Raw genomic sequence first — 144,179 nt, 5'->3', positions numbered from 1 at the left:
TTTGTTTTGAAAAAAAAAAAACCACAACAACCCACAGTATTAGGACTTTTACAGCTAAGAACCGTTAGGATGAAATGTAACAGATACTAAACATAGGGAAGTTGTTAAAAATGTGCTAACACAAGTGAAATCCAAAAAAACTAAGGTGTGTGAGACGCATATAAAATTTCTTTACGCGTGTCCTTCAAAAAAGTTTAATACATAGTCAGGTCACATTATTGCACATCAAATTCTCTAGGTCTCTAGCTGCCAGTAGCAATTATCTGTAAGAGAACATATTTTCCCTCGTGACTAGCTATCGGGAATTTTTTAGTATACCTAAGCATAGCCTTGAGCAAAACTCCTACGGGGCATATTTGGAATAGAGTATTTCATTTGGATGAAATATTAAGGTTTTCACGCAATATGTCTGTCTATATATTTATACATCTGTTTCAACATATTGATCTGTTTATGCGTTTACTTTAATTACATGAAATAGCTGTATTAAAATGTAAATAGATCCAAATCTATATATTTCTGTGCAGAGTTTGCAGAAGACTTTCCTGGTCCCTGAGGCTGCCGGCTGTCCCCAGCTAACGGGAAGGGGACGTGATAATGCCTGCTATGGCCTGACTGATGCTCATCCATCCAACTGGGAGGGGGGAAAGGGTGGAAGCTAAGGAAAAAGAGCCAATTACATCACCACAGAGGGAATATAAAGTCTTGTAATAGATCATCTTTAAAAATATATAAGGTAATCCAGCTTGCTGTGCCTGTTATGGTCATTTACAAACTTCTACACATTACAGGGTCAAGGTTGCTACCACAAGTTTTCAAATAAGCTTCTGGTTTCACAAGACTCTAGATGGAACGGTATCTTTAAGATTTTTAGGAGGTTTGTAAAAAAGATAGGGAAAGAAAATTGTGTAGTAGGATGATAATGATCCCACAGCATGCAAGAACCGCCGGACTCTGCTAATAAGCAACACAATGCAAGTGTGTGGTAAAAAGACTAATGAATGAGACAAATTTAATTTCTACCTTATGAACACAGGTGCAACCACCTGCTTTCAAATGAGATTACGTTGGTTTCATTTTGATATGGACTGTGTCTCAACTGCACGTTAACTATAAGAATGATTACCTGGGCTCATCCTACTCCCTCTGAAGGCTACAATAATCTTTCCATTGATTGTTAGAGGCAGGGAGAACAAATACTTTACTTGTATGCATTATGCATGGCTATTTATTGTATAATCACACTTAAACCTATAACAATATAGCTTAGAAATTAAGAGATTATTATTCAAACAGAGAGAGAACAAACTTTATCAGGAGGCTAGTGATTTTTTAAAAAACAGCAATCGCAGGTTTTGATCAACACCGTAGTTTGAATAAATGCAAGAGCAAGCCTAGCAAAGAATTTGATAGCTTCGATACTCACTTCTATTACTCCAAAAGAAAACAGCGTTACAGCTTTGACAAATGAAATATTCTGAGTGTCTTTATAGCCCCAGTAGAACAAGAATTGATACTTTCTAGCTTTCAAATGACCATGAAATGTATGAAAAAGAAAAAAAAAAATTCTCATCTCTCCTCTTAATAATACATTCACAGTCTTAAAGGTTGTTCTTCCTTCCTGGATTTTTCCAAATTTATCCTATTTATCTGATTGGATTTCTGTCCCATCTCTCCACATACTACATCTAATTAGTACCCCCTGATGAGAAACAGTCCACCGATGGAAAAAGCAGTTGGATAAGATCTACATTAACAAATGTAGTTCATTTAATATCATTTGTACTGCTGCATTATTAATAATACATAATTACCCAGTGCAGGCTGCAAGGGGGAAGAACAAAATCATTCATTAATTTCTTGGCCTTTACAAAAGGAGTAGTATATTTGCCAGGGAAAGAAAAAAAAAATAAAAAAGTATTGAGCTTATAGACAGTGATTTATCAGTTTTTCATGTTGCACTAAAATATTAACTTTTTGCATGGAAAGTACTGCTTTATTTAAATGAGACCCTTACTCTACCTCAACACATGGTGTGTCCCACCATGGCTGGAACCCTGCACTGTTATTCAGAAAGCACTGAACAAAGAAAAATGACAGCTGGCTCTCTGAAAGCTGAGGTTCCCAGAATTCTACTGAGGGGTATTTTCAAGGCACACAAATTCCAGGCCAAAAAAACCTACAGAATTCACCATGATCTGCATGGAGCTATATTTGCTGTACAATCTATTACTTATCCAATAATTTATTCAGAATTTTTTGACTTACATGTCTAAGTTACCCCAGACTTTGCATACTGGAAGAAGAAAACACAGACCTGCCTTATTTTTATCCTTCCTCTTTATTCCAAATCAGCACATTTTACGCCAGTTACAGAATGGTGTAAGAGCCTGCTAACTTGCAGGCTAATAGCACCTTTTAGGATGCAGGATAAATTTATCCAAACAAGATTCTAGATCTGTTATTCTCACTCCAGTAATTGCCTCAGTGTTGCTATGCATGTTTTGCCTGAAGAACTGATATTTTTAATATTTTGACCCTTGCTGTAACATTATCACACAAACCGAGTTATTCTGCACAATGACTCTTTCTAGAGCACTCGTGTTCTTTAAAAAGAGAGAGAGATAGAGAAGGCGAGAGGGAGGGAGCACACACGTGTTAAAAAACAGTACTATGTTTCTCTGTTTTTCCTGAAAGAGTCTAATTGTCTGCTAACACTGATAGTAATGTGCATTCCCGCGTTTATTAGAGGAGGATGGTTCACATCTCTGAAGCACTTCTCCTTCAACCAGGAGTAGGAGACAGGAGGCAGGGACACATGAAGCAACTCACTGGGTTTTTTTCCAAGAAGATTTTGGATTACAATCTAACTTGCACGCAGAAAGGCTCAGCTCAGGTGAGATAATACCTCAGAAATTGTGGGTGGTATTCCTAGTGCTTTCTAGATACTTCCTATAATAGATTGAGATTTAAAGACAAAGAGTCAAAATCATTTTCTGTAAGATGAAGTCCCTCCTTATCCAACCCTTTCTATGCTTATATGATATTATGATCTTATTTAGAAAGGGCTACAAGACTGAATGCACTTCCAGACAGTAAGGACAGTCTCCAGGTTTCAGCATAACTGGGACTCACCAGCTCACACCTATGTTCACCTCAGGAACGTAAATGGAAATGCAAAAAAATTATCAATGGGTCAAAACAGAGCTGTACGCTAGCACTGAAACTAAGTGCATTAGAAGAAAGAAAAAATTATGAGGAAAAATTGAATTAGTGTTTTCTCATATAAAGGTAACAGGTGAGGGGACCTTGAAATGAACACAGAGGTATAAACATGTGAGAAGAGAAAAATGCTCTAAAAAAGCAAATTAAATAAAAGTTGTGTATGTGGAAAGCAAGACCGTTAGCTATAAAACAAAACCATATGAAAAAACATCAAACAAGAACAGTAAAATGAATGCATGAGACAGAAAGCAGAACACGACAGATTTTGCTAAAGTCGGAGATTTTCCAAGTACAAGACAGGCTGAATAATGGGTTGAGTTCAGAAGGCAGACCCGAGCTCACCTTGAGGAGCTAAGCTCTATATGAATTGAATTAACATACCTGTGTGACAGATTATGTGGGAGAACGGCCCACCTCAATTAAAGATGATCAGCAGGAAAAAATACAGTGAACAGCTGCTTGTCCCAGAACAGACTTCTAGTCTATTTTAAGTCATACAGCACTACCAAATTCAAGGTTACCAGCAACCTTAACCTAGGATATGTTTGCTGCAAATGAGCCCTAGTTTCACTGTATTCCCTACAGGATGCCAAACTAAAGATAGATCACAACATAAAATAGATGGTAACAGAGATAAAAAGCTAGAAGATAAGACAACTAACATGAAATGAAGGGAAATCATTATATAACAACAGATAACAACTTGACAGTCAGTCAAAATCCCCTCAATTTAAATGTCCCAAAACTAATCCATCAGGATTCACTGATTTAAGTAAAAGCTGTTGGAAGAGGTGCCAGACAGTACCATCAACAACGAAAGCTGCTCACTCACAGCAAGTAGAACTTCCAGGCAGCAGAGGCTCTTTTTCCTCACTGGGGAAAAAAATTCTCTCTAATATAGCTGGGTATTCCTTGCCACTTGACTCCAAGGGTTGGAGACCTTCATTCTGCTATACTCAGTTGCTGCAAATGATGATCAGGGATTCTTGGAAAGAGGAAACTCACAGGACAAATTTTAAGAAACTGAATGTTTCTTATTTTTAGTTATTTGATTCAATATTCCTGAAGAATGTTCAAAGGATAAAACTTCGGAATTATTATTCACTCTCTAATGATCAGAGAGCAAGGTGAGGGGGTTATCGCAATCCAGGAGTTTTCTACACCTCCTTTAATGAAGAGAAGATGGAAAGAGAAATCCAGAAGTCATTCAGCAATTTGCCAGTCCCTCACTCTTCTCCTCATCAGAGTCTGTGCCGGATGGCTTGTGGGTTTTTGGTGGCTTTTTGAAAGATCTCTACGGTGTTTAAGGTCACACAGGTTGCATGAAACTGAGGAACACAGATCACATTGCAGCTTATGATTCTTGCAAAATTGTGTCTGTTTAGTTCTACAAACCCTACGCCAGCATCTAGAGTTGGACCCAGGCAGCTTTAATGTATTAATATTAAACATAAGCTCCATCACACAATTAAAGACTTTTCGATTTTTTTCCTTCAAGTAAGGCTGAGCGTTGTACTACATCCCACCTCACTGCTCAGCCTTTGCCTCTATGGCAAAAGACACTGAGATACCCACTGTACTACAGCTCTGCATGCCAAGGAACTACTCTCTCCACTAACTCAGAAGTGGAATTGCAACTCACTACAACTGTTGTTAGCAACACAGACCAGCAGTAACACACTGGTGAGGACACTGCAGAGAGTAATGAAGCAGAAAGTCCTACATGGATGCGTAGAGAATGGATTTGATGAGGCCATATATTTGGTCTCTAAGCTGTCATCTAAAGCTTCTGTAACAAGTGCCTTCACTGAGATACTAATTCCTGCACTTGTTGACTGAAAATGTCTTACGCCTGAGTTTTTGCTTTTCTAAAAGGAAGAAAGTGAATGCAAGATCTGAAATTACATTAACAAAATTAAGTCACCAAATGCATACTCCAAAAATTGTTCGCACCATGAAGTCAAAGCTCTTACGCATTTGGTCACTGGCTCTTCATCAGGGAGTGCAGGGATAAGGTGAAGGGGAATGGTTTTAGGGTGAAAGAGGAGAGATTGAGGTGGTATCTTGGGAAGAAATGGTTTCCTGTGTGGGTGGTGGGGTCCTGGCCCTGGTTGCCCAGAGCAGTGGTGGCTGCCGAACCCCTGGAGGTGTTCAAGGCCAGGTTGGATGGGGCTTGGAGCAACCTGATCTAGTGGAAGGTGTTCCTGTCCATGCCACGGGGTGCAATTGGATGGGCTTTAAGTTCTCCTCCAACCCAAACTAATCTAAGATTAAAGAACATAAAACTCATAGAATTATAGATTGATTCTAATTCATGCATTAGCCAACAGGGGTAGCAGTATTTTAATGCTCTTGAAGTGAAAACATACTTTTATCTCAAGATTTTTGAAGTTGTCACTTATCTAAAACATGAATGAGACTTGATGGATCCATTTTGCTTCCTCCCCACCAAAGGCCAGTGTGATGCTATGTGTTCCATCTGCCTCCAGCAGCTCCGCGCTCCCCCTCTCCTGGCTCATCAACACCTTTGAACAGTGAGCTTCCTACTAGCTACAGCTTCAGACCAGGGGCTTATAGTTCTATCCTATTAAACTATGGTATCATTTCAACAGGCAAACTATTGCACAGAAACATTTAAAATGTAGGAAATATTTTTTAGAGAAGGAGGCCAAAAATCCACTAAAGTTTGCATATAATGAAAATTTTTCAACAAGTGAAGCATAACAATGCAATATTAAGTCTAATATTGGTGACATTTCAGAGATCTTGTTAGAAACTAGGGAGCAGGCTTTATTTGAACTTTGTTGCCCTTATATTAGATTTCTTTTTTAGAATTAATTTATTTCCTTGTAGTTCTCATTATGTTTTTATTGCATTCATGGAATTGCAGAGCATTTCTCTAACTAATTTAACACCTGTAAATTCCCATGGCTGCTAATGAAAGACTGTGTAGACTAGCAGATAAATTCCTAATTCATATTTCAAAGGTTGCAAGTTCAAATCCTATTAAGGTTGTACTTATTAATGTTTCTATTAACTCTTTTCCATCTCTGAAGTTTTAGATTGAATTAATACTTTCGATTTTTCTAAAGAAAAAAAACCCATCACATCTGCTCCAAAATGTCACACGGAGAAGGGACAAGGAAGGAGAAGGAAACAAACTGAGTAAAAGGATAATTCAGATGCAACATCTATGCTTTTCAAAGGGATAATAACATTCTTGCAGTTAAAAGCAAAACCCCAATGAATTACAAATCTTGACTCCTTCAAGTAGAAATAAATTCTGGTGCATATGAAATAGCAAAAATCCATAGTTTTTTTCCATATCATACAACTGCATTGACTGAAGCTTTGTCTTCTGTTCCTGCCTTTCTAACTCACTTTTCTTATAGCATTTATCATTGAACCTCCCCCTGCCTTAGTTTATTCATCTGTAGAATGGATGCAATACTTATGGACTTCCTAGTTTAATAATCCTTTGCACATCTATAGCCATTTCCATTCGAATTTTAAAGCTAATAAATTAAATGCAACTCCAATGGGATTTAGTCAGATTTAATTCATTACTTACGAGATTCTTCATAGAACAGCTATAGATGTTCAAAGGATTAATTATAGCTAAAAACCAAGCACTTGGAAAACTATTTAGCTATATCAAAAAGAATATATCTCTGGAAATAACTCTGCCCAATGAGACTAGGAACTAAGCAACCTCTAATATTGCCCTTGACTGACATGACTTCAAATGCAGCAGCAGTCTGGAACAATGTTCTAATTTATGCTGATACAGTATCTACATCTGCTATCAGAAATAATTATGCAAAAAGTTCGAGGATTTCTTTTAGTATATTGTTTTGTATATTAGATAACATCTGAGAGCCTATATTTTGTACAGCCATTAAAGAAAATAATTTGAGCGGTACAAACACGCAACACTTGATTAGCAAGCAGTACACTAGATTTCCTTCTCATTTCTTGAACAGCAATTACTTTTTTTCAAAACCACATAATTTTCTCAGAGTAACATTGTGTTCTCTCCCCACATTCACCAGTAATCACTGTACTCTTACATTGACCTCTGAGTTATAAGGCCAAAAAAGTGGGTTGTTCTCTTCATTTCTTTAGTTTATTTTGCTTCTCAATTGTTTCTTATTGAGTGTATGGGATGTATTTCCAACAAATGCACAACAACATTTTATTGAATTTTAAAATAATCCATTTAGAACCACAAATTTATATCTATAATCTATCTGGGTTAAAAAATCCCACCAGAAAAAAAAACAAACCACAGACAATGCTTCAAGGAGTTTTTGAGCCAATCTGAATCATCATCATTTGAGAAACAGCGAACACATGAGCAGCAGAAACCTTGATTTATCTCGTAATCAAAAATGCAGTTTGTTTTCTCATTTGGCTTTCTCCAAATCAGTGTAAGACTGCTCAGACCTGTTAGGCTCCAGTTTAGAGAAAAAAATACCTATTTTCTCCTCATGTAGGAGGATAGCATGAGTCACCAACAATCCCAAGGTGCACTGTCTCCAGTGGAAAGGCTTACGAGCAGTACACCATAATTAACAGTACGCACACATCCCGATTCACAGGAGCGACCATACCAGGTCAGAAACATTTTGACGAACTTCTTGCACTAATTTCAGCCCTGATTTACACCGTGCCTCACAGCTGGGCCACATACGTACCCTTAGTCTAACGACAGCTGCAGACTGTTATCTTCCCTGCCACAATTTGCTTACAAAAAGATTGACTGACAAGTTCCTCTTTGTTCATTTTCTGGGAAAAAAATAATATATCTATGTGTGAAGGTCACGCTCTTGGTATTTTCAGAGCTCTAAAAATTCTAGGGACATAATAGAGACAGAGCTGATTTCTTGTTGTTGTTCACAAACTTCATCACAAGGAGAAAGAAGATCGAGGCCTTGATGGGGACTGTCAGATTTATACCAAGGGGGGTTGTCTTCAAAAGAAGGTTGTGGATAAATAAGCAGCCAGACACCAGGCTCTTCGGACAGAATGCTAGAATCGAGGGGCACACGCTGAGGAGCCCCATCAACAGTATTTCTGCAACAACCACCTGCCGAGGAAACTAGGGAGGCTCTGAAAAATGAGTGAACGGGGAATGGAAGAAAGAGCTTGTTTATCCATATGGTAACAACACTCGCGCAGCTCCTAGTAACATGCAAGATGTAGTAATGTGCTTGAGAGGAAATCATTTTAAAATATATTGTCTCCAAATTCTCATGATTCATGCTAGCTTATAAAATCCTTAGAGCCAAATACCACAGTCCCTCCTCAGCCCTCATTCAAGAAAAGCCTGCTCAAAACCGAGGGGAGTTTGCTTATACAAGGAAAAAGTGAAATCTAGTGATAAAATAGGGCTATGACTCACAATACCCATGAAAATTATTTCGGTTGTTCACACATGCTGACTATAGATCATAATGAAAAGGTGCTGTCCCACTGGTGACCTAGTTTTCAAAATCTGTATGCATATCTTAATGGAACTGAACACAAACTTCAGCACAGATTGAAACCCAAAGTGTATCTGCTGCCTGCCAGTTTACACGTCTGAATGTCCTGGTCCGTTCTGGTAAGCGTTCAGAAACCATCAGCTCCCAACATTGCACGAGCTTTCTTGGTCTTATGATTACATACAAATATTTCAAGCAAAGCCTATATGTGGATAGGATGGGCAACTTTCCTTATGTTCTACTTTCCTTACGGTGCCTCTTTGAATAAAAATAAGTCCTCTCCATTATTTTTTTCTTTTACCGTCTAATAACACAGGTCTGGGATTTATTTTGGAAGATCTGAGTGCTTCAGAATAATTCATCTCTCACAAAAAAACATTACCATGACAAATATTTAGCTATTATGCAGGCCATGTTTAATTCATTTTACTAAGTAAGAATGTTATTAGTACAGACGCTTATGAAAATAAGTAGGACTGGTTTATTATTTGTAAATACTTTGTAGTGAAATTTTCCAAACAAACATGAAAAGGACAAAGACATTTCACAAAAGATCTAAATCAAAAAACAAGTTATTATTCATGCTCTTTTCTTACTTTTTCTTTTCTAAAAAAAAAAAAAAAGAGAGGCAGAAAACTCTGCTCAGCCTCAAAGACATTGATGCAGCTTTTAGGGCTTCCTGCGTTTAATCATCTTTGTGGAGAAGAGCGAGCCAGTGGTCCAGTGGTCCCCTGGCTTTCAGCCAGTTCTACAGCACTTCTCTCATTAAATTTTCCATTTCTTTAATCCATCTTATTCTTCTCACTGTTACCAGGTTCTTGTTTTAGACTGCGAAATGCAGATAATCTAATATAATAAACCCAAACTGCCCTAATTTTAGTAGTATGTGTGCTACTGCTTTTCCTTTGCAGTTATTCCCACTTATTTTGTATTCATTCTCTACTCCACCCCTTCATCACCATGTTCTGTGCAGACACCCCATGGCAAATCCATCCCCTCCCAAACACTTTCATACTTTTAATTCCCTTATGCTCTCAGTTTCTCCTACCAGCATGTCTTTTTCCCAACTGTTTCACGGTACTTAAAGCTCTCCTTACCACTCTCTCCTACCATCTTGTCTCTTTTCCACTTCTTGCTTCTAACAGTCTTTATGTCTCACTCACTCACGTTCCACACAGCACATTTAAGAATTTACCTTTTTTCCCCTCCTTATCTTTCTTTCACAATACCCATCCTCTCTCCCACACCTTGATTCCTCCCTTACTGCAAAATTTCCTTATGAAGAGAATTTTTCTCACCCTCTCCAAGATGCTTTGTGTTGAGAAAACAAGATTTCTCATCAGCTTCTTTACTGACACATTAGTGCAACTCTCCCTCTTCCTATGCGACAGAACAGCCTGTGTGTGCATAATGGGGTGTATATTCTAGCAGATTGCAATGATGCTGGGTGTTAAAATGCATATATGTGTGTGTATGCGCATGCTGGTATGTGTGGGTGCGCACAGAGATGCCAATTGCCATCTACGCTCCTAGACTCTATGAATGACTGCAACATGCACCAGAAATTTATGGTTATTAAATTCTGCTTCCCAATCATACTGTAAAAATATTTTGCCTTAAGCAAATCGAAGCAGATACCGAAGCTTAGAATGAAACGGGAAATGTTTCCACCCAATATCTTTGAATCTGTTAGAGTCTAAACCCAGACTAGAAAATGAGGACAGTACAAATGACAGGATGATTTTGGTTTTAATTATATAAATAAATTAAAAACTGCTGAGATTAATTATATGCATCCAGGACTCATGATGTAAGTCCTCATCCAGGGTGGATGGGGGTTTGAGTAACCTGATCCAGTTGGAGGTGTCCCTGCCCATGGCAGGGGGTAGAACTGGATGATCTCCAAGGTCCCTTCCAACACAAACCATTCTATGATTCTATATTCAAAGGAACAAGGCAAGCTGCTCTGGCACTGCAGAGCTTAGAGAAGTATCTGCCTGTTGACACAGGGCAGCTGTGAGTGCAGGGGACAGGAACCCCTAGGAATGGTGCAGCCTCTGGCTAAGAACAGAGGAGAAAGGAACGTGACTGTCCAGCTGAGGCAAGGACAAGCATGCAAACGCTGAAATCTTCTCCCAGACCTGACTGAATCTCTAAACTCGGGTATCCCCATGGATCTGATAGTGGCACGTGTTCTCTTCAGAAGAGCAAGATGTATTTTAAATATTAAACTCTTTCCTGGAACCAGAACCCGAGATATGATCATGTGCATACAACTGCATTTGACAGTTTCTAATGCACACCCATTAAGAAAAAGGTGGAATGAGAAAGGAATCTCACAAGTCATTTTCTAGGCTCCTGAAGCTCACATAGCAATCTCAAACAACACTCAAACCATCTCACTTTTCCAGTTGAAATACAAACTACTGATATACCTGTTTTTCAGAACACTATTTTTTATTGTAATTTCTTCACAGTGAAGCACCATGACTAAGGAGACTATGCCTGCTGCTAACTTCTTACCTCCGAATTTTGCTGCTGCCTTTTTAGTCTTCTTTTACACTTGCTGTTTTTCAGTACAGACAGATAACTCAGAGGTCATGCTAATCTTCATGTATCAAGCCAGCTACATTTCATCTGAGTTACTAAGAAAAGAAGCACTTGAACGCTACTGCAGCTCTTAAAGAAGTACCTGGATAGTTCTCCACGCATATAAGAGGTTGCATTTCCCATTCATTAAAAAGCAAGAGCATGTAGAACGTGTCTTTTTTTTTCAAATGCAATATAAGATGCACTACTGGATCATATATTAGCCATTAACATGTTGTTAACTACTACTATTGAATTGTCACCCCTTTACTCCCTAAGTACTTGTAAAGCAAGTTCACTTCTCCAAGTATCTTCATTTGAAAACCAGTAGTGTTCACCTTTTGAGGACTCAGATTTAGAGGCCACTAGGCAAACACATTAAAAGAGCAGGAACAGTTCTACAGTTAAGACACGCTCAGGCAAATTGATTATGTTCTGCACCCAAAATACAGGAAAAAACATATTGTATCTCACGTCTCATTTAGCAACATTCTTCTCTCTTTTCTGTTTCTACATCTCCCTTCTTTCATAAAACAAAGTGACAGTCACTGCTGACATTACTCAAGAAGGGTAAGTGTGATAACCAGAATTATATATAAACACAGGACATTAGCAGAGTGATACCAGAGACAGGAATAATTTCATGAATCATCTCACATTCACCTACTCATCAGCTCCACTAACAGGAGCTTCATACTAAGCTTTCTATACCGAAATAAGAGGCCATTCTTTCAAAAGAAAAAACATATATACAAATAAAGGTAAATGCAAACCTCTCTTGCACAAGATAGACAGATAGATAGATACAGAACAGTGCTAGTGTTTGGTGGCACTTTTTCATTTCAGCAGCTATGTGCCGACTACACTAAATTTAGTCCTGTCACTCCACTTCCATAGATATATAACCGTATAATTTTCATCAATACCTAATTTACTTTGAAAATATAACATATCTGTCCACCTCCAGATAGGAAATTATTTTTCTTTCTTACTCACCATTGCTGTAATAATGAAATACCTCAGAAGTTATTTTCAGATGCATCTCTTTTATGAAATGACATCATTACACAGTGCCCCGTGACACCCAGATCTGAAGAAAGAATAACTTTGCGCAAGTCACATTTCTCCATCAAAACAAGCTGGTGATTTTAATAGTGCCATCAGTCAGATGGACATAGAAGTGACAACATACTTCATAAGGTTCCAGGACTACTGTCAGCCAGGAGTTGTGTCACATCCATACAGGAAAAATACTGGAAATATAAATTATCCTTCTGACTTCCATAACGTATTTATACCCTGGCTCCACTGAGCAGCATATAATGAAGAGATTTGTGACTAACGGAGCACTGGGTGGAAAATCAGGCAGAGAAGTGTATTTTTGTCATTTTCAGCAGTAAGGAGACACCTAACTTTTCACCTGCCTGTTCTGGCAATTTTGTGAGAGCTGAACAGCAGTTAAGGCCACTCAACTGTGCTCGCCTGTTTCTTCAAGCCATGAGCAAAGTGTCACAGTTCAGGCAGATGCAGAGGGTGGACACAGCGCAACAAACGCACACAGCAGGGACTGGAATCGGTAGGTAACGTCATCCCCACAGCTACAAGAAGTTACAGAGGCTCAAGGCCACGCAGCTTAGACACGTAGAAGATGGAAACATCACATCCCCTACTCCCACGTACTGGGTGAAGTGAATCCCATAGATTTGATGTATTTATTCACTATGTGTATTTTTTTAATTCATTGCTACCAAGAGATAAGTGGTTATGAACCACTATGAAGTGGAAGCTTAATATAAACCATAGTTAATGACTAGCACAAGATGAGAGCTATTATTATTTTGATGGAGGTCTTGGCTTTTCCAGAAGATTCTCACATATACTCTTGAGCTTTTAAAAGAGATTGCTAGCCTACACACTGTAAAGAGTAAGCAGTAATTTTTGAGATTTCTGGAGACAGCAATCCAAACTCCACATTACTTGATCAAATTTCTGAATCATTCTTACCTGACCGGGACTTTGATCACATAGAATTACCCCATGACTTGTCTCTAGGGCCATAAGTGTCTCTCCATTTTGCACACATTATGCATTCAAACCACACAGAACAGATAGACAGGACTATATACTGTAGCACAAAATCATTTCAAAATGAGCAGTGGTGGCTGCCCCATCCCCGGAGGTGTTCAAGACCACCTTGAACGGGGCCTTGGGCAGCTTGGTCTAGTGGGAAGTGTCCCTGCCCATGGCAGGGGAGTTGGAGTTATATGATCCTTAAGGTCCCTTCCAATCCAAACTGTGATTCTATGATTAAATAAACCGTTTTCTGGAAACCAGTAATGGAACTATTACAGCAAAAGAGCTTTGCCTACAAAATGCTACAAGCAATGAAGATGCCTTGTGACTTCTGTGTTTTGTTCACCAGAGGTGCGATAGTTGAATGGCGAATATGCCTTTACTTAGAAAGTAATAAAAAACTGTTTTCCCTTGAAATCCATTATTTGATTGTCTGCAACAATCCGTAGAGAGTACATCTAATGCTGTTCTTTACCACTGCCTGCAAAGAACTAATGAACTTTTTTTAATAGAAGTGAAGGAAGTTTTTTTCCTTCATGTTGTTCTTATCCAACTTATTGCCATTAACCTTGCAGATAATAAGTCTTCCATCTTCTTCTCTAATGACAGAAATGAAATAAACTCACCCCTCTTCAGCACTGCTTTGAAACCCTCCCTTCTGATTTGTCATCAAAGCCATCCCGAATCAGCTGTAAAATGAGAGGGTTAAACAAACTGCAATTCTCCCTTACTGCCTCCTCCCACCTTTTGAATCCCATGACCTAGAAGTGAAAAAACCACCTGCGTCTGTACCTGCCAGCTCACATGATTACTGCAGCTCTATTCAGTGGGACGCAGAATGATAAAAAACAATACTGAGACAACAGCAATACATGTGAAACTCAAAAAAAAAAAAGAGAACAATATGATTGAGGGCAAGCTAACTGCTACCTGGACTGCTAGAACTACCTTTCTCAACACACTTCACTCTAACTGACACACAGCAGTTACAGTCCTGACCTGGTAGCGTTTCATTTTATTAAAATATCACTGTTCTCAAATTAAGCCAAAAGGACCCCAGATCTATAATTTTTCTTCCACTCAAAAGCATACTGCTGTTTTGGAAAACATCCCAATCTCCAAGGAAGCTTATGAGAAATCCCAATGCATTAATACTCTTCCTTAGGAGTTAATTTCTTCTCTACATAAGTCTATAAAAGGTTCTTACATGGAGGGCAACAGAGTTGAACTAAAGCTGTGCAAAATGTTCAAAGAGCTGCATGAAACTATATAAAACTCACCAGGTCTAAGGTGTGCACTAATAATTTGAACCAGCAGGGCGTTGCTCTAAATTTTATTGAGCCAGAGTACCTTTCATTAAAATCAGAAATGTAATTTTGAGCACTATCTGGAATTGTACACATTTCTGGAGGCTAATTATTTCACTCCCCTCCTCCCTTTCCAGGTTGAATGCTGTGGCTGTTGCACAAAGCCACCGGTATAAGTTTCATGGTTCAACTTCTGGAAGCCTAATTGGCTCAGTGTGACCAGCATGACGCCGGCTGTAGCTAAGCAGAGAGCCTCTCTGTAGCTGACTTACATAATTCCGATTTCCAAAAAGTAAAAAAATGTAAAAGAAACTCTTTTAAACACTAACACATTGTGTTCCTGCCTCCCGCTGTGGCTGACCCAAAGAGAACAGCCGCCCATCACTGCTCACAGCGAGCAGATCAGTCCTTCAGCTCAGCAGCAGAGGTCTGTGCTTCGGAAGGAGAGGTCTCAGGTTCACTCCCTCCAACAAAGCAATTATGTTGTTACAAACCTCTGCCAGTTTCCACACAAAGTTTCACTACCTATTTGTGTAACAAGAGAGAAGGAAGTGAATCAGTGTTTAATCTTTATCTGGCTCTCCTAAAACTCCTAGAATAGGGATTTATATTTGAAATGTAAAGTATCCCTTAGATGACTGTGCCGCCATCCTTTCCCACTATTGCATTCAGGTTTCAAGCCTACAACAAATCCAGTGGTGAAGAACTTGTTCCCAGTAACTCTTTTGTTAATAACTACCTAAAACGGTTTCAGTATAACTTATCATAGAATTGTAGAATTCTTCGGTTGTAAAAGACCTTTGAGATCATCGTTGTCAATGGCACCAAACCGGACAACATTCCAGAAGCATATGGACAAAGCCCTCAGACACACGGTGTGAATGTTGGGGTTGTCCTGTGCAGAAGCAGGAGTTGGACTCGATGATCTGTGGGTCCCTTCCAACTCAGATCATTCTATGATTATCAAGTCCATTATCCACGACCACCAAGATTATGCACCCCACTCTCCTAATTACACATGTACTAGGAGTAGCTCAACAGAAAAAAAAAACATTTACAACTCTGCAAGTTCCAGATTCACACATACACATGAAAAAAAAAACAAAACTCAATACATCATTTATTTGGGGAACTGGAGCTTCCTTGGTCTTCTACCTATATAAGCCTTCTACCTATATAAGCACTTGCATGAACAGATGTAAAAAACGAGAGCAGTAGCAGAAGGAACTCCGTATAAAAAAATAACATAAAAATGGAAAGAGCTCCTTGGGAAAGGAAGAACTTTCACAGAAACACTAACCAGACCAGATAAGGTGTGAAAGTCAGGGGGTTAGCTTGGCATATCATTCTTATCACGGTAAACTTTATTTAAGTAGTTTTATCTCCAATTGCAAGAGACTTGCTCTATTTAAATGTAAGCCGAACTAAATTTTTTTTCTAATAATTGAGTCTTCTAGACAAAATAGGATCAAGGGCCTGGAAACGCTAGTATTGATTCTAGTGATTACAAAATAAGATATCATTGAATTTGATTAGGGCAATCAGAGCAAAAAGATGCAAGACATGAAAGAAATAAGAGAGATTAAAATTTAGTAAGAACAGGATGACCTTAAAAACTCAAGTACCAAGAGAGATGAAATTGGATAATAAGATGTTATTAAGCTAAAAGCTTGAAAAGTAATAATTAAAAATGACCATAACCAATAGATGACCCATGGCAAATTGAAGCAAGCATTGCTTTGCTGCAAAGCTGCAGCGTCATGTACTTCCAATATTCATGTGTCAGTGAAAGGCTTTCTTTAAAAGAAAATAAACGCACACAAAAAGGAAATTTGTTGGCAAAATCCAAATAATGACCATTATTGACCACAGCCTAGCAAAAGATGAAAAGCATTCTGGTTTGCCTACTGAATACTTGGAAGTAGCCAACATGAAAATATACTTGTTTTATTTTAAGAGTATTTAAGTGTACATTTAAAGATGTATTTGACATCTGTTTAAAAGCTCAACACCATACTAGGAAACAATTCATTATCAAAAACACCCAGCCACACTGTATCGTGAAAATGACCCTGAGATCCACCAACAGAGGAATACATCATTATGACGAGTCATTAAATTCTCATCTTCGTTAACATTTGGAAACTGCTTTTTCCCCACATATATCCAAAACACTAAACTATCTTCATTTTTGGTCACTGTCAGGGCAGGGTCTGCCTTTAGCCTGAGCAACTGCTTCCAGCATTCTGAAATGAGGAATTCTGCTCCTTTGCACACCCCTTGCCCCCTGAGACACCATCAAAAGTAATGTAGAGAACTGGGCACGAGAAGCATATGTGCTAAACATCATGTTTTCCTTTCCTTCCACCATTCCAGAAGAGAATTTTCACTGTAAGCCACAGAAAAGTAGACTCTGCTGTGTCTTCTTTCCCTCCACCCATATTTTCATTTCAAGCCTCAGCTCACAGAAACATTTTTTGGGGGGGAGGGAAGGAGAGAGAGAGAAAGAAAATCAACTTTTCCCAGTGCTTTTTTTCCAGTTGATTGCTACTCCTTGGCACCAATTATAAGTAACTGCTTCACAGCTGAACCAAAGGAGCACAGTCAGCAAAATCACAGCCTCTCCATCCTCCAGTAATCAGAGAGACGCGATGCAAAGGAGCAAAGGTGAGACAGACACCAGCCTAATAGGCCAGGGAGGAATATGCCTTGTGTTCTCCCCAGTCCAGGCAGCCCGGATGGCCAGAATGTAAATTTCTAGTAAACAATTTCACTGCCAGTCTGATAAAGAACTGCAAACTCAGTTGACAGTACAAAACCACTAGGACAAGGAGGACTGCAGATCCTGCCACGCTAAAGCCAGTGTCAAAAACAAGAGCATGTAATGAACTCGCTGCCCAGCTGGAGTGAGGCTCCTCCGGTCACTGGTCAATAGTGACAGAGGTAACTGAAAACAAAGACCATATTCAATGCATCTGCTTAATGGCAGGAGACATCAAAGAGCTGTCTGTACAAGCAACCTTCTGGGAATTTGCTGTCTGCCTCAATATCGCGCTTCTCACCTTGATTCCTGGCTCCGGTCCTTGATCCTGCTTCCTGCCTGCTCAGCCCTGACTCTTAGGTTTTCTTAATCCTGTCCTCTATCCTCTTTGTGTTACAGCACGTCCCGCTGGCCTGCTTGACTGGCTCCAGCACTGCCTGCTGGCTTCTGCCTCAGTGCTCGGAGTTCTTGGCAGCTTTTCTCAGACCTAAGTAATTCCCTGAATCCTGACTTGATGTGGGTTTTAATTACTGTGGGTCCTTAATTATGACCCACGAGCTGATTTGCTACTCAGTGACAAGCCTCAGAAGCACAATCATCTTATCCACCTGACGCAGGTTTCCATTCTTCAGGTCAGGTTTTCTTTGAACTCCACTAGAAGTGAGCACAGCAGCATAGGGGGTCTCTTCACATCTCTACCTCTCGTAAGCGTTAGCAGAGAGGACAGCTTTATTAGGTTTAACTCAGACTCCTGTATAGTGCTCAGTCCTGCGTGGTCACGTTTAACTAAGTACCAATGAAGGTGAATAAAGAAACACGATAAAGACAGATATGTGCAACACAGAAAGCAGCTTGGATCACCTTGACACCACATCCTGCTAACTGCTGGCAAGCACTATGGCTTTAGCAGTAATTTTGGGTACAGTTAGGACATTTTTTGCATGGATCATTACAGAAGCGCCTATCCTTACCAATAAGTAATATTCCTGGCTAATCTAGCACTAGTGTTAGTGGACATCAAAGTGGATTATATTAACCTATTTCTTTGTATTCATAATGAAGTGCTATATGATCTCTCTTAAAAGAGAGTTGAAAAATAATAACCACTACACAGAGACAGTTCTAGCAAAAGCATGAAAGCTGCCTAAGGCAGAATGGCTGGTGCAGGCAGCAACGTCCCAACCTCAAGTGAGAGACCCTCTCTTGCTCCCATAGGAGCTCAGGTCTGCAAGCTGGTTCTGTGACAGCAGCAGGGCATAGGATTGTCAGCAATGTGTTACACTTCTCTGAGGAAGAGACAGTTATCAGCTGGTGCCCCTCAGCCATCAGTCCTAATGCGGCCCCACAGAGCTGCAGGGCTAAAGGGAAGAAGGAACTGGAGCCCTGCATCCAGTTCTGGAGTCCTCAGCACAGGAAGGACATGGACCTGTTGGAGCAAGTTCAGAAGAGGGCATGGAGATGATCCAAGGTCTGAAGCACCTCTGCTATGAGGACAGGCTGACAGAGTTGGGGTTGTTCAGCCTGGAGAAGAGAAGACTCAGGGGAGACCTTAGAGCAGCTTCCAGTACTGAAAGGGGCTTAAAGAAAGGGCCTTAAAGAATGCCAACAGGAAAGTTGAGGAGGGGCTCTGGATCAGGGAGTGCAGGGACAGGATGAAGATGAGCAGTTTTAAGCTGAAAGAGGGGAGATTGATATGAGATCTTAGGAAGAAATATTTTCCTGTGAGGGTGGGAAGGCACTCGAACAGGTTGCCCAGAGAAGTAAAAAAAAATTATAGTCAAGGCAGAGAATGTATTTTCCAAACAAGAATGTGATCTGGGAAATCAATTCATTGTTGGCTAACTCCAAGTACAGCACCATCAGCTGGATTAATTGCCTGTCCTTGAGTGACCAAGGACTGCAAGATCTTCTTTGGCATTAGGGCCAGGCTGCTCTGCAATCCTTCATCACTTAATTAATAATATCTGTTACTTTGTTGGTGCATATACAGGTCAAAATTCCAATAGCTCGTGTAAGACCATGCCTCATTCACTTTCGACATTGTACATCGACCTTGCTGACTTTCCTTGTTACTGTGAAATACAGTACTAGCTGTGAACTGCTACAAACCATGGAATTATTCCCTCCCTTCCAAAAAAAAGAAATCTCTCCCTCATTTCCCTGTGTTACACTCTAGCAGACACGAACACCCCCTGCACTACTTCCCCAACTCGTAGGTATGTACTATTCTTACAATCCTCCCCCAAAGTTAAGTGAGAAGCTTACATAAAGCCTATCAAAGACTCATGTTCACTGACCAGCTCCATGAACAGCAGTTCAGGGATGATGATCCAGAAAGGCTGTTGCAAACATGCCATTGTTCACTTTGGAATAGAGGGGAAAGGGGCGGGGGTTGAAGCACTCACCCTATGTCACTCATGGTAGAGGGTACCGTGGGAATCAAAACTTCCTTGCGAGGGTAGTCATTTGTAGAGGGCACTCCGGCATCCTCTCTAAAGTGGCTGTGTTAAATTATTATTATGCTTTCTTGTTCTACAATTCATCATAAGAATTGCATTTAGAATAATTTTAAAGATTCATATCATTTGACAATGAAAATTCCATTAATGCAGAAGTGATAAACAGTACTTAAAGTGATGGTCTCTTCCAGGGGTCCCTCATTTCTCACAAACACACAAAACTAGATAACAGCCAAACTAACAAACAGTATTTCATCACTTTTCTTTCACTTTCAATAATTCATAACTCTAATATTTACTCTATTACCTGTGGAGCATAAATATTAATGACATGCCACTAAAAACTTTAGAGCACTTTCTGACTCGATCAACAGCAAGGAACTCTTGCCCTTGGTCTAAAGACAAAAGATTGTCACGTTGATTAACACCAAAAGTGACAACAACTTGTAATTACAATCAAGAAACACTATTCTAGAGAAATACTTCACTTGGTTCTAAATCTGTTTCACAAAAGACTGAGAAGTGTTTTAAAAAACATATCAGAAAACCCTGGAATTGTGGTATTGCATGGAGGTATTTACAATCCTTTTATTGCATCACAGTGTTATGAAAGTTCTGTCTCTCCCATTTAACAGGTTTCCCATTTCACGTGTTGAACATTACAACGCATTAGTAAAAACAAAGGTTACTCCTTGCCTTCCCTGACTGATTAATTTCAGAGATTTAGAGGAAAGAAAATGTAAAACTGATCTAAGCGGGTGGAGAACAGAAGGCACTGTGCCACCTATACACGAATAAATCAAACAGGGCTCTTTCCTCCAGTTTTCCCTGAAGTAAAAACAATGCTCATATATGATTTTAATGAGTTCATCTACTCAAATCCCAGAAATTTCTTACGCACAAATCTGCATTCAGAAAGTTCTTGCATTTCTCTAATGTTAGTCCTAAGAATGCTTTGCCTGAATGTTCTTTAATGCACAGAGCTCTGTTCAGTGCAGTTCAGCCACTTGATGAGCCAAGGTTAGCATTTGCACAGTGCTGACATAAAAGGAGTTAATGAAAGTAGCAACTTTGTCATTCTTTAAAGAGTCTTAAGTAGGTAGTGAAAGATTGTCACCTTGTACAGTCAAGGACAATCCGGATTCCCGCACTCTGAACTGACACCTATTCTAGTTAATACAGTCAGCTCACCACCACCATCCCATTTTTCTCAATTTCCTAAAGGAAAAAGTGGACTGTTGTCTTTCATTTCACTCTCCTTCACAAAGCTGTAAATCTTCAAATGCATTGCTGATATTTTGACGATTATTTACAGCCCTCTATTAAGCCTTCTTATTAAGGGGACTGCCTGAGACTGGCCAAATCCTATTAGCTCTATCTTCCACAGCCATCAGGAAGAATTAAAGAATCAAATAAGATATTTAGTAGCAGATGACTGGAGAATAGTGTTTGGGGTTCTTCAGCTGTGTTCAGATGATCATTGTAGGTCCCTTCCAAATGAAATATTCTAGTCTATTTTAACATCTTTTTTAAGGAGAGGGGAAACATTCCCCAGTGTTTGGCTTGCTGACCAAAGTTCAAAATACGAGGGCTACAATATGCATAGTTTAGCATTCAAATGCAAGGATCAAAAGCATCCCTCCTTTTTATGAACACACACCCCCCCTCTTATTCAACAACAACTATATACATCCTACTTCTGGTTTTGCCACATGGAATCTGAGATCTAAATTAGATTCAGAGGACAAGAGAGAGAAAATTAGTGGCATGTCAATTCCACTCATTCCAGCAGTTAACCACAAGCTATGGCATGAGCAATAATTTACATACTATGAGATTTCAAAGAACCACAGTCAATCAACATGAGATTCTAGTGTTTGTTTGGTTTTTCACTTTGGCTTTTATGTAAATACTACTCGGGGTATAAACAATATTCATAGGTTGCTCAAGCATGAGGCAGGGATATCTGGGCCCATTAGACGAGCAGAGAAAGACTCATGCTCCAAGCACGTACAGGGGAACTCCCCAAGCAGAGAGAAACAGATAAACAGTGTCATCCTCTAATGTCATTTAGCACACAGATTTAAAACCTAGCAATTCAGATTCTCCCAGGAGGAGCTCCTCTACCACAAGGACAAGACTTCTCTCTTTACTTTCCTGTAAATTATAAACCTTCCCTACAAACGGTCCCTTCTGGTTCATCCATTGATATGTCCATCAGAGTCTGTAGAGAGTTGTCTTCAAGACCAGTGTTTGATAGCTTTTCTAATAATGTCAATTCATCTCTGATCCTCTTTCCCACAAGGAATTCCTTTTTTCCTCTATGCAAACATTGCCTTTCTACTGCCAGAGTGACCGCTTCTGCTGTCTTTAAAAAAGATGCTAGAATAGACTAGAATATTTCATTTGGAAGGGACCTGCAATGATCACCTAGTACAACTACCTAACCAGTTCAGGGCTGACCAAAAGTTAAAGCATGTTATTAAGGGTATTGTCCAAATGCCTCTTAAATACTGAAAGGCTTGTGGCATTGACCACCTCTCTAGGAAGTCTTCCAGTGTTTGACCACCTTCTCAGTAAAGAAATGCTTCCTGAAGTCCATTCTAAACCTCTCCTGATGTACCTTTGAACCACTCCCACGCATCCTATCACTGGATACCAGGGAGAAGAGATCAGCTACCCGGAGGAAGAGTTCAGCTTGGGGTAAGCGAAGAGAAGTCATGGAGCAAACGAAGAAATACATTAAAAAGAGCAAGATGTACAGTAATCAATCATGCAGCAATTATATGATGTTTAGGTGTCTGGGTCCCATTCCTGCCCTCCTTATCTTTCAAATAAAATGGAGAGAATACGGCAGAACACCACCCCAGTTCAATGTTTTCAGGTGTCCTGAGTCAGAGTCAATAGTTTTAGAGAATGACGCATGAAATAATTTCTGTTGAGAAGCAAGAGGCTCAGTGTTACCTTAATCTTACTAAAGAGCAGCAAGGACTGTTCGATATCTCCTATGAAAGAACAAGAAAAACAGAGGCCTTAACCTATTCTCCATTCATTGAATTTCTGAATGAGTAAATAAAAGGATCAGATCATTAGGGGAAGAATGTGGACAGTTTCTATTGATTCTCCCAAGGCCATTTAATTATTTATAATTTCCTTGATTACATGCGAGAGGGGTCAAATCACTTTTGTAACATATAAGGGTTTTATGTCATTTTTCAGCTGGCAAGGTAAACGATTATGGCTTTTTCCCTCTAGCTCCAGATGGGCTATTGTTGTTAATGTCTGTTATGTTAATAGAGTATGCGATATTAAGGAATATAAGATATTTATAACAAGTTATAACAGAGCTATGACCCAAACAAATCAGATATAAAATATTAATGAATTGGTCCCCGAGTCTATTAATTTAGTTATAGGGTAGAAAACTAGCACATATATTTTCTCTCTCTCGGGCACAACAGAAGAGCATTAACCAGGGTCAAACATTGCTGTATACAACTAAAAGAGTATGAGAGAAAGTGACATGCAGTTTAATTTCAGGAAGATTTCCTGGTAACATCACTAATTATAAACAAAAACCTGAACTACTTTTTTTCCACAAGATGTTCCTCTGTATTATAAACCACTGCAAATACACATATATAAAAAAACAAGACTGTAAGAACCTAGAAAAGCTCCCTGTTGGATTTACCATCATTTGTAGTGGAGCAATATTACATCCATGGTCACAATGTTTTCAGTTCCTTCTGGGAAATGATGACATTTTGCATATGTGCATACAGACATATATAAGCACTTATTGGATTACTGATCCTAAGGAATATTTCCTTGGGATCCATTCTTCAAAAAGGTTACCTTTAAAAACTCCTTATAGAAACTGTACCTTTTTTTTTTTTTTGCTAGAAAGATGTCTCCAACTTGTGTAGGATTCTTCTACAGCATTCATAGAATCATAGAATAGTTTGGGCTGGAAGGGACCTTAAAGATCACCTAGTTCCAACCCCCCTGCCCTGGGCAGGGACACCTCCCACTGGATCAGGGTCCTCCAAGCCCCATCCAGCCTGGCCTTAAACATCTCCAGGGATGGGGCAGCCACAACTTCCCTGGACAACCTGTTCCAGGGCCTCCCCACTCTCAGAGTGAAGAAATTCTTCCTTCTGTCTAGTCTAAAGGTATTCGTATAAAGGTCTTCTGGCGAAAGCCGAAGGAGATTAATAGTGATTAAAAAACCCAATTCTACAGATCATACTGTAAACTCTAGTCCATACTATAAGCCCTAACCTATTTTCTCTACCCTTATAAGATTACTGATAGCATTCAGTACCAAGCAAGAGATTTTATCCAACAAATCAATGAATCAATCAATCAATCAAAGGTGGTTTAGAGTTTTTTTAGTTCACTTGCTAACTTACAACCAGAAACACGTAACAGTTGCTTCTTCAGCAGCCCCCGGCAGCAGGACGGGGAGCTCCGAGGCGGGGCGGGCTCCGTGAGGCGCTGGGAGCTCCCGGAGCCCCGAGAGTCCCAGACAAACCCCGGCGGGGGCCCTGCCGGCCCCACCCGCTGGTCCCGCGGGGCCTCACGGGAGGGGGCGGTCCCCGCGGCCACCGCGGGAGATTTAAACAGTGCCCGGGGAGCCCCGCGAGGAGGAGTGGGGCTGTTCGAGCGGGCAGGGCGCTGAGAGGACCTAGAGACTAGACAGAAGACACCGAGGACCATGGTGGCCGCCCGGCTGAAGGTTAAAGCTGCTCCGTGTGCTGCAGCAGGCAGGGTGGATGCTGCCACCCAGCCAGAGCCACAGCGGGTGCAGCAGCTCCCCAGCCCCTGGGCTGCAGGCAGGGCCCCCTCCCACACCGGCTCCTGCCTCTGGTCCTGGCTCCACTGGTGAAAGCTACACCCGAGTGGGGGAACTCCTTCACGTGGTGGAGAAGGTAAAGAGGCTGAGGGCCATCAGGGAGCATGAGAGGGAGATAGACCAGTGGAGCAGGGCCCTCTCACTAACTCAGCAGCTGCTGGAGCTTTAGGCTTTCAGGGGAGATTTAGGCTGGACATTGGGAAAAAATTCTTCACAGAAAGGGTCATTGGGCACTGGAACAGGCTGCCCAGGGAGGGGGTTGACTCACCTTCCCTGGAGGTGTTTAAGGGACAAGTGTACAAGGTGCTGAGGGACATGGTTTAGTGTTTGACAGGAATGGTTGGACTCGATGATCCGGTGGGTCTCTTCCAACCTGGTTATTCTATGATTCTATGAAATTCATTTGCTCAATGAGTATCAGTCCAACTACACGACTTGCTGTTATACAAGTCTTTAATCCAGCTATCTCATTTTGCTCCTTTCTATCCTCTTCCTTCACATCAATATCTGACTCAATTACCCTTCAGAATAATCTGTCCATAGTTTTCTATATGCCTGCTTAATTAATAGCACTGTCATTGCATTGTGACTCAGAAATGTTACATTGGAAAGTGTTGGAGGTTGCTTAATTACACTGCATTAAGCATTCATTTCTATCAAACTCATATCCTTGCATGTCCTCATGCCTACAGAAATAAACATAAGAGATTTAATTCTCTCTTTTCCCTGGCTCTTTATCATACACATTAGTGCTGCATAAGTGAAATTATACCTCCTCGAACTAAACCAATCCTGATCTCTTCCAAAAATCCCAGCGCAGCTTCTCCAAGTGATGTCACCACCATGTTACACACTGGTCTGAGTGACTCATCTGCACTAAGCTAGTGCCTCTGACACAGCAATGACTTCCAGAACAGCTCTAGATCACTGCCGGAGGACAACGTGTCTGGCATCTTCCACTAAGACCTCCTGCAGGCTCTATGCCAATAAAAGCTTACACAGTTGTGACTCAGACTGCCTAGCTGGGCACTTTTTTACCCCAAAACTAGGTGCATATTAAGGGCAACGCAGTCACATCCATCCCAATATGGCTTTTGCCTGGTCTTCAGGATATTCTAGAAATACATTGCATTATACTTTACACCCTAACATATTTGTTGTCCTTTGTGATTCTTGGCAGTCTCTGGGATTTATTTTTTTCTATGTTTAATTGCCATATAAACCATTAAAAGCTCCCATAAACACAAATATTAATGTACTAATAATGCCTACTCCTCTAAGCTGCAGAATAACTTACTTTTACTACAGTTCTGCTTTGTGTAGGGTGCAATAAAAACAGCATCTTGGCATTTTACATTCATATTCTCTCAATTACTTTAATACCATTAATTAAGCTCTAAGTTTACCAGTTAAATGTTGTTTACTTTTCTGCTTGCCAACATGCAAATACGATATCAAATCCAGGAGTCAAGCGAGGTCATCTTCCGCTTCATGAACAACAGTCAGCAGAAGTTGAAGCTATCACTTGACTCTTTGCTTAGTGTTATCTGTGGAAATCCACAGAGCGTTTCCCAGCTGGGGCGTGCTCTGGTAGAGATATTCCTGTTTGGGGAAAAATAAAAAGGCAGGGGAAAATTCCTAACAGCTGCTTTTTTTAACTTGGTCAAAAAGGTATTAAATAGATACCACGCTTCACAAGATTCCACACTTGGAAGCTTTGACTTCTGACTGCTTTCTGTGAAATAATTGCTTATTGATATCGCTGTGCTCTGTTTCCCATTTCTCTTCAAGTACTTCCCCCACGCACTAAAAGTGCACAAAGAGTCAATCCCCAGTGGAATCTAACCAGTAGAAATCTTCTGAGAAGTGCTCAGAAACAATCTCCCACAGTCATAAAAAACAGAGAACCTAATTCATTTGCTGGGCAAGTCAGGGGAGAATCTATTCTCTCTGTTGTACCTTACAATACCACCTATGACATTTTTTTCATCATACTATTTGGTAAAATACGAGAACAAAGTGGATTTCCAGAAGAACCATGAGTCAAGCCACTTGTCTGTATTCACTCTTTCAAAAGAGTGTAGCAGTGGTGGTAGCATCTGCTTTGCTTATTCTCTTAATCTTTCTGTACTCTCTTCTTTTTTTTTAGCTTGTATCTTGATGAGGACAATTTCAAACAACCTCTTGTTTTGTTCATTTAAAGCTGAGAGAAACTGCTGATTTCATTCTGCTTTCTTTTCCTTAGAATTATTTTTTCTTTTTTTTTTTTTAGAGACCTGAGACATAGAAAAAATCTCTATCCCTGTTTACCTCTCAGCAAAATGACTGTTACAATACTTACTGTGCAGGGATGGACTTTATAGCAGATTTCAAAGGCCCTGAGATGAATAGATAGAAGGCAGTTGATAAATTAAATTGTCATCCCGATGTCTTCCCTTTCTGCTACTTTATCAAACTATAAAATTTTTTAATGAGATATTTAATGCAGCTAGTTTCTGTGAATGATGAAACAACAAAACCAAATTTTTTTGTTTCTTTGCTACATGTCTTGCTTCAGAATGGTGAAGAACGTAAGCGGTGTAATCTGATAATAATTAAATATTTGAGTTTGCAAAATATCAGCAGTGTTTTGAATTCCAAGGTACTTGCTAGTGAGAAATTAACTCAGAAGGTGCTTTAATATTCCTTCTGTGTAGCATGGGATGTGGAGTGTTATCACTGCTGTTACAACCATTTAATAGACCAAACACTACTTGCTGTTTCAACATGTGGAAAGAAAAAAAATACATACACGCCCTAAGAAGCTGGCAGCCCTGGTGGCTGATTGCTCCAACTTGCAGAGGAGGAGGAGGAGAAAGCAAAAGAGGCCAATTGATGCCACCGTGATGCCAAATTAATGTTCAGTGTAAACTATTCATGACTCAGGCACAGCTTTTCCCCATTTCCTTCCAGTGGAGCCCAGCTGCAGTAGGCAAGAACAATGCAGGGATGTGAAGTGGTCCAGAAACATGGCATATATTTTATATTTCAGATTTTAGAGAATAACTTCATTTCTTGTTCTCAGGCCTCGGACTGGCAGGACGATCAGAACTCCACAGACACAGTGTTGCAAACATCCTCCACACCATCTCAACCCAGGGATAACCCTGAGCATTTGAGAAGCAAACTTTCCCTCTCTGAAACTGCTGGGGTATGGAACACAGAGATAAAAATAAAACACTCTCTTCTCTTTCTCTCCACTCAGCACTGCCATACGCATAATCACTACTCAGTACATTTAGGTTTAATCCTAATTATGAGCAAACAAGCAGTTATAATCTCAAAAAGCAACTTAAACATATTAATTCCTATTAGCTTAACCAAGTCCATTCTCTTTCCTCCAAAAAAAAAAAATCAATTAGCAACAAACAAGCCTGCAGACTATAGGTTTTAATAACAGCTATTTTTTCAGGCATTGACAGGAAAAGAGTGTAATACTACAGAATTTTTACCACCAGAGTGAAAAAGTTATTTTGCAGAAAAAAATGGTAAAGAAATTCTGTATTAAAGCAGCAGGGGAAAGGATTTGGAAATTGTATGGCAGCTGTTTCAAATAACCATCATTTGCAGCTGTACTACAGATATCTTTACTTTACCTTAATAAAGCAACACAAATCTTTATGGACTGTATACTGTTGGATTTGGGATTAAAGCATTATAGTTAGGACTGTTTATTTCAGATATACAGGAGACAGAAAAGCTCATTTTCAAATAAAATTATCCAGGTATCAGAAAGCTACGTAGAGATGAAACTGTAGTGTGTGGGAATTCAAGCTAGAAGCAAGTCACAGAAACATTGCCTTGCTTGTGTGCAGTCTAGTGCAGTGCATGTCTGCAGTGTGGTTTTTTGTATTTAGAGATCATATTTAAGTGTTTTATGAGCATCATAGCTCTGTTAAAAAGCAGAATTCTTTCTTGAAGAAAAGCAGAAACGCATTTTCCTTCCGAGCCCCTTGCTTTGTTCATTTTTTAAACAGCCTTGCAGCCCATCGTGAGGGCACTGTATAAGCAGACACAAAGTGATCGTTCTCATTTCTTGTGTTTACACAAATGATGCCACTTTTTAAAAAACAGTCGACTTGCGTTTTATGTCACTCTTTCATTAGCTCATCTTGCTCCTCTAGGTTATCCTAGCCATTCATCACCCAAAGTTACATGCAAAAATGAGTTCCAAAGCCATCTGGTTTGCTGTTTGCTCATACTTGCTCAGCTTCCACCAGAAAGCATGGGAGGCCACACTTTTAACCATTAACAGGGCAGAAGGAGGGAAGAGACAGACTCAGATCTGGTTCTGTTCAAATGCTTCACTCTTAATCGTAATGAGACAATCGTAGAATGCCCCAAGTCAGGAGGGACCCACAAGGTTCATCGAGTCCAGCTCCTGTCCCTGCATAGGACACCCCAACAATCACCCCATGTGTCTGATGGCGTTGTCCCAATGTTTCTGCAATACTGTCAGCCTTGGGGCTGCGACTGCTTCCCTTTGAGCTGTTCCCATGCTCCATCACCCTCTGGGTGAAGAACCTAGAGGGTTCCAACCCAAACCTCCCCTGGTGCATCTTCCTGCCATTCCCTCACGTCCTATCACTGGTCGCCAGAGAGAAAAGACCAGCACCTGCTCCTCCTCCTCCATTTATGACAAAGCCTTTTGATCCTATCCATTGTAATAAACATGACTGAACAAAAAGCTGCCTCAGACCATGCAAGGCTTAGCTCACACCTCATCTGATCTCAGTTTTCTGAACACAGGCTGTAAAATGACCCAGCTGTCCCTGGACCCCTCACTCCTCCCAGGCAGATGAGCTATTTGACACCCACCCTACTAAGCCAAGTGACTTCAGTTCTCTCAAAGGCTAGTTTTGGTTTTGAGATACCTGGCTTTTTCCTCCTCAAGTCTATCTTTACTACAGAAAATGGCTTTTTAATGTCCTTTGTGCCAGAGTTTATCTGTTATAAGGTAAAATATTTCAGACAGCGGCATGACTGACGTTAAGAAAATGCTGAGGATGCTGCAGCAGGGATTCCAGTCAGACCAGCTTTCAGGAGCCAAAAGCACATGTTTGCAAAAACAGCAGTATCTAACAAAAATAAAAATAACTTTTCAACCAGTGTTAAAAAATGATGTGTGTTTCTTTTGTCAGCAAGCTGTATATTTTCGTTTTAAACTCTTGTAGCATCCAGAAAACATATCTTAAAACATAACCCAATTTTGAATAAATGATAGGCCAAGGAAAATAGTGACTATAAGCAGCATAGTGACGTGAAGCTCATCACAGATGATGACTGTCTAAATATAATAGTTTAAAATTCAAGTGTTCTGTAATTGTTGCAGATTTTTCACATTTCCAGCAGCATGTATTTTTAATGCTTGATTTAAAAATGTTTATAACCACCAAAAGTGGTTGGTGGTTGTGTAAGAATCAGAAAAATGTAATTGAAGGTTATGAAATAAATTACTTTGCATCAGAGTAACTACGGATTTCTACAGAGTTTGCGCTGTTGAGGTTTTTTTCCTCCAGAAAAGCTATTCCAGCTTTGTGATAACATTGGTGAAAACCAAACCACACAAGTAGGAGGGAATAAAGGAAGGACTGGGGTATCCTTCCCTGGGTTTGTACAGCCTCTACAGATGTTCTCCACCAGCCATACAGTGTTCTCAATGGTGCCTACATTTGCTAAATTAATCTTTTCCCGCACAAGGACATTCACTTTGAAACAAAAATAGATTAAATGTGTTGCTTGAGTTTCCAGAGAGATATAACAGTTACATTAATAGTGACCACATTTAGGGAAAAACACCAAAAAAATTTATTTTTATTTGTTGCTCTTAAGGAAACTTGGAGTCGAGATCAAAGGGCGCTTGGAGTTGTTTGAAAGTTGTAAATGATCCATTTCCAGATTTTATAAAGTTAGTGTGCAATCTGTGAGTACTTGTGCCATAATCAAGAAGGAAGGCTCTTCAGCTTCACATGTCAGTGCTGTAAACATGTAAATCTGGAAAATATTTTCCAAGCAGGCAGCCATGTGTAAAATTCACAGAACCCGTCAGGAAAAAACTGCAGCTGCAGAAGTGCAAACTTCTCGCTGCATCTTGAAGAATCCAGATGGGGGGATGTGAAAGATAGATTCTCCCCCACCCCCCAGTCATGGAAGGTTCCAGCTGGATTGAGTTGTTGGTGCCATCAACTTTTAAAGCAACACTTCACCCAGTAATGAAACACTGATTATCCAATCGCAAACAACAGAACAGAGGAACCTCTTCAAAAATAAAATAGAAAAAAAGCTTAAGTTAATTACACCAGCATGTGAAAGACTGCGGGCTAATTTATGACCATTTTGCAACATGTCCAGATGTCACTGGGCTGAGACCACCAAAGTTCTATTACATGAAACAAACAAACAAAAAAATTAAAAAAAAAACAGTAAGGAAAAAATAGAACTAAGCAACAATCCAGACATGCTCTTGAAAAGGTACAAAAGGGAGAATTGAAATACCCACGTTTATGTTGTGTATATGCATATACAGAGACACAAGGCCATGCAGTCTCAAGATTGCCCCCATCTTACAGTCCTGTGGGATCTTAGGTGGAATCTTAGACTGCAGGGAGACCTTAGAGATGCTTCCAGTACTGAAAGGGGCTACAAAAAAGCTGGAGAGGGGCTCTTGATCAGAAAGTGCAGGGACAGGATGAGAGGGGAAAAGTTTTAAGCTGAAAGAGGGAAGATCTAAATGAGATTTTAGGAAGAAATGTTTTCCTGTGAGGGTGGGGAGGCCCTGGCCCAGGCTGCCCAGAGCAGGGGTGGCTGCCCCATCCCTGGAGGGGTTCAAGGCCAGGTTGGATGGGGCTTGGAGCCCCTGATCCAGTGGGAGGTGTCCCTGTCCATGCCAGGGGGGTGGAACTGGATGGGCTTTCAGGACTTTTCCAACCCAAACCATTCTAGAATTCTATGAACAAAGCTCTGACCACCCCTTCATCCAAGTCCTTTCATCACTTAGGAGAAATGGGAGAGTGGAGTCATGTTCCCCCCTTACTAACGCTGTGGTCTCAGTTGCCTGCTACTTGATCTCCATTCACCCTTTGCCACCCCCAGGCATTTTGAAAGGACAAACACAGATCAGTTGTTTTAAGCATACACAAAGGAGAATAATTCTGGGAAAAAATCTAGAGATAGATTTTTACCCCATCCCTGGAGGTGTTCAAGGCCAGGTTGGGTAGGGCTTTGAGCAACCTGATCCAGTGGGAGGGGGGTTAGGACTGAATGAGGTTAAGTCTCTTCCAACCTAAACCATTCTATGATTCTAAGGCCAAAAACAAGTGATAAGCGTCTCCCACCCTCCTTCCCGCACACTACTTGGGGGTTTATTCTTTTCCAGCTCATCTTCTTTGAAGATGTCAGGAAACAGAGAGACTGATGTGCAGCAAAAATCTTTGTCAATGCTTAGTGTCATACTATACTGCTCACCAAAGCTCAGTGCAGAGGGAGGATTTAAGCAGAGAACTCAGTGATCAGTTTTCAAAATGAAAAAAAGAAAAAAAAAAAAAAGGCCCAATTTCCAGTTGAGGGAAACGATCAGAGTCACACAGTTGTTTTACAGAAGTGAGGATGTAGTGAAAAACCACTGAGCGGTCTTAAACAAAAATCCTTATTAAATCACACACCTAAAAAGATCCAACGGTCAAATTTAAACCCATGACCCCCCTATAACTGTTCAGAAAAGTCTAGTCTTTCAGTTTAAAGTTCGTCCCTTGACACTGAAGCCAATTCTGGGAGAAAATCTGTGCCAACCATCTTTTCAGATCTTCATATATCTGTGCAGTATTTGCTTTCCATTTATAGTTATATTAAAAACCTCTTAGGATATATTTAAAAATGACATGTATAAACGACCAGATGGCACAGAAAACAACGACAATTTGATGAATATAGAAATCAGTGCAACTATTTCTAACACCACTAATATGTAATATTTGTGATATGTAATATTCTGGTATAATATACACTATTTCAAAATGAAATCTGCACTTAAATGCCAATATCCTCTCCTTCTGGCTTCTCACTTTATGACACTAACATAGGATCTCATTCACCAAGCCAATTCAAATTTTAATAAAAGAAAGCTGGAGTTTCTAATAAACTCCTGCAGCGAGCGGATAATACTAAACATCTTTAGCAGCATGGTGTTTTTTATTATTATTTTAGCTGTATATTAATATGCTAGTATTTGTAAACTCTCTAGTGTCACCAGATTTATTTCAAAAGGCTTCTCTGCATTTTTTTTTGTGAAAAGTGCTTGTGACAATGAAATAATAATTTCAGTGAGTCTTTACTATATAGATGTCTAAACCATAAAAGGAAGATACATCTTACCTTAAAAAGGAAACTTTCGATATTATTTATTTGCCATTTGGGAAGGCAGTATATTGAATTTTCTTGGTGAGGGTAAAATTATCACAGCAAGACTGGCAGCGTTCGCCATGTGAAGATTTATTACAGATTTTCAACAGATAAACGCACGTGCTTTTTTCCTCCCTCGGTTCTGCGTCCACAGCCAGGTGAAGCGTGCAGAGAATATGCTGCCCAGACACTGGCCAGAACCTATACCAGCTCCCAGCCGACACTGTGTGCTGGGTAGTTTGAGAACGATTGCTTTAAATATTTTTCAGACCTAATCAGCATCACTCGCAGCCCCGCAAAGTACCATCCACCCACAGAGAGCACTGGAAGGCATCAGAGCCCAGGCCCTTTCACTTTCCACCCTGGCAACAAAGAGCTTTTCCCTAAGGCTCCCAGGCTACCAGTCTGCTTAGTCTCCTCTTGTGTCCCCTAGGCTTCTAGGATTTTAACGCCGCTGGCATTAGTGGCTGCAAAAGACCCAGCAAAGCCTTTGAAATCAATCCCAAAATGCCCCTTTGTCTTCGGGGGACATAGGGGAAGGCATCCAAGAATCAAGTTCTCCTCTTTTAAGCGCAGGAATCTGTCTACAGGGTTTAATTCCAGCAGGTTGTCTCCAGTATTTGTGTGGCAAATCAATTAGCAACATGTTTAACAACATCTACAGAAAACCTTGTCCTGATTTTCATAGATATTAAATTTAGCTTTCAGTTGCTGAAAACACACATACGCAACTTTCTTATCTCCTTTCAGGATAATAGCTGTGATTGTCAATGACACAAAAAATTACTTATTTGATTCCTAAGCTGCCTGTACACTACCATTAATTCATTATCTCTTTCATCTTACTAGTTATGTTCTCGAACTGTAGAGCACGCAAACATTAATTTGAACAGTCACCTGCCCTTAAAATGCCGAAGTTTGTATCAGCTTTTGGCAACTTTAAAAAACCCCATATTCATTGGCTTGCAAATGAAATGTATTCACAGAAGAAAAATTCCTCCCATAAGCTGAAGCAGCTCATCATTAACATTCAAGGAATGTGAACACAAGCTTCATAGAAAATCATTAAAATATAAGGCAGCTTTCAGCCTATTTTAAGAATTTCAGAGAAATTTTGCATTCTCTTTCCCATGATGCCGTGCTGATGTCAGGCTGCATTTCAAATAAAATGACAATGAAATCATTTCAATTCCATGCAATGTGCAAAAAAACCTCAATTTTTCTCTTGGCAAACCGAAGTCTAAAGTAATTAAGCACTGCTGTGTGGGTGGCAGCTTCTTCCTCTGAAGTCAGCCTGAGATAATTACCATATTAAAGTCAAAACATCATGTGCTGTGCTGATAGATAGATGGATGGAGAGATTGGGCATCTATTAAATGATCCATTTTGTTATGCTCCCTGGGAAATGTGCCATTGATGCCAATTAAAAATATATATTCCAAGTGAGCATTTCTAAGTGGCAAAACTTCTGTTCAGTAAATTGAATTTATTATTTACTGATCATGAAGTGCTTAAAGACATAAAAAAATCTGGATAGACAAGAACCTAAGAACAGAACAACATACTTTACGAAGTTACAAACCCCTTGTTACCCAATTGTCACGTTCACATGATGTGCTCTACAACACCATTTTTAGCTAAGATACCAAGCCATTTCCCTACCGGCATCAAATCCTTAACTAAGGTGGAAATAAAATTTAGTACATAAAACAAAAGCATCCAAGACTTCTGAATTCACAAATGTTCTATTGTAAAAAAAAGCTCTGTTTCAATTTTAATAACGAAATATCCCTCTGTACATATTCATAATTAAATGCCTTCAAGTCTCCATTTTTTGTGTCAGAAAAGTAAATGGTCCAAAACTAAGGCATAGCAGTGATGATTAATTGATGCTATTTGTTGAGATGTATCACAGCAAGGCTTAGCAGGATAAAAACGCCCCAAAAAATCCATATGTAACTCATATTAACACACTTTAGCAATGCTGCCTTCGCCACATACTGCTGGCACTCCAAGAGTAAAATGTTTCCGCCATTGGGATGTGAAGGAAATGCTCCACTAAAATTTAAAGGGAGCAGTCATTTTTATGCATCAGCTTTGGATTTCATTTGCAGTCATTTCAGATCACAGCCACTTGCATTAATCCTGATTTTGCCTGGTATCGGAACACATTTATGTCGTGCTTTAACAGCACAGGGATAAAGGCAAGGCTTTGCTATCAGAAGCGTTACAAAAAGAGCCGAGTCTCCATCCTACCTACTCGGTGGGTTACGTTTGATCGCATTTAAATGCTTTGAGTGAGATTCACTCTTCACTGTTGCCATGATAAAGGTCACAGAACTAAAACTATGTCTCTTTAAAACTAAAGACAGGAATTTTTGAGACTCTGAAGAAGGGCTTTTTCATATTGACCAAACATAAATTAAAAGAATGTCGTATGAAAATACACACGCGTTGATATTAAAATGCTAATGAGTTTTCTCAGCAGGAAATCTAAACAATCAATATTTTATCTTTAATATTAGATTCGCAGCTTGCTCTGAAGCACCTCGCTTAAGGCACTCCGGTTCCAGAGAGGCCAGCATTTGAGTAAGCCCAGTATTTATGTTACTGTCTACAGAAAACTCTGACAGACAATCTTAAGACCTTTTTGTTTAACAGATTTAAGCCAAAATCCTCAGCTGAGGGAAGCTTTAAAATTATCCGGAGAAAAGTTTAAGAATCTGTAAAGGCTCGGTCTCACAGCAACTGCAATCCAAATATATGATTTGTAACAGCAGAATTTATTCAGAGGTTGTATTGTATTTTCAATAGACAATTTTCAATACCAGCGTAATTCAATTTATATCGCTTTCAGTATACTAACATGCACATACGTTTGCAGCCTCTTATGAGGTGTTTACGACAACGGCACAGAGATGAGAATGATAAAATGTACATTCAGAAAATAAAAAAGGAATAAAGTGGTCCTGTAAAAGAATAAAGTGTGGAACAGGCCGAGTAAACACAGCTTACTTGCCCTCCCCTTAGTCAAGGTCAGTGGAGTTACGGCAGATCAACTTTAGTCTAATGAAAACAAATTCAAATCCTTCTAAAATGAATACATTAAATACTAGCGGTAGTAAATGAAAGATTTATTAAAAAAGATAACAATTATGAAAAATTAATGATGAACTGACTTTAAAAATTTGTGCTTAAAAATAAACCCCTGGAAAGCATGTTTTAAATATCTCCTCATTCTGAACATATTTTGAGGTTCATTTTTCACTTTTGAGCATCATTTTTCCAAGCTCTCCTTTCTAACATAGAAATTTTCTTTAAAATTAATGACATTTGAAATTCTCTAATACTAATATGAAGTCAAGGTGTGACATTTTCAAAACCAAAAAGAACATGTGAGGCAAGCAATGAGGCAACAGAAGTGCATTTTCTGTTGAAAAATCAGCCTTTAATTTAAAAGGTGATTATTGCTGATAGCTTCCCACACATACTTTCTCCCCCACCCCAGTCATCTTTGACAACCAATTTGCTTTTTAGTTACTCAGTGCTGCTGCACAGTTACTGTATAAGCAAATGTAGAATGTATAAATTTTTGACTTGTGCCATCGTTGAGCACTCTATTCCTTTTATTAGATCATCTCACTCCGCCTCAAACTCATTAATATTTCAGTCTTACTCTCTGTAGACACAATGGTCCTGACCTCAGTGCTCTGGGGAAAAAAAAATCTGTAACGTACTACAAATGCAGGTATTGGCATTTTCCAGTTATTATCATCAAAGAATAATACCTCATCTCTAAGAAGGTCTGAACTAAGATCTCGCATCACTTCTACCTGTCTCTAACTGATAGTGAAGAAAATGAGACCATGGCAGATCTGCCTGTAAGTGCACAGACCACTCCACATCTCACGTGCAGAGAACGGACCTCACAATGTCTAGGTTTGCAAAGCCTTCCCAGTGCAGCATACAATGAAGCTAGAGACCAGGACAATTCTAAATCAGAGAGCTTCTAGCTCTTATGAATGGGTTCCCGTTCTTTCTTTTTATTTGCTCAATAAAGACAGCTATTCATCAATTACACGATGTGCTATATTCCTATGTAACAAATACCAACAACAAACAAGTACTATACATTCATAGAATCATAGAATGTCCTGAGGTAGAAAGGACCCACAAGGAATATTGAGTCCAACTCCTGTCCCTGCTTAAGACAACCTCAAAATTCACACTGTGTGTCTAAGGGCGTTCAAATGCTTCTTGAATATTGTCAGGCTCGGCACCATGACTACTTCTCTGGAGAGCCTGTATTCACTGTGTGTCATCATAATAACTAACCTGAGGAGCTTTATAGTGCCTGTAAAACTTTGCATTCCAACAGCATTTTACCAGTGAATTTCCTTTTTTAAAATGGAAAAACAGTTTCACTTTATAGAGAAGGACATCATGGCTGAAGGAAATAGGATAATTTGTCTACTCTTGCAAAAGAAAAGTCAGGATGTGAAGTAGACAGACAGCAGAACTGTCCTAAACACTAACCTCTGTGACCTCTTCCAACCATAGGTGATGATGCCTTCCCTCGTTTATCCACCTGAAGCTCCTCAACAGTCACACCACTGAAGTGGACATCACAGCAGATCCAAGGATCTCTTTTTTCCGAGTGTGTTGCGGAGCATATTGATGTGTAAATTCCTCAGCTGTCAGAGGCACAGTTCTATTTTATTCTGTCTTACAAAGTCCAATATCTTTCTGCAGAGGACAACTTTACAAAGCAAAGCATTCCCCCAGAACCCAAGGATTAATTAAATCATGAGAGTGGAAATTCAGGATAAGTAACAAGTTACCATGCACTCACTGGCCTCTAGCACATCCTAATCACCATTTCAGTATTGAGCAACAGATAAGAAAAGGGAGGCGGCAGATGCTGCTCATCTGGGCTGAAGACTGAAGGAATTCTTCTGCAGCCTGAAGCAGAAGACCAAGAGAGTAACCCGCACGGCAAGAAAAACGGAGAACATCAGATGAATGTACTCTTACAATGATCAACACTGTACGCTAGTCATCCTCCTTATAATAGCAACACTACAGGTGTTCATGAGAGTGTTATTTTGTTATGTTACTTGCAATTATGTTTTGCTGTAATACATAAATCTGTCAAATGCAGAAAGCAATTAGGAATTTCCACATGAAGAGGCAAGGTTTCTCCTTCCCTCACAAACGGTGCAAGTAAACACCTTAACCCACGTGCCTGCTAGGGATTAAGCACCGAAACCTCCTCCTGCCTAGTGCTGCCAGGCTCTGTGCTGCTCCACACGTAACATTTATGCCAATTATTAGATGGACTGATTTGTAGTTACAAATAATCTGCATATTAACCAGGAACTTTAGTTTACAGACTGTGCAAAATGAGATGTACAAAAAAGACAGAAGGAAGGAGAATATAAGCATTATGGAAAGTCTAAGGACAGGAGGTGGCTGGAAGGAAAGTGTCTTGGGGGGGAAGCCAAGATGCAGCCAATGCTTTCTCATCATTGTAGTTCCTTCTTGAACAAAATCCCTGTTTGTCCTCGGTGTCAGCAGCTGGTCTTTCTCCGCTCGCAACTTTCAAGGGAGTAGCAAGCGGAAGAGCAGAGAGAGGAGGCCATATGGCTTCCAGCACAGCAAGCTGCAGCGATGGCAAAGTGGCCAACTCATGGTTTCTCTGCCATGGAGACAAAAATGAGACTTTCTGGCAGCCCAGTTGCAGGGAAGAGAAAAGTGATTATTCTGCTCTTGTTTAAAAAAAAGTAATACATACGAAAGCGAGTGTAAATTCTTTAAACCCGGGAGCCTGGAAGGGTGGAAGGCAAGGTGCTGCAAAGCAGCACGAGGCCAGGTACAGAGCAACAAACAGCAAAATGCTGTGCAGCATCCATCTCGGAGATTTTGTTGAAAATTGCAGTTATCAACTAGAAATACACAGCCAGGTAGAATGGATAGTTTCAACCAGCTTTAGAAATCGCCAGTTTACTTCAGGCAATCTAATTTTCTGTTAAAAACATTGTTTTAGTAGTTAAAAAGAACTGAACTCCATTCATCTCTATTACAATTAGCGGTGGTCAGAATTCCTAATTAATAAAGTATTTTACTTTGATGACTATTATTTAGCTTGTCCCCTGTCACAAATAGGGTAAGCGCTCAAAAGTACAGTATCTTTTATAGAGCACAAGGCACAATGTTTGTATTCTTGAAGACAGAGTGACATCTAAAGGGATTTTGAAACACTCAAATCTTGCACACTGAATCCAAACTGACAAAGTCAAGGGCATGTCATATTTTTGAAAACTGATGAGTTCTCAGGTTTGCTGTGGTTGATTGTCCCAAGTAACCATGAAAAGAGGATCAAATTCCAATTTTAATGACATGCCTCAGGGTGCCCTGAGGACAACTGCCATTTTTATCTTAGATTCTGCAGGTCCTCAGTGAACAAAAGGGGGAAATCAGCTTTGAATGGATTCCTTGCACTGTTGTCAAAAGTAATCCAACTGCTCTAAATATCTATATCCTAAAATATTTTCTTACAGCAGTTTCTATTAACCTGAAGCATTAACAGAGCAAAATATTTAAATGGCATTTTTAGCTACCAATTCTCCAAGCAGATCTCATGTTCCCTCACCAATAGGTATTATAAGAGGAGTCTTTCATAACTGCAATCTCTCTCTCTGATACATGCACAAACAAAGAAAAATCAAAATATGGTATCTAATGGCTAGATTTGGGATCCAGGGTGGTATTTGTATGCATACAAATACTTCTTCCATATGTTAGAAATATTCTTTAAATTATATCATTCCAGTTATACTCCTGAATATAAAAGCAAAACATCAAAATCAAGTTTATAATATCAAAGACAGCACTACAGCAGAAATTTCAGCACGCACATGGCAATGGTGAGTTAGGTACCTTTACAATGGACCTTTATTTCATCCTCCTGTTAAATACCTTCCTGAATGCCCTCACAGGAAAAGAAAAATCCTACATTAAAAACATATTTTCCCCTTTTGGCCTGAAATCACAGTAAACTCTTGTGAATTTGTTTCCAAGGATTTGGGGGGGGGGGGGGGGGGGTTGTTTAACTGTCTGTTCATTAGAAGCAGAACATCTTCTGATGCAGTTTTATTTATTTATGAAAAAAATCATGAACAGTTGTCAGGATGCTCTATCTCATTTACAGTCACAATGCCCCAATGAACTACTTAAATGCGGCTCAGCGGTAAAGCACTGGCAAGCTGAGTTAACTCTTTCTGGCTAAAGAGACAAAATATCACAGCTTTGAAGCCAGGTATTTCCTAGAGGAGAGGAAAACAGGCATTTCATCAGTAAAGTAACACTCCTAGCAGATGTGGTAAGAAAAAAAAACATGAGAAAGAGCTCTAAAGAGCTGTTCAAAAGAATATTTACTGTATTATCTGTTGTAGGAAGTGGTGTCTTCTGCCTTAAGATAATGTTTACTAATTAAACCAATTTGGGGTTTATTATTTTGTTGGAGTTTTTTGTTTTCTTTTTAAATACAAAGGATTCAGTCCCACTAAACTTTACTAACACTACAGTATATTTCCTTTTCAAAGCAGAGGTAGCTGGCACAGCTAATGTGGAGCAAAAAGTGGGACCTGAGGCATCGAGACAATAAATAATGACAGACCCTTTCAGCAAGTCTTAATCAAGGAGATTAAAGACACGTAACTCTAGATGCATGTTAATAAAACAAGTGGTGAAAAATAATAAATGGAACATACAGAAAGATACCTATCTCTGTGCTTCAATTAGTCTTTGTGAACACTATCTTTCTTCTTCCTCCTCCAGCACTTTCAAACATATTGTAACTGTCTTAATTTTTTGATGATTTTTCAAAAGAAGAGTTCACATAAAATGGAACATTTGCGTTCTTAATTAAAGCACTGTTCTTTAGTTGAGTACATTTTGTTAGGAGGCTATTTGAAATGGCCTGTGATCAGTGCTGGGCCCGACCCTGATCAGATCCTGCCCAGCTTCCCAAGGTGATCCAGGTTCTCACCCCATCTGCTAAGATTTCCAAACAGGGCTGTAAAGTCTAGAAAAAAGACCAGAATTAGAATGGGCTTTATTAGACCGTGGATGAGTGTCTATGGCTGGAAAGAAATTCATTTGCACTGTATCTACAATGCAGTTTGAGCTTATCCTTTGTTTGGCAAAGCACATCAAGTCCAATTTAACAATTCTCTTTGTGGCTTTGCTTTTCTCTCTACAGCTTCATAGACTTACAAAAGGATAGATACATGAAGACTTCTGATAAAGTATCAACAAAAATATAGCCATTGCTATACATCGTTGTATACAATTGACAAGCATCACCACCTTTTGAGGGAAACAGCATCAATAGGAAGTATGAGTTATAAAATTCTCTCTGCGCATCAAAGTCATGACAGTGTCAGCTGTTAGCATCTCATAAGTCATGGTCATCTACTGTACTAAGGTAAAACACAAACCTCATTTTGCATTAAGAAAGCAAGCATTTATCTCTCCAACCAACAATGTGAGAGTAAAAGCTGATATCCACAAAGCTGAATGAGTCTCTGGTGTGAACTGCTTACAAGTAGCGCTCGTTACACAATTCCTACGCTTTCAATACTGACGTTCCATTTTATTCCTATAGCATTCTTGGTTATAATAATACTAAGAGTGTCTCTTGATCAGGGAGTGCAGGGACAGGACAAGGGGGAACAGTTTTAAGCTGAAAGAGGGGAGATTGAGATGAAAGGAGATCTTGGGAAGAAATGTTTTGCTGTGAGGGTGGGGAGCCCCTGGCCCAGGCTGCCCAGAGCAGGGGTGGCTGCCCCATCCCTGGAAGGGTTCAAGGCCAGGCTGGATGGGGCTTGGAGCCCCTGATCCCGTGGGAGGTGTCCCTGCCCATGGCAGGGGTGGGACTGGATGGCTTTAATGTCCCTTCCAACCCAAATCATTCTATGATTCCATGATTCTATAACAACATTCACCAGCAAAACAGAAAAGTTACAGTTTGTTCAGCAGCAGCAACCTGGAGCAACAGGACTGCACAGGGAGAGGACTTCTCCAGACCAAGGGTGAGGGACAGTCTCTGAACACTTCAACAAGGAATTGGCAGGAGAGAGTAAGGAATGGAGAGTATTTGCCCAAGCTCAGTGACAGGGAAGGGGCTTCTTGACTCCCCAGTAGGTCATGTAGACTCTCCTTGAGTCCAGAAAATATAATGCAGGACTTATCTGATGGAGACAAAGAATGGTAAGCCTGCAGGCAATGCAGAATAGAAATCTACACAGACTGAGAATACTTTTTTTTTCAAAACTAAAAAATTTGGCAGATTTATTTTATCACTATACTGAGGTTTTTATTTCATCTTTCTTTCTCTTCTGAAATGTAAAGGAATTAAGTTGCCATGGAGCAGATCAAGTTGGTTTGGAATTTGATTTCTAGGAGGATATATGCAAAAAAAATCCACCACTAATTCACTTAAATTACAAATTTTGAAATATAAAAAACAAACCGCCCAAGTTTTTTCTGCTAACATTCTTCAACCAGAGATGGGGATTGTTCGTTTAAGGGAAAAATATATATATGTGTGTGTATATATATATATATCAATGCTTTTCTTAAGGGTAAAGATGCTAAGAAATTAATATATTCAGTTCACAGTAGGATGAGTCACAGATGCAAAAGCTCCAATATTCAGCTATCTTTGCCACAGCTTATGCACATATCAGTTTCATCAGAGGAAAGAGAGAAAGCTCAGATAACAAGAAGATTGATCAGGCAACAAAGGAACAGAGAAAATGAGACAATAGCAAAAATTAATTAAGTAAACATATCCAAGTACATCTCGTGTGTGCATGGAAGCAGAAACAGACAAACTTCATTAGTTCATGAATGTCCAGTTGTCTCCTCTGAGCAGGCATCCTGCTGCCAAAGCGCATCCCCTCCCACAATTTTTCTATATAAATAAACACATTATAAATTACCTACAGCCAGAAGGAGCTTCTCCGTTTCTGTCAACTACTCATCTCTGAGTCAGTACGTACAGATATAGTGGGCAGCAAGGACTGGTATGCAAAACCATTGCACTTCAGAAATATTTGGAGAAATGGGACAGAAATAGATGCTTTTTGCTCAGTTTCATTTCTTTTTTGCTGGAACCCTGTTGTGTTCCACAAAGAAAAATAGAGCAGAACCAGAGTGTATTCACACGTTCAATTCATGTTCCAAGTGTCTGCCAGCATTAGTTCACTGAGCACACTTCTACCATGTCCCTCTCGAGGGGCAGCCCTGCATTCAGAGCCAGGAGCAGGACACAGAGAAGGCCAATACCTGGCTCTAGTCAGATCTTCTTCCTAGATGTCCAAAACTTTCTCCTCTCTATTGTCAAATAAAACAGATCTATCGGGAAGGACTGTGAGAAACCCTTGACAGAACACCATACCGCAAGCAATAAATGAAGGTTATCTTGCCTCCAGCAAGAGGCATCCCAGTTAGACTAAGAAGAATGTGTCTAACACACGTAAAAAGGTGCCAAGTTTGCCTCAACTTCTGTATAGAGCTCAATTCAATTAAGCATACACATCCCATATCAAATACAAACTAAACTCAAGCTACAGTCCTCTAGTGACACTCCAACAATTTATTTAAACTTAATGGGTACCATGGACATATTAGAAAAATCAAAATTTGCTACTGCCCCCTTCTTGGAGTTATCTTAAATCTGAATTATGAGACAGATGGTTCTAACTTCTCAATTAAAAAAAAATAGTCAGTAAGACACAACCAGTAATTTACATAAGACATTTTTTCCAGTATTCCATGCTGCTCTCTTTATAGCAGGCTCAGCGTTTACAGATCAAGAGAAAAGTTAACCAAAACAAGCTATTCAGAGATTCCTAATCCTAAAGCTTGTTTTAAGTTACATATGTATTTCAGTTCACATGCTCACTCTTTGAAAACTGAGCTTTCAAAACATTAGTCTGACATTTTATCCCAATCCAAGAAAATTACATGAGCACAGCTATTTAGGAACACATCAGTATAGGAAATATACTGGGAAGGACCTCCTAGATTATTCAGTGATGGTTACACCACCATATGTTTTATACTGCCATATGAATGTGTGCACGTTCCAACAATGGTACACGATGGTAAGAAACCTTCCATTTCTAATTTAGTTTCAGGCCAGATATATCCCTTTGTTGGTATTTGAGGATTGCCCTTCAGCTTCCACAATGGGTTGCTGTGTGTTCTTTGTCATAAACTAGGTTTTCTGCTGCCCTAAGCACTACAGAAGGCTTCTCTCACCCATCCTATACCTAATTTATCATTTTCTATTAGGGCTGATCCAGAATATACTATCATTTTATAGTTACCTGTCTTTACTGGAAATGCAATACCTGATGAATACTATGACCACATTTCTTATTTTCAGTGTTGGCAACCCACAGCCATCCCTGCAATCGATTCACATATCTCTCTTCTCTTTCTTTTTTCCCCCTTTTTTTCTGTTAGCTCTTATTTTAAAGCCCTTCAATATTAAAGCAAACAATCCAATTTCAGCTGAAGAGCATTTTACATCAGAACACCAACACCAGGTCAGGGCTCCTTTTAGTCCCTGTAAGGAAAGCTAGGAGCGGAGGGGGAAGGAGGGGAATCAATGACCAAATGAAAGTGATTTTTACCAGAACAACACTGAATAAGAAACCTTAGTACTACCTTAAAGAGGTCAGATAAGAAATCATTTTGAATATCAGGGCTTTCCAATGCACAGGTTTCACTATATATAGTACAGTGCTGGACTGGCTGTGTTGCTTTGTCAATGCTTTGCTTTCAGTAGCTGTGTTGCTTTGTCAATGCTTTGCTTTCAGCAGCCAACTCAGATCTTTAGAATCACAGTATCCTGTAGTCCAAATTCCTCATATTAACTAACTGGTAGTAAGCAGAGCCTTTCTATGTTACTAAAGGTTATTTCTATTCACTGCCCATAGCTACGTGCGTGCATTATAGCTTTTTTTTTTTGCCCCTTCTGAAAAACATATCAATAGGAAAACTCTAAAGCTCTCCCCTACACCTTCCAATCTCTTTCACAGTACTAAGGATTGAGAAAAATCACTTTATGTAAAAAGTCCGGAGTATTCAGTTTTGCAGAGAAAAGCAGAACATAGATAAAAGTTCAACTGACATAAAAAAAGAAGGATGGTCAAGACAAAATGTGCTTTCTGAACAGCAAGCCTCGGTGGCCTTCTGAATGGAGAAGGGTCCTTCCTGAGGTTAGGAGGCATCTTTTTTCACTGTGGGTGATCCAGGATTAATCTCAAGCAAAGTAGTAATGATTACAAATTACAGACCAATTTCTATCTCGCCTGCTGTGACAAAGATTACTGAAAAATTGGTTCACTCACCAAAGATGAGCTCTCCAACATGGTACGCACTAAAATTATACAGAACTAGCATCCAGATTTTTGGCCCCTGATGGAATTCAAATGGCCCTGCAAACATGACCTGTTGTTTCTTCTGCACACAGATCAACAATCGCGTTTCTGGGCTGGTGGTCATGAATTCACAAGCCTTGGTGAATGTTTTTTTTAAGTTTTACACTTTCTGGAATTTATGCTAGTACACTGTAGCAATGAGACTGGCTGGCAAACAGACTCAGATTGTGGGACTAGTTGCCAGTGGATGCCTCCATTTGCTTTTTCACAATGTTCAGGTGGGTCTGGGGAAAACAAAACAAAAATGTTTTGTTTCGTGTTTAATTTCACTTCAGTTCATAACTCCTAGAAAGTAGGTCTACTCACAGAACCCCAAAATGCAACCATATTTATTTCTGTAGGACACATCACTGCACCAGAAGAGATGAATAGTATTGCCATACCCAAGGAGAGGTCAGGTGGAGAGGATCAACAGTGAAAGGATGCTCTCATGGAATAAATGATAACTTAACAAGAACAACACAGAGAAAAGACACCTTCCAGGTAACAGGTCTTGTTAGGCTAAAACAAGGTGCTGGGACCTCCAGTGCTCAGTTCTCTGTTCTAATTGGTTTATAATTTGTTTTCTTTGGATGCTCTAAATGTGTTTTACAAGCAGAGAGTGCAGATGGGCAATGTTCCACAGTGGCATTTCATTCAATACAGTGCAGGGAATGTACACTCTAGAACTGGTGTTTTTTCCAGCTCAGAGGCTTTTTGAGTCACAGAAAAATAAAAGTAAAACTCTCCCACAGAAATGAAGGAGAGTGGCCTCCCAGAATAGCTGGAGAGAGAGGACAGCAGATCATACAAACCAGAGAAATTGTTGAAACAAGATTGATAACCCTAATACCAGTTGAATTTGGAAACAAGACGAATGATAAAAAATAGATCATGGTAAATACTGAGTTAAGAACTTACTACGCACTGAAAACGTGAGCTAGAGTTGATGGGGATTCATGCATCATTGCCAAAAAAGCATCTTCCAATTGAGAACATCAAGGCATTTTAAGAAGGGCAGTACAAAGTGTTATTCTCTCCAGTTTACAGAAAAGGAAACTGAAGAATGAAAAAGCAGATCACTTAGTGTCACACAGTAACATGTAAAGAGGGCAGAAACAGACCCCAGGTCTCTTGATCTCAAAATCTCTCCATTTCATTTAATGAACTTACCTCCCAGATGCAGGGAGATATTATAATGCCTCAGAGCAAATCCAGATTTTTCATAACTAAGCAGAATGTGAATCAAAATGGATAAGGAAGTTTATCCTAAGTAAAACTCTTGCTTAAGATATAAAAATGCCAAGTTGTGTTTTAAAATGTCAAACCGCTTGGAAAGAGAACTTTGTTCAACAAAGCACGAGAGTTTCTCTTCCTGCCTCACCCTCATAGAATAGACATTCAACATTTCCCCAGATGGGCTATTAAGACGGTTACTTGAAATATTGTAAGTTTTACATTACACAGGAAACTGGGAGCATAGAGAGGATGGAAGTGCAGAATAAATAAATAGTCAACCAGGAAGATCTTCAAGAATGGCACAAAGCGCTGGGCAGGCGGCTCCTCCCTGGGAATGCACAAGAGAATTTTGGAAAAAAGTTGCAGGACAACAATTCCCAACACATGTTTCATGGATAATCCAGGACTTGTAAAAGCCTCCAGTACTGTTAACAACCATGAGATATTAATGCAATAGTGAGCAAGACAGAGCACCAGGCAAAGCATGATGCTGCCCATGGCACTTCTTTAGTGCTGGCACCAGTGGACCTGCAAAGATTGGCAAAATGCTTTTCTATATTTCATTTAGCCCATGTAAAGTCTTCAAGGAAACAGAAGTATAGCTTTATTTAACATTCTAACACGCTCTCAATGTATGAGGTGGTTGGACAGCCATGCCAGTTTGCGTTCAGTCTGCACGTTATGTTTGTGTGAGTTTATATGTTTTTAATGCAGCGCGGTTACACATACAGCAGTTTGCAGCTTCCCCAGGAAACCATCGTAAATGGGACCTGTGCCCAATTGTTTTTATCCCAGTTAAGTAAATAAATGAAATATGCTAATTAGCACCCTATTAGCTCACAGCAGGGAGCAATCCAGGGCGCTTTGATTGGAAATTATTCTGTCATCCAGGAAGCTGCTCTGTAACAGAATATAAACTGGCCCAATTTTCTCTTTTTACCAACTGTGGATGTCATTCAAATAACGGAGACAATCTATAGGAGGTGGTGACGTTGCAATGAAACCTCCTTTCAGTCTCCCACGAGTCTGGTCTAGAGATATGTTGGCAAATCCCAGGCCTAGAGACGCTGTCTGCATTTAAATTTGGGGGTCATTTTGTCAAAACCACTTTCAAGCACATCGTTTATTTTCCTCCCTACAACCGGCATTTCGAATATTGCTCCAGAATATTTTCTGAACTTATCACCAATCCATATTAATGTTAAGCTTTGGGGCTTTGGGGGATTAGACGCTATGACACATCTGTCAGGTTGCCACCGAGCATGTCAAAATCTCCATCATGGTCTGAGTTATGCAATGAAGCTTAGTTATGTTCTAGAGATACTAGTAGCACACTTGCTTTTGTTATCAAATTCCTATAAAAAGTTACAGGGATTACCTGCGGATTTTCTAACTGCCATTTAAAGCAGAGAAGCACCTCCATTTCTAAGCTGCTCAATAGAGAGGCAGTTTGGAGTGAGTTCTCTATATAACCTCTAGGTCTTCCTTCTGAAAAAAAAAAAAACAAACCCCACACTGAAGCAGTACTATAATGCATAGATTTAAGGCCTCAAAGTACAAATAATTTTTTATATTAAAAATATAGCTATTGGTGATGACAAGAAATTTTGTTTGTATTTAAAGCAGTAAAGTCTTTTAATTGACAAAAGACCTGCTTTTGTTTTGCACAAAATTACAGTCTTAACCATTAATAAAATTGGGTCACATGAGTTCACTACAGTGTCACAGTTATTTAATCTTGATACCCACTTACACCATAACTGCAGTATTTACGTATGTGAGTGCTAGCCACTGGAAAGAGTATTTTAGAAGGCTACATTTTAAAGTTGGGAAGTCTGAATTAAGAAAAGGAAAACAGCAAGACCTTGAGCAGCACACCACGGTTCTCTAATGTTTCAAATCTATGGCAATTGCTCTTTCAAAAGGGAACTTTTTAAACATCAAGGAAGAGAAGATCATCCTATCTCATACTATCAAGTGGTTAATGTAATATGGGTCTGCTGCCTCCAGCTTAGCAATGCCAGTTAAGTCACCCAACGATCAGGTCTCGCTCGTGCTCTCGGGAAGGACAGTTTTATTCTGTACGCTTACAATCCCTGACACAACATGACTCTGATTTTCAGGGATTCTCTCCTTTAATAACAAGAATATTGTGTGTGGTGTATCCTGGACTGCTCCGAAACATGCCCAATGGGTTCGTTCACGATGAGGTTACTTTATTATTATTTTTCTTTTACAACTGAGATTCTGGGGTCTTCACTGAAAACTAAATAGGAAACAGTGATGTCTTACAGCATGATGTGAATACACTCAAAGGACTGCGTATAGATCTGTAGAGAGTGTATAGGGTGCACATCTCTCTATCTGCCTTCTGGGAATGACCTCTTTTATAGAATCATAGAATAGTTTGGATTGGAAGGGAACTTAAAGATCATATTGTTCTGACCCCCTGCCACGGGTGGGGACACCTCCCACTAGATCAGGCTTCCCAAGGCCCCATCCAAGCTGGCCTTGAACACCTCCAGGGATGGGGCAGCCACCCCTTCCCTGGGCAACCTGGGCCAGGGCTTCCCCACTATCATAGTGAAGAAATTCTTCCTTATGTCTAGTCTAAATCTGCCCCTCTCCTCTTCCTACCCATTGTCCCTCATCCTATTACTCCAAGCCTTTGTAAACAGTCCCGTCCCAGCGTTCTTGTAGCCCCTTCAGGTACTGGAAGGGCACTATAAGGTCTCTGTGGAGCCTTCTCCAGGCTGAACAACCCCAACTCTTTCAGCCTGTCCTCGTGTGGGAGGTGCTCCAGCCCTCTGACCATCTTTGTAGCCCTCTTCTTTAACGTTAGAATATATAGAATCATAGAATAGTTTGGGTTGGAAGGAATCCTTAAAGGTCATCAAGCAAAATGCTTTCCCTCACGCAGCATAGAACCTTGTTTTTTTTCAATGTAGAACAAAATCTCACAGGCCCCGCTATGTAACACATACGGAAGCGGCGTGGTATTTAGACAAATGAAGTAGTTAAGAACACCGCAGGCCCCTGCCCCAGCACTGCTCCTGAACACAGCCACAGAAGTACCCAGGGAGCCAGCCACGACAGAGGACCTGCTGGTGGAAAACCCTCCTGTGGAGTATCCTGTAAATACCCTCGCTCCACATCCGATCTCGAAGCAGATCTGAGCCCATCTGTTCCTTCACTACTGACAAATGTTTACTGAGGGGAGACTAAAAAGCTACATGTGTCTCACCGGTAGCTGATATCATCGAGTCAGCATCAGAGAACACCAGAACATCCCCAAAGAAGCCAGGAGGACTGAAAGGCTGCACTGCTGGCGAGGAGACACCATGGTCAGCTTAGCATTTTTCTGCTTCAGTAGCTGTGGATCACATAGTTGAGTATCTGTCTGCTACATACATTTATTTAACCTGTTGAAAAGTCATGTGGAGTGGGGAACGAGCTCTGAATGCTTTTACACATTTACAGTTTCTGGGAAAAACATTTCCTTGAAATCCACATGTTCAATATATCCATCTCACTTTGAGTCTGGCCTTCTGAAACGAAAATTCACAGCCTGGCATCGGGAATGAAAAAACAGAGAGAAAAATCCCTATTGACACATTAAATTAGACATGTTTGCGGGGCCGCCAGAGATAGCAATTACCCTGCTGCAGCTTCTGTGGACGGATTACAGCAGAAAACATTGACTGCTACCAGGTAATTCTACCTGCTAATTACTTGGGAAGACTCAGGTACTAAACTGACCTGAATGTTTTCATGGGTCCTGGGACCCATTAAAGGAAAGAACTTTAAAAAGCCACATAGTGATGCTGACAGGAACTCTGGAGCTGTTGAAAATCCATCAAAAATATCCTTGCAGTATAATGATTAGAGTTTCAGTCAGCCCCAATCTGTACAGGCATTCACATTTGCCAGCAGTTACAACAAAGAAAGTGCTTTAATGGGGTGGAGATTTCTTTTTATTTTTTTTCCATATATATATTTATATATTTAATTTTTTTTAAGTGGTGGCTATAAAAGTCACCCAGAGACTGCCAAACAGCGAGGCACCACCAGCTTCAGCTGAGGGCAAGTCAGACGGTTCTGAAATGCTTCCATTTCCAATCAGGGTGGTTGAATTCCCCAAGTAAAACTGATCATCAAAAGGGATGAAAACAAGAAAAAAACAAAGCAGGAGAAATTTGCACAGTTTCATAGCGCCATCTCTTGCCATCAGCCCACCCTGCTTACCACCAGCCCTCCCAGCTTTCCCTCAGCCCAGCTTGCCCTAAGCCTGCCCTGCTGGTCCCCAGCCCTCCTGGGTACCAGAACCTAGTGGGGCAGCAGGTCTACCCCGCATATCAGCCACCTGTCCCTCCTCAGCCAAAACTGAGGGGCAGAAGCTGAAAGCTGGTGCTGAGATCCTGCTGCACATCCAGGTATCACCCAAAACACACAGTCCCTTAGCAGAAGCTGCTGCAGAATGACCCTAAATGAGTATATTTTGCCCTGCTACGTAGGGTGAGTCGGTCTTATGACAGAGGTGCCCACCATCGCCCAGCAACCTCTGGTACAAGTGTTCTGAGCCACCACGACTTGAGTGCTGCCGCACAGAAAATGTGAGCTGGAGCTTCAGCATTACTCTAAAGGGCTTGCTGTGAGGGATAACATAGGTTGCCAGATTCAAACCATTAATTCCCCAAAGTGGGAACCTTCCACCACAAGGAAGGTTCTGCATGCAGACACCAAGGCAGTAAAAGGAACAGAAGGAGTAAGGAGGCTTTCTGTGAATAAATCTGCATCAACCACCACTTTCCACCTATCACCCTCCACCCACAGGGGATTGGAGTTGTTCCACGTCAAACAATAAATTGGACTGAGGTGTCATGGTCAGGAGCACATAACAAACATTGCAGACATGCTCTATCATTGCATCTCTTTGCAGCTTTTCTCTTAATGTCTTAGTTCTAAGAGTGGAAAAAAAAGAGAGTGGAAAAATCTGATAGAGCTCCAGTATACAGGGTAAACCCCAGATAATCCAGGACCCACATAATCTGCATTTCACATCTAAAAACTCAAATCTTCTTCCACTGAGACAACCTGCCATTTGTCATTCTGTACAAATTTGGGTATAATTAAATACTGCTCGAGATGCAAGGAAAGCTGTGTTATTTCCTGTGAGGAGAAAAAGGTGACTTGGAGGTTTTTAATATTATAGTTATTGCTTTTGAGAAACTCTCCTCAGGAAACGTTGGAAAATCCCTTCTCTCCAAATAGACAAGCCTAAAATTACAGATTCATTAAATCAGTGTGTGGGTAAGAAGTTTCTTCATACAGTATCACTGGGTTTAACACAGAGAGAAAACTCAGCTTCCTTTCATCTGCTAAGGATGAGAAATCTGTAACGAAAAGGGAATATATAAACAAAGCACACTGCTCCTCAGTGCAGTCTTTGCTGTCAGAACTTCCTCCTGCTCAAGGTCCTTTTCCCCATCCTACCTACACTGAAACTATCACTGTCCACACTGTTATTTCAGGGTTGTGTTAAACTCTTTAGGATTTACTTATTTAGTGAGCAGTGAAGCTACCAACCCTTCAGCTTGACACCAAAAATATCAGATCAAGGCTCTGGAACAGAATTTAATCCACTAGGCAGCTGCCTAATGTGAGAAAATATTCTCTACAAACTGTGCCTCAACACATACTTCTGAACAAAAATATTCTTTTTATTATACTCAACACAGAGCCCACTAATTTTTTTTAAGATCATGGCATACATAAAATTATTAAGAACAGTGCAGCTGGGACATTAAATAAACAAGGTCCACAGATCAAATCAGCTGAAAATTACTGATATATGCAGTTTAGGTCATAGAATCATAGAATCACAGAATGGTTTGGGTTGGAAGGAACCTTAAAGATCATCCAATTCCAATCCCTCTGCCCTGGGCAGGGACACCTCCCACTGGATCAGGGGCTCCAAGCCCCATCCAACCTGGCCTTGAACCCCTCCAGGGATGGGGCAGCCACCCCTGCTCTGGGCAACCTGGGCCAGGGCCTCCCCACCCTCACAGGAAAACATTCATTCCTAAGATCTCATCTCCATCTCCCCTCTTTCAGTGTAAACCCATTCCCCCTCTTCCTATCCCTGCACTCTCTGATCAAGAGCCCCTCCCCAGCTTTCCTGGAGCCCCTTCCAGTACTGGAAGCTGCTCTAAGGTCTCCCTGGAGCCTTCTCCAGGCTGAACAACCCCAACTCTCTCAGCCTATTCAGCCCTCTGAGCATCTTCATGGCCTCCTCTGGACCCGCTCAATCTGATTATCTTCTAGCAAGTGTAACTAAACAAAAGGAGGGAGTAAACACTTTCATAAACTTAAATAATTTGAGCTGCACTAGTTTATCTGTTCCATCAGACTACTCTAATTTATCTGAGTCAATAAGCAACAAAAAAAATAATTGCGAGCTTCTTACATTCTCCCACAAATATTACCCCTGTATATTTCCTGTGACTGCAACAACTCTCAGCCGCATTCCAACAGACTTTCACAAAGGCCACCATTAGGAACTATTTTTCCTTCTCCAGGCTTCGCTTCTTTTCTGTAAAATGAGTGGCTATTATCGATGTGCTATTTCTCCAGCTAGAAAGGGAACCAGGTGTCCAAATCAGGGCTCAGTGAAAGCTGATAATTATACATGTCTGCAGATTCTCTGGTTTAGCAGATCCGTGCTACCTCCTGAGCCAAACCACAACTGTTGATAATGAGGCACAGAGGCAGCAGCTGCCCTCTGGCTCTGTACTTCTGCAGAGGTGCAAACCTCTTTATGGCAGTTCTGTTCAAGTTGGATTTTTAGTTTCTTGTTTAGGACCACACCTTGCTTCAACAGGGTGCTTTAAACAGGACAACAGTCCCATGGAAAACAAACGTCCAGTGGCCTTGAAGTTAACTATGTGGTGAGAGCCTTGCTCTGTGGTTCCTTCCCTTCATCGTCCCCCAGATGGTTGCAGTATGTTGCACGTGCACTAAGCTGGTGTCACGCTACACAGATGTGCTGAGAAAACACTCAGAAGGATCATCTTGATGCATCTGTGAATGCAGGACAGGCAAACAGATTTCGCTAAGCTTTACGCCAAGTTCCAGCAGTGATTTTCCCTATGAATGTGAGAAATTAATTTTCTTTCTAGGCTCTGTTTCTCATATATTAAAGGGACTCATACTTGCTGAACAACATTTCACCAACTCACAGAATACTGCAAACATTAATGTCCATAAAACACAAGCAGGAGACTGATAAGACTTACTATTCCTACTCCAAGACCGCCCCCAGTGGCTCATTAGCAGTTTACTTTACAGTTATACAAGCAATTTTCCACATGGACCACTTCCTAGGGAAAACAGATGGTGAGAAAGAGCATTCCTTCACCTTACCAGCAGCCCCCCAAAGAAGTAACTTCTCCATTTTGACAGGTATTTTCCCACCATTAACATTCGGCATCACAAAAAGAAAAAAGGTATTGGTGTGTCTTGGAAAAATAAATAGCTATACACAAGAGAAATTAATATATTCTAAAGAAAAGGGATGTTTCTGTATTTGGAAAATTAGATGTATTCTTGGTTGGTTTTTTTATTGTTATTATTTCTTTTCAGGAAACCTGCTAATGTTAGAGATATATTTGTTCAGTGCTTCCACTGGACCATAACACATTGCTATACAGTACATCACAGAACAGAATTATTTAGGTTGGAAAAGACCTTTAAGATCATCAAGTCCAACCATAAAGGCAATATTGTCAAGTTCACCACTAAGCCACATCCGTAAGCATCACCTCCACGCATCTTTTTAATACCTTGAGGGATGGTGACTCAGACACTTCCTGAGCAGCTGTTCCAGTGCTTGACAACCCTTTCACTAAAGTAATATTTCCCAGTATACAGTCTAAACCTCCCCTCGTGCAGCCTGAGGCCACTTCCTCTTATCCTGTCACTTGCTACTTGGGAGAAAAGACCAACACCCATCTTGTTAAAACATCCTTTCAAGGCTGTTGTAGGTGATAAGGTCTCCCCTCAACCTCCTCTTCTCCAGGCTGAACAACCTCAGTTCCCTCAGCTGCTCGTTATAAGACTTGTTCTCCAGACACTTCCTCAGCTTTGTTGTCATTCTCTGGACACGCTCCAGCCTCTCAATGTCCTTCATGTAGTGAGGGGTCCAAAGCTGAGCCCACTATCTGAGGTGCAACCCACCAGTGCTGAGCACAGGGGGATGAACTCTTCCCTACTGCTGCTGCCACACTATTTCCGACACCGGCCAGGATGCTGTTGGTCTTCGTGACGACCGACCACACTGCCAGCTCATGTTCAGCTGGCTGTTGACCAGCACCTTTTCCACCAGGCAGCTTTCCAGCCACTCATCCCCAGGCCTGTAGCATTGCGTGGGGCTGTGGCCCAAGGGCAGGACCCAGCACCTGGCCTTTTTAAACCCCATACAGATGGCCTCTGCCCATCGACCCAGCCTGGCCAGATCCTTCTGTAAAGATGACAGGTTTAATTATCTTTTACATATATAGTTGGCTTATATATGTCCTAGACTGCCCCAATCTCCATTCCACATCATGGCAGTGGTTCTAAGGCCAATGAGGGCAAATAAAGCCTCATAGTCCTCTTCTCACAATGCAACAGTACTTATCTATGAGGTAAAACAACACAGGAATCCCTGGGTTCTATTTTCTCCTGACATAGACACATTGATCTAGAAAAAGCCACAGTAACAAAGCTTCCTTCAATGTTAACACAAAATAATCCAAAAAGACATGTAAAGGAGGGATCATCTTTTTATGAAAGACGTCTCTGTCTTCCCCAGGTCACCCATGTTTCATATCTATTTCTCTACTTATGTTGTAACTGATTTAAAGGTATTTTTAAAACACAAAGACCTGGGTATTTTATTTGCAAACTCTATTGCACAGCTTTCGGTAATTAACAGCTGATACCTTTGAATGGAAAAGGATCTAAGAGGATCATCGCAGGTCTGACACTCCAGAAACTCTCTGCCTCCAGCAGCTCAGCACACACGCAGAAGCACAGACACTAATGAACAGGCTAGCTCTTCAATAACAGCCGATTTATATAAACTACAATGGCCTCTACCGAGTTAAATGTATTTATAACACATTGCAACGTATAAATATGCAGCAGGAGGGGACCCCATACTTTGCATGTCTTTTGATCAGGGATTGTGTTTATTGTTGCTCATTTTGAAATCAGATGCCAAAGTAGAAGGGACTTCAATCACAGTAACCCTACCTCGTGGTGGTTACGGAGAGCACCCTCCAGCAAAATGCCTAATGAGCAGCATTTTCTGAAGATTTGGGGCACTCAGGTTGAGACAGTCTGCGTCTGATTTCCAGAAGTGCTGAAGATTCATAGCTCGCACTGGATCAGCGACAGCACAAGGTACCCCAGCCTAAAAAGGCAGAGATGCTTCAGAAGACTAGGCACCACAAGTCACATAACGGGTGGTCGCTTCAGCCTGCACGTACACCCAGTGGCATCAGAAAACATTACATGTTGCCAAATTCCATCAGCATAAAATTAGGCTTCTTGTTAACAAAGAAGTAAAATGAAAACAAAATCCCTGTTTTGTATTTAAATTGCTGTTTGGAAGCGTGTGGCACCTGTTGGTACGTCTAATATCTGTTGTAGAGGCAAGCACAAGCAGCATCCCATGCACAGCCTCATTTATCCTGCTATATATTCTCTACATTTTAATGCTGTTCTTAATTTCTATTTCTTTCCCTAAGATTCCTTACATATAGAATTGTGATTTTGCAGTCATAAGGTACTTCCAGGCTCCGGGTGACAGCAATTCTCACAGCAAGTATGAAACACAATGAAATTTAGGTAAGTGTACAAAATGCCTTGACAATGCTGGAATTAAAGGATACAAGAAGACAATCCCCCTTGCCTCCAGCATTTTGAAGTAAAACAAACAGGTACTCTTTCTTTCCTTCCTTTTTCTATGAGAAAGACAGCAAATAAGGTGTTAAGATGGCTAAAATGGATCACAGGACAAAAATGGTCACATTTCCTCTCCTCAGAATGCTAGACAATAGACAGAATATTTATATCACTGAAATTTCTGCATTTAGACAAATTGGGGGATAAACGGCTTGGTCTAGAGATTGTGGCAACTTTTTCTAGGTGAGGAGATATTTTCTGTGTTTTGAAAATCTAGTGAATGACGCTTTGGATTTATAGCTTTTCTTACAGGCACTGGTGATGTAGCTGACACGGCTGTCATTGATAGGAACACAGTGCACTGTTTTTTCTTAATAAGGGCATCAAGCATCCAAAGACCGTCCCAAGCAAAAATGATGTCATGATTGCAAAGATTTGAATTCTCATTAGAATTTAAATGCTTGCAATTATTCAACTGCATTTTTAATTTTTGGCTACAGGGTGATGCAGGCACAACGTTAAAATAGACCCGCTGAAGGGGAAACAGACACCAAACCCTCTAATGGAGGTCTCCAACTGAGAACTATTTGAACTGTTCCAGACATGTTCATGGGAAAGTGAAACAAAGCCTCTGAATTTAGACAAAGGTTACTAAAGCTACTTTTTATCCAGCAGGCTTACTGCTTTAAAGACAAACATTAGGAAGAAATTATTTTCCTGTGAGGTTTGCAGGGCACCGGCACAAAGAAGTTATGGTTGCTCCATCCTTGGTGGTGTTCAAGGGCAGGCTGGATGGAGCTTTGAGCAACCTGATCCAGTGTCAGGTGCCCCTGCCCATGGAATGGGGGTTGGAATTGGATGGGCTTCGAGGTCTCTTCCAACCCAAGCCAGTCTATTTTTCTATGATTTCCAATCCATGCAACGAAATGGACACTAAAGTACCAGAGGGGATTGCTCTCAATTCCCTTGAGCATAAATTAGTCCAGTTGAAAACGTTGCACAGGGAACATTTCAACTCATTGTGACTTACAAATTCCATTGCTAGAGCAAGTGACTGGCAGTGTGTTTATACCCTCCACAAATAATCAGTATCCTGAGTGCCCATCACAATATGCTGTTACTCCATAAACCCCTTTTCTTTCCATGGAAGTGGTAAAGGAAGGGTAAGTAGCACTGTGTTCTCCAATAAATAATAAGAAGAAGCTGCCAAGACCCGCAGTTGTTAATCTCTTCCACTCAAGAATTATGAAGAGAGCAATATGTAATAGATTGTAAACTACACATCTAGCCCAGGAAGCTCAATTCAGTGGCATTCCACGTCACTCATGTGGCCGTGGTGTGACTCGCTAACAACCTTAACAGGATTCTTTGCGGGGAGGATCAGGATGAAGGGAACAACTTCTGCAGGCAATTCACAGCCCAGAGGCATTCTACTAGCTTCTCATTCCCTCATATTACATAGGAGCTTTATAAAAATGCCTACCCAGTCATAAAGGGTTTTCTCACAGGTTGCTAAGTGTTTTCTAAAGGCTGATCCTTGCTTAGACAGCAAGAGTATAGGGAAGGCGCCCATGGCACAGACTCAGTCACATCCGAGTCCATCTATGTCACATAGATGCTGAAGTATAACCAGGGTCATGCACAGAAGATAAGCATCTCCAGCCATGGACAACCAGCAGATGAAAAGAAATGTAGCCACTACAGAAACCTGAAGCGATCCGAGAGGTGCCCTAAAAGCGTTTGTCTCTCCTTGCTAGCAGCAGAATCTCAACATAGCTGCATCTTCCCTTGGATTAATTCACCCATTAGTTCAAATAGGTCTCAGCTTGGCTTCTTCCTGCCTTGTAACATTTTTCTCTGTACTGTTACCCTGCTAAAACAAGAGGTAAATGGGAAAAGTCTATTCTAGGGCAGTATCTTTGGTTTCAAAGTTGGCAGAAACACAGACCATTAAATTCCACTGCAACAATGCCGTGCTGGGGTAGCACTAGCCCTTCCCTTGAGAACTGATCCGCAACTGGACCTCAGCTCCATGACAGAGGAAGCCCAAACCAAGGGATGAACGCAGTATTTGCTCTTCAATCATCTCATACATTTAAAGAAGCAGGTCAATTCTATTGGGAGGGAGTGAAACAGCCTCTATGTTACTACTACAATTAGTGAAATGAGAGTTTGGATTTCACATTAACGATGATCTGAAACAAAAAACAAAGGATATACAGTATCACCCTCCACCTTGCACATCCAGGATTTGTGAAGAGAAGAGAAAATCCAGCGTGCATTGCTGGGGAAAGTTATAAAAAATTCAGAAGTATTTAATAATTTATGCAGTCAGACCAGTGACCTTAAAAGTTGTGTTAAAAAATTAGGAACCTCAAAGAAATGTTATTAAAAAATACAGACTATACTTAAAATAGATTATTAGGTCCCCAAAATTATTAAATATGACTGAATTTAATAACAAATTATATAAGAACATGGTTATGTATATAAGCAAGTAGGATCAGATCTGAGAACTTCAGAGCGCAGCATCAAGCTGAGGCAATGAGCAAGTGTGACACCAGAAAAAGCCTCACCAAGGCACTAACAACTCTCATCTGTGCTCAGCTGCTGTTTGGAACAACACTGAGGGCATTTGCAGCCTGGCAAAATATTTATTATGAAACTCATCTGAATTTAAATTTCATTATAAATGGGACAACACCTCCATCACACCTCGTGTGTGAATAATTATCTCTAAAAGTCAGATTCTTCCCCTCCATCTTATTACTCCTAACCTATCCACCAAATAGGCCAATGTAAAACATCAGTTGAAGAGTGATTTAAGAAACCTATGTATGATCTGACACCTGGTATAAATGAGGATGCGTTTGTTAAGCGTCACTAACATGGCATTCAGTGGAATAAGTGTTAACATGCTACCCAAACAAAATTCAAAATGCAATTAAAAGTGAAGAAGACGCTCGTCATGTCTCATTAGAACTGTTCTACAGATTTACTGGCACTGAATATCAGTGTTTTGGCCAGCTGGCCAATGAGTAATCTCTAGACATACTCTATGTAAAGCACTTCATGATTCGCCATGAAGAAAGAAGCTCTGGACTATTATTTTACGGTACACACTGCGAAGATAACAAGCCCTTCACTTGAGAGGAATACCTTTTTGGGTTTCAGTAAAAGAAAAAAAAGCAGTGTTAACCTGCATGCATTAGAAGTGCATCCTTGATTGTCAAGAGCTGAAATACATTGTTCAATTTGCCTTGACTTAGGAAGTGTTCTCTGATCTCAAAATTGTCAATGCTAAAAAAGCATTGTCTTAAAAGAGCAAAGCAGACAGTACTATAAAAATAATGAGCTGGGAAGACTCTTAAGGCTTTTACACAATAGAACCTCTCACTACACTGATGAAGATTCCCTCAAGGCCCAGTGTAACTCTTTGCTTTTATTTTGGCTTAAACAGGCAAACACCACAGCATCAATTAAAGAGGCCATTTATTTACTAAGTATTCAAAGTCTACAGCAGTTAAGAGGATTAATTGTCTTCATGCATATAAAATTTAAACATAAGAGATTAAAGACAAACCAACCTGGTCAGACATAACTAACTTCAATTAACCTATCTGCCCTCCCTAAGCATTTTTGTTAATAAGCACAGACCACTGGTCCCAAGTCAGACCCTGATCCTGCAACAAGTTTTCTCCCTGTGAACTGCGAGAGAGGGAGCACTGTCAGAACAGAGCTTCAGAAAGAATGGAAATGACAACTCTTGGAAGAAACTGTAAAGCAGCACTGCAATAGGATGCCAGCTGAACCACAGTGGAAAACATATGTGGACACATTCATAGCCACCTTCAGAAAACACTGGCACTTGAGCATCCAAATACTGGAAGGAGATTTACTGTAATCTGTTTTTATCAGTATTAACGAATAGCTTGATTTGCAAAAGTGTCTGTGCAGACAGATATTTTTTGTAACAGTTTTAAGCTGAAAGAGGGGAGATGCAGATGAGATCATGGGAAGAAATATCTTCCAGTAAGGGTGGGGAGGCCCTGGCCCAGGTTGCCCAAGGAAATCATAGCTGCCCCATCCCTGGAGGTGTTCAAGGATAAGCTGGATGGGGCTTGGAGCAACCTGACCCAATGGGAGGTGTCCCTGCCCATGGCAGGGGGATTGGAACTGGATGGGATTTAAGAACCCTTCCAGCCCAAACCAATCTATGATTCTGTTTTCCTGCTTTTACTCCTGTCAGCCCAGATTTTTCCTGCTGCACACCTTCCTGCAAACAGGCCATCTAATTCCAGGTACCTGGAGGAATCCACAGCTCTAGATTAGGAACACTTAAAAAAAAATCCAATTAAAGTACCTATTAAGCAGCTATTTATTAGAACAGGACCATATCTCTTCCTCTTGTAGATGATCCAATGACTGGTCTAATGTGGTTTTGCCAGTCAGAACAATCAGTACATTTGTAAAAAAACAAAGAGTTGCAACACAAGAAATTGTATGTATGCTCTCCTACAACATTTTATAGCCAGCCAGCTGACCGCATGTTTTCCAGGCATCTAAATTTTGGATGTAGAAAGATAACAGTGAATCTAATTGGGGACAGATGGGCCATGGCACTTTTCAACAGTTTCTCAGCGATTGTAACTTTTCTGCTAATAAATAAATGCAGTAAACCTGTGAAGGTTCTTTAAAATAAATGTGGTTATATATCCAGTAGAAAATAGACTTCAGGCAGAGGAGCAGCCTATGTACTTCTTGCCTATAATTCCCCTATATTTTCAGGTAGGAACAATGTTTCTTAGCCTATTTCCAGGGCAACAGGATGATACATGGTCTGAAGGCACCGTCTGTACATCCTTGTGTCCTTCAGCATTTATCTATTCCAGAAATCTGTGGTTTACGTTTCCTTCTTGAAGGCCTCTTCAGTATTCAAAGCAATGAAACAATAAAGTTAAGCCTTGTGTAAAGTGTTATATGTGGTAACATTTGGAAGTGCTGTAACAGGATTCTAGAATCAGGGAGCTGGTTTATTGTTTGAGGTTATTTTAAATGTAGAGCTTCAACAACGTAGCAAACCGTCCACAAAAAAATAAACAGTACTCACTTACAATAATTCTCTTTTGTCTACTTGCAAGACAAATACTTTTCATTTAAGTGTCACTAGGAGAGGGGCAAAAAACAGGAGTCAGGACTTGAAAAAAAAAATAATCAGAGAATCATAGAACGGTTTGGGTTGGAAGGGACTTAAAAGCCCATCCAGTTCCAACACCCCTGCCGTGGACAGGGACACCTTCCACGGGATCAGGGTGCTCAAAGCCCCATCCTACCCCGTCTTGATCAAGTTCAAGAACTCATGCCTTGATTTTTCACAACTGAAACTCTTACTCACAGAGGTAAAATCTTCTGCGTTACATAAATCATATTAAAATTAAGAAAGGAATATAAGAAATTGTGCAAAATATTATTATTCATTTAAGAACATCTTTCCCAAGCAACTCTGTACTTGGAAGCAATCTGACAAAACGTGTTAAACAGTGAAGGTTTTCACAGTCACGTTTCATGAAACACAGGCCAGTTGGGAAAGCTGAGCATTCATCATGCAAAATCAGCTGGTTTTTGAATAAAGATCCAAACAGAAACAGCAGGTTAAACCAAAACTAAGTTATGTGGAAACCTGCCAGTGTAGTGCACTCTGCGGCTGGCTTAGTGAAGCCATTTCACACTCGGCTGAAACGCCTACGTCCCTAGCAGCTCAATGCCGTATCTGAACACTTCCTAATCTTCACCGTGCAATGTTCAGGTGATGAAGGCTGGTGATACTCTCAGTTTTACAAACGGAGAGGAAAGGTGCAGAGAAATGAAGGACTTGATCCACGAGAGCAGCCCGCGTAGCTGATGCGGCTCCCAACCACCATGTGTAAAAACAGCACCAGATTGAAGCTCCCAGCAGCTAAATGTGAAACACAGGGGAAGGAGGCCAAGCCTGGGTGCCCAAGTGACTGATTGAGTCCACATTTACCTGTTAACCAACTACTAAAATTATTTCTATTTCTACACAAGTTCTCCTTCCACATTCTCCCAATGTTAAAATGTTAATTTGAGGCATTAAGCTGCCTTCAATATACACATAATAATAAAATTTTAAACAGAAATGTACATATATCTCTATCAGCCTTAAAGAATGCCAACAGGAAAGATGGGGATGGGCTCTCGATCAGGGAGTGCAGGGACAGGATGAGGGAAGCGGTTTTAAACTGAAAGAGGGGAGATTGAGATTAGACATTAGAAAGAAATTTTTCACAATGAGGGTGGGGAGGCCCTGGCCCAGGTTGCCCAGAGCAGGGGTGGCTGCCCCATCCCTGGAGGGGCTCAAGGCCAGGCTGGATGGGGCTTGGAGCCCCTGATCCAGTGGGAGGTGTCCCTGCCCAGGGCAGGGGTGGGACTGGATGGGCTTTTAGGTCCCTTCCAACACAAACCATCCCATGACATTATGACAGAGAGGTGGTAATTTGAAAATCATCGGTTCTCCACAAGAAAAAGAGAAGTAGAGAGGAAGCCTGACCCCATAAGAAGGGATGGACAATGAATGTCTTTAGACAGCACTGCACTCTACATGAAGAAGATCTCTTGTCCATAATGCAACATGTGCCACTTCAAGTAGCAAAGAAGTCTTTTTTTAACCTTGTATTTCACATTTGCTAGACTGGCAGAAACACATTAACACAGAAGTCTTTGAATGTAATCATTTCTTGCCAGTCCTCTTTTGTTTTTATCTTACAGTTTGTGTGTATACAGCTGTTATAAAAAGAACCTTAGCCTGAACAGAACTAAAAATCACTAAAAAATCCTCACTGAAAAAGAAATCACTGCATTGTAGGATTAATCTGTTGAAAAATGTTTGTTATGGTTTATTTAAAGCTGAAAAAAAAATTGTAGAAGCAAACCATATGTAAAGTCAAATTCAGATGCTGCATTCATGAAAAAAGACCAGTTTGTGTCATCAAAGAAGAGATTATCAGTTTCTCAGTCCTAGAGTGTCATTTCACCAATCTTTGATAAACTTATCAGGTGAGATATCTCAAGTCAGTTCACATTTCAAAGAAAAAGCCCTAAATAATTGCATTACTAAAAGCAATAAGGATTATAAAAACTAGAAAGCTATGATTTTATTAAAGCAAACAACTTATTTTAAAGAAGTACTATGTGTTCTTGTATATATTAAAGCCCTGGGTTTCACCTACACATTTAACACCATGTTGTGCTTTTACAAAGGTCAAAAATCCTAAATAAATCAGCTTTTCTTTCTAACGCTTTGCTTCCTTTAAGTTTGGATACAAGTTCTGATCCAGCTCCCACAGAACAGTACACGATATGATCCTTTAAATTCTGCAGAACACAAATTTATAGCAATCGAAGCAGTAGTCACTCACATGTGCTGTGATGCTGATTACCTGAATGTCAGTTATCCAAAATTCCTGCTAGCTGAAATCAGGTTGTTCGCTGCTGTACCAAACTATCAGGGGAACTTATTTAAAGTGATTACTGAAACTCTGATCCCTGGCATTCATGTTCCCTCTGACATTTGGATTATTAAAGCTATAACTACTCTCTAAAAAAAAAAAGAAGAAAAAAAAAGGCTGAAATTAGCTAAAAGGCAAAGACTATTCCAATGCCTTTATTATTTTAAGATGTATGCCAGGTGCTTACCCAGGCAAGTAGAAAAGTCCTCCATTTTTTTAGTGGCCAGCGGTAGACTCGGACACGATGTTCTAATGCACAAAAAGGCCTGAGATGATAGAGCACAAGAGCTACAGTAATACGATTACACGGTTGCATAGTTAAGGAATGTGAAAATCTTGATGGTTCAGTTGCAAGTCTGCTGGTCATTTTGTATGTGTAATTATTATTGATTTACTTCTTGATAGCATCTCAGAAAAAGCACGGCAAAAAGAGTTGAAGAAGAGCCAGATGTAAATGCAGATTTTAAACGGTGTTTTCACTTGGCATTAATTATTCTAATAGTATTTTTAATTCTGTTTTCTAAGATACCATTTTTTTTCCTTTGACTTCAAGTTATCATATACTCTGCTTTAGCAAAATAAAGCGATTGAGTGTGGAATGGGCACTGAAGGCAAAGACTCAATAAAAGAGCAGCGGGCTTTTCTATCTGGCCTTTTAGAGCATCCACTATCAGAGGGCTTTGGAGGTTTAAGGGATTAGAAATCACGACACATCTGTCAGATTATTGTGTAAGAAAACCCTCCTGCTGTTTTCTGTAGGTAGAATGTCTGCTGTGGAATATTTAAAAGTAGTGTTAAAAGCAAAATCATGTAAAACAGACGATATTTCGGTTGCTTCAAAGTGTGTTTTCATGGGGAAAAAAATGTAACCTTTTTTTCCTGTCCTAAAAACAAGTTATATTTAGTGCCCTGACTGCAGGCTCATATCTGACCATGGATTAACAGAGTACACATGCTTTTACTGTTCGCAGCAGAGATTATGCAGAAACATCAGGATTTGTAGGCTGGCCTAACTTAGCTCTAATTTACAGAGCCAGGAATCACCGAGAGCAACGCAATATGAAATGATAATTCATCTTACATTTCAATTACATGCTTAAAAGCATTTTAAATGGCTGATGATCCTAGGAAGCTTTTCTGTATAAAACAAAAAAAAAATCCAAAATAATTCCATGATAAATACCCAATATCACTCAGTGCTCACGTGCTTTGTTTCAGTATCCCTGTTCCCTCATGTCAGTGGGATGGCAGCAGTGTCCACGTCCTGCTGCCGAGGGCACCGCTCTGCAAATTCACTGTCTCCAAATTCACATTAGACATGGCTGGAAAGCTGCAGCTTCATTACAATCATTATGAGGAGCAGAAGTCTGAAGCTATCATCCACCACCAGCTGGATACTACAGATTTAAACAATTATTGTAAGTTCTGTATTGATCAACTCTGATCTTTCAGGCTCTGCAATTCTCTTGCCCCTGCTGTACTCTTCCAGACATCTCATCCTTACAGCAGGGGACCAGATGATGCAGGGCTGTTTAGGTGTAAGAGCTTCAGTACCGTGTTACACAAACAAATCAAAGAAGCAAACACAGCAAGAGCTGAATTGGAAGCTTCTCCCATTCCAATAATTTCTTTCCCTTTGCATCCGAAATCTACCTTTGCCAGAAATTCCATTACCAACTGCACAAAGCATGCTAGGCTCTACTTTGCATAGAGAAATGAGCAGAAAATAGCTGTCAATAGGTGGAAACCAGAAAGAGGCAGACTAAATATCAGCAGAGATCTGGAGCACCACTATCACTTTGGATCACTAATAAATATGGCCAAAATATGGGAGAACAGATGGCAGAATTTTTTTTTCTTTAAATAAACTTATGTATGTGTATATATACAGAATTTCTCACAAACCTAACCTTCACAAGTCACAGTATGACCATGAAAAGCATTCCCTGTTCAGGGATCAACCCTAACTAGCTTTTTATGTGGATATTATCACAGTTTGAAACAGCAGGGCTCCAGTCTCAATCTCTAGCCCATTACTCTCAAAGGGTGCAAGCTGAAGCAAGAAACTCGTGTGCAGCTGCAATGTACCAGGGCACTGCCTGAGCACATGAGGCTCTTAGCATAGACACACTCATTTGCTTTCCACTTCAGAAACATCACCCCAGCTACACAGTAATATTCATTTCTTAAAGTTGCTCCCCTCTTTCAGTGAGCGAGAACCTAAGGCTGCACGTTCTCAGCCACACAAACCCATTTCACAAAAATAATCCCAAAACTTTTGGTCTAGGACTGTTATTCTCACTGTTTGCAATCCTGCAGACACAAGCATCATGAGTGGAAGGTTTCTACAGATTAAAAAACACAGCAGCAACAGTCATGAAAACTACAGACCTTGCTCTAAATAAGAATGGTTCAATAACAGCATTGCAGGCTATATTGACCAATACATAACTCATTAGCAAAGGATAGACACCTTTTATTCACAGGAATCCTACATTTAGATGCCTCTTGTACAAATTCTCCTTCCTCACCTGGGTTCCCTAGCCTGGTTGCAGAACCCTTCATGAATTTCATTAATTCAGAAAGAGGGAATACTCTTGTCACGTAGTGGGAGGCAGCATTAGGAAAGTGAGCTCAGTCTAAGTGATCCATAAGGTTTTATAGCAGCATTCCTGAATTCAGCTTTTTCAGCTATGCTAAGTACCTTTCATTTTAACAGAATCTGTGTACCCCCAATCCGCACCAAACTAGTCAAGATTATTTTTCACAAATGCCCATGCTTTTGAAGCAGGAGTTTCAGAAATGCTCTATTTTCAATCTTAGATGTGAAGTATTTCGAGTCCTAAACCTTGAATGCTTCGGTAGCCTTAGAATTATTAGTCTATGCTTCTTTCAAATGCTTATTTAGTCAGAAAATATTTGGAAAAAAGGTGATGGCTTGGCTAGTAGTCAAAAAACCATATTTTTATGAACAATCTATTCTTCTGAATTCTGGATTTAAATATTTTAACGAAAATTAAGGTGTGTACATGCATGGAGATCTGTAAATATCTACACATTTTGTCTTATTTACATGCAGTACCTACACTTCAAGTAGTTTATGCAGACATCTCTTCTAGTGGGAGTGAAAACCAGGTTCAATCCAATGCTTATGCACAGCTGGCAAAGAGATGTGAGAGTGGCTCTTCAGGGGCAGAGCCTGCCTGGCACACACAGGGTCACTCTCTGTGCACGGAGGTCTCAGATGAAGAGCTCCTTCTTCCAACAGACACACCACAACAAACAAACACGGGCTCAAAGCCTCAGGCACAGCCAAATCCTGCTGTATCTTCGCTCAGCTCTCCAGAGCCCAACACACTCTCGCTCCCGCACCAAGCATCTATCGGTGCTACCCTTTTGTTCTTTGCAGGGAACTTTCACAGCATACTGAACTCTGAAATTACCTATTTCCTATTTTTAAATAGAAGTAAATAGGGGCACACACATTCAGAAATCCAGGCTACAGAAGAACATCATTTTCTTCCCAGTGACCTGCACACCTAGCGCTTCCTGGCTCCAGCAAGCCTTTCATGTGAGGTTTCCAGCTATTAAAAATACACTATTATTTGTGTTGTCTCTGGCCACAGTTATATGCAAAACAGGAGTTTGAGTCTATCTCATGTTTCATTTCTGTTACTATGCATCATCCACTTTCCTAACAAACACGATAAGATACTACAACTCTTCAGCATCTCCAATTTTCAAGTTTTCCTGCTCTCTGACCCCCTCCACCCTTGCATGGGCCTCCAGATGTCATTCAGCTGACATTTTGTTGGACTCCCTTAAGCGAATCCTAGTGAAGCCATTTGGACTACATGATCTTTTCAAGAGTCTTTGCAGAGTTCAGGACTCGCCTGAGGGCATCCGTGCAGTTGGGTTGTGTGCGGGCACTGGCACAAGCTGTGCATCAGACCTCCGGCACCATCACCACCCGAGGGTCCCCAGATCACAGTATGTCCTCCCAAACACAGCTCTACTGCACGCAGTCAGTGTTCCCGCAGTGAGGAAATGTCTATTATTGGGACAGTGGAAGCGACTGGAAAGTAGACAGCAATTAATTTGTACTGGCTGAACAAAAAAAAAATAGCTGTGACAAACTTGGATCTGTTTAATTTCAAGCTCTGGACTACACAAGAAGCGAAACAAGCAGAAGGGAGTCAAACCATTTGTTCCCTCCTGCATACAAGAGGGAGGAGAAAACCAACCTTTTCAGCCTGTCATGGGACAGACATCGTTGCTCATCTCCCCATTCCCCTTGACTGCTATGATAAGAGCCGCCCTTGCTCCAGCCTGCGTGGATCCTAGAACAGGACCTAGCACTGCTCTAAATGAGGTCCCAAGACTGTGCCCCCAGCACCTTTATGCCAGCTAAGGATCACAAGATGTAGTATCATACAGATAATATAGCATATAGACTATAAACAACCAACCTACAATCCCAAATCCAAGTTGTGAGAAACGAGACAGGTCGGGTTTGGATGCTGCAGGCAAATACTTGTCTGAAAACAACTATGTGCATTACATATCCCTTGTTCTTTTATTTTGAGGTTTGCTTATCTCAAGTTTTGCTTTACGAAATTCACGGTTACTAACTTAAGATGGACATAATATTTTAGGAAAGTGACTTCAAGGAACTTCCACGTGTTTGCCTAAATAGGTATCCTTACATATATGAGAGCATTTATTATCTCTGGGCTAAAAGGATTATCCAGCAGAGTTAAACTAAACGTAAAATAAAATAGTCTCTACATACTCGAGATGGTGACAACCATTAATACTGTAAAAAGCACATTTCTTGGCTTAGAAGATTTTTTTTTTCCAAGTCAAGCAAAAAATATAGCTGATATTATGCCAAAGCATTTAATAAAACTGAAAATGTTAAGTACATTTTAATGACTTTAGCCAAAAAAAATTCATCAATGCAAAATCTGCTGTTGAAAAAAAGTTTCTAAGAGGGAAAAAAATAAACAAACCAGCAATGTTTCGGCAAATGTCTAAACACGCATCCTAAATGCAGTCAGAATGGACGAGGAAACACATTGTACATAAACAACTGAAAGACAAAAATATGATCCATAAAACATACATCATCGATAGCCATAAACCTAACTAATAATTGCACCACATCCATCACTTTCAGAGGCAGGTAAAACGCAGGCTCTGAACGAGACAATGTGCTCCTGCTCACAGGGTAAAATGGCCCCTTGCCTGCAGCGTGTATCGCGTTCCTCTGTTGCTCTCTTTTGGTCAATACACAGTACTGACACAAATTTCCCTGGGCAACAATTAGAAAAGAGCTACTCGACTCTAATTCCAAAACAAACAACCCTTCGACTTAGATTTTAAATATTTTTTAAAAGCTGGTGGGCACTTCTCATCATTTCAGTTAAGTCTTCTTAAAATATGCACTGACAATAAAGCATTCAAACCCACATGTGTAAAATTAGATGATAATTATTCCTTATTAACATAGGAGAACACTTGGATTTCAGTGGCACAAAATGAAATGCTTCGCGCTTTTAAATCCTTTCTCTTTTCTGCGATGTATTAATATGGTTTGGGCAGATAATTTTAGCCTCTGCAGCTTTAAGCTTTTAACCTTTTAACCTTCTTCTGTGAGCAACAAATAAAGAAAAAAGTAGATTTTGCACAACCATACAAAAAGTAGCTACTGAAAAACTTCTGGATAGCTGGAAAATAGGAAACATGGTAGGAGACATGAGCTGCTTTTTCTTACCTCCTTCGGCAGGCTCAAGCCTCATGGGCTGCAGGCTCCTTTACCACAGTGATCAGTGCCACACCAGCATGCCCAAAAATATTAATTAAATACACGTACGTTGAAAGGGAAGCATAATTTTAGATAAAAGATTATGATAATTTGGTGTTGTTCTTTCCTACAGCAACGGCAGCTGAATTCACTGCTCCTGGGGTTGAGGCAGGAAGAGGGAGGCCCAACAAACAGCGAAGCACCCACTGAAGATTTCAGTGTGAACACCTCCTTTGGGCATAGAGGCAGAATGAACAGGGTATAACAATTATAACAAACTAACCCACTCACTTCACGCTCTAGGTGTTGAGAGAACCTCATCCCTGTTCGCACAGGAGGGACCTCACAGAGCATCTGACACAGCCCTTTCCACTCCGCACACCCTCCCGCCTCCCACCCTCACAAACCACCTGCTTTCAGTTCCTCCTCACCTGACACCTCCTCACCTGTTACCTCTCTGTATCCTTATTTTCATCAGCCGTTGGCCTATTTTGCCTCCTCTGTGTTAGACCGTTTGCTTGTACATCTGTTGTGCTATAAAAATGTTTAATAATAATCCTTGTCCTTTCCACCTGGGCTGTGTAGAGCTGCAGTAACGGTGTCTATAACCAGCTCCATGTGGTAGGTATGCAGAGCCAGGGAACCTTCAGGCAATTTCTCATCCAGGGCAAATAATCTGAATTTAAAGAGATTAATCCTCAGGGTACACATGGGCTTAGAGGTACTAAAGGAGGGCAAATGCTATTTCTCCATTTATTTTTGTGAATAAGTTTCATAAACAAAGGACAGTCTTCTTAAAACAAGCACTGAAAATAAAGCATTCAAACGACATGTGTGAAAATAGATGAGAATGATTCCTTATTAACATAGGAGAACTTTTACAAATCTCTTGGATTTCAGTGGTGCAAAATGAAACGCTTCGCACCTTGAGATCCTTTCTCTTTTACCGCGATGTATTAATATGGTTTGGGCAGATAATTTTAGCCACCACGGCTTTAAACTTTTATCCTTCTTCTGTGAGCAACAAATAAAGAAAAAAAAAAAGATCATACAAAAAAATAGCCGCGGAAAAACTTCTGGATAGTGGGAAAATATCCTACGTGAAGCCTGTGGGAAAGCTGGGGAGGCCTCTTGCTCGGGGAGGGCAGGAACAGGGTGGAAGGGAGCGGTTTTCAGCTGAAAGAGGGGAGGTTGAGATGAGATCTTGGGAAGAAACGTTTTCCCGTGAGGGTGGGGAGATGCGTGGACCTGTTCTGGCGTGAGTTGGATGGCTCAACACCTCCCTGGCAAGGCTGGAAGTGCTGGAGAGGGTGTCTGGACTTGCCTAGGGAGAGGAACCTGCCTGGGCCTGTTACCTGTTCCCCCACCTGACCAGGTGAGGGGCAGGGACAGAGAGTTTAAAAACACCTGCGAAGGCCTGTAAGCTCTCTCTGTTTGGTTTGCCTTCATCTGTTTCTCCCTCTCTGCTTCCTCTGTTCTCCTTTTTGTCTTGTCTCTCTGTTGTTTGTCCCTCTCTGTCTCATGTTTGTGTGTGGACACCCGCCATCTTCCGGGCCCACCCAACGAAGAAACACGAGCTGCTCCATGTGGGGCTCCTAAGGTGGTGACTATCTCCCTTCTCTTGCAATTATTTATCTCTTATAACTCTTCTTTCCTTTCTACTCTTCTCTTTGTAACCTGTGCAGCTGCAGCAGGTTGTGGCGGGCGGTTTGGGTTTGATTTCAGGTGGGACTCCAGCCGACGTTAGGGCTCTCGGTGCTGGTTTGGCCTCAGTTAAGCAGGTTCTTCCAGAGCTGTGACGTGCTGCCACTCACGGGGTGTTTCAGTCGCTTTTGCAGCTGCAGCTTTTCCTCTCCGTGCTCTGTCCCGTGCGGTTTGTTTGATGGTTTGAATCCCGTGTGGTCATTCGAATCCAGTGTAATCGTTTGAATCCACTGTTTTAAGGGTGTGTATCTTATTTAGTAAAAGATGTAGTGTACACCTCCACCTCTGAGTGATTCTGAATTACTCAGGCACCACGCCAGGGAAAAAAAAACTCACTTTCTTTTAAAAGTGAGCTCTGACAGGAGGCCCTGGGCCAGGTTACCCAGAGCAGGGGTGGCTGCCCCATCCCTGGAGGGGTTCAAGGCCAGGCTGGATGGGGCTTGGAGCCCCTGATCCAGTGGGAGGTGTCCCTGCCCAGGGCAGGGGTGGGACTGGATGGGCTTTGAGATCCCTCCTGACCCAAATAATTCTACAAAAATTCTCATCTTTTACTGTCTTTCGAAGAGCTGCCTATGATACACAATCCAGATGAACCCACATATCTCGAAATCACACCAGGAGATGAGAGAGTTAAATCAGGCACAAGTTTCTGAGCATCTTTAGAGATTCCACAAAAATCTGTGAAGGAAATTGTAGCTACATTCTGCATCCATGTACAGAAGAGGAGATCTCTGACCATGCCATTTGATTAGTATTCCCAGTACAGCCACTGCCCCAGGAGTAACCAGATATTATGCTTAATACAGCTATCCTGATGAGTGAAATTTTAAACTAATTATTACATATAAATAGTGAGAAGAGATTAATGGAGCCATACTTCACTTACTTAAACAATTCTGCCAAAGTCAAGAATGGTGAAAACATAAACTGTGTAATTTATAAATGCTCCCATGCCCCTGGAGCAGCAAATTTTCAGTTTTCTACTCAACAATATCATCTCTTGAACCCCCAGAAGGACCACCCCACACAGCTCAGCATCCCACCCTTCTTCCATTCCTGCCACCCTGCGAGCCAGCTTAGAGAGTGGGTGAGGAGCTGCCACAGCCTGGAGACCAAGGAGAAGGGAAAATTAAGACTCTGTTCACCATTTCAGGTTGGAGCTCGCTACAGCTGGCAGGATACAGCCTGTTCCATCCACGACCCTTCACAGTTCAGACTGGCTAACACACTCGTGCTGATCTGAAGGACACTTTAACTGAAACAATTTCAGTTCCAGTTGAGCCTCAACACTACCAGGAGGCAGAAAGTTGCTGCTTACAATCCCCTGACAAGGCTGATTTATCGGAGAGCAACTTTCTACCACCAAGGTTTTACTATGGGTCACTTCGATTATTTAGTCTTTTAATTTACAGCTTACAGAATAAATGCAAGGTTAAACACCAAATCCCAATAACACATAATAAGTGCGGAAAGAATATCCTGAAACACTGGGCTTCAGAAATTCAATTAAAAATATAAATAAATAAATAGTCAATCTTTTTTTTTTGTAATTATTTTAACTTTGATCTTTAAAATCTGCAAGTCGACTTGTATCCTATTGCTATGGAAATCAAAACATTTTTACAGTTGATAAACACTCAAGTTAACTAGTTAATTAAATCCTTTTTGGATTTTACCGCCCCTCTTTCAATTTTAACAGAGAAAAAGTTTAAGCTTTTAATAGCAAATGGTGTGGCATTATATAATTCTTTTACTTGATGTTCTTAATTGCAATTACTGGTTTAAACTAGAGAATTCCTTTGGGGAGAGCTTGAAAAGAGGTTGGGTTTTACTCCCTTAACTAGAGCAGTAATTAGAATGTACTTGGCTTTCCTGTACCTCTGATAATCTGCTTTTTTCTCTTCCAGAGAACCACAAGTTTCCCATATCACAGAATCACAGAATAACCAGGCTGGAAGAGACCCACCGGATCATCGAGTCCAACTTATATGAATTAGGTTTGCAAGTTAATCCTCAAGTTACCTGTGACATACATAGTTCATCAAAGTTACACATAAGTGCTACTTAGGACTACAGAGTAACACTAATATTTTATGTTGCATCATGAAAAGATACTAAAAATGTAATTTTGATTGATACCACACAACTCAAAAAATGCAGGAAAAGCAAACTGCTTTTAAAAATGAATAAACTTAAGGATGTAGGGGTAGGGTTGTTTACACTGTTTGATTAAAAATAAAGATTGTCCACAGGAATTAAAGCTTCCAAAAGAAATTTTCCCAGTAATAAATAAATACAAACAGGCTGGGGTAATTGTTTCTAGACTGCTCTCTCGCTTGACCTTGGCAACAAGAAAAAGTTAAGTTAGGAAAAATCTCCCTCCCTTCCCAAGAGATTTTGCAGAAAATAGTAATAATAGTTTAAAAAAAAATCATCATCAGTAGCGCTGAAGCAATCTCTTTATTGCCATGGCACCACGAAACCTCAGCCCTTTGTGCTGAAGGGCTTGAGGCTGGAAACACATTATTTTGTTGGTGTTTTGAAGAAGCACGTGCTGCAGGCTGAGACAGCCCTCTTTTCCTCAGGAAGGAGAGTTGTTTTTTAGAAGCTTGTCCGTGTGGAATTACAGAACCAGAACAGAAGCAAAGCCCAGCATTATAGGGGTAAGAGATGGGGACTTTACTGCAGGTGACAAACTTGTCCTGCTGTCAGCAAGAGGCGACTTTCCTGACCCCTGCGGAGGCGTGGAGATGGGGCAGGATGAGTGCACACAATCCACAGCACGTCGGTGCTTTGTGGGATGGCTCAGTTACTGCCTGATTTCCATACAGCCTCCCCAGAATGAGAAACCATCTCAACACTCAGTAAAGAACAACACAGCCAACCTGTGGAACCATTTACCCCCACAGAATAGCAAAACTCAATATTCAGTTTTCTAGGGACATATATGAGACGAGAAGGGAGTGCTGCTAGACTCCAGCTGCCCCGCTATATTGAAGAGCGATGGTTCACCCATAAGTTTTCGATGAAAGAAAAGTTGCTCCTGAAAGACACGATGTTTTCTTTAAAAAGAGCAAAGCACAATGGAATAACACAGTAAAGTATAATTTATTGTCGATTAAATAATTACAGTCCAGTGCTGCACTTCCCGCTGAGATTCTGCAAGCGAAACTGCAACTCAGGTGAAATACAAATTCCTAAATAACAAAAATGCTGACGTGACAATATGCATATTAGCGTTACTGGGTGTTGTTATCACTGATACAAAAAAAAAGATATACAATTGTTCTCTTAGAACTGTAAAACGGGTTATACAGCAGCCAGCTAAAACAAAAGTGTGTACCAATTTTCTTTGACTTGACTGTAATTAGCCAGGAAAGCCGCCCCCACCATGGTGTTGCAGCCTTGCAGGAGAAAAAAAAACTACTGTGAAATAGATCCCGTCATTCCAAAAGCTCATCTGAGAGCCAAGCTTCTTCCAGACATGGGTGTTCCTCAAGTAAGAGCAGCCATCCAGTTCCTTCAGCTTTCTAATCCACAGTAGGTTTTCTCTTACCGCTAATAATACATGTATTTTTGCACTTTAAAAAAGATACATCACAGGCAGAGATGTAGAGGGTGCATTAAGTGGATGCTGCTTAGGCAACTCAAACATATTCTTTATAAGAATATTTGCATTCAAACACAATTAAGACCATAGCCTGGAATAGACAGGGAGCCATCTCTGGTTCATACCCCATGTTTCAAAACAAAAACAGAGGATGCTCACACCCAAAGAAGCGTTGGCCATCAGGTTGAGGGAGAGGATTCTGCCCCTGTACTCTGCTCTCATGAGATCTCACCTGCAGCTGGGCATTCAGTTCTGGAGTCTTCAGCACCAGAAGGACATGGATCTGTTGGGGCAAGTCCAGAGGAGGGCACAGAGATGATCTGAAGGCTGGAGCACCTCTCATATGAGGACAAGCTGAGACAGTTGGGGTTGTTCAGCCTGGAGAAGAGAAGTCTGCGCAGAGACCTTACATCAGCTTCCAGGACTGAAAGGGGCTCCAGGAAAGCTGGGAAGGGGCTCTTGATCAGGGAGTGCAGGGATAGGATGAAGGGGAGCAGTTTTAAGCCAGAAGAGGGGAGATTGAGATGAGATCTTATGAAGAAATGTTCTCCTGTGAGGGTGGGGAGGCCCTGGCCCATGTTGTCCAGGGAAGTCGTGGCTGCCCCATCCCTGGAGAGGTTCCAGGCCAGGCTGGATGGGGCTTTGAGCTTTTTGAACCAGTGGGAGGTGTCCCTCCCCATGGCAGGGGGGTTGGAACTGGATAAGCTTTAAGGTCCCTTCCAACCCAAACCATTCTATGATTCTATGATGGGGCAACAGGAGAGGAACACATGCTCTGAAACCACTGCAGACAGGAACAAAGGTATGTACAGACTGTGCTTGACGGGTGATACAGTGAAGTGTCGAGCACCCTGAGTACAACCCAACCCCACAGCTGTAGGCAATCATGCTGATTAATCTGGCAAATCACTCCACAAATTAAGGAAATTAAAGATTGGAAAGGTGCTGTCACGTCCAACTTAGCAGTGCTGGTAGAAATTATTTTAAGTGCCAGAGGAACTTATTTTTCACTCTGCCAGGAAGCTTTCTCAATCGCCCCTGGTCCCACAATGCATTAAACACCAAAGGACCCAACAACAATGTGACTAAATTTAAACCGCCCTGCAGCACATTTATCTGCTACAACATCATTTTGTTGCAGCTGTTTTATTAATTCTCTGAATCAGAATAAAAGAAATCAGATGGCTTAAATCCTAACATGGTTGAGAGAAAGGGTTCACTCTCATGAAGCACTAACTCTTCCCGGGGAGGGGAGAGGCCACGTAGAACCCCTGCAATCACCAGACAGGGCTGGGTGGGAAAGAGAAGCTGGGCTGGGAGCAGGGTCCAACTCTTCCAAGCCTGACATATCTCCAAGATCATTGACCCTTTACCAGCATGGTCAGTTACTAAAAATATGTTTACACTGCATGATGCCCCCTATTTGGTACTAGAGAAAAAACAGAGCTTTGCACCAAACAAACCATTGTACTAAAGAAACCTGCAGTTTCTTGTGGCACAGAAGACTCTGGCAGAGCAAGCAATGTCACAGCTGCAACTCCAGCAAGAGCTGAGGCTGCTCAGCAGAAGTACAAGTGCTGCTCCAGGCGCAGCTGGAAACACACACCGAGTTCATAGAATCATAGAATAACCAGGTTGGAAGAGACCCACCGGATCATCAAGTCCAACCATTCCTATCAAACACTAACCCATGCCCCTTAGCACCTCGTCCACCCGTGCCTTAAACCCCTCCAGGGAAGGTGACTCAACCCCCTCCCTGGGCAGCCTCTGCCAGTGCCCAATGACCCTTTCTGTGAAAAACGTTTTCCTAATGTCCAGCCTAAACCTCCCCTGGTGGAGCTTGAGGCCATGAGTTCTCACCTCTGCCTATTCTTGTCTCAGACGCACCATTGCTGAGTATTGCTGAGTCCACCGGTGTGTCACTCGGAGCTGATTTCTCTTTGCAAGGTAAATTAATCCCTGTCCTCTTGCACAGTGACCACCAGACTGCTCTGATACCCGAGTCAGAAGAAGAAATCTGTGCACTACATAGTAGTTTGCAATGCAGGTATTCCATGACACGTTATTTATCCTGAAATTGGAAGCTTCTATTTAGAAAATAAGGTCCTCTGTATCCTTCCAAGAAGCCTCTAAGAGAGGCGGTGGGTTGTGGGGAGTTGTGGCAGGAATAACTGAGTGGGTATAATGCTACAGATGGTCAGATGCCACTCAGTTAAAAACCATACAGAGCATTAAAGGAAAGAGTCTTTTGTTCTGCTGCAACACAGCAAAGCATTTCCACAGAGAGGCACAAGGAAAAACTTTAATGTCAAACTTACTCCAGGATAATGCATCATCTCACCAGATTTCCTGACTCCTCATAGCCTTTCTGGGCACCACCCTCCTTCACAACTGCTGCCCTCAGCCCTCAAAGCCAACGCTGTCAAACCCCAGGGCAGCTACGCACAGCACGGCGACGCTCAGCAAAACTGTGTGACAATAGAGACAAGCAGTGGTTTGGGGAGGGGACAGGAGGAAAAGGAAAACCAAGTATTTAGTGCTACGGGCATTTCATAGAATCATTTGCTTGGAAAAGACCTTTGGGATCATCAAGTCCAGTCATACCTGCCCACTACTAAACCAGATCCCTGAGCACCTCATCTACCCGTCTTTTAAACATCTCCAAGAATGGGGACTCGACCACCTCCCCAGGCAGCCGTTCTGGTGCCTGAGAAGCCTTTTGGTGACATCCAATCTAAACCTGCCCTGGTGCAACTTGAGGCCGTTTCCTTTCATCCTATCACTTATTACTTGGGAGCAGAGACCAGCACCCACCTCGCTACAACCTCCTTTCAGGGAGCTGCAGAGAGCGACGAGATCTCCCCTCAGCCTCCTTCTCTGCAGGCTGAACAATCTCAGTTCTGCTCTCCGCGAGACTTGTGCTCCAGACCCTTCACTAGCTTTGTTGCCCTTCTCTGGACACACTACAGAGCACGATTTCCCACCAACACAGACACAACAACTTTAACAACATTGGGAACCGCACAGAGGTGGCTGGCAGAGAACAAAGAACACAGATGCAGAACAGCAACTAATGCACGGGAATTTTGCCACATACAGGAAAAATTACCGATGTTTTTAGCAAACACTGGAGTGAAAGATTTTCCAATGAGTTTGCCATTTAACAACAAATTATTTCCTCCGGAAAATGGTAATAAATGCAACAGCTTCGAGTTAACCGTTTTAAAACTGCACACAAAGCTAGCTTGTAAACACTCCCATTTGCTAACACCCAAATTAGATGTTGCAACTGTCAGGGCAATTCAGTCTTTTCACTTCAGTGTACAGAGGAAGCCAAAAGTCATAAACTTATGGGTTTATATTTAAAAGGGAATTCGTTGTAGAATTCCCAGCCCAGCTACGGAACCATTCAGTTGTAGTCTTAAAAGCTGATAAATTTGTTTACTTTCCTGTACAGACAATCGAAAATTAGAGACCAATTTTCCCATAACGAGAACAAAACATTCCTTTCAAGGCAGGACACTACCACAAGGCCAAGGTCTACCAAACAGTATCTTTACAAGGCACTTTGAGTCATGTTCCCTTTAACACAAATTTGGCAAAGCAATGCTTTTGGAAATTTATTTCCTTTGCTCTCTAGACTTTGCATTTGGAAACACAAACTTGTTACCAAGACCTAAGGAAGCAGTTTTATATGCACTCTTACTTAGCAGAAAATTCCACCTCCTCAGCCACAGAACAGGTCTGGCCATGTTGAGAATAAGGTATGGATTTGGATTTCCTGCTGTGGAAAGCAGCCCCCTTTGTGGTCGTCTCCCAACCCTGATGAATACAACTCCTGCAGACTTCAGGAGATATTTTTTCTCCAGTAAAAAGAGCAGATGCCACCAAGCCAGGCTCTCACAGGCTGAGAGCTGTTTCACACCGCAAACAAAGCGTGAAGTCTTTGTAAGGTTTCCTAATTGGCATTTCTGAGCCCAGTTCTGCAGCTGCTCCTCCTGCCCTCACACCAGCCCTTGGAGAACCACAGCACGGAGTAGTGAACCAGCATCCACATCGTGACAGTCATGCCAGAGCAGGCTCCTTCTAAGCACTTTCTCACACGTGAGCTTCCAACAGATATGCTATTACCAACATGAGTTGATTTCAAGACAGCAGACATGAGGCACAGGCATCTTTTACGGTGATTAGTTACCTGCAGCCTTGCACCTTACATCTTCCACGTGACCCAGGGAGCTGTGCTCAGAAGTTGCCTCCACACCAGCAGAGCAGAGCAGACCCGCTCCTCCTCAGGTGCCCCATGCCTGCTGCTGCCTCCTGGCCACACTATTACAACCTCACCTGACCATTCTCCAACTTTCCTCACCTGCACCTCACACCTCTGTGGCTGCTGAGTCCACCAGGCAGGACCCACCACACTCCGAGCACCCTCCTGCTCCTGTCCCTTTTCTCCAAGGCTGCCCCAGGAGGCACCCACAGGCTTCTCTTAGCCTTCCTACCCTGCAGGTACTGAGCATCTTATTTCTGGATTAGAGAGATTCTTTTGAAGTTGCTGACATTTATCATACACCATTACAAAATGCATTATTTTATTCATGTCTTAAGTAGGTCAACCTACAGTAAAACAATGATAGTAAAACATAGAATGGTTTGGTTAAGGGACCTTAATGATCATGAAGTTCCACCCCCAATGACAGGGACACCTCCCACTGGATCAGGGGCTCCAAGCCACATCCAACCTGGCCTTGAACCCCTCCAGGGATGGGGCAGCAATGCTTTCTCTAGGCAGCCTGTGCCAGGGCCTCCCCCTCCTCAAAGGAAAACATTTCTTCCCGAGATTTCATCTAAGTCTCCCCTCTTCCAGCTTCAAACAATTATCAATGTTCTTTCCCTTCCAATTAGAACTCTCACACAACTTGGAAATACGCTTGTGACCCTATTGTGCCAGGAAAGGCATTTAGCAGGTTGGTGTCACTTCTATGTTTGATTAATTAGTTGCCTCCCGAGTAAAGGTTTCATGGGGTTAAGAGGAGAGAGCAGCAGATCTGCTGGTCATCAGGCTGAAGGTTCAGCAGCAAGAGCCCAAGGCCAGAACTAATTACTATTTACAGACTCATTTATTAGGACCACTTATCTGATCACGAAGGAAATGCTGCTGTTTCACAGAAGGAAAGGAGTAAATGCTTTCACCTAGGGCGCTATCTGGAGTCAGACTGTAGGTGCAGCCCATAATTCACTCACAGACCATACATACACACTTGTTCAGAGGGGCTGGCAGGGAAGCGTAGCATTACATTTATTGCAAGTATCGATCCACATATTATTAGGAACACAGCAGCACTTTAGCAAAGGTTGATAAGTGAATATACTAAGTAACATCAGATGTAAACCAATCATCTGGTGCACTTTTGTACATGCTAAAGGTATTTTTTTTCCCCTAGATCCATCCACAACACATACTCATGGTTAGTAGCCCTCGCTCAGCTGGCATTGCTAACAGACTGACCGCTCCCAGCACCAGCTGCTGAAAACAGAGATCATAATACAGTTTAAAAGAGGAAAAAAGGGAAAAAAGGGGGAAAGAAAGAAAAAACAAAACACGCGAACCTACAATCACAAGGCTCTGTGAGTCCAGCAAGCGAAGATGTGATTTGGTTTTATCCTGATGGCCAAAATCAGAATACAATGGAAGCCTGCTCCAAGAAGAGAGAATTTACAGCTTTTATTAGGTTTAACAGATAACCGTGGTAATGCCTTAGCAGCAGTCACTGTATGGATCAAAAAGAGATTTACAATTAATGTGAATATACTATAGTACTACACTAGTATTACCACAAAAAATAAAAAATACTTCTCCAGAGCAGAAGGCTGCTGCTTTCTGGCTAATCTCAAGAGGTGTTTTTAACTTTACAAATAGTCTCACTATCATATATCCTGCAGTTCCTGAGCTGAGACACTGCAGCACAGGCATCCAAAAATCTCGCCCAAATTCCCAGTTTTACATATACTATGAATAAAATCTGGAAAAAAAAAAAATCATTTCCAGACAACTTCAGTCTCAAATCTCTTAAATTTTTCTTAAATCTCTGGATATCAAAACCCTCTAATTACTATTCTTGCTCCTGAGGATAATTAACCCCCAAAATATTCTTTGAAGTATGCCTGAAATATATTAATAATTTACAAATGCGTTTCAGGGCTAGGATTGGTAAGTAAACAAGTCTTTGGTAAATAATAACTACTCTGTTCTTTACTCAGTTAGAAAACCTGATTTTCAAATCTAGATTAAATGACTACTTAAATAATTAGTTCTTTAATGAGTAAGGCTCACATGGCGCAATGCTGAGTGAGATGGATGGGTTTAAGTAGCAAAACCTGAATAATATTTTCAGGTTCCAAGTCCTGTTAATAGTAGGTTCCTGCTTTGGCTCATTCTCTTTTTGTGCTCTTCAGCCAGGCGTGGGAAGCTGAATTGGAACCAGCTTTCTAATTAATTACATTTCCAATATTTAAAGGCGCCATCAATCTAGAAAATACTATCCATTGCAAGGATACATTCTATAGCAGATGCTGGATTGTACGCTAAAAACTACAACAAACCAATTAGTTTAAGGTTGAATTAATACTTTATAGCTGCAGTATTTCCTAAAAACGGCTGTTTTACTGCTTGTGCCGTAAAAAACATTGCGCTACGCATGCTTGTGCGAGTTGGAGATGGCTGCTTGGTCCCAAAGGAAACCTAAAGGCACGGGACACTGGGGATGTGAATGAAAATCTTGTAACAAGCATTGGCATCTGTGTGATTACAAGAATCCAATTAAAAAATGAGTGCCTAAACTGATATTGCTGTTGTTTGCGTATTGGATGTCTTCACTTTGGCTAAAAGATTTTACATCACATCCTTTACGAATAGCAGCATAAAACAGATCTTGTCATTTCCAAGGAGAAGTAAAGAGATGTCTGCTTTAGGTTGGGCTTACAGAATTTTCAGGATTATTTTAAACATGTCCAAGAAATGATCAGATTCTTTTCAATGTCTGTTGCAGTTTTACTCTTCTACTACCGATTTTTAATCATCTTCCTCATTAAAGGATCATTGGAACCAATAAATAGTATGCTATACAATAAATAATGCTCAAGTCAAAGTATTGTACTTAAATATAATGTAACACTGTAATAGGATCTTCAAAATCAATTCCATTTTATATATTCTGCAGCAAAAATAACATTCTAGTTAGAAGGAATTACTTATAAATCTAGCAGGATCTACCCGTTTACATGTGTGTGTGTAAACAACTTAATAAGGTTTATTATGTTTCCAGAAAAACTATGCTTTTACAGTAGGTTTTCAGCTAAATGTTATCATAATATGGTAGTAAATATATAACAGTGCTTATATTTAGCTCCATCACAAATTTTAATTAAAATAAAAAAATGGAGTGCATTATTTACAAAGAGCAGCAGCTTTTCTCTTGCTTCACAAGTGACTGTATCTGTGTGTGAACAGAACGTTAGGGCGAGGCGTTCCAGACGAACCGCAGCTAATGTTGGATGAGGAGGGTTTCATGATGAACAGTGAAGGTCCTGGCAATAAATACCTAGAAAGAGCACAACAAATTTAGCAGAGTTTACAGGCAAAGAGACATTCAAGAGCAAAAGAATTAATTGCTCATCTGCCATACCTTAAAATTGTTGTATGCAAGAAATTATCTACAATGAACCCCATTTATAAAATATCCAGGGCATTGGGCAGTAGCAAACTTGGGAAACAGATCTGAACTTGGAAAAACTCTTACCAAAATTTCAAGATGTTGTAGTAGGATCAAACATCTTCCCAGTTCTTTACGTTTAAAGTAAGAAGATAAATAAAACAATGGTGTCCTGTGGAACGCTACCACCAGAAATTAATACTTCACCCATTGCTCTCTGTTATTACAGCAATATTCATTCAATTTAAACTGGGTAAAAAATGAAATCGATGTTAACCTGCTTATAAAAAGTAAATTTGTAAAAACAGCTGACTAGGGAAAAATCAAATGTTCAGCTTCGTTTTCCAACCCCAATTTTCTAAAAGCAGACTAGCTATCATCACTGCTCTAGTAAAGTAAGAAACAATGCAGCTACAACCTAATAAGTCAGCAACTATTTACCCTTTAAATTCAGGCAACTGTACAGCCTATATTTTATTTAATACTAAAAGCAATAATTTATCATATGCCTATTATTCATTCTTAAATCTTGTCGTGTTATCACGTGCTCACAGTTAATTGCAGAAGTCATTAGATGAGCATGGTACGTGTGCACAAGCTCGATCCACACTAAACCAGAATTTCATCGTGAATTATGTCAATGTTAGGATGGATTAACACAACACATTGTATAAAGTATTGCTTAGAACCTTTTGTATCATTCTAGTGAATCATATTGATTAATGATGATTAGAAGTCAGATCCTACGAATCTGAGATAGAAACAGCATCACACTGTCAGTGGGAGACAATCTATCAAAGCAAGCGCACACATTCAGTTTATTTAAGCTTTGAGAAGAGCTATGATTAGAAAAATACCATGACCAATATGTAATTATTAAACAATTTACAAAAAAAATAAAGTCTGATTTGGTGCGGGTTGGTGGCAAGCCTGACAGATCACTGCATCTCCAGGCTGAGTCCTACCTCTGCCTGACAATATGGTAATAAACTTAAGTGCTTTCCAAAGAATGTGACATAAGATTCTTTAGCAAACTGTAAGGATCTCATAGTGGATGAGGGTTTTTTAAAAAATTTTGTAACACTAGTGAATTTCTAAACACACAAAAGTCTGATTTTTTACACAGGCTGATTTTAGCTATTATTTTAAAGAGATTTTAGTACAGTTTTTGAGCTCTCCTATTATTTTCTTTACACTTTTGTGAGAAAAATGGCATTAATACACATTTACATTAATACTCCCATTCATTCTCTTCATGACATATGAAGGATTTACAGTTAGGAGATAGGATTGAATAGAAATTTTAAAAGTGAAAAAAGAACTCTGCGGCTGCTTTCATTATTTTTTTTTCTCTGCCCCATACAAATCAATTTTCTCAGCTAAAGAGGTATCTATTCGTAATTTTTGAAAGCTTCAAAGATTTGTGTTATAAACACAAACAAAATAAACTGGTTTGGGCTCAGAAAAAAAAACCAGTTCTTCAAATTAGATTTATAAATTCTTGCAAAATTGACTTCTTTTCTATTTATTAAATTATGCTCTGATCTCTTCTTGCACTTCACACAATTGTACAGAGGTTCAAGAAGATTATTAGCGGAAGTGCAGATTCTTATATCATTTACAAACAGAAACCTAGACAAAAAGTGAAATAATATTGTGGCTTTCCCCTTTCTCAAAAAACAGTTCATTACCTTACAGCTCTGGGGCATAATGGACAAAAGCTTTACTTCCATACATATTTTTCACTTCACAAATTCAGAATATCGTGGTTAACCAGCATGTTGCTGTATCCATAGTATAGGTGTAAAATTTGTGGATATTAATATAAAAACCTGTAACTTTAATCAATTGGAGCTGTCGTGATGCTCCATTGCTGCAGACATACTGAAATATAGGATATTAAGGGCTTAGACTCCTCTAGTCTGTGAAATTTATGAACAAACTTCCATTCGGCCTGTGAAGAAACTGGAGATGAGGAAGTTCTACCGGACCGCCCCTTCCACTGCCTTCCAAATGCAAGCTCTTTAGCTGCAGTACATTCAAGTAATCCCATCAGTTTAAATAGTTCGTCATTGGTCATGATGAAAAAAATTCTGCAATGTTAACATTAAAGGCAATAAAAGCTTCAAGGCTGAAGATTTTTCTAGTCTTACCTAATCAACATGACTTTGCCACACATCAGTAGATGTTAAGATTGAATATAATTTGATTTGTGGCTAATATCCATCTGCTTGTGCTGTGACCAAACAAATCCACTTTCTGGTTGGTTTTACATTCTGTTAGAGTGCCTTAAGAGCCATATGACAATAACAAATGGGTTCGGCGTGCCAAAGAACCAGTCTGAGATACAGCAAGTAAGCAATTAAGTCATAAAATAAGTGTAACAGATAATATATCACAGGTTCGCTTTCCACATGATGTTTAACTCAAAGCCCTCCTAAGAAATGATGCCTGTAAGATGTTTTATAAAAACAAAGCGTTTGTAAGTTTATAAACACAATACTTCAAATGACCATTATGAATAGAATTTGGAACCTAAGCAATTTGAAACTTACATTTAATTCTCCACCCAAGACTGTTATTACATGTCAGATCGTTGACTCCCTGACTTTTAGTAATCCCTCTACTGAAAATATTATAACCCCCGTTGTATCAGGTTGGAGAACTAAACCAGCTAACGGAGAATCGGGTAAGTGCCAAATATTTTTTTTACTATATGATGCTGTTTTGCAAGGTTTGAAAATATATTTCTCTGTAAGACGAAATCATAAAACTTTCAACGTGTAGGTTTTGGAAATCAACTTTGCAAAACTGTGCAATACAGTAAATCAGATGGCACTTACCTGACCCTTGGCCGGAGCTGTGCCCCTATAGCATCCCACTGCGAATGTGAAGCCACAAGTATCCTACATGTTAAGATACCTCTAGGAATGCAAATCTGGAATCAGGGACTTTGAGGGATCTGAGAAGGGGAAGAAAGGAAATTTTCAGTTCACTTTATGGAAAGCCTTTGTTGCACCTACTTGGGCAGTAAGCAACCAAGACTTTAATGTAGTTTCGCACAGAACGTGTATCCCTAATCTTCTTTCAGTGGCATTTCTTCAGTGGGCTAGAGAGATTAGAGCAACACAAACTCAAGATCAAGGGGAATGGTGGGAGTTTTTCCTTTTTTTAATAACAGTGATCTTGGCTTAAAAGAAGCGTAGCAGTAGCGTCACAGACTGAAACCTTTTCCAATTTTATACTTATAACTTAGGAATAGAATACTGAAATGTATACCTTGTATTGTCCCAGTGGGTGCTAAACCCAGTTGGGGATCCTCTTGAATCTGATGAGTATTTGTAAACCACCAGCAGGCAGCGTTTACAAAGCTCTACTATTCGTTGGCAACATTGGAGTTGCTCAGGAGTCACCACCTCCGTGCTTTTACTGAATATGGTTTCCCAAGAGTTCCTGTTATGGAAAAAGACACAACTTCTTGTTTTCTGCCACAAACTGCAATCCGAGAGCTTTACTGCTTTATCACACATTTAAAAATAGAGGAACAAGAGAAAAAGCATGCCCTTGCCTGTTTACAGGGAAGTTCTATACTATTTAACACAAATGCTGGCAGATGCTGAGTCCAAAAAATCAAATTACATAGTTAATCTTCATATGTGAGATGTCCACAGCCATTTTTCATTCGGTCTGTTCTCTAAAGTGTTTATAGGGCCATTACTTAGGTTTAGCACATAAAGATTTACTGTCAAATAACTGTATGTGTCTTACAACAGGAATAACAAGAAACACTTATTATTTTTAATAGGCTACCACCTGAATGCCAATGTGATGGGATAGCAAAGGAATTAATAAAAATAATACATTCTTTCTAAATGTCTACATAGCAAAAAACTGATCTTCCAATTTAAGTACACGATACTAAGAAACCAATATGAAATTAATTTACAGGGGATTAGCTCGTGCTCTGCTTCCTTATGCAAATAACACACAGGGAGAGTTGCTCAGTGTAGTCATTCAAATACCACTTCTTACTCCACGTCGTCATCTGCAATGAAGCTGAACTTACAAAATGTATCTACAGCAGCAGAAATGAGGACTATCAGGCCTTTGTTTTCTTAAAAAGCCATTTCTCTTTCCATAAAAACACCAAACCTGAACAAACCCGTGTTAAACAGGTACATTTTACCACAGAAGACGACAGTAGTTCTCTGCGTACACCTCAATACTTCTGTTTGGTGCAAAACTCTGACCAGATTACAGCCCATTACTTCTGTTACAAAGACACTGAGGTCCCCATAAAGACCATTTTTTTTTTTGGTCAAAACATTATCCAGTAGCACAGATGGTTTGTAAGCTTGAGGGGTTTTGTTTGTTTATGAAAGGAGCATTTCACAGAGGGAGGAAAATTTGCTGCATCTAGGTTCAACACAACACCCAGGATGATTTAGCCTGGTCCACTGAGATCAGCAGTAGATTTCGTATCCCTGGTGTTGGAAGTTTGTCCTTAAAACAACAGCAAAGAACCAGCAAGCTTACTTCTGCCTCGTGAGATTTTTTAAATTGCACTACATTAGGATGGAATTATGGACACTAATAACTAAAAGATAACCTGTTTGTAAAAAACTCACTGATTTTTCAGCCTGGCTCCTCGGTCTAGATAATATGTTCCAGATGAAACTGTTTAGTTCTACAGAATTTCCACTGCACGTATAATTGTCAAGTGATGGAAATATTTCTCGTTAATTACTATCCATGTAATTAATTAAGATTGCTTATAAGGCATCAAAACCATTTGACTGTATAAGCAGAATAATTCTACTACCTGAAGAGCTACTATTTGCTTTAATATATTTTTCTAAATATTGTTGCCTGTCTGGGAACATTCGACATGAATTTTCACATGGCAATTAATCTGTTGTCTTCATTCTTTCCTCATGAACTCATGTGATGGTTGATAGAACTTCACCTCGCTGCCTTCTAAGTATTGCACTCATTGAGCATATCCACAGTGCTACACATAATTATATTCTAATTCAATCCATAAATCTCCAAAGTCTTGTGGAAGAAACTCTCCAGTTAAATTCCACAAGCTCTGGGCCTTGAGGTCTGCGACCACTTTTTCACAGTTAGGAGGGATTTTATCAGTGAAGAATAATATGTGGCCTGCTATACCTACAGTTGATTATTAACACAGGGGTATATACAGCTGTAATAACAAAGCCTGAGAATTGGAAATATATACGAGAATTTGAATAAACTTCCATATAAACGTGCCTGTGCAACCTCCTCCCTGTGCTTCACAGCTTCAGTTCATACTCCGTTATGCTGCAGTCAACAGGGATCAGGGTTTTCTTACCTAGGGGAACTTTATCTGTCACGTTATAACTTTATTTTCCATATATTAATAAGAAATCATGGAGTCTCCACCAGATCCAGAAAAGATTATTATACTCGATTGTCCAATATTGTCTATTATGTGTTATTCTTTTCAGAACCATCTGAAGTCAACTAGTTCTACCAGTTTTCTCTATTTAATTTTAATTGTTTATTATACAGTAAAACAAATGTAGCTTTATGAAACCATCTATGTTGCGGCTATTTCACTGCAGTTTTCTTTGTTCATTGTTTTTGCTAAAACAGCAGTTGCTTAGCAGAGGTCTAACCAGCAAGAAGAAACGTTAAGACTATTAGTTCTGTTCTGCCAAAACATATATCTTGGCAACAGTCAAATTCTTATACTCAGTATATTTTCATGTAGTCATGTTGTTTCTGAATTAGCACAATAATGCTCTTTCCCAACACGTTTGCCCAGTTCTTCAAATTTTTCAAGGCCAGGTTTGATGAGTCTTTGAGCACCCTGATCTAGTGGGAGGTTGGAAATGGGTGGGCTTTAAAAGCTCAGACGTTTTGAAAATGAGATTTGTTTTTGCCTTAGATTTTTACATTTTTAAATACATGACTGAACGGTTGGCCCTAAATTATTAATTTTTAATTACACTATATCTTCAGGTGGTTTTAGAACAAATCAAACGCATCGTAGCATTCTGTTGACTGAAAATGAGAAATAAAATATGCCAGCATTGATTGTAATTGTGAAGTTATGAAGATGACCAAGATAAGAAAAATAGGCTTACCCTGTATTACAGAAACAGTTCCACAAGCCCTGACCATGGCTCCAAAGCAAGCGATTAAATACACGGTTAAAGAGACGATACAGATGTAAGTTTTCAATGTCTGGAGCCTTCCAGAGACGCTGCAGAACTGCACGAACGCTTGTCCTGACTATATCCAAAACCTAGGGAAGAATATTCCAAGCAAATCAAAGCAAAGGCATATTGCAAAACCCAAACCCAACGGTTCGCTCATTGACTACGCGCACACACACAGACACAGCGATGATTGCAGAGCTATGAATTCCCACAGATGTCTGTGTTTCATTTCTGTGCATTCATCAGCAAACTTTTATGCTACGCTTTTTTGTCAATAACATCTTGGGAAACTAAATCAAAATATTTCATTTTTACTACAGAAAAGTTCATTTCTGCTTTTGTCAGCCCATTCAACACTAGTTCATTTAAATGACAATAAGAGTTTGAAAAGAAACAAAATGGACACAATTACAGACTAGAAGCAACATAATGAACAACCCAAATATTACATACTGGAAGATTACGTCTTCTTTTCCCCTTCCCTTCTAAATATCATCTATTTTATAAAGAACTTAAATGTCCTGAAAAGCTACAGGCTGCTTTTGGTTTAATGTCTGTTTAATCTCAGTACTAGCCTAGATCAAACCTTTTTAGTTCACCTTTCACCCAGAAACAGCATAGTGAAATCAATAAGGAAGAAAATTACCAGTAAGGTATTTAAAAAAGCAACATTTCTAGAAATGCAAGAGATTTACTATATACAGACTATGTTTAAAAGCAAGCGTGTAAAAACGTGGGTGAACAAAATTCAGATCTGCATTCCACGTACCACTGACTTTCACCTACTTAGTATGAGATGTTGCAAATTCTAAGATTTAGAAGAGACAGTACTTGCCCAGGACACTTTCAGATGTGCATGAGAAACCGATTTACACAGTTAAACATCTGACTCTCAGAGGGTAAAAGGGACTTAGGTAAAGCATTAAAGTATGGAAACATGGTCTAGAGCTTCCATTTTTTGGTCCTGCATAACAAAACACTGCTTGTAAATAGTCTGATAGACACGATAAAAGAGAAAAAGCATAAATAAACCAAATGCTTGCAATAGCACAATGGAGCTGTGCAGTAAAGAGAAAGGCTTATTGGGCAGAAAATACACAGATGCCTAATAAAGACAACCCCAATGAAATCGTTAATTCACATGTTATTTAAGATCTTTTCTGAAGACCTAGGATTAGTCCATATGTGTAGGTCTTGTGCTAATTCCATGCACGTATGCACACACGTGAATACAATGCTGTCCTCCCTGTTGGGAATCTTTAGGATGAATCTTTATGAATGCAGTTAACACACCGAAACCACACCTGAGGTCTCTTCCTCCTGAGGACTGAGATTAAAAAGAGTAGTAAATTAAGAGTGGTGATCTCGTTTAGTGACTGCAGGAACTAAAACCAATTTTTGGGCTGGGGTTGAATGAACCCATTTGAGCTAAACCCCTAAATTACATAAAGGGTCAACGATACATTTCTTCGCAATGTTACACTGACTAATAGTAATTTATCCTCTGTAAAACAGAAAAATTCCACCCTGTATAGAACGTAGAATCATAGAGAAAAGTCCTCTAAGATCATCCAGTCCACCATGAGCCCAACACTTCCATGCCTACTAAGCTATGTCCTCAAGTCCCACATCTGCACACTTCTCGAACACCTCCAGGGACAGAGACTCCACCGCTCTCTCGAGCAGCCTTTTCCAATTCTTAACCAAAGATGCTCTCACTAGTCCAGAAGATGCATACTAATATGATGTCAATGTGTAGCATTTGATTTTACTTTAGCACCTGGAGTAGAAGAAAACTAAAGACTGAACCTTTCATATTCTACCAAGCTGCAGACTGCCAGGTACTCTGGAAAAAAAGAGTCCTTGCTGGTTTTATTGTGTCAGTATTGCCAACATGCCAGAGGGGAAAATATCCCAGTTAACTGTTCTTAGTTTGCAAACATGGCCTCAATCATCCACTTGAGACAAGAGACAAGGCATCTCACAAGAGCTGGAACTGCAAGAAACCTACATCTCCATTTTTCTAAGTTAATTTTCCTAGTTTGCCTTCATCTTTCTGTTTATTTTAGTTTACATCATTTACTTTAACATAATCAATTACCTAGGTGCAACAGAACAAGATGTTATGAAAGAGTGTTTTCCAAACAAGATGTACAGACCCTCTGGTAACCATCAAAACACATTTAAAGAAATTGTGTAAAGTGATGTAACACAAAGCAGTCCAAACTCCTCCCATAGAAAAGTCTCTTTTTCCTAAAAGTCTTGGGAGGCTAAATTTCATTTAGCATGTGTTGACTTCCTCAGCTTACTCTAAACTCGCTTCTCAATGCCTCCAGTACCTCTGCTGTAATGCCAGAATATTAAACACTAAGAATATGAGTAGAACTTTAATTTTTCTACATCACATTGAATAATTCTAAAGAAAATATACCTGTCAGAGATGATCATCATGAAATCTAGAACATTGCCCAGGTATTTTTCTTCTCGTGTTTTAGAGCCTCCTAGTAAGAATGAGTTTCTGGTTTGTATTTCACAAAGTTGCAGAAGGTACCTTTGAGACAGATTCTTTACTTGCATAAGTATTCTCCACCTTGAGCTCACTTCTGCTTTACCCACCCCACTGGAATATAAAACATACTTCTTTCAAATTAACAAAAGCTTACACATTTGGCAGTCCTGGGCTGCAATGTCATTGTCAAAGTTAATCCGTTTTTATAAACTACCCTTCTAAGAATAACTATCTGATTGCTTGAAGGGATTGAGGTTAAAAGCAGTTTAACAAAAAAAAGGCAAATCATTTCCAGTGCAAGCAAAGATGAAGGACCCTCTAGTGCTTGAGGAATTATAAGTGTCCTAAGTTGTAAAAAGATCTCCTCAAAAGAAGAGTAAAGAAATCCCCATTTCTGATTGTGCAGGTTTTGCTAATAATGACCTGGCAGATCAACCTGCATCATCCTGACTTTGTACACGGGCCCTTGGCTTTATCATACAGTCAAATAAAGGACAGAACTTTAGGCTGCCAGGAGTAATGCTTAAAGGAGAAAATTCTGACTAGATTGAAAAAGACGCAGGTAAATTAAGACAGATGGCAAAGGAGATTAGGAAGGGCACGTGAGGAATCGTGGAACGGTTTGGGTTGGAAGGGACCTTAAAGCCCATCCCACTGGATCAGGGGCTCCAAGCCCCATCCAGCCTGGCCTTGAACCCCTCCAGGGATGGGGCAGCCACCCCTGCTCTGGGCAACCTGGACCAGGGCCTCCCCACCCTCACAGCAAAACATTTCTTCTCAAGATCTCATCTCAGTCTCCCCTACTTCAGCATAAAACCACTCCCCCTCATCCTATCCCTGCACTCTCTGATCAAGAGCCCCTCCCCAGCTTTCCTGAAGCCCCTTTTAGTACTCTCAGTCCCTCAAAGGGCAGATTTATCAGTCTCCCTGCGGCAATTCCTTCCCCTAATTTTGGTGGAGAAGGGTTGAAAGAGACACCTTAACCATCCTTCTATGAAAGCCACGTATCTCTGTTGCAACGATGGGCCCAACCTGGTGACTACTTTCTACTTGTGGCACCATAAATTAAAGAAAGGAATTCTAGTGAGACATACGCCACCAGTTCCAACTGTTCCAAAGATTCCTGCTAAGAAAATGAGATGTCCACTGCTGCAGTGTGAATTTTGGGTGATGTATCGATGTATTCCCCCGCTCCCTTCTAGCAGCTCTTCCTCCATATCATCATTTTCTACAAGCCCCTACTAAGATTCCTCTGGTTTTGGGCTAAAAGCTACAACTGCTCTACAAACACAATAAAAAAAGACCTCTGCGTGCGTATGGTGGGATTACAGTACTCTTTCCTGGAACTAAAAAGAAACCAGATACCATTTTAAGCAAAGCACCATCCAGCAGAACAGCTGTAGATATCAAACAAAAAAAGACACAATGAAGTTGGTTGCTCTGCTGATTCCAGTCAATGGCACAAGAAATAATTCTGCTAAATTATAGGTCTGTGCTACCACTTGACATGGTTTAAGAAGAATTTTGATTAAATTACAGCCTCCTACATTTTCAATTTCTTCTTCAGTTTGTCATGTCTAATTTAGTTTGAGAAAGCTATACGGACACATTCCATTTAATATCTGAACTTCACTTGAATAGTCAAATACATCTATATCATATGACATCACATTAAACAGACATGTTTTCTCTCTCCAGTATAAAAATACAAGCATTTAATGCAGTATTCAATAGAATACAATTTGAAAGAGTAAGGATTATACTGCTGATCTTATAAAAAGTACTTTGAGATGAGGATCTAAAATCGTTCTTCCATTCTTCTGTAGCAATCTACCAACCTTTTCCAATTATAATATTTAGCATATATGCAGCATTTTGATTAAGTTACTTTCTTTTACGGTCTATAAAAATAGATTGTGAAACTGAGACACACAGAGATTAAATGCCTGGAACTGATGTGCTAATCCACCTAATGTGTCGGTGCCTGAGGCAGAGAAAGAGCCAAAATACTGCTTGAGGGGCACCAGAGTATTAATAATAGATATAATTTCTGCTGCATTAAGGAAAATAAATATTACACGGGAAGATGATTTTGACTGACACATGATATACAGATACAACTAGGACACATGACTAACGCATCAGTTTTTAAGCAGATCAAAAACTCTTCAGATTCTATTCACAACAGTAGGTCCTAGGTAGCAGATGAGTGAAGACAAAATGAAAACCAAATATAATTAATCCTTTGCAAGACTAAACCAGTTAGTTGAATATTATAATCATCTGCTATGGCAGGTCTATTTTTTTTATTCAACATGTCCTGTTGCAGTACTGTAGGTGAAAGTGTCAAAGAGCCAAGCGCAATATCACTAACTCTAATGGAGTTTTAATATGGTCTGAAACTGCTGACTGGATTATCCCTTATCAATCAAAACTGTTGAATCAATAGACTTGTAAGAATGTTTGTTAAAATTTAGGTATGTAAGCACTAATCATTTATTTGTTTGCTTTTCTTTCAGCAGACTAACTTTTTAAGAAATTGTTTTTGAAATTATACTCCAGGATAATTACATTTGTCTAAACATAAAGCAAATTCACTTCCTGCAATGGAATTAACTAGTATATATGTTAGCATCAATAGCCAGTAATTTAGCAGCTCAGGTCACTCCCAGCTACTGCTAAACACCAGTAGAAACTCTGCTACGTGTCTACTTCAGATGATCTTTGTAAAATGAAATCCACGTACTTACCTTTCGTTGCTTTACAGAATCCAGTTTTATCAACCAATAGGATGCAACTTTTGTTTTATGATACTTCCAATTATCCATAATCTGTAGTCATTGCAAAACACAAAATAAATACGCATAAAAACAATTGAATTCTTTCATGGGCATTCCTAAAGCATCTAAAAGACCTCTGTGAAAAGAGCTTTTCTCTATAAGAAAGATAAAAACATTTCAAAATTTATGTGAGGAAACATTTGCAAAGATGAGTGCAATCTTTCAGTTTAATCCTACTCTCCTTTCTGACAGCTGCATGCTACAAAGCAACCAGAAACTTGTCTTCACTGACTTAAATGAGATTCTTTGAAGACAGCAACAAGTTCACTAACGCATAACGGTTGATCTGTTCAAACAGTGATATTTGTTGCATTAGAGCAACCTTGATAAACTTCCTTTCTATAAGTGATCATACATGAACTGCAATAGTCTCCTTTTATGACATCTAAGTGCTATCAAAATAGCTTAAGCTGTGAATGCACATTTTTATATTCACATTCTTATTTTATCTTTCTGTTGTATTTCAGACCTATGACAAGTCCTGCTCCCCTAACAACTAAAAATACCATCATGTGTTGCCTCCAGGATGAAGTATTATTTCTCATCAGAAACTAGTTAAAGCCAGCAACTATACCAAAGAATTCTGCAAAAAGAAAGTGCTTTTACAACCATGCTAACACTGTACGAGAAAGCACCACTAGATGGAGTGCAGACACACGAACACACACACGTCTGAACAAGAAAATGTAATGAAGCATTTTATTTCTGACCCTAAGATGTGAAAAACAATATGCTAGTTATGAATGCTATTTTCTAGGATCACTCAAATCAACTATCACCATGGAGTATTTCCTTTCCACTGCAATGTAGTTGCACAGATCACTAGAGACATAATCTACATTTTGAAAGTTCATGGAGCAAAGGACATTTCCAATTGGATAGCAAATTAGATTAATTTTAACACACCATGGACTGTGCTTATGACAACAGAATATAGGTGTAAATTTAAATTAGTTAGTTTCTGTGCACTAGACTTAAAGGGGATTTCAATACCATATATTTTCTGCCTATACGTCTGAATATTCAGAGAACAGAATCACAGACTGGTTTGGGCTGGAAAGGAACTTAAAGCCCATCCAGTCCCACCCCTGCCATGGGCAGGGACACCACCCCCTGGATCAGGGGCTCCAAGCCCCATTCAGCCTGGCCTTGAACCCCTCCAGGGATGGGGCAGCCACCCCTGCTCTGGGCAGCCTGGGCCAGGGCCTCCCCACCCTCACAGCAAAACATTTCTTCCTAAGATCTCATCCAAAACTCTCCTCTTTCAGCTTAAAACCATCCCCCCTTGTTTTATCACATATCAGGCCTGCTTTTTATTGCCCTTTTCGCATGTCCTTGATACCAAATGAGGTGGCTCAGGACAATGAGGTGGACGAGGTGCTGAGGGATATGGTTTAGTGTTTGGTAGGAACGGTTGGACTCGGTGATCCGGTGGGTCTCTTCCAACCTGGTTATTCTGTGATTCTGTAATGTTGGATTTAAGAAAGAGTAAGCTGGCAGACTAGAAGAGCCAAAAAGAGTGTGACTGATGGTCTTCATGACCAGCAAACTTCCAGTTTGCCTTGTAGCACCCCATTCTGCGTTTTCCAGTATGACTATTCAACAGCAAGTTAAACGTGTCAGGATCTGAACCAACAATATCAGATGAAATATAAACTGTTAATGAATTATAACATTCTTTTTAGGTTATGTAAAAGTTTGAACTTTCTCCACGATGAAAAATTGAATTTTTCTAACATTCCTGATTGTTTTTCGCATATTTTATGAAGACATACGAATGTTTCCAGTGCTGCTCTTTCAAGGTCAGAAAGCATGCAAACCTCCAAGCTTTTGAAATCTTCAGAATTATCCTGAGTTCTGGAACCTTTAAGGCCACAGGAGCTCATGAATCATAAATTAAGCTCTCTACTTTCCTTCATTTTAGTAGCCTAAACAGTAAGTGTCTCGCTCGTAATTCTTCTTTTGTGTTTATAGGTACTTACATCTGCTATAATTAATTCTGATTCTTCATCTGTTTTTCCTGGAAACTTCATTCTCATGTCACTGATAATGAGAAGAGTCTCTTTTGTCAAAGCAGCTTCTTGCTCTTTTGTTTTCTGTTGCAGCAAAGACTCGCTCTAAAAGGCAAGGCGAAGCAGAGGCAAGTCATTAGATCACATAACAAAGATGTTTCCTTGATAAAAATCAATTCTAAGTAGGGCGATGTAAAATATATTAAGTCTATTGACATAATACCTAATACATAACTAATGCACACACGTACACTAATGCATTGCCATTCCTTATAGTTGTCAAGAACTTAAGGAAAAGCAGTTCGAATGGAAGTTCATTTGAAACAGAACAAACAAACATATATATTTGATATTTATGATGGCCACTATTTAAAATCTAAATTTGAAATTTAAATACCAGACTTTGAATTCAAATACATCCAAACGAAAATACATTATTCCTAAAAAGACCTTTTCACCTCTGCACCACAACAATTGAACAGAAACCACCAGTTCTAGGTCACTGTGCCAAGATTTCAGGAGGCTTTAAAACTTAAAGACCCTTTGCTCCTACTCTGGTCAGTAAGGGTTCTGACAGCACCCTTATTTAAAACATCAGTGCTTTTTACACCAACACCCCCTGAACCCTTACAGTAAGTTCTCTGGAGCGTTTAGGGGTTTTCTTTACATCTTAGACACAAGGTAGAAGTATTTCTGATCCTCTTTCTTGAGTTTTCATAGAATCACAGAATGGGTTGGAAGGGACCTTAAAGCTCACCTAGCTCCATCCACCCCTGCCATGGGCAGGGACACTTCCCACGGATCAGGGGCTCCAAGCCCCATCCAGCCTGGCCTTGAACCCCTCCAGGAGTGGAGCAGCCATGATTTCCTTTGGCAGCCTGTTCCAGTGCCTCACCATCCTCACTGTGAAGAAATTCTTTCTACTGTTGAATCTAAGTCTTCCCCCCGCCCTTGTAAAAAGTCCCTCCCCAGCTTTCTTGTAGCCCCTTCAGGTACTGGAAGGTGCCTAATAGGGTCTCCTCAGAGCCTTCTCCTCTCCAGGCTGAACAAGTCCAACTCTCTCAGCCTGTCCCCGTACAGGAGGTGCTCCGGACAATCAATATTTCAAGACCGGTGTATACTCTACATTGTACAAAGATAAAAATGTCAGTAAGACTTTGTAGGGGTGTCCGTTGTAGGAGAAGGTGTAATTAATTTTCAACCTACTGTACTTAATCCGCGTACACTATACCACTGCAGAAGAGCTCTACTTCCCAAGGGCATGATTTAAAATTTATTGATAGTTCTTGGCATTGTTAGGATCTGCCACTCCAGTAACTATCTCAGAAGTAATCATTTTTTGTTTTAAGTCAAGATAAAACTTCTTTCATTTTGAAGTTTGTCCCCGAGACAGACAAGCATTTAGACTCTCAGATGCTATAACTAAATAATTAATAGAATAAATAGATCAGATTAAACACTTTTGGCTGCATAGAAATGGTCAAGCATTGGAACAAGCTGTCTAGTGAAGTGGTGGCATCTCCATCCCTGGAGATGTTCAAAAAAAAACATGTACACAAGGCACATGGGGACATGTTTTAGCAAGCATGGTGGTTTTGGGTTGACAGTTAGACTGGATGAGCTTAGAGGTCTTTTCCAACCTCAACAATTCTATGATTCTAAATTTTTGTGGTTAGTTGTAATTTCACGATGTATTTCTGAACTATTCATTTTTTTCCTTTTGTGTCTAGACTGTCCTCCTCTTTTGGTATCTCCTTCACAACCCAGGCATTCCTTCTTTTGTCTTTGCATGGTTGACCACACATCCATTTATCCCTAGGCAGTTTGCTGGAATCAGTCCCCCACCTCATTCAGCACTGTACTGGGTGCTTGTGCCAGTGTGTTTCCATTCATGTTTTGGTGCCTGACCTGTGTATTTCATCACCAAAATAATTCAGCTGGAGGGGGGGCAAAACCATATTGACAGCCTTTCTCTGTTGCGGTGAGCTTTGATTGTGAGAAATCCTTCTGTGATACTAATGAACTCGCTTCATAGTATTTACCATCTCTAATCATCATTTTTATCTGGTAGTACACTCATTATCTGTGTTGCCTGTGAGGCCTTGTCTAAGTGATGAAAAGGGATCATTTTTAAATTGTGGGCCAACATCTTGTGAAATACTCCTTAACATTGTTTTCCATCTTTAAAGTCAGCTAATAGAATTGAAAAGACATTAAGATTGTGTCTTCACCACAACGTGTTAAAGGTATTTTTTATCACATTAGCTATATCAAGTTTAAAAAGTGCCCCTTTTATCATCAAGATGTACTCTGAGTGTTTAATGAGACAGGGCTAATATAGATTTTTCTGTTCACATTAACTCTATATCAAATACAAATTACTAAAAGATTAAAAACAGTGCCTTATCATCTGACATTAAAAATGGGCTACTCACTTAAATTAACATTAGGAAGAAACCATATTCTGTTTTTCATTGAGGAAGCTGCGCCACAGAAATGATCTTGACATGCAGAACAATTATGTTGGGTGATAGAGCTTAGGTCATGCTTCTTAAAGTAATGTGAATAAAATTACTTACAGGATGGATGAGAACTACCCATAATTTAGCACTGTATTGTGGATGGAACTCTGTTCATAATTATTTTTGCAACTAAGAATAATATACTATATATAACTGCTAGAATAAAACTTAAATTTATAAACCGTAACTTCCCAAGAAGAAATCACTTGTGCATGATAAAGTATTAGTTTATCTATCCTTTGGGAAGGAAAAGTGCAGTTTATTGCCATTTTTGGAGGCTGCTAAGATCCAAATGTACTAAAGGTAAAGAAACTAAGTTTAGAATAAGTAATTTACAGTTAGGAATCATTGATGCATTATTATAGCACATATAAACAAGGGTGGATTTGCTACCTGATTATTTCTGCCTTGCTATTATATATCACGTTGCAAAATATTTTGTTAGACTTGAAAATATTCATTTCTTACTTAAGTGAAAATATACTTAAGTATTGTAGTTCCTACAAAATACTAAAGTTTAGAAACGCCTAAAAACTTTGAATTTCACTCATGAAAATATATATTCCTATATTCCTGAATTTCCACAAAACAGCATTAACTACAGTACCACAGGTTTTCTGACACCGTGAAAATTAGTAACGTATTTACTGAGTTTTAGAGAAACGGAACACACTTTGAATGCGATGCTGTGTTAACTCACCCCTGAAGAGTTCATTGTTCCCAAGGTGTGTGCCTGAGAGCCTCTCGCCGACGATGGGCTGCGACTTAAAGAATGAGACCTATTGACTGAGGACGTACGCTGGATTTGGAGAGATGCTTTGGCTGAAAAGGGCCGTGGCTCAGCTGCCTGTGACTGCACAGTCAATATTGATATCGAACGAGGGCAGCTCACAGAACGCCTTATTGGGCCCGCGGATGAGGTGGGGGATGAAGATGATGGAGATTTTGTATTTTTAACCGAAGGTTTCCAGCTCACTCTACCTGCAGACAAATTAAATGAACAATGCAATTATTCATTACTCTTCTAACACCCATTTTCCAGACTTTGTAACTAACAACACATACAACTGACACGTGTGCACATCTGTTTTACTGTAACGTATGCTAACAACTATATGTGAAGCAGTCAGTCGTGTTGGATCCCCTAATAATACAGACTTTACATACCCATAAGAACATTTATTCCTTCCTCACAGTCAGTTTTGATCAGGCCTCCATAACATGCATCAGATTTATGAGAGAGTGCGTACACCCTTATAACTCAGAAAAATATGTGACCACTATGCGCAGCTTCCTGGCTGTAAGACTATGGAAGCAGGAGAGAAAATCTGGTTGATGGATCCCACAGTTGCACATCCAGTCTCCCTCATCTACCCCTGCATAGCTGTACAGCTTTTATAATTCATTTTTCTGCTAAATAAAGGATGCTGCTATGAAAACTAAAATTTGAGAAGCAGCGTTGTGTGCGTGCAATTACATGATGAAAAAATTCTTTGAGACAATACCCTGCTAAAACAGAAAATAACCTGCTATAACTACCACATTCAACAGAAGATGCTCACCACAATGCTCTGCAGCAAGCAAAAAAAAAAAGTCTGTGCAAGAATCTCATCTGGAATATACAAATTTCGCTAAGTCTCCAGATACATTTCTTCATCTTTTCTGTATTCCAGCAAATTCAAGCTTAAAACCACAATCTTTTAATCTTTTACAGGGAAAAAAAAAGGGTAATCTGCTAAAAAACAGTCTAAGGTGAACACTCACACCATTTCTAAGTGTAGCCCTAGTGGTAGCCCAGGTGTATTTTTCTATTTAGAATTCTTGGCAGAAGAATAATCATTTTTTTCCTTTTTTAAAAAACTCACTTTCATTCATTTAGACAAGATTTTAAAGACAAATAAGCAAGTGAATCAGAGTCCAACCCCAAGTTACAAATGTTGATACATTCTAAAACGCTTTAGCATTTTGTGTAAGTCATGGTGAATGTCAGACTTGCTTGGAAAAGTGATCATTTCACTTACTTGATCGCTCCAAAGATTTGCATTTATTCTCTTCAAGATCATATGAAACTTTTTTCTCTTTTTTTTCATTGTGATCCTCCTTTTCTGTCTCTTCTCCTGACTCCGATACGCTGCTACCACTGTCACAGCTACTGTCACTAGTGTAGTTCTTCTGCCTTCTTAGGGGCTGGGCACTTTCTGGCATTGAACACAAGGGCTAACAACAAATAAAAAAGAAGTAATTAAAAAGGAAAAAAAAAAACCCAAGAGATTAAATTCCTTCATAATCCCAAGGGAACACTTCACTATCACATCAGGTTCCTGATTCAGGCAGGTTCCTTTCTATATTAAACCCTCCCAAATTAGACTGGAAGCTTGCCCTTAATTTTAAAATAAATGCTTAAATATTTCAATAAATTCACTACCCAGTAATCCTAATCTCTCTCACATGAAGAACAGCATAATATAGAACACAGGAAAACCAAATATTTTTATTTGAAGTACAACTTACATTACCAGACTTATTGAATTATAGTTTGAAAACATAAATCTGTGACACAGAATACACTGACAATCCATTTCAGTCCCTCGCTGATATCTGCAATAAGTGAAGCTATAGTTTAACAATGATCAATGTAAAGAAATACATCAGGGAACTTTGGCTGGTCCACTGCTGAAAGAGAAAGTGATTAATCCACATCCTGCAGAACGAAGAAACTGAAAGAATATAGCAAGATGTATTTCAAATTAGCTGGGTGTATTTGGTGTCACATATGCACCCAGGACTCAGTGTCATTGGGTAATTAATCTTGTGCTATTATCAAGGATATCGTGAGACAAAAAGAAGTAGGAGTTGGAGAAAATGATGCAAGAACAGAAAGTACAAATGAATTTTTTTCTTCAGGCAGATAAGAAAAATGTAATATCCTCCGTCATATCTCTTATCCCAAGAAGGCTCCTGTGGTCACATTTTCTTTCCATTTACTCTTAGTTTATAGGAAGCTATGGTGATGGCCTCATCTTCCTAGGCATCTACTGGATCGCAATTAAAACTCAGATCCTGAACATATTTTGGGTCACAGTGAAAGAGAACTCTCAGGATGAATTTAAATTGCCCTATTATCTTAGCATAATGCAATGCACCAAGATTTACCGCACACAGCCTCAAATCTACTGCTCCTGCATGATGCACTTGTAGCATAAGTTAATTTATTTTACCTGAACTTCTGTTCCAGCCAAGGAAGGAAAGAGATTTCTGCCACTAACCTAAAAGCAACAGTATGTTTATGCAAGGCCAAGCAGTTAGAGCAGCTAAGGAAGAGCTGAAGAAGTACATTCCATTGAGGACACCCTGCCAATTGTTTAGATTACACAAAGACTATTTTGCTACCTGTCTACCTGCCAAAAGGACAAATTAAGATGTCTCAACACATACTGCTTTCTCAAAAATAGCTGTCCTAATCATGAAACATTGTGTATCATGGAGATACATTGATCAGATGTTCCTGATGAGCTATAGAAAGTATAAGAAACATTTTGAATCAAAATTCACAGGGCTTTTAAGTTAGATCTCATTCCCACACGATGCACGTGTCCTCACGTGTTCTAGACTAAACAATAAGAGGATTCTGACCAAGACTTCACATCAATTAAAAAAGAAGAATAAAAAGAAAGAATAAAAAGAAATTACAAAAAGCATTAATGACAAATAATTGTTAGATCTGGGTTTAAACTGACCTCTTAAAATATTTGATTGCATAGCAATTCTAATCATCTTGATTTTCCTCTTACACTAACCTGATTTTTCTTTGATTAAACTCATCTGATTTTCTATCAGAAGAATAAAAATAAAAGCAATTGCTCATTTCCTCTAAAATAGCTGTTATTTTATATCCTTAGTTCTTTTTCCTGCACAAACAAGCGCAATGCAATGAACATGAATAAAAACTTAGTGTGTTAGGATAAGGTGCCCTCTAGAGGCAACAAATAAACCAGACACATCCAGAATTTATTTCTCCAAGTAGAACACAGAAATATTTTAATAGCAGGAAAAAAATACCTCCATTCTGGAGAATGCTTGGCTTTTTTTTTTTCTCCTCCAAGCTCCTAATGATGTTCAAATAAAAACAAGGCTTTAATTCCTCACAAATACAGAAGAGTTGTTACGTGCAAAGCCTTAATCATGCACACAACGCCCCTCTGCTGCTCAGATATACGTGTACGTGCATATGTTCCTGTGTACAAAGGAGGATCAGGAGGAAAATACACCTCTCTCCTAACTACTCCAGCTGTTTCACATAGTTTTCCAAGCCCTGACTGCTACCTGGTCCAAGAAAGAGCGTCCAGGGCAGAGCATCTGACTTCCTAATAGTAGCTTTTGCCAGCAGACCAGCCACTGACTTTTAAGGGAGGGCAGGACTTTATCTCCTGAAAGAACATGTCATGTTGGGTACCACAACATGAATAGTACTCTTCCTTCAGGTTTGTTTTGTCTATCACATCTTGCATATGTTACTTCTTTCATAGCTAATGAATCTTTTTTTTTGTTGAATTTTATTGTTACAAGCAGACAAGTTTTACAGCTGGATTATTCTCTCACTCAATAGATTGTCAGGCAATAAAAAGTTCTACTGCCTACCTCGCTCACCAGATTTCTATACCAATATTGATTTAGACACTACATCTCTCAGAGAAGACCTTTTACAAAGAGGTGATCAATCAGGTCTGTATTATTAGCCATATGCAGCTTACCCATTACAGGAAAGGGAGGATGCTCTTTCAGTACAAGATACAAGAACCATCAACAACAGACACCCGTATTTCAAAGGGAGTGCATAGGATATTATGCAACCAGGGAAGTCTCCAGTCCCATGGCTTCATTGTAGGCAGGTTAAAAGATTGAGAAGTATATCAGGATGCTAAAAAGACGCAGGAATAGAGATCCTGTGCAGCATGAAGTGTGCACATTGCAAGGGAAAAAAAAGGTCTCCTTGAATCAAGCTAATTTTATTGCCTTCCTTTTTGATATCATCAATTTTATAAAAAAAAAAAAAGTGGGAATTTTGGTCATGCTCAATTTTTCTTTCTCCTGTAAGTGCAAACAACATTGCACTGGTAGAGTAGCTTGTAAGCTACAGAATGTACATGCCTGCTATAAAGAAGACAGGGGAGGTGGGTTGGAACTAGATGATCTTTAACGTCCCTTCCAACCCAAACCATTCTATGATTCTAAGACCATGTCATATAGTCTCACTCACAAATTGATCAAACATCATCTAAAAACTAGTTAAGAGAGGTTTCTTGATCTGGGCTCCGTACCCTGTTAAACATTTATGGCCTTCAGCTTGAGAATGGCTTCTGTGAACCAGTGCAGAGACAGTACAGAACAAGTCTGCATGCACACTGTCAGCCAGAGATGCTCTTGCAGGGCTGCTGGGAAAAGGAAACATTTGACTGAGATGTTGAACTTGAATTAAGTGACCCTATGTTAAAGGTCAAAAACAAACCACAAGGCAAAAAAATCCTTGAAGAATGTGAGTTGAGGGTATTACCAGGGTGGACTGGATTATTTTTTCTTCCTCTTCTTTAAATGAATCCCCCACTCTTAAAGCCCTAGCTCACAAAATCCCTATACTTGTAATGAGGTTCCTGCAAATCTATCTTAATACCGGATTGGGTATGCAGATCCTCTTTCCAGTATGCACGCCTGTAATAAGACATAGCTCTCCGGATTCTTGCACACATATAAAGCATCCCTGCAAGCTCAGGACAACTTCCAGCCTTCATTTTCCACAGAGATTCCCAGATTTGTACACCATGCCATCAGAAACATAAAATGTAAAAACATTTACATGCATCCCTAAACAAATCCATTAGAGCTCAGAAACATAAACGTAGGCTCTTCTAAGCAGAACTGACCTAAAATGTTTGCAGGATATAAGAAATGCACTTATTTTAGCCAAGCCCAAACTATTTATCTGCACTAACTTACAGAGATATACAGTGTACTTCAGGCAAAGACTTGCATGAACACACCATTAGGAAGCATTAAGCTAAAAATGATACATATTTAGTTTAAAAGCAGATTTTGGATGTGAAACAGGCTGCAAGATATATTGTATGACCCTTATAGCAAGTAAGCAAGCTATAGATACATCACAATCATAATTAATCCTTTGAGCTTCAATAGTGCCCCTTATCCCATGATCTCACAAGTCCCTAGTGGCACCAATCGAGTAAAGATGAAAGCATTCTTTGAGATAGGCTACGGATATAAAAATCATTTCACACACGGAAATCAAGCAATCTCTTGTACCACATTTGTTGCCATGCACGACGATTCCTCAAAATAGCTTAGAGAAGAAAAGAAGGATCTCATATCCAGTTAAAATTATAAAGGGATTTAGTTGGACAAATAGCCATTATGCTTCTCTTTATACTTAAAAAAAAATCAGGCTAACAGCAGTCTGTGGTAGAAAATTCCCAACAGGTTCAGCTAAATTCCCCACTTTAAATCCTCAGATTACTTCTCTAGAGAGTGAAATAAAAATTTGGGACCTAAAAGTCAAATACCTTCGGTCCTCGCTGCCTGCTGCATTTTCCCATTAGTTTTTCGTCATCTATTTCACACTGTTCCAGAAGATCCAGAATGTCCTCCTCCTGGAAATGGGAATTTCAGAGCAGTTAATTTGGGACAGGACAGATCCTCTCTTTCCAAAGCTCAAGCACCAACTGTTAGGAATTTGAAATTACTTTGACTACTAATTCCTGAAATAAGACTATGAATCCTTCCACATGAGGATATAAAGGTATTTCTTCTGATACATGCATCTCTGCTTGCAATCAATGTAACACTGAAAGTTAAAATTGAGTCTTAACACGTAAAGTCCAAAGAAAGGGCTGAACAAAGTTTCCTCAAGCTGCTGGCCAGGGGCAAGGCTGAGGATCAGCAAACTGGTAAACTAGCTTAAAGCCCTCTAGCCTGTCTCCACCCCAGATCCACTGCAGTTCATCCAGATTCAAGGATCTGGCCCACAAGCTGCACAAAGAATAACGACAAAATGATGGAAACATTATCAAATGCTATCATTAGCCACCACACACGATCATCATGAAATTAATCCACAAGGTCATGAAATCCAAGATAAATAACCCGTATAGCCAATACTTCTCGTGCTACAGTACCTTCATTTTTTTCAAAGGGTTATTCATTTCCCGCTGAAGTGAAGCTGCTCTCCCAGCAAGAAAGGTCTGGAAAGCAGTGGCTAACAAATTCTCATACTTTTCAAGCAATGTTTTATCATCAGGAGGGTAAATTCGCCTAAAATAGGGAGGGAAAATTGAGTATAAGATAAAAGCTAAGCTAATTATCACACTAGAAACAAAAGCAATGCAGCTAATTCACAGTATCTTCTAAAAACTGCATACGCGTCCCATCTGTAATAACTATTTAATATCATATCATAAAACATAGACTCAGAACATTGTTCTCCAAATCTAATTTTAACTCAGTGAACACACTCCTGTTTAAACCAGCAATTAGCCAGTCAAAAGAACCACCATGCAGGTCATTCCAGAGATACAGCAAATCTCAGGTTTGCAGTTCTCTAAAATCGCAGTGGGTGGGAATGATGCATGCAGGTGGGAATGATTCATGAAATACCAACAAAGTATTGCATGTCAAATTTAGAGCCATAAAATAATTGGTAGTAGCAATAAAAGGACACAAAACAGTGAAAATCTAGATAATTGCTTTGAGGTAATGGGCATGATGTAAATTAAAGACTAAATAGGTCCTGCACTTGAATGATAAAAGTAGATATGATAAGGGGGAAAAAATATCTTTCCGGTACACAGATGTACAGGTCAACTCTGATTTTCTATTAAAGCACCTATGCCATTATTCTCTAAAATCACAGGTAGGAGACTATGACGATATCAGAAGCAGGGCTTGGTGATTTATTCATGCTCACTGAGCGACAATGAGCTCTCAAGAAAAACACTCCAATCCATTTGTCAGGGATTCCTGAAACACAACCAAAAACAACGAAGGTGGGAGACTAATTTCTAATTTATTGTATGGAGTAATCAAAAAATTAATTCTGCAGGCACTGTTGACTGGCACTATGTGACTGTTGTATTTCTGTGGATCTTTTGTGAACTTTTTAAAAGGTTCTTTTCCTCTCTTCCTTTTCAGTCTTTTCCTCCTTGAAAATGTGATGAGGCCCTGGCCCAGGCTGCCAGGTGCCTGGTGGTGGCTGCCCCATCCCTGGAGGGGCTCAAGGCCAGGCTGGATGGGGCTTGGAGCCCCTGATCCAGTGGGAGGTGTCCCTGCCCATGGCAGGGGTGGAACTGGATGGGCTTTGAGGCTCTTTCCAGCCCAAACTGTTCTATGATTTTACTGTATGATTCTATTATTGTTACAACAAAAAAAAAAGGATGGTTATGAACCCATCAGACTCAGAGTAGGTTGAGAGGAGATGGTTCCAGTTTGCATAGAACACCTGTAGGAGCTCTACTCTAGTTCCAGTCAACGCTTCCTAATGATGCTGATTCTTTTACTGAAAATGCCTTTAAAGAAGGGATATTCATTTTAATATATGTAGAAATACACTGCAGCTAAAGGCGATTTCAAAGTCATATGTATAGAATCATAGAATCATCAAGGTTGGATAAGAACTCTATGATCATACAGTCCAACTCTCAGCTCAATCCCACTGTGCCTACTAAACCCTGTCCTGATGTGCCTTTTGAACCCCTCCAGGGAAGGAGAATCCACCACTGCCCTGGGCAGCCTCTGCCAGGGCTTCACCAATCTTTCAGTAAAGAAATATTTTCAACTAAACCTCCCAGGCACAATTTGAGACTTTTCACTTCCTCATTAATTCATGCATGCTTGAAAGCACGGCTCCTACTTTGACTCCTCCTGAAATCCATGGGCTGGTTGGGCTTGCAGACACACACTTGACTAAACCAACTGTTGAACTGACATCCATAGATTACATCCAAGCCTGCTGAGACTGATTGGTGTTTCTCTGAATTTTTATTTGGAAAGCAATATTACCCATGCAGCAACACTAGTACTCAAAATTTCCATGATTCTATGGCAATGCCTGACAGGAGCTATTCCTGCTCTGCAGGAGAATATCACAAGGAGAAAATATTGCATAATGCTTAGCTAAAAGTTCTCTGTATCTCCAGCCAAGATTTTTCTACTCTGTTGATCCAAGATTCCTCGGGCTCTGTTGATCCTTCAGCTTTTTTGCTAACACATGGTAACAAGGAAACACAAAGCTTTCCCATGTGCACATTCCTCATGGAATGAAACTTCCCTTTTCCCTGAGGAAAAAAGATATTTTGTAGTTTTACTGATTTACATTAACCAAAAAGCTAAAGAACTGAATAAACAACCTAAAATCTGATCAGTTAAAAAGTTAGATTTAAAATTTATCAGAAAAGCAAAATGTAGTAAAGCATCATGATCTTTCTCTTTCTTACAGTCTAAGCAGCATGGAAATAAGTCCTTCACTATGAGTGTCTTTTTGATGTACTGGTTCAGTTCCACATATGTTGAGAAAGGATGTAATTAAAATGGGGAATGTTACAAAGAAAGACTTCGTAAGCAAAATGTGAATTCATCAAAAATTAAAATTTCACAGAAACAGCTATCTGTTACAAGGAGAACTTCACTGGGAATTACAGAACACCTGCTCAATAAAGCAGAGATGAAGAACAGCAGTAAAGGCAGCCTGACTAATTCAGAATAAAAGATGTGAACTCAGATCTCCCACGTCCTTGGTGAATGTTTCAAAAAGCATCTCTTCCTACCCGTACTCTGCTCCTTTTCACCAAACGTTCATAGGCTTTGCTTTCACTTCTCATTGAAGCAAATATCAAGAAATAATAACAGAACCATAGAATGGCTTGGGTTGGAAGGGACCTTAAAGCCCATTCAGCTCCAGAACCTCTGGCAGGGACACCTCCCACTGGATCAGGGGCTCCAAGCTCCATCCAGCCTGGCCTTGAACACTTTCAGGGATGGGGCAGCCACCACTGCTCTAGGCAACCTGCGCCGGCACCTCCTCACCCTTATAGTGAAGAATTTCTTCCTAATATCTAATCCAAATCTTCCCCCTTCCAATTTAAAGCCATTCTTCCTCGTTCTATCACTCCATGCTAAGTCCTTCTCCAAACTTCTCATAGCCCCTTCAGCTACTGAGAGGCAGCTATAAGGTCACAATATCATAAAACAGAATTCTTGCTTTCTTGCCAATGAACCTAGTAATGCAGAAAAAGTAGTTACCTGTAGTTCCCCATGTGTCTATTTTCATGCTCCTCTTTGGAAATCTGTTTGCGCACTTGTGCGAGTCTTTCCTTCTGCAAATCAAGAGAATAAGGACATTAAAATAAAGACAGCACAAGACACGGGCAAGAAACAGCACATTTTTTGCCCTCCCTACCAGTTCTTCTTTTCTCCTTTCCAGTGTGTGGCGCTGCTTCTCCCACTCTGAGGAACCTGGCAGTAGTTTTTTCATTGAACCTTGACCATACAGTCTCTTTTGAGCCTCCGCCTTCTGTTGAGCCAAATTTCTCCTTTTATCACTTGTCCTGAAATACAGATGATATTAAGAATTGTCAATACAATGTAGCTGAGATGAGATGCCCTTTCGTCTCAAGTATATCATCTGTCTTTTCCAGTCAGTCACGTCCAGTTTAAGATATAAAATTAGAACTGAAACACTCATTTTTAGAATATTAACTTGTATGGCTACAATAGTTTCACACTTTCAGGTGGACTCTAATGATTTTCTACTATAATTTCGTGTACGAACATGACTGCCTTTTTTTTCCTGAAGTGTGGACTTTCTCCGGTAGAGAAGCAGCCTGGTCTAGTGGGAGGTGCCCCTGCCCATGGCAGGGGGATTGGAACTGGATGGGCTTTAAGGTCCCTTCCAACCCAAACCATTCCATGATTCTGTGAACCGACCACCAAAGTAAATTCCCTGTGTGGCCCCACACCCATGACTGCACTCGTATCCCCACTCTGAGACCTGTTTGAAAAATCATTACAAAGCTGGAGTATGAAAATTACTATTAGTGCTCATTTTCACAAGCACACGAGCAAGAAGAAAAAAATTAATTAATTAATTAATTTCAATAGCAAAACTGGCCCAGCGAGGGAAACAGTTACATTTTGAAAACATTAAGGTGGAATAAAGGTCTTAATTTTTTTCCAATACAATACTTAATTTTAGTCCAATACAAATTAAGATAAATAAGTAAAGAAATAGAAGTCAATGCAATAGACCCAGAATGAAGAAAAGAGGACAAGTTTACCGTATGTTGAGAAGCTTTAATGCATTTAGCAAAACACCTTTTTTTACATCGTAGTCTATTTTTTGATCAGTTCCAAAGCTTGGGGCACGATTAATCTGAAAAACATAAAATATAGAAGAAGACTTCAGGCTCAAAACTGTCTTCAAAGCTTAAGATGCTCTAATCTGTTGTATAAAGCAACATAAAGAAAAGAAAAACTGCTTAATAAACACGGTATTCCTTTATATAGACACACGTTTCCCAAGGCTGGACGCTACAGCTGGACTCAATGATCTCAAAAGTCTTCCCCAACCAAGTAATTCTATGATTCTATGAGTCTATATATTATTTTTACAATATCACAGTTTGATCTCCCAAAATATCTGCTTTACTGGTAATGATACTTTAGCTTCTTTGCTCCCTACGACTTTTAAATAGCTATAGAACTGAATTGTTCCAGTTGAATTCCTCCAACTGAAATTTTCAACACTGGTTTTATAATTAAAATTTCACTGGATGTAGCACATACAATGGATCAAGCTATTTGTAAGCACAGCAGTCGTGTGGCTCAGTGTATTTCATAATTAAATACTCGTCAGCAGAGGACCTCGTAGCTGTAATGCTTAAATTAAGCAGCATAAGGTGCAGCACCTCCTGTGAAGTCTCCTTTCACCATTTGCAAAGATTCCGATTTTACAAAAATTAAGCAATGTAAATGTGTAAGATACACCATTTCCTCCCTCATCAAGATATGGGATAAAACTCCAGCCTGTCATTTTATCTCTTTACCAAAACAGTCCAAGAGCATATTCTCACCTCCCACTGCTGCAACCTATTAGGATGGAGTAGGAAAAGAAATTTTCCACTATTTGTCACACATCCCTACTGAAAAAACCTTCCAAATATAAAGAGAGATTACATGAATGGCTTTATAAACCTAAAATCAATTGAATAAAATTTTACATCCTTTCTATGACAGGGATCTAAGCTCTGTTCAATCTGTAGGACAGCAGGAATGTTATGGAAGGCATCTTACTCTTTATTAAAAAGTGATGGAGATCGCTAACAATAGAATTCAAAATGCAAAAGAATGTTATAAGCCATAAAAATCCCATTACAGAGGATGTTGTTAGTGGCTGTCACTGAACAGATCTTTGATTAGAGACAATCATGAAGTTCATTCTAATCACTGATCTGTAAACTTCACAAACTATGAGTGCTAACCCTCGTTTAGCTGAAGCAGAAGGCTGGTTTTCCATGGCAGTTTAAGCGAATACAAACCCAACTGTCACACTCTGCCAACTTCATTGTCTTGGCACTGAGGTTCAGAGGGTGAGGAAGCTCATCCCAGTGATCCACACGAAGACTGACCTCACCAAAAATTATTTTACATCAGACCTTGATCATCTCTGGAAGGAATCCTACAAACACCAGTGCCATCCCAGGGAAGAGGGCAGGGACCATGCCTTCAGCAAAGGACAGGAGGAGTGCAGAGCCCTTGTAGCTGGTCCATTGACATGTTTAAGCACCACAGAACTGCCTAGAACTGCTTAGAACAATAAACGAGGCATTCGTCCAAACAACAACCAGAAACAACCCCTCCAATAGACATGAGTGCCAGGCAGAGGCAAGTTGCTACACAAGCTCTTTGGACAACTGCCTACAATAACACCATGTAATATATTAGTTCAAACTGCAGTCTTCCTCACTCTTTATTCACCAGAAAAGTGGGAAGGGTAGCAGTTACTACCTAAGGCAAATATTGAGACGGCTAAAGCCATCTGTGCTCAGCAGATTCACTGCTACTGTGTGAGAGCAAAGAGAACCTGTGTACAAGCATCAGAGATGGGGAAAAAACAGCAGATAGCAGGAGAAAGTGGCTCAAAAATGGCTCTCCAAGGCAACAGAGGGAAAGACTGCCTGTGCATAAAAAAAAAAAAAATGACTGAAGTCTTCTTTGTTAAAAATAAATAAAATTTAAAAGAAGGATTGAACCAATGGTAACTGAAAAGTTTCAAAGTATTGCTGAATTCTTGGGCCAAGAGGCAATTGAGCTTTTACAGCTTTTATCCATATGTACTCTGTGGGATGCTGACACAACAAGCAGCTAAAGATATCTGAAGTCCTTTCAGACTGGATGGATAACAATTTTGAACAGATTTTGATCATTCAGCTACACTAAATAATAAATGTGCAGATCTGTATATATAAGGTGAGTTTCTCTCACCCACATAAATCACAAGCAAAGTTGGGTATACCCTGCAATTATGGCAGTTACTAAAATGTGCATGGTTTTTTTCTGCAATTATCAAAACTTCATGATCCCAACTGGATACAAAGAGGCTGGAGTCCATCCAAGAACCTCAACTGCACGATCGTCCTATGTACGTCAAAAAAACAAACTTAGAAGTTTGGGCCAAAAAGAGTAAAACTGGAATTTCTGGGAACATAAGAGAGATGTAGGATGTTGTTTCTACGCAGAAAGGATGGAGGCTGCAGGGACTGCACAGATGCTTGCCAGAAACACTTGGTGCCACAAGATGGCAATCACACATTTCCAACAGCCCTCACTTCCATAGAAGGTTCCGGAAGTTCAGTAGCATCAAGGAGCAGAAAATCTACATCACATCAGGGCAATATAAACAAAAGTCATCTCAGGAAAGCAGTGTCATTAAAATATGGCACAATTCATTTCTCATAATAGTTTATTAAGCTATTTTTATAACAGAAAAACTACATGAGCTACGGAAACATGAAACTAGATTTACCATCCTAATCCTATTTTGGCAATTTTCCCATAACACTGGGAACATTTAGGACTGTGCGATTAGTACTTGTTACCACTGTTAGAAAGAATGATTCACTCCCCTAAGGGGGTTTGGCAAGAGGGAAATGCTGGGGAAAAAAAAGATAAGAGTGGAAAGCTGGGGATGAAGCCAGAACTGTTTTAGGAAAAATAAATAAATAAATAAAGATGGATGCACACCGAGTACAGATATTACATATAGCGTGCATATAAACATTGTATATTTATTTCCTCCAGCTGTACAACCTCCCAACCAATTAAAATAGTGATATAAGACAATCTGAAATCTCCATGTATATGTTCTTAGTAGTGTAATGGAAGAGACAATAGGCAAACTTCAAACATTACTGGTTGAAAACATGTTCAAGAAATACTTAAGCTTAACTGTGCCAGAAACACATCAGAGGTTTCTCCCAGTCCATTCGTGCCACTTGTTTGACACCATTTCATGTTTCTTCTGTTTATGTGGGCATTTTTAAAAGCCACAGAAGAAAAGAACACATATCCCCCCTCCAAAAAAAAAAAAAAAGAAAATGAAGACTATACATTCACAAAAGCTGCCAGAGCCATATACAGGGCCATACTCGTGCGGGAAATCTATGTAGCGCCCAACTGCTATTAACAAGGTCCTTCAGCTACAATAACAACTGACCTAGCATCACATTTCCCATTAAAACTTTAAAAAGCATCTGAAGTGCAACATCCCTTCAAGAAGATAATTACCTTGACCCAAGACTCCAAAAAATCACCTCAAAACATGTTTCCATATGGATGCTGCAGAAAAAGCACCATCTACAGACTCAACACCAACGCACAGATTTGGAAGTTCTCTTACATAGATATGGGTTCAGATGGGGTTTAGTTAACTTGACTCATAAAAAACTACCCTTGACATTTGTTTAAAGAAGTTTACCTCTAGGAGCCATGGTTTTAGTTTTCTGTCCAGCAGAATATCAAATCCCAGGACTTCAAAGCAGACGCTGTCGCTTCCTGGTGCTTGTCCTGGTCTGCACATGCGATAAGCATGAAGAACGTGTGGCTCTGCAACGATGAGAGTCTTCACTACTAACTCCTGCGGGGTTTTTTGTCAGAAAAATTCATCAGGTAAGAAGACACCAGTATATACTGAACTAATGCGTTTCATATTTTAATCTTATAAGTTTCATTAACATATCTACTGAAACAAAAGATTTCAAATACCAAATAAAGGGTCTGCAACAAATAAACTACTCCTATGGACTAGCATATATACATTTTTTTTTTTAACATAGCTCTAGAGTACTTTGTTATACTTTCCACAGTACATAAATACTTTTAGATATATAATAAATACTAAAGACATATTAGGACCAAATTATACTATAGGCAATCTTCAGCTATTTGTTTTTTCAACAGAATTTTCTATGAACATTCTCAGAGTCACATGCAGCTGATCTCTAGCAGTCTTAGGCCTATTCCTCACCTAAAGATGTCTGTAAGATAACCACTAACTTCAATGCCGTGGATTCGAGTACACAGATAAATGCAACACATATTCTGTAAATATTCACGCACAAATTTCACTTTATGCTCTAGGAAAGTCTCTAAGAATTTCAGTGGGACAGTTCTTTTGTATCGTTATACTTATGTGAATAATCAGAAGGGCTTTTGTCCCTCAGAAAAAGTTTAATTTTAAATTTATCATCAAATTCTAAAGCATAATCATCATTTATAGCATGTCTTTTGCGGCACGCGTTGCTGAGAATTTGGATTAATAAACTTTCAAAAATCCTTCTGGATTCCAGTAAATTGGATGACAGAAGCAATTAATTTCCCAAGAATATACATACACAACAAAGAAAAGAACATGAGTTTTATCTTACTGAAATATCACTCCAGAATTTGGAGACATCGAGATTATTTGTTTCTAAAAACTCAGTAAACCATTTTATGGAGCGTTTGCTTCCTTTGTCTTCCGTTTCATCCCTTTCAAAGTGTTCATTATGTTTATTAACAGAGTAGTTTGTCAGATGCATATACAATTGACTCTAAAAAAAGGGAGAAAAGACATAAAAAAAAAAGCCTTAAATACAACTCTGGAATGGTCAATTCAAAATACATTCAAAAGAAAAAAACATGTTAAATGAATAATGACACAAACAGTTCATATTTGCAAACACACTCTCTGCAGTTTCATTGTTTCTGATTCTTGGAGATTTCATCTACTGAATGTTCGAGCTTTCTTCTAAGAAAAATTGCTTATATTTAAGTGAGTTGCAGTCAGTTGATGGACCATTCAACATCTGGTTAGGCAACACAATATACCTGCCATGTAAACAACTACCTAAAAAAAAAGTGAGAAGCAATTATCATAATGTACAGAATGACGACATTCCAAAAGAAGCAAACAATAAAGATGTTATTTTGAAATGCTACATCAAAAGTGCCAAAAAACACTTTGGCATCTGTTCTGCAGAAAATTCCACATTTCAATTTTCACAGTAGTTTATCGATAAGAAATGTTCTCGTGACAGTGATAATTTAAAATATTTTTTATTTACAAACTCTTCTGCCATATCTGCTAAAATTGCCCTGTTTTGCCCAGCTGGGAGCCATACAGAGGGATTTACATTTCAAGATATATATTACATATAAAAGTGAGTGCTGGAGCTCCTTTAGGGACCCAAAAGGCACCAGCAATAGATTTCATGGTATCAGTTGCACTTATTAAAAACAATGTTACCTTTACAAGGCCAGTTTATAAATCATTATTTATATGTTTACATCATCTCCCAGTACAGATATTGATACAGCTTTCCACCTACACTACCATGGCGACTGTCCTCATCTCGTTGACAGGTCTCTGCCTTTTCTGATTCCTTACTTGAGTGCAGCTGAAGTTCTAAGCTGACCGTAAGCCTTCTGTTCCAATTCCTTTTTGATACGATAGCCAAGAGGTAACACAGGCCTTCTGCTGTCATCTCCCTCACTGCAATTCATTATGTTTGGGTGAGGTCCTCACCCAGGTTGCCCAGAGAAGCCGTGGCTGCCCCATCCCTGAAGGTGTTGAAGCCCAGGCTGGATGGGGCTTGGAGAAACCTGATCCAGTGGGAGGTGTCCCTGCCCATGATGAGGGGGTTGGAACTGAATGATCTTTAAGGTCCCTTCCAGCCCCAAACCATTCTATGACTCTATGTTTAAAAAATAACTTTATGAAATTAACAAAACCAATCAACTTAATTGCAGGCTAGTTAACAATTTATCATAGTACAAGTAATTAGTTTCTCCCAGAGCTTCCACTCTCTGCTTTGATAATCATTTGAAACCTATTGCTTTTCAATCATAAATGTCATCTTTCCTGAAAATACAAATTATTTCAGACAAAACCAATTATTTTTCAGACTATGAGAAAAATAATATCTTTTTCAAACACTTGTTAAACATCTGAACTAAAGATTAATCTTTAGTCTGGAGCAATGTCATCAGTGATAAGCCAGGTTATTTCATACAACAGACAAGCTACAACACGAACAGTTGTGAGAACACAGAAACGATTGCCTGTTCTGTTTATCCGCCCAGAGCATATTTCAGTGCTGCTAATGCTGAGATTAGTAACAATAAAAGATATTAAAAGCAAACTATTCCAAATACAAATATTGGAACTCTTCCAAATATGCCATTTGCACTGGGCTCCAAATGATACCTGTGTTCTTCAAAAGAGTGCTAAAAGACAGTCACAATTTTAAGTGATGACTAAGGAAGAAGCCTCTCCATGTGGTCTATCACATAATTATACCGACATGGCTCTAAAAATATGCGGTATTGAACAGGAAAGATACAGCAGCAACAGAATAGAGAGTGAGGTATAAGAATCTCCATATTACTGGTACCTCAGTGCTTCAAATCTCCTTCTGCCTTAACAAACACCTGCATTTGGGTCTGTGTCAGGAGACAAGGGTGACGCCCCTCAGCAGGGGAAGATGCTCTACAGTGAAGAGCATTTAGTGTCCAAAAACTACAGTGTCCATCTCCTGGTTCTTTACAAATTTATAGTCAGCTCTGCTGTACCAGCCTAGAACTGTCAAGTACATGCTCCTCTCCCTGCTGAAGCATTCACTGACAAACAGCACCAGCAGCAGATGCCCTCACGTTCAGGGATTGCAGTGAACACTCTCATGCACTGGTGTCTCTCTGTCTCTGTTTTTCTGGTTTCTACACAGGTTCCCAGCACAGTGGCTGAAAGAATCCTCTGTAGAAGCTCTGAACTTCATAGAATCAATCATATCATAGAATCACAGAATGGTTTGGGTTGGAAGGGACCTTAGAGCCCATCCAGTTCCACCCCTGCCCTGGGCAGGGACACCTCCCACTGGATCAGGGGCTCCAAGCCCCATCCAACCTGGCCTTGAACCCCTCCAGGGATGGGGCAGCCACCACTGCTCTGGGCAACCTGGGCCAGGGCCTCCCCAGCCTCACAGTAATAAATTTCTTCCTAAAATCTCATCTCTATCTTCCCTCTTCCAGCTTAAAACGGTTCCAGTCATCCCTGCCCTCCCTGACCAAAAGCCCCTCCCCAGCTTTACTGGAGCCCCTGATCCACTGGAAGCTGCTATAAAGTCTCCCCAGAGCCTTCTCTTCTCCAGGCTCAACAACCCAAATTTTCTCAGCCTGTCTTCATACAATCTAGCAGGAGATAAACCTTATCCTCACCCCTTACCCCTCCCAAACTAACACATAAATATTTTAAAAAACATTGTATATAAAAGCAATATATATAAAGCAGACATAAAATCAATGTAACTGCTCTTGAAGCTGTTTACTTCATTTTTCTAGGTTGAATGTAAATAATTGACATCTTTTGCTTTCTTTTAGGAACTACTTAAAATCTTTAACATACGCACATACAAAGTCATATAAAATTTATTTACATAAAGAGCAATAAGGCTGTACTTGTGATCTTGATAGAAAAGCATGAGTTAAATATTTTTCATTTTAATTTTTTCTTCTTCAGTGACAATGCAAAAATTCAGCGAGATAAATACCAAATTAAATCTCATGTCATGACTTATTTTATTTTACCTCCTCCAAACACTGCACAGGTAAAATTCTACATGCAATAAACTGGAATGAACTCCAACTTACCAAATTTGAGTCACTGGGGGGATGATACTTTTCTGTGCCCATTCTCACCAGTCCATCATGATATAAAAATACTTTTAATGGATCACAGGAGGTTACAAGGATATACACGCGTAAATCAAACTTGTAGCCTTCCATAAGAAATGGCTTGTCAAGATATTCCTGAACAATCAAGTGATCCTGAGCTTGTAACTTTTCTCCATTTCTTATTAAAGAGATCCTGGTAAAAACAAAAATTATTTAAAAAACTTTTTTGATATTACTCTTTGAAACTGGTTTTTATGGTGACCCAGCCAGGTAGCCAGGCTAAAGTCTACCTGGAGAAAGAGCCTTACGTATCTTATTTGTAGAGTAGAGAAAAAGCCATTCGCTTACATGGCTTTTTGTTTCCTGTCCATTCTGGTGCTTCGCTGGATAAAAAAAAGGCAATGAGCCACTTCAAAATAACTTTCTGCTCCCTTTGATTCAACAGTTTGTAATAATGGGTTCCCTCTACACTTAGAAATCATTTGGCAGAACAACCAGTCTCCAGCTTTTGTGATTATTCTTCCCCAAGCAGCTCTAAAAATAGGTTTCCAGCCTGCCTTTGTCACAACTGCTGCTGGAGGTACAGGTTGCAAAGAACTCGCAGTGCTAACCTGACTCTGTGATGGATTTAAAGCAGAATGATGATAGGTAAAACTAAGGCAGGCATGGATTAAGCTCAGTATTTCTATATTCCAATTGCTCCATGTCAGAATGAGAAATGGTTTATATTCAGACTATAAACTGGCAATCCTTAACTACACAGCCTTTTAAATAACTGTAATAGCTAATATTTTTCAGCGTATTATTATTAACTCTGAATTCCCAAGGCTCTGTTGCCTTAATCTTACCCTCTATTATTTATGATACGTTTCAGAACCCTGCTGAAAGGGATTCAGCTTATCTTTGCCCTTATCAAGAGCACTGAAAAAATAAAGAAAAGGAAAAGTGCAGGGGCTTTACTTTTACACTAAGACTGATATATTTTTAATTACTAAGAGCTTTACTGTACTTTATAATCCACATTGATATTAAAAGCAATAAATCTAAATCTGAAATATCCACAAACAAGAACAGAGTTAAGAATGGAATTGCAACATTTATCTCTTTTTTTCTTAAAAGAAAAGCTGTTCCAACTCAACTGCAGGTTGCAGCCTCATCAGGGGTGTTTCTCCTCTGACATGGGTACCATCTCCTTCCAAAACCACATGTCCAGCCCCAGCCCTAACAGCATCACCTGTTTCTCCTGCATCTCATGCCTGCTACTCTTAAATGTGTTCCTGCTCCAACTGGTTGCGGTTTTGTGAGTTAGGTGAGTTTCAGAGCTGTAGAAGATCCTCATCCTGAGGATATGACACCCCTGCTGCCTCCAACCATGAAACCTCTGCTATTTATGTCCAATACAATCTCACTCTAAGACTAAGCACAACAGATTAATTACTGTATCTAAATATGCTCCATTGAGAACAACACTAAGACACCACTTCAGTTTAGGTTTATATTTTAGCTGTTTCTGCTCGTTAAGCTTTCATCCAATACTTGAAATTTCTTATACTGATCATACAACTTTAACTACAAACTTTTACTAATACACAGCTTCACCTGTAATGGGTGAGAAGACTGAAGTCAGGATGCATCTTACCCATGTCCCATCGCACCATTGGCTGGTTTGACTATGAAAGTTTTCTGCCTCCGTTTCTTCTTCAGTTCTTTTACGTAGTTCTGAAACTGCGTGTATTCTGCAGGGAAGATCCACGTTCGAGGAATAAAGCTGTACTCCTGAGGCTGACTCTTGATCATTCTGCACAAAGTGGAATTGAGTTAAAATCTTTTAACTCCTTTGATGTATCATCAGGACTGAAAAGCATTTAGAATAATTCGACAAGGAAACTTGTTTAGCAAAGTGGTGTAACATGAAAACAAACTTCTGCAGTTGTTTAATAACAGAGCTCTATAACATTCATATGCATAGATCAAGAACAAAAGTATTTTGTGCTTATTATCATGTTCTATTTGCTTATTAGGGCACTGCCATACATCTCATTCCTGTTACAGTTTCTGTTTGGTTACTCATGATTTGATGCTATTTCTATTCGTAGAAATATTGAAGTTACAATAGACTATGTGATTATATGTCTTTTCCTACCTCACAAATTCCTGGATTCCTCTTATTTTTAATTATGTTTTTCCCTTGGGAGGGTTGGGGATATTTGGCAAGCTTCATATTGCTACGTATTAGAGGATGTATGGGTATCAACACACAAAAATGGAATGCCCGGGATATATGGAGTTGCTTCAGTGGTACAAAAAGTATTAGTTACAAGAACTGAATTTAAAATTAATATGGAAGTCATTAAAGAAGAGGGTTTTTTTGTTTTTTTCTACTCTTATGAAGGAATTTCCAAAGTAAGTAATTGTAGTAAATAGACTTTGACGCAAGCAACTGCTCGTGCACCTCCAATACAGGGGAAAACACAGAAGCTTGGATACTTGTTTTGGGTACTCTGAATACCTCAGACTTTATACATAATGTCATATTGGGTATAATCTCACATATTTGGGTAACTCAAAACTATTCTGTACCATAGGGTGGACATATCCAAAATACAAATATCCACATACCAACAGAAAGTGATTGACTAAGAAGTTCCTTAACTTTGACTTTTAAATAAATAACTCTGTGATGAATTTTAATACCTTTTGATTAACTACAGGACTTAAGTATACTTCTGCTTTTGTAATGGAAATTAATAGCATCAGGATAACTTAAATGCAAAAGAGACTCACAATATCATTTCATAGAATCATAGAATAACCAGGTTATGGTTATGATTATTTCAATTATTGATTTCTCCTATGAGCCTATGAAATAGCCCTGATACAACATAACACACTTTTTCTTTAAATGTCTCAAATATTAGTGGAAAAAAAAAAAGCTGCCAACCACATCTGTAAGGCCAGGACTGCAGCCAAGCCATGCTGGTATAATAGATGCACTGTCACCAAAGTGTTTAGCCAACTACCCAACAAACACTCTGCAGAAACCACAATAGCTGCCCTAGTCTTGAAGTACTGCATGAGGTTCAGTGCTTCTGCAGCTTCATTGTAACTGCTGTTTTTACAGAATCACAGAACAATAGGAGTTGGAAAGGATCATCCAGTCCCGCCCCCCAAACCTGGGTTGATGAAAGCCAATAAATAGTCAGGAAAAGTCCTTAAAAACATAAATAGATATTATAACTCATGTTAATAGATTATAATTCATTTTTTTAAAGCATGCTTTTAAAATACTCTCCATTTGCTATATATTTACTAACATTATTACCTTGCTAATTGAATAAGTCATGTAGGCAGAAGTTATCCTACTTTTAGGCAAAAAGCAATTTCTGTGTTAGCTTCCATCCAGCTCCAAGTTATTTATCCTATACCTCCTGAAGAGCTACACGATAGCTACTTCCCATTTCACTTTAGATATCTTAATGTTATTTTGTGACTCAAATACATCAGTTCTATGTGCCTTTTTCTATCTCATGCAGAACTGGCTACAAACAATAAAATGAAGCAGAACACAAGTTCTGGTGCTCACTAAAACTTTCAGAAAAAGAACTCAGCTCTGTTCTTCCCCTGCTTGGCTCTGTTCACAGATGGCTTAGGACCACCATCAAGTAGCTTGTGAAATCGAGACCTATTCCATTACAATAACCCTATTTTCCAGCACATCTGCCAGCCACTACTGTGGATAACCAATTCCTCCCTGTGCTGCTTCATCGTTTAGCTTTTGCAGTCCTTACCAGGAGGGCTGAGAATTAAACAGCAAGTTATTGTCCTTCTGAGTGCTATTTTAGCCCACAGATGTGGTCGGACTGTGCTCTTGTTTCTCAGAGTGCTTTCTGGGCAGAGGAATTCTGTGCAAAATAGGTTAGTGAAGACACAACTTGTCAGTCTAACAACACAGGCTCCACTGCCTAGGTTTCCAGATCCTCTGGCCCTCACATGGGACATGTAGACAGAACAGCAATGCATATATTTGCACTATAATAGTTGTATACGTTCTATATGCTAAGTGTTATAGGTACAAAACAGGAAAGGAAATAGAGAGAAGGTACCACATTAATTACACAAATATATTAAATCAAATTCTGTTCTGATAACAGAAAGTGCACTGTAGGTAACAATGGGTGCCAAAAGGTTAACTCTATTAATAACTGCTCTTGAAATTAATTTAGATTAGAATAATCAAAGTATTTACACACATTTCTCCCTAGTCTGTTCCTTATTACCAGGCTGTTGAATGATTACTTAGTATTGTTTTCTTTCAGGTCTTGCTCACAGGCTCTCAGCTAGGATAATTCCTCAGAACATAGTTATTCCACTAGAGTGAGAAGAATTTATAATTGAGACAGATGACCCTCTCTGGTTATTTCTTAAACAAACAATAAGGTGCTTCACGTGTTTAAAATTTGATATACACAGAAATACAATCAATTATTTTAAATTAATTATATCCATCACATAGTAGGGTTTTTTTTCTGTTATAACACTACATGATATATGCCTGGATGTATTAAGTATATTATGCAATAATTAAACTCTCCTATGTTCTTCAACGCACAGAGAGAGCTGAACCCACATAATTTTCCACTGAAACCCGTTGGAGAGTTACAGTAGCCCAACTCCAAAACTACCAAAGCCAAAGTTATTAAGGAACTTTGGAAATTATTTTTGGCCCTCTCATAGCCTCTTCGTAAAAATAAACAAACCCTGCAATAATGGAGTATTATACTGCATTAAATACTATGGTTGAAAAACTTCTTAATATTGAAAGAAAAATTACTTAGTCATATTTCTTGCCAGAAAATCCTTTCTGCAGATCTCTCCCATTCCTGGAAAATGGTTGATTCTCTGAGGAAGGAGGAAAAAAAGAGTAAGTTAGTTAGTACTTTTGTATTTTCCTGGCATACTTTACACATTCATTAGAAATATTCAACTGCATGATCAGGCAAACATAAATAATTCATATGAAACACTAATTAAGATAATATTTTACATTATACTATGTATTCTTAGCCATACTAAAGATAAATTGTATTGTTCTCCACTAACACAACCACATGCATTGAGGCAACCATATGCTTTCTCACAAAGCTATCTAGGAACAAATAATGCTACCACAAAGTAATGGCAAAGAAAAGGAATTATTTTTCAGAAACTGGGAATAGAGCTCTGTTCGTTAACTTTCTACTTAAAAGCATATGAACAACTTCTAAATGACTTTCTGCACCTTCTTTCAAATGCCGATCATTCACAACACCCAAGTGGCAGAGAAAAGCATGAAAGAACAGCCCCAAATGTTTAAATACCAGATTCCAAGTAGTGCAAACAGATAAATCTGGAAAAGATAACATGATTTTAAAATACATAGTAGCATAGCCTTATTGCAGCTTCCTAGTGGTGTTTTGGTTGAGTCTGTCCATAGATATAACCGACCAAAAGTGAGGGATTACTGAATGTTTCAGGGTGAAGCAGTTTATTGAAACACATCAGAAATCCCAGCTATCTCCTACCTGATAGTTCCGAAGCTCAGCAATCTTTTCTTGTTGCACAGCAGAATCACTCCATATGAGATTAGCCGTCTCATCCTCATCTCGTGTTTTCACAAATCCCATTTCTCGTATTACTATACGTACTACAGAGAAATCACATACGTAAAGAATGTCTAACACAAATTCATTTCCAAAATTTAAAACAATTAAGATTTTAAACACTTCCAATATTCAAATCCTTTGTCTAAGACCAATGTCAGCACACAAGTTATTATTTATCTTGCAGCATTTCCATCAGGCTGTTGCAAACCTGTCATTACAACATTAAAGCACCGTGTATTGAGGTTGGAATCAGAGCAAAATCACTGATGGGAACTGTGAAGAGCTTCATGGCATTCCACAGTCATCTTGTAAATGTCCACTTGCACAGGTTTTAGACTTAATCTTGGCTATGACATATGGTGATTTTAAAACTGTGTCACAATCCAGCCTCTTTAGTCAGGGTACAGTAGCCACAAAAGCAAATGCATACGCTAATTAATTATAAAGAAAAAAGAAGATAAAAGATTGATATGTGCCAGGCACAACTCTCTTCCAGGAGAAAAGATTTTTCTGAAGTAGCCCCAAGCATCAAAATACAAAAGATTTGTATATTTTATTGCAAAACCACTACATAACATTTTCCTGTGAGTGTGGAGAGGCCCTGGCCCAGGTTGTTTTTCCACAGCCTTCTTGATAACCTAAGTTTTTGCGTTTGAAGGCCCTTTGCTGAGTAACAAATAGCTGCACAGTGCTCAAAGCTCTTAACTCAGTGTTACAAAAAAAAGAGCAAAGATTTCTTACAAAAAAAAAAACTTTGGAATTGTCTCACTGTCAGCTAGAAGCAAAGTCCATTAATTCACCCTGCTAATAACTCACTCATGTCAGTGACTATCAGGATGAAAACAAAATACGTAGCTTCCTACCAATTTCATATTTTGTGCCAGCAACATTTGCAGTGATGACTCCATTCTTCTTCTTCTTCTTCCTGACTTTTCTTTTAATTGTGCTTTGATAGGGCAGTTCAGAACTCAGAGTCAGAGGATCAGTTCCATGGTTATCTTTGAGAAAATAAATGTAACTGTCAACATCTTTCTATCTGGAATAAGGTCTACAAATACCAACATTTGCTTTGTTGCAACTTAGGGGTACAAGTGTACTGAATAATTAAGAGGTTATATTAAAAATCCAAGACCAACGTACCTCCCTCATTGGGCAAGGATGGCATTATAACCTAGGAGAGGACAGAAGTAGAGTCCAAATTCTGTTCCAGGTTCTCAGAAAATGATGGAGCTGCCAAAGCCAAATTATTAACAGCTCCAGTCATACCATTTCAGCCTCTGGTTGTAGCAAGTATTCGTTCTGGGACAGACAGATATCTGTGTTAAAAAAAAAAAAATGTAAGACAGACTTTGTTATAAAGAAATCCTGCAAAAAAATAAACAGCAGAAAACTAAATACGGAAATGATTTTAACAAGTAAAAACCAATGCTTATTTTAAAAGGTTTATCAAGTTATTGTAAATACCAAACTTTGTTCATTACAATTCAATTGTTTTATTTCTAGGAAAAATCATTTTGCAGTATTAGGTTTCAAAATGAGGTTACGTTACGTCATTTTCTTATTTTCATTTGTGTATGGGAGATTTTGGATAATTTAATCAGTACTGCAAGCTTGTATCTCCACAGAGCTCACTGAATTTGTGGTAATTTTATATCAAATTTTAATTAAAAAAATTTAAATCAGACACGGTATTATGAATTTTCAGGCACCAAATGGGAAAAAAACAAAATTACCTTAATCATTTTTTCCCAGTTTTTTATTTCTCAATGTATTTTAAAGCAAGCGTACAATAATCTCTTGGTAACCCACAGCTGCAGCCTCAATGCTTCTAAGCACACTGACTCAGAGCATGTAGCACTGCCTCAAAGAAAGCTATGAGTTTTCAAAACATGCAATATAAGTCACTAATTTTTAATGCTTTCATTTCTTACTACACATATAATTGCAGAATGAAGTTCTTATGCTAGCTTTAGATTAGTTTACATTACCACTTCTGTTGATTGCAAAACTGATTTTAAATAGCGTTATAGAGAGCACAAGGTATTTCTGCTATAAATAGCAGAAAATTACAGTAAAGTGAAATTCAGCTATGACTTAAGATGTGAAACATATTCAACCATAAGATTGGGCAGGATGTGCATTAGCAAGATGACCAAAATATCACTTATAAATCCTCAGTTTTTATTTGTGTGCGCGTGTACAGACACAGGTCAGAGAGAGAAGGGAAGAGATACAATTCATGGCCTCAAATTGCACCGGGGAGGTTTATAATAGATATTAGGAAGAATTTCTTTACTGACAGAGTGGTGAAGCACTGGCAGAGGCTGCCCAGGGCAGTGGTGGATTCTCCATCCCTGGAGGGGTTCTAAAAACACGTAGCATTTCAGGACACGGTGTAGCAAGCACGGTAGCGTTGTCTTAATTGTTGGACTTGATGACCTTATAGGTCTTTTCCAACCACAACAATCTATGACTCTACAATTATATCCTGAACAAGTCACTCTCTTGGTAGGAAAATATAAAAGCAGATCCCTTGAGCTGAAAGATCTCATTTACTTTCAAGACAAATTTACCCTGAAAAGTCCACTAACACAAAAAGATAAAGAGTACAGATTATGGTTCTTCTATGACTAAGAGCAAAATTCTGCTTTGTAATAAGACAATCAAATCTCATTGGTGTACATTTAGTGGAGTGTCACGTATTAACAACAACCCGTGAGCTTGTGTATTTATCCAGAAAGTAAGAGGAGATGTTTTGTACACAGATCCAATGTTTGACAGCACAGTGTTAACTATCAGCCATTCCCACCTGCACCACACTTTGCTGAACCAGAACTCGTTAAGAAACCCTCCCCTCCCCCCAAATTGGACTAAAACTGGTAAGTCATTTTGAAGTTTTAGTGGTATGGATGCCATCACGTGAGAAGGTGGCCTGAAAGTCCTCCTGCCCACTGCCCTACTAAAATCAGACACCACGATGGGAAAGTGAAGCACTCATCCTCACTAAAACCACTGCGAAGAAAAAGCAGTGCTAGGCAAAATGAGTCACGGAATATTGCATGTTATCTGTTTCTTAAGCTAAGAATACCACCAGAAGACAAGACATGTTTAGTTCCTGGGAATAACTCTGAAGCCAATTAAGGACTTGTACGCACATGCCCCAAAACCAAGCAGTTGTTCTTCCGCTGTACTGGCTGAAAACTTTTAACAAATTTGGAAGAACATCAAGACAACTAATATTTCCCTGTGAGAAACACCAGCCCTTGCTAACACAGCATGATTTACAAGCTATGATATAATAATAGAATCATAGAATAACCAGGTTGGAAGAGACCCACCGGATCATCGAGTCCAACCATTAATAAAACCATTAATAAAACCCAAGCAGCTTGTAAAGCTTTCATTCCGCTTGTAATCACAGAAAAACATCTTCCCAAAGTTTCTGTCATTCTGAAGGTATAGAAAACTCAAAAAAAACCTCCATAAAACTCCAAACTGCACTATGTTGTTGAATTACTCCTTTCCTTTGTATAGAAACTATTCTCCTCCCCTGAGAAGAACACTTTTTAGGATTTAAACATTGTAGAAAGCACCAACACGCAAGGCTGACTTTCAGCCAGTAAACTTTGTAGCATGCACATCAGTTGGTAAAGATTTAAAGTAGTGGTCATTAGTACCGTGTTCATTAGCACCTTGGCCATATGGAAAACAAAGTAATTGGACCAACTAAATCTCTGCAAACTGATCATTGAAGCAACTCTTTTCTTGACGAGATTATGGAAAACAACTTTCATCATCACAGTTGAAGCATACACTCCTCTAACGATGTCAAATCTTGTTACAGAGACACATGCAGTCTATTTGTCAAATCCCAGTTGAAACTGAATATTCTTCAATAACAAAGGGGATCATTACTGTATTTTGTGTTCAAACTTATTCTAGATTTTTGACTTTTCACAAGCACCTTCCTATACCAATGAATTTAGACTGTATTCTGCCTTAAGCTTGTGTATAATAACTCAAAGCTGTTTTACAATTGCTTCACTTCTCCAATCACCTCTCTCCAATCGAGCAGTTCACCAAATACCAAAACACCAGCAGTTCTATATTAGCAGTTTTCCCAAAACATTTTACATAGGACGCAGTTCTTTGCCTTGTTCTTACTGGAAAAATCTCCTTTCCAATGGGCAAATATAGGTCTAATGAGATTGGACAGTGAGCTCGTCTTCCCACAGTGTCAAATGAGAGATGAGAGGTACAGCACCTCATCTGGGGGAGCACGTTACCCCAAACACCAGCTGGGAGCTGCAGGATAAGCCAAAAAAGTATTCTATTTCCAAACTGGGACTGATAGAGCTCGCTTAACCTTGGGAAGTCAGCTATCAGGAATCTCTGAATTCACATTCAGACAGGAAAGGTTCACAGTTTCAGCTGTGTAGATCATTTTCCTCCCAAAATCATGATGCACACAAATCAGTGAAGGTTTGTTGCTCACCCATACTGATTTGAGGGTGTCTGAACAACAATGGTTAACCTAAAAAAGGAGAAAGACTGGTGAAGAAATGAATGTGCCTTCATGAGGTTCGCACATTCTTATACAAACAAGGGCCTTTATTCAGTGTTCTACAAAAAAAAAAAGAAAGATGAGACGTTATCTTTACCGTTGCCTGGCAAAGGTGTGAGAGTGCCAGCAAGAGATACACTGCACTCAAGCCTGTCCTAAAAAAGAAAGAAGAAAAACTAAAAGAAAAAGGAGCTCTTTTCCTTCAGGGAAAGCAGGGGATGGGTACTGCGGCTGGAAAGGGAAGCGTTGCACGTAGACAGGGACCAGAACAGATGCTTGGGTCCATCTAAGGGAACAGTCTGAGCAAGGTACAAGGGTGAAGAGCATGGGGCAGTGGGAAGAAATGGTTTCTTAGTTAATGGAATGATTCATGTTTGCTTGATAACAAGTTGCAATGTGTTGCAGAAAATTAAGAGTATTTTTGTGCTTACACCCAAAATGTATCATAAGTACATTGTCTGAAAAACATTGTTCTGGCCTAGATGGTGTAAAAGTATTTTTGAATGTATTCCTAGAATGGTTTGGGTTGGAAGGGACCTTAGAGCCCATCCAGTTCCACCCCCTGCCCTGGGCAGGGACACCTCCCACTGGATCAGGGGCTCCAAACCCCATCCAACCTGGCCTTGAACCCCTCCAGGGATGGGGCAGCCACCACTGCTCTGGGCAGCCTGGGCCAGGGCCTCCCCACCCTCACAGCAAGACATTTCTTCCTCAGATCTCATCTCCATCTCCCGTCTTTGAGAGGTCTTGTCATATTTGCCGTGGCTTAAGATCTGAAGGCACGCTTTCAGTTCATGTAAAGTTAAGCACATGCATAGCCCATGGATGTCCTTTAAGGTCCCTTCTGACCCAAACCATTCTCTGATTCTATGAAGACAACATTTCCTAGGTGTATTCCTATTTACCTAGGTGAAACGATACCAAAGCTAGATTGTCTGTTTTAATTTCCTGCATTCTTCGTGTACAGACAAGCAATCACTTCCTAACAGTGGAATATTTTAGAATAGATTTTAAAACCAGCAGACTGCTTTCCTCTGAGCCCATTAGTGCAATTTACTCAGTGCTGTCAAAAGCGTCCGGAAAGGCACAGTAGCTGGAAAGAAATCCACACAGCTCCTGCCATAAGGAGCTTTCACTCTGAAATGGAGACACACTGAAGATACCATTACAGAACTTGGCAGATGACCATAGGGAGGGAAGGACAACATCACAGCACTGCCATCCCTGCTCCCCCATTAGCTGAAAAATTAACATGACTAAAATTTAATGGAAACATAATAAAGAAAAAATGAAAACAATCCTCGGAGCACTGACCTAGCAAGCAGCTGAATTCTGGGTTTTTTTTTTTTTCAATCTAACCTAAATAATCAAGTTTTTTACTCCCTTAGATCTTAGGGCGTGAAAGTCTGGATACGCTGGAGTGAGGAGGCTGCTATTTATTAGAGTTATACAAAACGATAATTGGTTGGTCTGGAATTAAGCTACAAAACGTCGGTTCAAACTTAGATTAAGACATCATCAGAAAATATAATACAGAAAAAAGCCTTTTTCAGTACCACCCTCAAACAGCAAGATAATAACAATTTGCAGTAATTAAACTGCAGAATTAAGAGCCTCATACCCTTTCACAATGTTTTTTAATGTGCCTTGACAAAACACATGTTGAAGTGTCCCAGTAAGCATAGCCAAGCAGTTTTATGGTAACATGCTAAAAGAACAATTTGGTGGTAAGATCTCACTCCGACAGAGAAATTCTAAGTGCAAAAAAGCAACCCTCATTCTGAGGCTCAATGTGTCAAAGCAATAAGCTTGTTTTTAAAAGGCTATCTTTCAGCTGGCTTAAAAATGCATACGCATTAGGGTTCGGTTCAAAATGTCCTCAAGTCAAATGAAATCTATTAATTTCAACATTCTTTGCTCTCACCATCAAATGAGACGAGATGTTTATTCAGCAATTCGTTCAGATAAAGTGAACGGACAGCGTTCTCAGGAGTTTGACTAGCTAAACAGACAGCTATGAACTACACAAGAATACAAACAGCATGTTTTATACAACATAAAACCTTTTTGAATTGTGTAGCTCTATAAAAAAATTCTCTCAAGCAGTTTATCCAAACAGCCAGTGACTCTAAAACTTCCAAAAAATTTCTCTGAGCTATGAAACAAGCTACCAAAATGACCAAACCAAGCAATGGTAACAGCACTCAGCACTGAATTTGTAAGTTGCAGTTACTTTAGTGTGAGTTTAACCCTACAACTGCCACTTCCCATTCAAAACTCCAATCAGTAAAGACCCTAGAGCCAGTCTTAGCTTTCCGTGGGGCACAGTCGACGCGCTGGAGGGAAGGGATGCCATCTAGAGGGACCTGGACAGGCTGGAGAGGTGGGTGCATGTGAATGTCACTAAGTTTGACAAGGCCAACTGCAAGGTCCTGCGCTCGGATGGGGTAATCCCATCCCAGCACAAACACAGGCTGGATGGAGAACGGATTGAGAGCAGCCCTGAAGAGAAGGTGGTGCTGGTGGATTATAAACTCAACATAAGCCAGCAACATGTGCTTGCGGCCCAGAAACCAACCGTGACCTGGGCTGCATCCAAAGAATTGTTACTAGCAGGGTGAAGGAGAGGATTCTGCCCCTCTGCTCTGCTCTGGTGAGACCTCACTTGCAGTCCTGCATTCAATCCTAGAGTCCTCAGTCCACAGGAAGGACATGGATCCGTTAGAGCGAGTCCAGAGGAGGCCACAGAGATGACCTGAGGGCTGGAGCACCTCCCATATGAGGACAGGGCAAGAGAGTCAGTGTTGTTCAGCCTGGAGAAGAGAAGGCTCTGAGAAGACCTCAGAGAAGCTTCCAGTGCTGAAAGGGGCTGCAGAAAGCTGGGGAGGGGCTCTTGATCAGGGAGGGCAGGAACAGGATGAGGGGGAATGGTTTTCAGCTAAAAGAGGGGAGATTGAGATCTTAGGCAGAAATGTTTTCCTGCAAGGCTGGGGAGGCCCTGGCCCAGGCTGCCCAGAGCAGGGGTGGCTGCTCCATCCCTGGAGGGGTTCAAGGCCAGGTTGGATGGGGTTTGGATCACCCTGATCCAATGGGAGGTGTCCCTGCCCACTGCAGGGATGGATGGGCTTCAAGGTCCCTTCCAACCCAAACCATTTTGTGATTCTGCAACACAGCTTATATAATTAACACACTTTTATGATATCTATTTAGTAAAACTGAAAGCATAACCTATACTGAGCCTTCCAGTCCAGCTTCAAAACACAATACAAAACCGAGTCACAGCTGTGAATCTGTCTATTTTGCTGGAGAACATAAAAGGTGCGTTACCTTACATGGTGGGAGCCTGGTCAGAAGGTGACCCTTCAGTGCCACCTCTGAGGCTCAGCCATGCATGTTGGCACAGTCTCAGGAGCTTTGCAGTCTCACTTCATGGGATGTTTTCTCTTGGTCTTTCCTGACTTGGCACTTCACAGCTTTGGGTTGCGTTTTTAAACTGCTTATTATCACAAAAAGTCTATGAAATTGTATGTATACATCCCTGATTCAGAAAACCAGAGAAGTATTAGGAGCTGTTAACATGATGGAAGTGTCACAACATAAGAATTTAGCAGGAATTAATCATTTCCTACTCAGAGATCAGAACAAGGCACAGAAACAATTTCTTTTTTTTCAGTGTTGTCTTGAAGCAATACTATTTTGTTTTCAATTCATCCATTTTCCAAAAGGAAACTTCAAACCCTTGGCCAAATTTAAATCAATGACAAAGCTTTCAAAGCTGAAGATTGATTTTTCTCTTTTATAAATGACCTCCAAAGTGTCTTTCATAGCAGAGCACACAATGTGGCTATCTGTTGGCTCATTCTCACCCTTCAAAAGCCCTTTCTAATGTGATAACACATTTCAGCCTGTTAGCAAATTAAGAACTATAGAGTTTCATAGTTATCTTCTGAATATTGAACTAGACGGCCACCAAAGAAAGCGAGACAGAATTGGAAGATTACAATAAAAAGGACAATGCCTGAACCTTTTCCTTGTTCAGTAAAACACAGCAAATACATTCATTCACAAGGCAAGTAAAAGAACCTGCATGATGTACAAATCAATAATTCATTAATAAAACGCACCAAACTTTGAATAAACATGATTAGCACTCATAATGGCAAGGAAAAATATCGACAAAAATAGCCCAGATAACCCAAAATGTAACCTTGTTTTCATATGGTAAATATCTTAATTTCAAAAAACATACATCTGTATCACTTGCTGTTAAAAAAAAGCTTTGATGTTCTTCAATCTGTCAGCAAAATGCACAGACAATGCATAGGTCTCGTTCACCACATCAGTGAGTGTTGATAACATCAGAAATCTGTCACCAAGACAAGCATTTCATGAACTCTAGAACAGGAAATATTCCTAGCCTCGATCACAATAAGTTCCACTGAACGCTGCTGAACGGAAAAACGTGGAAAACCACAGTGGGGAGGCCCTGGCCCAGGCTGCCCAGAGCAGGGGTGGCTGCCCCATCCCTGGAGGGGTTCAAGGCCAGGCTGGATGGGGCTTGGAGCCCCTGATCCAGTGGGAGGTGTCCCTGCTCATCGCAGAAGGGTGGAACTGGATGGGCTCTAAGGTCCCTTCCAACCCAAACCATCCCATGATTCTATTCTATCTCTATGTATTTTGACTACCTACCTCAGCAACACCAACAATCATCCTAATTTCATTTAAAACTGTGTTGGAGTGATATAGGCATTTCCAGGCTAGGAACATGTGCTGTGTTAGAGTGCTTTGACCACAACCAACATCTCCGCCAGCGACAGCCAAGTGGCATGATACCCACCATCCACAGGAGGGCTGGGTCCCTCTCGCCTCAAATGAAGCATTTCCTTTTAAAACAAACATCTGAAGGACCCTTGTTTGATTTGTCTTGGGAACTATGAGTGCATGAAGCCATTCTAACTGCCAGACTGCCACACCCTGAGGGCCAGCGCTCTTTGTGGTGAAACAACCACAGCCGCTAAGGAAAAACACAGTAATGGCCAATACTGATTATGTGTTATAGCAATATTGAAGCCTGACATGAACAGTGTGGTTTGGGTAAAGGAAAATGTAAACAAGAGCGAGTTAGGAGATGAACTGAGTTGTGGCACCAGTGGGAACATCTCTGCTCTACTTTTGGCTTTGCAGTTTGCCATCCACACTCTTCTTTACAGCGTGCAACACACACCAACACGTATCACACTGTTCACTGCTGGAATCAAATTAATCCTTTCTTTCCCTATTCACTTCTCAAAAGACATATTTCCCTAGCAAATGCTACAGATCTTGGGGATCTATGAGATCGGACAAGTTAACATTTTACATATATCAGCAGAGTTATCTTAGTATAACAGAAAAAGCACTGACCCTTTTTAATGAAGCTGATCTAGTTGTAATGATTCATTGTATGATAAATAGCCCTTAGGGAGAGATTTATTAAGGATCTTGGCGAAGGAGGAAAAAAAATAGCCTGATCCAGTGGGAGATGTCCGTGTCCATGACAGGGGAGTGGAACTGGATGATCTTTAAGGTCCCTTCCAACCCAAACCATTCTGTTCCTATGATTCTATGAAAGGTGCTCTTACATGATTACCCAATCATTTATCACATTACGTTGACACTTCCAATTACAGATAAATTCACTCAGCTCCACTGGGAATACTCATATGCCTGTATGAAGGTTGGTAGAACTCTAATATTTTAATAACTGTGCCATATACTCTTACTCTGTGTAGAAAAATGACAGACAAATATTCACAGCTGACCTACAGTATCACTAAAACTGAGTCAACCAAGACTCAATACTAGTAATATTTCTACAAAGAGTTGATAAAGCCAGACAGAAACTCCAGCAGCTACAAAACATTTTAGCAGAACCGTGCTTTCCTCCCCACAGCTTAGTACTGGGGGCTTGATTGGGTACCACCCATCTGAAAATAGTTTTCCAAATGAAAACAAGAGATAAACAGCAGTTTCCAAAGGATGACAGGCCTCAGGAGCTTCTCTAACTGGAATTGACCCAATTCATAAAAATGCCTTTCAAAGGCTGGATTGGCTCCAAACCCTCTGTGTCACGCTATTTTTATCCTTTATAGGGGATCCAAATAGAGCCACTATCCTCGTCAGTAATGAGACAGGACTCCAGTATCCTGCTATAGGAATAGTTTGTGTATAGGCTGCTCACTCTTAGAGAAATACAGCACGCAGTCAGAAAGCCTAGAAAGATACCATGCCTTAAATACTGGCCTGAAACTGAATACTTCAAATACCCAAAACATGAAAGAAAAATGAAGGCCATCAGACTTGATACACACCAGCTTTAATTTTTGGTTAAAAGAACCAAGCATAGGAACAGCATACCCAGAAGTAGTTTTCTGGGATACACTTCAACTCACCGAATCAGAATAATGTACCTTCTGAACGATAACTACAGGATTAGTGATACAACCCTGTAGTATTGAGCAGTAAATAAATATACTGCTATATTATTGAGTAATCATACGTTGCCTCTGAGCCACAGAGACCATCATGACAGTGGCATCGTAGCTTTTAAAGCAGTTTAAACTCGCAAACCTGAGGAGATAACTGCCCCAAGCATGCCTGTTTGCCTCCATGACTTTAATCACAGCAACAGCACAGTGCCAGGTTTGGAACAATATCACAGTTAGTCCTCTCCTCATCCATCTCAGGCAACTCCCAAAAAGCAACACTTCAAAGCAATTGGCTCTGGGGTGTGTATTTGCTTTTCTTTAAAAATAAAAAGTCATTGTGTGCTGGTTAGGAGCTACGCTAGAGAAATGCACTGAAATAGAAGTCCACAGGCAGAGGCTACAGCAGCAGGGTATTCTTTTTGTAGGGCTCAGCTCAGTTGGATTTTTCAATGCTTTAATCTTATTTTTAAAGTGGTATCCTTAATGAAGCAGAAAGGCATAAACTTATACAGTTACATACATGCTGACTGCAAAGTGAACTGGCTTTCAAATATTGAAAAGGAACAAATATATTAATTTCTTATTACGTTATAGCAACACACACTACCACCCAAAAAAAACACGATTGAGAACTTATTCACAGAGTCTTTTTCTATCATATCATATTACGCTAAAAATTCTGAAGTTTATTGTTTTGTGCCTCTGATTCTCTCAGACATATCACACCCTTCAAACTGCAGAGGATGTTTTGAAGCTGAGGAGTATTGTATTTACCCAATAACCACATAGAGAGAGAAAAAAAATGCACCAAAAACAGAATCGTAGAATCCAAAAGCCAATCACAGAATCCAAAAGCCAGATCTGTTTATAAATACAAAGGTATGGGAAAGTTACAACAGACCAATGAAGCAGAAGAATAAATCTTTCAGTAGATGTTTAAAGCAAAGTTTCAATAAATGAGAATGAAGACAACCACCGATAATTCAAACAGAAAGCAATGGAGAATAAACTCGGGTTCAGAGTTGGTTATTGACCCAGTATTCCAAATATTATTTCATAATTATGAAACTTCTTCCAGATTTTTGATTGCTGAAAGGAGTAAAGAGCTTTTCTCCAGGAAACTTCCCAGTTCCATCATTCGGAAGAAATGTACCCAGACTATAAAATTTGCCTCAAGTCAATAGTGTAAATGAGATCAAGCCACAGAAAGCAGGATCTTTTCTGTAGGCCAGTGAAGTAAATACAAACATTTCTACTGCCTTTTGTGAACTTCATTTCACAGTGTTTCAATTCCAGAACAGCCCTGCTGGTGGCACAACTCAGGAATATAATTAAGACAGAGATTCATTTGATAACAAGACCAACCCATGTCTCATGCAGGTCTGAGCTACAATCCTTTTAAATCAAACCTTCCTCACAGTAAAAATTGCAGCTAAAAATAACGGAGTCGCCTCTGAATTTCTCTCTTTCCTGACAAATACCTCAAGCCTGAAGTATCACTTTCAAAACTGCTTGGCTGTCCAGAGGCAGCGCTTCATCCTTCAGAGCTCACGGGGAATTTACAGATTGAGAAACAGGGATTACTGTGCAGGTGATACATAACTATATTGCCAAAAAAAAAAACCAAACCAACTTTGTGTTTTTTTCCAGAAGCATATTTTGTCTCACTAATGGATCAAGATTTACTCTATTCAGAAGATGCTCTCGGATCTAGTTCTCTATAATAAGGAAAGATAAGCTGTGAGCTCAAGGATGGATGAGAAGAGCATTAAAATGGAGATAAGGCACAAGAATCCTGGAAAAATAACTCATTCCAAAATACATGTGATGGACAGAACAAATAAGCATTCAAACGGAAGGTAATATATTTCAATTAACATAATCTGCAATAAAAAGCAATTGTGAAAAAAGAAATAAAATCAACTTAGTAACAGCATGCGGCAGGATGATGTACCAAATTCTTCTGCACACAAATTACTGAGAAGAGTGCAAAAAGTCTATTTATCATGGGTTTAATCGACAAGATTACATACTGCAGAATAAACAGTCACACCAGGACCTCCCACTGTTACGGAAAGCGATTTAAAATAATTCTGTAGCAGAAGTAGCAAAACGAACTCATTTACCATCAGCGTTGCACTGCTGAAACTCTCTGAAGTCAGCCCTCTGCAAACAGATTTTGCCATCAATAATTGACAGCTGATACAGTTTCAGGCAGGCTGGTACACCAGGGAAAGATGCTGCAGCAGCAGCTCCTTCCCATTTAGCCTATCCTGAGCACTTTTTAGATCTCTCTCTTTTTTAACCCTTTCTAGGTATTTTCTCCATGTGTTTGGGGCGAAAAGAGAAAGGCATAAGGCATGTTACAAGAAAAGAACGTGTTACTTCCCACTTTACTTAGAGTGTGGCAAGAGCTGTGGGAAGAAAAGCAGTAGGATTTAGTCATAACAATAAGGTAAAGAGAAGAAAAATCTAAAAACAGAAAATGACTCAGTGCCTGGGAAGCAGTTACACCAGAGACATGAGGTGCTGTAACCAGAACAATGATTTCTCCAAATGTAGAATTAAGAGGCCAAGACCACAATAAGATGAAATAGCAGCGGAGAGGCAAGCTGAAAGAGATTAATAATTCATAAATTGGTATGAGAAAAATGGTTATGATTCTCTCCCAGGCTTAGACCAATGAGATCTGGGTTTTGAAATCAAACCCATTTGGTTTCAGTGAGGCCAGGATTACAACTGTATAGAGCAATTTTTAAACAAAATGAAATCATAAGTGAAGTGATGGAAAGAAAAACGTTACTTGCTTTTCTGGGATAACTCTTTCTGTGCTATTCTGAAATGATTCACAATGTAAAAGAAAACAACAAAGTTTAATCAATGTCAATTTATATTAATGAGAAATTGTTTCCTGACATCATTTCACAAAATGTCTTTTCTATGTCATATCATTTTTCATTAAGAGGAGACTGGTCTGATCTCACAGATCAGTACATTTTAATGGGGGTCAACCTGACCACAGGCACCATCTGGCAACAAAAGGTTTGGAAAACTTTTGTTCAAATGGGTTATTTCTCCCCACCCTCACAGGAAAACATTTCTTCCTAAAATCTCATCTCAGTCTCTCTTCTTTCAGCTTAAAATTGTTCTTCCTCATCCTGTCCTTGCACTCCCTGATCAAGAGTCCCTCCCCAGCTTTCCTGGAGCCCCTTTCAGTGCTGGAAGCTGCTCTAAGGTCTCCCTGGAGCCTTCTCTTCTCCAGGCTGAACTTCTCCAACTCCCTCAGCCTGCACTCCATTCCATTTCATCCATTTTACAGCAGCCAGGCTCATTGCAGGGCTCAGACAAGACCAACTGCACTTCACACCTGGACTAAAAAGACTAAGCACTGTGGAGAGCCAGCTGTTAGTGAGATAGAGAAGGGTACATTCACATAAAGTGGTTGAATTTCCAACAACTGTAGTGCCATCCTTCAGTAATCACAGATGGGTAGAATTAAGCTGGCAGTCAAACACACGAAGGCTACAATACACATAAAAGACATTTTCTCCTACTTCCTCTCCTCTTGGTTTAGGAATTGCAGGAGCAGATGTTCTCCCTGAACTACAGAGCGTGTCCCTCTTGCTTTCCTATTCAAGTGAAGTAGAAAATCAAACAAATGTGCATATTTGTACCACAATTACAAAGAAATAAGGCTCTGAAAATTCCATTGCTCTACCAGTTCGTTGCCAGTTTCCCCAGTTCATGACAAGCAGGGTTCTCCCTTTCACACAAACCAGTAGGGAAAAGCACTACGATGAAATCCCATAGATGACAGTGCAATCATGTTTATTCCTTATATATAAAGACACAAGGGGGGATTAATCGGTATAAATGCAGATCCCTACAACGTAGACTTTGAGCTGCTTTCTCCATACGGTCAGTGTAGGCAGCTGCGGGTATCTGGACTGTAGATGTATCCCATCCAAGTTGATCAACATGAAAATTCAAAACAAATAAAAAAGACCAAACAAACAAACAAGAAACTGACCCACCAAGTATTAAGGCCTCTACCTGGGCCATGGCTAGACAAGTACATCTTCCAAAACTTAAAAAGAGATTAATTTGAGGACTTTGAAACACTAGGAAATGAGAAGAGGAAACTCAGTGCACTCAGCTGAGACACGGTTTCCTGTGGAAGCACAGAACTGGCAGTGAAATCTGGATATTGCTCCGGAAGTCTCTTCCCACAGATGACTTTTCCCTGTGGTTCCTCATACTGTCTTGGTTCCAATTTTCTTACATTGAGCTGTTGCAGAGAGTTGGCCTCAACTGGACGTGCACTAATCTCTTATCCTCAAACAGCTGGAACAGCATTACCCACGCACGTCCCATGACTGACTGAGAGGTATTTCTTCTTTATCAATGAAACTCAACTGACGGAAAAAAATATGGGACAACACGCAGTGATCAATATGATCCAAGTGAAGCCATTTAATTGAAGTTAACAACACATTTTATACCTTACCTGCTGAAGCAAGCCATTGTTTTGCAAGCTGATTTGACAATTCTCCATTAGCAACAAGTAATCATTGGTTACAATACATTATTATATTTTCTCATGAGAAATAGCTGTGTGAGCATTTCAGTCTACAAATTGATAGACTACAAAGTAACAAGTCAAGGACTACCGAGGAAAGCTTCCCGTGAGAAATGAGAGGAGTATAAGGTAGAACAACTCTCTATTGTTGCAAAGAGAAACCTTGAAGACAGTGTGTCATTTACAGCAGCTGCTTCTTCTGCAAAGTTAGCTTTAATTCTGGTGCAAAAGCTGTGAGGCCTTATGCTAAGGTGCCTTTATTTCATTTATCATAAGCTGCTCAGTGCTTGGGGTGCTCAGTAAATGTCCTCTGGTTCGTAACCATCCATCACTCAACGATGTGCTGACTACCAGCACCACAAATTCCCAAACACCTACGCAAAAGAACACATCTTTTTTAATTTTCATTTCTCATAAGTTTTATTTCATTTTCTCAGAAAATATCAAGGGCTTGCTTCCGATATATGTTTGTATTCCTGAGTGTCCCTTTTGGCAAAGAGGCCACAATATCCTTTCATACCTAGAGGCAAATGAGGAAAGTAATACATACGCTTTTTTAAGCACCTGCTTGGGGTCATTAACTGCATCATTTCTCAAGCGGTGTCCACAATTTCCAATTTAACTCCGTATTGTTGCCTTTCTTTTCTTCAATTTCTTCACTTGAGGATGCTGCTCTGGATCAATACCCTACAAGATTCCCAACTCTACTGAAGACCTAACAGTCCAAAACAGCACTTATTCCCATCTTGTCATGCTTTATTTTACTTACTGAATATATCCCCTCCATCCTCAGAAACATGCTTTTCAGCAAATGCTTCCATTTTTACCATGGTACAAAATGTACCAAAGCCACGTTCTCACATCACTCTTGTTCATTTTTAAGCAAAGCATCTTTTATTCAAATTAATGCCTAATTGTTAATGCTCTCTAGTAATTTGCTGCCTTTCAAAGACTTCAGGTTGACATAAAGATAAAAATTTAGGATAGCTCTAAAAAGCCACATGAAATAAAGTGTAAGAAAATAGGGTAGGTTTTCCTGGGTGACTAAATTGCACATCTTTCAGATCTTTTCCATCAATAATTCATATCAAGTGTTTTAGCACATTTCTCCCACCCCCAACTCCACCAAGGTAAGCTTGGAAGCATAAAAGAACACAAATTCACAAGAATTTCATGTTCAATGACCACTAAACACACGATAATCACCCACAAAAGCAAAGAAAATGCGGATGCCATCAAGCTCTATTCTATATTTTTCAAGCAAAGTCCATTCTGAGCAAGCAAATAAGAGCAATTCATCCATCAAATCTCAAAACCTTCTGCACTGTCAGACCACTCCTTTTTTTGTGAGGGCTCATAAACACAAGAGCTTTGCCTCTTCTCCTGCATTAATTTGGCATTAAGTAATCTTGACTTCATTTTCTCATTCCCCAGTGCTTCCACTGCACCCTATAGGGATATTACTGTGCCGCTTTTCAAGCGCTAAAAATAAAACAAACACATGTCAACTCAAGGACAAAGTTGGAAGGAAACATACTTTAATGTAACCAAAGAAGAATATATTTAGCATTTCGCTACTAAGCAAGGATGAAAATAAACCTGTCAACACATCGCTGTGTCTAACTGTGAAGCCCACGCCCTGCTCAATTCTTTCTGCAGCATTTGTTCTATGTGAAAAGTGGATTTAGTCTGTCTTTCTTCTTCAGGGTGACTGTTAGTGCTCTATTACTGCTGCTGGCCAGAAGAGCCATATGAACCACAGCAAAAGCACTTCCATCCTTTCAGGCAGCCAGTTTTTCTAACAATTAACAGTAACACAGCCATCGAAGGTGCATTTGAGCAGTGGTGCATATTATATTTCAACCTGGAACCCTTCCAAAACCAAACACAAGCCTAAGTGGGAACTGGCGTGCCACTGAGTCCACAGAAAAGAAAGTGAAAAATGAGTCGTGAATCAAAACGTTGTTTTCTTTTGTAATTCTTTCATCACTTCTGTTACTTTGGGTTCTCCATAAAGCAGTCCTGTTTCTGTGCCCCTGGAGATGAATGTTCATCAAAAAAACATGTGATTATATTCTTAAATACCTTTGAAGCAAAGGTATTTCTTTTAATGAATACCTATATTTTTAACATTCTAAGCTATCTCAACTTACATTGTTTACATTAGGGAAAAAAATACTATAACTATATATGTTGGTCTTCATTTCAGAGATCTATATTGGGATTAAAACTGCTCTATTTAGTCCTTTAAAACACAAACCCAAAAATTTGTTCCATTATGTTCGAGCTTGTTTCCTGGTGTATGGAATTCAAGGCAAAAGCAAAAAAAGTCAATAAATGAGTCTAAATTAATGTGGTAGTACTTTAAAACTATTTTGTACAGCTGTATGAACATTTGAGAGAGAAGGGGAGGAAGAACATTGGGAACAAGCAAAAAGCTAAGACTTTAACCCCTACAGAACCTGTAGGTTCCTGCATCCACCACCACAAAGAAGAGCATTATGGAAACCTCCTGGTCTGAAAAAGGTTCTGGCTCCCAGGGGGTGCTACTGTGGAACAGGATTTGCTCTAATACCCAGTAGATTTAAGGCTGACTGCTTGAGTATCTCACAGCAGTTTTCTCTAGCGTCCATTCTCTTAGATGATTCTCTTACCCATCAGCGTAGGATACATCAACATATTCCATTCTAAATTTAAAACACATTAGTATTTTAAATATTAATGCTAAAAAGGCTGATTGGTTCCAGTAAACTTTAGAGGAAGCTCGTAATGTCTGCAAAAGGAGTAGATGCAAAGTACCATTCTGGCAGGGTTTTAGGGAAGCATTGATGGAGATCTAGTTCTTAATAGGGGCCAGTTGAATCCTACTGCTGGAAGTCAAATGGCCCCACTTAACATCCTAGGCAGGCAGAAAATAAAAGTGGATCTGTGGCTAAAGTACACAAAGGAAAACCAAACTGCAGAAGTACAGCCGATATCCTCCAATACCTATGTTGTGGTACTTGCAATAAATTCCCATTCTTTTCATACAGATTCTCAAATCATAGAATGATTTGGGTAGGAACGGACCTTAAAGCCCATCCAGTCCCACTCCTGCCCTGGGCAGGGACACCTCCCACTGGATCAGGGGCTTCAAGCCCCATCCAGCCTGGCCTTGAACCCCTCCAGGGATGGGGCAGCCACCACTGCTCTGGGCAGCCTGGGCCAGGGCCTCCCCACCCTCACAGGGAAACATTTCTTACTCAGATCTCATCTCAATCTCCCCTCTTTTAGCTGAAAACCATTCCCCCTCATCCTGTTCCTGCACTCCCTGATCAAGAGCCCCTCCCCAGCTTTCCTGGAGCCCCTTTCAGTGCGGGAAGCTGCTCTGAGGTCTCCTCAGAGCTTCCTCCTCTCCAGGCTAAACAACCCCAACTCTCTCAGCCTGTCTTTGTACGGGAGGTGCTCCAGCCCTCGGATCATCTTTGTGGCCTTCCTGCATCTTTCTCTCTCTGCTTCTCATCAAAACTGTGATAACAAAATGGCTTGGTATATGATACCAAGTTATGAAAGCTTCATCCAAAAAAAATTAAGCACACGTTTTGAAAAGCTAACAGTGAAAGTCTGATTCAGCATTGTTGGAAAAGCTCGCATTGATGCCTTAAATTTTCAAAGGAGAATAAGACTATTCCCTCACTCCTCATATCATTACAGAGTCACTGAGTCAACTCTGGATGATGGAGATAACCCATCAAGACTGACAAGCATTCATCTTTTCCTTCAGGTACTGATACAAAGCCTATCAATACAATTTAATGTCCTCATAATTTAGTATTGGCCCAAAAGTCACAACACTCCAAGGCAGTAATAACACTTGCATTTTCTGAATGTTTGCAGCAACTTATAGACATGAGAAACAAGCACTGATGGGTTTCAATAAGCTGTCTTTATACTCATAAAGTTATAGCATAAAACCAAAAAGCTTAGTGACTCATACATCAAAAAATTATCTTGCAACATGTTGTCATGCTCATTTTTTAAGACAGAAGCTTAAAAAAAGAAGATGCAACATAGCTTGAGATATATTACCAATTTCTCTATGATTTCAGGTGTTAAGGTGTCACTTCCATTTTCTTGACTTTCTAAGGATTTCCATACTCAAATCAATAATGTGTTCTCATTCATATGTTATGCCTGCAAGTATGGTTTAAATTAAAAACTACATAAATATAGGGAAGAAAGGAAAAAAAAAAAAACCCAGAACATTAGAAAATGTGGAAGATCCAGAAATGACTCATTTGCCATATGTACCCGACAGAGATCTTTAAAACTTATTATAAGTCTCCACAGATGGAGATTC

At 39.9% G+C, this 144,179-nt stretch overlaps 1 protein-coding gene across 2 annotated transcripts; it reads right to left on the bottom strand.

Annotated features, from left to right (window-relative positions):
* Nucleotides 1–81,226: 81,226 nt before the first annotated feature.
* On the bottom strand, nucleotides 81,227–137,409 carry TTLL7 (tubulin tyrosine ligase like 7). 2 transcript variants are annotated; one of them, XR_011337898.1, is made up of 22 exons: nucleotides 137,388–137,409; nucleotides 125,371–125,546; nucleotides 125,094–125,228; nucleotides 124,150–124,271; nucleotides 123,420–123,487; nucleotides 120,228–120,386; nucleotides 118,565–118,781; nucleotides 115,306–115,470; nucleotides 114,357–114,515; nucleotides 110,659–110,753; nucleotides 109,782–109,929; nucleotides 109,625–109,698; nucleotides 106,507–106,642; nucleotides 105,895–105,981; nucleotides 101,344–101,539; nucleotides 100,023–100,303; nucleotides 96,771–96,905; nucleotides 94,699–94,779; nucleotides 89,365–89,525; nucleotides 86,510–86,683; nucleotides 86,074–86,192; nucleotides 81,227–83,119 (listed from the first exon to the last, which is right to left on the bottom strand). XR_011337898.1 is itself a non-coding variant. In XM_069862814.1 (21 exons), the coding sequence occupies exons 2-21, from the start codon at nucleotides 125,393–125,395 to the stop codon at nucleotides 82,999–83,001; spliced, it is 2,739 nt and encodes a 912-aa protein (XP_069718915.1). In that variant the 5' UTR covers nucleotides 125,396–125,546; nucleotides 137,388–137,409; the 3' UTR covers nucleotides 81,227–82,998. The 2 variants fall into 2 exon arrangements, 1 of the variants encoding a protein (XP_069718915.1); XM_069862814.1 differs by lacking the exon at nucleotides 86,074–86,192.
* Nucleotides 137,410–144,179: the final 6,770 nt, after the last annotated feature.

The sequence above is a fragment of the Phaenicophaeus curvirostris genome, chromosome 8 (assembly GCF_032191515.1).
Source record: "Phaenicophaeus curvirostris isolate KB17595 chromosome 8, BPBGC_Pcur_1.0, whole genome shotgun sequence".
Classification (NCBI taxonomy): Eukaryota; Metazoa; Chordata; class Aves; order Cuculiformes; family Cuculidae; genus Phaenicophaeus; species Phaenicophaeus curvirostris.
The sequence above is the reverse complement of the archived record's forward strand: the minus strand, read 5'-3'. Positions and strand labels throughout refer to the sequence as shown.

Excerpts from the sequence above, each read along its gene's own strand:
- TTLL7 (XM_069862814.1), bottom strand. The coding sequence starts at position 125,395 with ATGCCATCCTTGCCCAATGAGGGAG. Across the intron at positions 109,930-110,658 it reads TTAAAGCTTCTCAACATACG|GACAAGTGATAAAAGGAGAA; the intron begins GTAAACTTGTCC and ends TCTGTATTTCAG. Across the intron at positions 83,120-86,509 it reads ACCCACTGGGACAATACAAG|GTATTTATTGCCAGGACCTT; the intron begins GTATACATTTCA and ends TGCTCTTTCTAG.